The following is a 144,179-nucleotide window of genomic DNA, read 5'->3' on the forward strand; positions in this document are numbered from 1 at the left end:
TCCTTGAAGAATAAAGAAGTATTCAGAGAACAAAAAAGAGCTCTTGGACGTGAAAACATGATAGCAGAAATTAAAAAATACAACAGACAGATTGGAAAATTAAGTTGTGAAAACCTTTAAGAAATAGAACAAAGACAAAAATACAGAGAAGAGGAGAGAAAGATAAGAAAATAGGAGGATCATTCTAGGAGGTACAACACTGGAAGCCAATAATCTAGAATGAGAGATGAGAGAAACAGAGGGAAAAATAATCAATAAAACAATTCAAGAACATTTTCCTGGAGTGAAGGACATGAGTTTCCAGATAGAAAAGGCCACCTCAGTGCTAATAACAGTGGGTGAATAGGTATTTCATTACAAAATTTAAGAACACTGGAGGTAAGAGAAGATCCTAAAAACTTCCACATAAAGATAAGGAATCAGAATACCTACCGATTTTTCAAGGGCAACACTGGAAGCTAGAGACAATGGAAATGATTTCTAGTCCAAAATTCTCTATTGAGCCAAATGATTAAGTGAGAGTAGGATAAATACATTTTCAGATACACAAAATCTCATTAAATTTAATCTCTACATACCTTTCTCAGAAAATTACTGGTGGATATGTATGTACAACCAAAGTGATTGAGTAAATAAAGACAAATACATGAAATGCAGGAAACAGGAGATCCAGTGCAGAATTTGTTCACCAGACCTAGGATCTAGCTTGTTCAGATTGGAACAGGTTCGGAAATTTGTGTCTAAAGACACTGCAGGACTCTGTATCTATATGTATTTTTTCTCCTGGTGTGAACAGGTAGCCATGGTGAAAGCCAATGGAACCTCACTTTTATAAGATCCATAATAATTCTGGCATATGGGTGAGACTGAAAACTGACACATGAAAGAAGTACGTTTTTAATTTGAAGGGTCATACTAAAGACTGGTATCTCTCTTAATTATCTTTGCAAGATCCTTAGTTTAGGCTCTTTTGGTTGCTTAGGTATAGAGTAAAAGCAAATCTGCCTGAATAAGGGGAAAACATACACACAAACACACACCCACATATAAATGTATGTGTATGTATGTATATGTATACACATACTATATATGTGTGTATATATGTATACACACGTTAAACACACATGCACACTTACCTAGAGGCATAGTGTATCTATAGAAAGATGCATAAGAAGCTGGAGATCAGTGCTGCCTCTTCATGGCTAGGGAAAAGGAATGTGAGGAAGACCTTCATTTCACTATTTATCTCCTTATTCCTTTTGATGTTTTGGACAAAATGCAGGGTAAGAGAGACAGTAGACTGGGATTATTTGGTTGGTGATTGTCATGTTCTTGGAACGAGGAAATACGGGCTTGAATGAGAAAAAAGTGGGTGGATGCTAAAGCTGGAGGAATCTTTGCCTGGCCTGGTGATGACCAGATGTGGCAGGAGGGTGGGGGTGGGCAGTGGGCGCCAAAGGAAAGGTCAGAGGGCAGTGGTCAGAGATGACTCCTTGCTTCCTAGCCTGGGTTCACAAATGTGAGGACACTGAGTAGATGAAACTGGCTTCAGAATGGCAGAGGGAGGAGGGTGGATTGCAAAAGTATAATAAGGGGAAGGAGTTAAGAGTCGGCAACCGTAGCTCACGTTTTCTCTGACCAAAAACATTCATTGGTCATATCATGTGCCTTATCATCCACAGCTTCTGGACTTATGAGATGATGCAATGGCTTCTGGAAAACTCAGTGATGGGACTTCTGGAGGCACCACCTTGGAAGGCTGAGGTAGTGTAGTGTAAGATGGAGTGTAGGCACTCAACCTGTAACCAACCAAGATGCGGCCTCTTCCATGGCCAGAAAGCACAAGGCTGGGAAATAAAGAGGTGGAAGGGATGATGATTCACAAAATTTTCCCCAGCTCTGTCACTTACTAAGTTAATGACCTTGGGTAAATCACTTTGACTTCTCTGTGCCTATGTTTCCTCATCAGCAAAATGGGCATAATGGCCCAGTACCTTCATCACAGGGTTGTTGTAAGGATTAGATGGGATAGTGAGTGTAAAGGTTTATAAGAATGCCTGGTACAAAATAAACACCAGTAATATTAGCTAGTACTGTTTCACTTTTCACCTTTCTTGGGGTTCTTCCTCTCAGACTTGGAACACAAAAGGCCTAGAGAATTTAGTGTACAAAGAATGGATGTTTTCACCAGAGGACATGTTAGTGTTTTATTCAATCTTTATTTTTTAATTTATTCATTTTTTTAATTTAAATTTTATTTTTGGGCTGCATTGGGTCTTCATTGCTGCATGCAGGCTTTCTCTAGTAGCAGCGAGCAGGGGCTACTCTTTGTTGTGGTGCGCGGGCTTCTCATTGCGGTGGCTTCTCTTATTGCAGAGCACAGGCTTTAGGCACACGGGCTTCAGTAGTTGCAGCACGCGGGCCCTAGAGTCCATGGGCTTCAGTAGTTGCAGCACATGGGCTCAGTAGTTGTGGTGCACGGGCTCTAGGGCACGCGGGCTTCAGTAGTTGTGGTGCACAGGCTCAGTAGTTATGGCACGTGGGCTTAGTTGCTCCACAGCATGTGGGATCTTCCTGGACCAGGGATCAAACCCATGTCCCCTGCATTGGCAGGCGGATTCTTAACCACTGTGCCACCAGGGAAGTCCTTTTTAAACAAATAGTTTTGAAGTACTACCTTAGGTGCCTGGGATCCACTGGTGAAGAAATTAGACACATTCCTGCCCTCACAGAGCCTGGACAGTTTTCTTTTTTCTGTAATTTCCATAATTTCCATAATGACTCTTCTCACATGCCATGTATTTATTTATTTTTAATTGAGATATAGTTGACATATAACATTGTATTACTTTCAGGTGTACAACATAATGATTTGATATAGTGTATAGTATGAAATGATCACCACAATAAGTTAACATCCATCACTACACATAATTACGAATTTTTCTTCTTGTGATGAGAACTTTTAAGATGTACACTCTTAGCAACTTTCAAATATACAATTACATGCATTTATTTTATAATCAAAGTATTTTCAATGAATAAATTTTTATACTAAGCTTTTGTTTAACGTACATGCAAGCACACATTACATGGAATAAAACATTACAAACTGAAAAGCAAGAATCCCTTCCTTAACTTCAGATTTCCTAGTTATCCAGAGAAACAACATCCCTTACCTGACATATGTCTCAGTAACTAGATAAACATAGAATCATATGAGACACAGAGGAAAGGGAAGAGGAGAGGGTTTAGGGTGAGTCAGAGGCTTTTAGCTAGGTGACTGGAGAATGGGGCTACCTTAGAGCTGTTAAGAGGAAGGACATACATTAGGAGGATAGAGGGAGTAATATCAGACTATAAGTACTGTTAAAATAGAAGAAGAAAATTCAGACTTTTACATTATTTTAATAGAAATTTATTGAGAACTGCTCTGTATAAGAATAGATACACGTATATGTATAACTGAATCACTTTGCTATACACCTGACACTATCCCAACATTGTTAATCAACTATACTCCAATATAAAATAAAAAGTAAATTAAAAAACATGTTACAAAACAGCAAGATGCTTAGAGCCTAATGAAGGCAAGGGCAGGGCAGAGCACACAAATGGTACTATTACAAGTACCAGCATGGCTAGCATAGCCATCTATAACCCTTTAGGGTCCTTTATGTAGAATAAGAAGAACTGTTATTTCTGGGGCTTTCCCAAAGTTCTCTTTAGGTTTGGACTGAGGCTTCTCCATCCCTTAGTGATGCTGCCTTAGAGCCAGAGTCTCCTAACTCATTTCTACAGGGCTAATATATCCCTCTCTTGCGCCCAGGTTTCCTGTCATTGAGAATGACGCATAGACAGTCCTCAGACACAAGTTTGCTAGCCCTGCTCCGGGCCAACCATCACCTCCTTAGGACATCTGCAGGCTAAGTCAGCCTCTGGGCAATTTGTATTCTGGTCCTTTTAATTCTGCCCCAGCTCCTTCTCTCTCAGCCATTCATTGAAAGAGCCCTAAGCCTCCTTCCATTCACCCCATTATTAAGATGATAGCTCTCCCCCGCCAGCTCTGCTTCCAGCCAGATGAAACATCACAACAACCTGGCTATCATCAAAACCCCTCCCCAACCTCCAAGGAAACTGCAGTCGGCCTTAAGTCCATTTGGACAGACTGTCCATCTGTTGCTCTTCCTATGGCTTGTCGAAGGACTGGACAGACTGAACATTCATGTGTATTTCTGTTGGTCAAGATCTTTCATTTTCTTTCCTGTTTTGAGTATTGCGATCTCTCTCTCTTCGCTCTTGAACAGTTGCCCCAGGCCATCGTCTCAGTCATTTTCTCTGAGAAGAGCAGCAGGGTTTATGGTGCACAGCACTCTCCTGCTGTATCCAGCACTCTTTGCTAAGGCTCGGCAGTAGCTTCTTGGGCAGGTGGATCCTCCTCAACATTAGCAACAGCCCAGATGGTAATGGCTGCAGGACTGGTTCCTTCTCTGTCTCTAATTTCCCAGGTTTTGAGTTGGTCTGCTCATTGTTGTCAGCACACTGGGCCACCACTTTCCTTACCCTCACAGAGGGACAGGAACTCCTTAGCAGAGGGTGGACTTTTCTCAGTAATTACATTATTATAGTACATATTTCTTTATACTTCAAAATATTAATATTAACACTATAAGGCCATAAAATACATAACTCCCAGCCGGACTGAAAAGGTAGTTGTTCAGTCACAGGTATACAAGATGGAATGAGGCACTACCTGAGATTCAGAGTAGATAAAAGCCACAATTCCAGGAATTGGGAGTTTTACATAAAACACAATGTATAACATTAAGAAAAGAGACTGAATCTGAAACAGGAGGTGTTAGTCTTACACAGGATTCCTGAGCCAGGAACCAGTTAGGTGGGCTTGACCCACAAGTGTGCTCTGAAATGAAAAGAAACAGTTAAAATCTGCTCCTGGCATAGAGAGCAGAGCTGGCATTGTAGGGAGGCTATTTCACTTAGAGGGAATCGTGAAGCCCCCTCTATTATTAATAGTAATATTTTCTTGCCTTCTGGGAAGGCTTAGAGAGACAAGAAAAAGGTCAGTCAAAACTTGAAAAGAAAAGCATATAAAAACCGGATAGTCGTATGGCATTTACTCTTTAATTAAAAATGCGGAGCACTTTTGTCGCCTGAGGCTGTCTCTGAAATGTTAATATCACACTGGGCTTCATCAGATCTTTCAGGTTCTTGGAGTTCTACTCTGGAAAAACAGAGAAAAGAATTCAGTGAGATTTCACAGTAGAGCCACTTTCTCTTTCTAGATTTCAGTGATAGGGCAGAATATAAGGGGACATTGCAATAGCAATGAGGAGAAATAAACTACTGAAGAGAGGTGGAGATGTACTGTCCATACTTCCTAAATTACTATCTTTGATTTTTGTCTGGGCCTGCCCCTGCCCTATGCTGATTCTCTGCTGCCTTCCCTCCGCAGCTCTTCCGGACCACTTCTGAACTAAGTCTGACAGGGCAGGCAAGATCTCAGCACCTGGGCTCACCATCCTGGATTCCGAGACTCACAGCGACTGGTGTATCCAGATAAGTGCTAGGCACACTGGGAGCTGTGCACCCTGGGATCATGACTTGTGTCTCTGTGACCAGGTTTTTTTTTATTAATTAATTTATTTTTGGCTGCATTGGGTCTTCGTTGCTGCGTGCAGGCTTTCTCTAGTTGCGGTGTGCAGGGGCTACTCTTCGTTGAGATGCGTGGGCTTCTCATTGCGGTGGCTTCTCGTTGCACAGCGCAGGCTCTAGGCGTGCAGGTTTCAGTAGTTGTGGCACACGGGCTTAGTTGCTCTGCGGCATGTGGGATCTTCCCGGACCAGGGCTCAAACCCGTGTTCCCTGCATTGGCAGGCGGATTCTTAACCACTGCGCCACCAGGGAAGACCTGTGACCAGGTTTTTGACTTAGGGTTGCTTTGACCCCATGACTGTGTGACCAGAGCCTTGATATTCTTGAGAGTCCAGTTTCTCAGGGTGGGTGGAGGTACAGACAATCTGATTGCATCATGCTGTGAAAGGATGGATCACCAGGAATCTTTGTGTATTCCTTCGTGCATACATTCATTCTTTCAACAAATATTTATTTTTATAGCCAAGATATGGAAACAACCTGAGTGTTCACTGATGCATGAATGGATAAAGAAATTGTGATACACACACACATACACACACATACAGTAGACCATAAAAAAGAATGAAATCTTGCCATTTGTGACAACATGGATGGACCTCGAGGGTATTATGCTAAGTGAAATAAGTCAGACAGAGAAAGAAAAATACTATATTATTTCACTTATATGTGGAATCTAAAAATAAATGAATAATAATAACTTTAAAAAATCAGTTTATAGATACAGAGAACAGATTGATGGTTGCCAGAGGTGGGGGGGGGGGGTAAGCAGGTGGGAGAAATGGGTAAATTTTTTTTTAGTTTAAATAAATTGAATTTTTTAAAACAATCTGAAAACTTGAACTCTTAAAGAAAAAAAGCACCTCACCAAATTTTGCCTTCCACAGCCCTCGTATGTGAACAAAGGAAAATATAAAGAAAAGGGTATACACACTTCTCCCTATGCCATATTTAGGGTTACTTAAGTGCTGTTCTTATTTGAATTTGATTAGGTAAAGGATCTAGAAAGAAAGCCAAATAAATGAAAAATAAGTACAAATCAAACAAACAAATTATTGCTCAGCTGAAAGCAAACGTAAGAGAAACTAAAGCCCAGCATAATGTTTACTTTTCCACAAAACTCCTTTTCAACATGTTATATACTTATCAAACCATTAGAGTGTAAATTCTATAAGTGCTATCATCTTTCAACCAGTATTCACCATGAAAATTACAACTACTGAAAACTGTTAGTATTATTAAAAGGCTACTTTCTATAGATCCAAACATATCTGCTGCTGCAGTTTTACAGTTTAAAAAATTTATTGAGCACCTACTATATGCCAGGCACTGTGCTAGGTTCTGGCAGCACAATGATGAGCTTCGATGATATGTTCCCTGCCCTCTATAAAGTTTGATTTAGTTAAGTTTATAGAGTTTAATAATATAATTACACCAGTATATAAGTATAACCTGGTGTTATGAAGAAAAAACACAGAAATCCACATGATACTATAACAGGCTGACACAATCTAGTTTGGGAAGGGTTTTTAAGAAAGTGCAACTTGAGTCAGGATCTGAAGAATGAGGTGAAGAAGTGGCAAAGAACATTCCAAGCACAGGGCACAGCAGATGCAAAGACACTGAGGCTAGAGGGTACATATTATCACTCCTCACTTATTTATTTATTCATTCCACACATATAGGACACCCAGGCACTGTGCCAGGTACTGCAGTTACCATGTTGAATAAGATGCAGCCCATGCTCACCACATCAGACCCTTTTGGTATTAATTTTTTACTTGACCACAACTGAACTTGCCATGACCCTTGGGCATTGTGCATAGGGCACACTGCCATCCATTTATAGCTAGGGCATTTCCCTCCAAGTCCTAACTAGTCTCACTTTCCTTTTCCTCTCCATTAGTTCATGTATGCTGAGATCCCAGCATGCCTCAGACCAAGCCTAGTTAAATTATAGACTCTCTGGGGATTGTACCTCTTTCAACAATGTTGTAGGGTCAGGACTCACCTTTTCTCAGTCTGTTCACTCTCTGTCCCCTCCAGTTTGATGGTTTCTGAAAGAGACAAAAACAACTTCAGAAAATGTATTGCCCATAAATACTAAAAGAGGGAAAGTTTGAAGAGGCTCCTAAGTCCTAGGACTCAGAGAGAAATCATTGTTGCCATATATGTGGAATAGATGGTTCCTTGATGAAATTTCATGGGGACTGAGAAGGAGCTTCCTTCATCCAAAAAGTAAATGCCTTCTTTTGTTCATTGTACCTTAAGTTCTAATGTTGGGAATAGGTTTTACTTACAGCTCTATTCTTTACTAAACTAAAAATACTACTGGGAGGTATAATACATTTAGTTTTAGCAATCATTTAGTGATGGGGAAAAAAGTTTCCAATCCTTTTCTGAAAGTAAGGTTTAGAAGGAGGAGGAAAAGGAAATCTTGCAGATGTTGGTGACTAAATGGGTTAGCCAGCTGGCGCTACCAAATAATACACAAGGTTGCATGGAGAGGTTCAAGTGGGAAATTTCTAGTGGGCTAGACCTCCCAAAGCCTGAGTTCCTACTGGCATGGACTTACTACTGATGCAACTTTGGGTGAAAATTCCTCTATGCTGACTGTTATGACCGTGCTGTTGTCCCGCTCTGCGCCTTATAGCAGGGGTTGTTAACCCAGGGTCCATGGAGGAATTTAGGGACTGCAGCAATCCTTTCAACAACACCCCTGATGGTTTTGAACACTTCCTGTCTTTGGCAGTTCTCTTTGTGTGTGCATGTGTGTGTGTGTTTAAAAATAATCAGTTTTATTGAGGTAAAATACACAGTAAAATCCAATCATTTTCCATACAGATTTTGATGAGTTTAACAAATGTATGCAGTCATGTAACTACCACCACAACCAAGATATAGAACATTTATATAAGCCCAACGAGTTCCCTCCAGCCCCTTTTCAATCAATTCCTTCCCCCCACCCCATCCCCTGTAACCACGGATCTGCTTAATGCCACAGTAGTTTTGCTTTTTCTAGGATTTCATGTAATGTATAGTCTTTTCGTGCCTAGTGTCTTTCATGTAGCGCAATGCTTTTGAAATTCATTCATGTTGTTTCATGTTACCAGTAGTCCATTCCTTTCTATAGCTCAGCAGTATTTCACTGTATGTATATAGCACCATTTGTTTATCCATTCACCAACTGCAAAAATTCAGGATGCCAGATTTTCAGTATTATGAAGAAAGCTGCTATGGACATTTGTGTGTGTGTGTGTGTCTGTGAAGACATATGTCTTTATTTCTCATGGGTAAATATCAAGGATTGCTGAGTTGTATAGTAGAGCATAAGAATTTCAGTTGCTTCACATCCTCTCCAACATCTGATATTTATCAGTCCTTTTAATTTTAGCCATGTTAGTGGGTATGGGGTGGTATCTCATTATGGTTTGAATTTGTATTTCCCCAACGACTAATGGTGTTATGACTGTGTAACTGTGCTTATGGGCCATTTGTGTATATTTTTATGTGAACTATCTATTCAAGTCTTTTACTTTCTGCCTTTTGTTACATGGATTGTCTTCTCATTACTGAGTAGTATTATATAAGTATGTATTCTGGTTATAAGTCCTTTATTATATTTATATTTTGCAAGCATTTTGTCCCAGTCTGTGTCTTGACTTTTCATTTTCTTAAAGTCAAAGGGCAAACATTTTTAATTTTGATGAAGTTCAGTGTATCAATCTTATCTTTTTATAATACAGTTTATGCTTACCATGTCCTATCTGAGATTTGCCTAACCTAAGCTCACAAAACTTTTCTTCTATGTTTTCTTTCAAAAGTTTTTAATTTTAGCTCTTATTTTAGGTTTATGATCCACTTCAAGTTATTTTTTGGGGTGTCTAGGTTCATACTTTCCCATGTGGATATCTAACTGACCCAATACCATTTGTTGAAGACTATCCTTTCTGCATGGAATTAACTTGGCACTTTTGTCAAAATCAGTTGACAAAATCATATTTTTTGACTCTCCATTTTGTTCCATTGGTCGATATGTCTGTCCTTTCACCAGTGTCACACCTTGACTACTATAGCTATATAATAAATCTTGAAATTAGGTAGTATAAGTCCTCCATCTTTGTTGCCATGTTTCAGAATTGTTTTGGCAATTGTAGATCCTTTGCATTTCCACATAACTTTTAGAATAAACTTTTTAATGTCCACTAAGGAGCCTGCCAGGATTTTGATTGATAGTGCATTGAAACCAAAGATCAGTTTGGGAGAACTGGTATCTTAATAGCTAGTCTTCTAAACCATGGACACAGCATAACTCTCCATTTATTTAGGTCTACTTTAACTTCTGTCAGTAGTCATGTTTTTTAGTTTTCAGTATACATACAGGTCTTGCACTTGTTTTTAAAAATTAATTCCAAAGCCTTTAATATTACTTGATGCTACTGTAAATGGTATTAAAAAATTCAGTGTACAATTGTTTGTTGTTAGTATGTAGAGAAACAATAGATTTTGTGTATTGACCTTGTATCCTGATACTTTGCTACACTAAATCAGTTGTAATAGCTTTTAATGGATTCCTTAGGCTTTTCTACAAACATGATCATGTCATCTGCAAAATAAGGCAGTTTTACTTCTTTCTTTCCAATATGTATGCCTTTTATTTCTTTTTCTAGAGTTGTGGCACTGGCTAGGACCTCCAGTACAAGGTTGAATAGAAGCAGTGAGAGTGACATCCTTGCCTTATTCCTGATCTTAGGTGAAAGCAATCAGTCTTTTATCATTAACTATGATGCTAACTAAAGGATTTTAGTAGCTGTTCTTTGCCAAGTTGAAGAAGTTCTTTTGTATTCCTACTTTTATGAGCGTTTATCTTTCTTTTTAAAAATTATGAGTGGGTATTAATTTTGCCAAATGCTTTTTCTGTATCCATTGACACGTATTCTGTATCCACATGATTTCTCTTTTCAGTCTGTCAATAGGTGAGTTTTATTGCTTGGTATTTGGATGTTAAACTTACCTTATATTCCTGGAATAAACCCCACTTAATCATGATGTATAATACTTTTAATACATTGCTAGATTTCAGTTGCTAATTTTGTTGAGCATTTTGGCATCTATGTTCACAAGGGATATGTGTAGTTTTCTTTTCTTGTAATGTCTTTTTCTAGTTTTGGTATTAGGGCTCCCCCTGCCTTCAGAGCAGCCTAGAAACCAACTCCAGGCAGTAAGTTGTGGAAAATCATAGGGCTCACCTTATCTTTTCCCTTCTCTCAGGGACTATAGTTTTCTGTAGCCTGTTGTCCAATATCTGAAAACAGTTGTTGCATATATTTTGTCTGATTCTAGTTGTTTACGGCAGGAGGGCAATTCCTGTAGCAGTTAAGCCTTAATGGGAGGAAGGAAAAGTCTGTGTCTTCTATATAATTTTAAAAGAGCTTTAACTGTTAGAAAAGTCTCTTATTTCCTTCTACCTTCTTATAACCTTCATCGAGATACCCTTTAGAGCCTCAGTTAAGTAATCTTTGCACCCTATGGCAGTTTTTAGATATTTAAAGGCAGCACTTGTGTCCTCCCCAAGGCTTTTTTTTCCCCCCCTGGCTGAGCATTCTGAGTTATTTCAGATATTTCTTTCTTTTTTAAAATACATCTTTATTGGAGTAAAATCACTTTACAATGCTGTATTCGTTTCTGTTGTACAACAAAGTGAATCAGCCATATACATGTATATATATCCCCATATCGCCTCCCTCTTGAGCCTCCCGCCCACACTCCCTATCCCACCCCTCTTGGTCATTGTAAAGCACCGAGCTGATCTCCCTGTGCTATGCGGCTGCTTCCCACTAGCTATCTATTTTACATTTGGTAGTGTATATATGTCAATGCTACTCTCACTTCGCCCCAGCTTCCCCCACCCCACCTGCCATGTCCTCAAGTCCATTCTCTATGTCTGCGTCCATATTCCTGCCCTGCCACTAGGTTCATCAGTACCATTTCTTTTTAGATTCCATATATATGTGTTAGCATACGGTATTTGTTTTTCTCTTTCTGACTTACTTCACTCTGTATGACAGACTCGAGGTCCATCCACCTCATTACAAATAGCTCAATTTCGTTTCTTTTTATGGCTGAGTAATATTCCGTTGTATATTTGACTGATCTTCCAGATACTTTGTAAATCTAATTACATTCTATTTTTGTCAAAGTTCCTCTTAAAAATAATGGTGCTTATAGTGAATACAGTATTTCGGGATGGCTGTACACCAACACAAATAATATTATCCTTTCATACTCATGACAAAATCACCACTGTTTTTTTTTTTTAAAAAAGCTTCTTTTTTAAAATGAAAGCAGACAATAAAAAGACAGCTTCTAAACTTTTGGATTTGATTACAAATTTAGCATTTTGAAGAGTAGATACGATGGTATCACCTGGTTTCAGTTTTTCAGCCCTGTGAAACTTTCTGTTTAAATGGTGGTTAAAAATAATTTATTTTGGAAAAGGCATTTGCCCTTTAAGAAATCATTCCTGAAAGAGCTGAGACTCTTCCAAATTTGGAGGAGGGAGGCAAGTTGTAAAAATTGTAGGTTGCTAGGCACTATTACAATACAGATTTTAGTTAGACAAGAACCAAATGAGGAAGTAAAACTTCAGGAGGAGCTATTTTAGTCTTTCTCCCCAATGGGTAAGCTGAGAGGGTAACTTCTGATTGGGAAAAGACAGTAATTGAAGGTTACAATTTCTCATGCTTTAACTGCCCTATTTGACAAAACAAAAAAGGAGAAGAGAGATTAGAAACCAGCTAGAACAACCATGGCATTTCCCTTTTATTCATTTAACAGCCTAAACAGGGTAAATATGTACGGTTGAGGAATAGAAAAACTGTAACTACTGAACAATCACTGGAAAGGACTTTTGACACCAGGTTAGTTAGTTGGAGGGCTGTCTCCTCTGAGAAAAGGATTAATATTGGATTAAGAGGAAGCTGCACTGTTGGAAAAATTTCTACTCATCAGTAAGCTTGTGTCTCTGTGGATGGGTCATGACTGTTTCCATGTTTGTCTACTGGCAGAATTTAGTTCCTTGTGGACTGAGATCCCCATTTCCTTGCTGGCTTTCAGCTGGGGGCTATTTCCAGTTTCTAGAGGCCACCCACATTTCTTGGCTTACGGCCCCTTCCTCCATCTTCAAGGTCAGCAGTGGTGCGTTGAGCCTGTCTCAAGCTTTGGATCTCTCCTCCTTCCATTTCCTCTTTCTAATCCAGGTGGGAAAGATTCTGTGACTCATGTGATTAGATTGGGTCTACTTGGATAATCCAGGATAAACCCATCATTTTAAACTCAGTATTTAATCACGTATGAAAAGTCCTTTTTGCCATGTAGGATAACATGTTACAGATTCTGGGGTATATGAGGTGGATATCTTGTTGGTGGCATTATTCTGCCTATCGTACAGCCAATGCCAGGGGTATCCACAAACAAGTGCAGACATTGCTAAAGTTACAAAACCCAGTTTTACAAACATCTCATATCTACGTGGCATGGTTACTTGGTACATCTCCCTCCTCCAGTAATATCAAGGCTCTTCTCTTTGACCAAACTTACTGGCACATGTGACTATCTGACCAAACAACTTTTTTTTTTTTTTTTTGCGGTACGTGGGCCTCTCACTGTTGTGGCCTCTCCCGTGGCGGAGCACAGGCTCCGGAGGCGCAGGCTTAGCAGCCATGGCTCACGCAAGATCCCAGCCGCTCCGCAGCATGTGGGATCTTCCCGGACCGGGGCACGAACCCGTGTCCCCTGCATCGGCAGGTGGACTCTCAACCACTGCGCCACCAGGGAAGCCCCAGACCAAACAACTTTTATCTACCAATATTCTTTATCACATTCTTGAGGGGGTCGTATATGTACTATGCTCTCTTGTGGTCTTCTGCCTTTTAATACTCGTAGCTCAATTTGACCATCTCAAATGCAACAGACACCCTTACAACTCTCTCATGTGTACAGACACATCCTCTTTAACTCCCTTTATCTAGTCTCCTGAATTTTTCTGATTGCTTTTTTAGGGGAAGAAACATTTTACTTGGCTTTTCTCCATCCCTTTTCTTTGTTTCGTTTGTAAGCTAATCATTCCAATGCAAAACCAAATTTAGGAGACAGCTTATTTCCAAGCAGAAGGTTGCTTCTGCACATTTAGCTAATTCTAAATGGCAATGAGATTGACAGAAAGAGAAGTTCAAAACGCTCACTTTGAAAAGTCAAAGCCTGGACAAGCATGATATATCTGTACATCTGACCCTGCACTGTGAATTTTACACTTTTGTATCATAGAAATCTCTCGGTATACCCTGTACTTTGGCAGTTTGAACGGCTCTGCTATAACCTTTGTGTTAATGTATTGAAACTGGATTAGCACTCCTAAATTTCTTGTTTTTGGAATACAGCTGGATGAAATGAATGACTGCTAATGTCATCCGTCTATTTTCTAGATGGATCTTAAAATCAGTACCCTGAAATCTTAAGATGCTGACCAGAAGCCTTACTCATCTTGTGCTTTTTACCATAAGCGAGTAAGAAGGTTTTACCTTAATTATTAGCACCAACCAAACTTTTACTGGAGGCAGTTACTGAGATAAAGTCCAAGCTTATCTTACAACTTCATCCAAACCAGCCCAAACCACAAACAGGCATGGGATTCTTATAAAGTCAGGGACCACTTTGCCCCCCATTAAACACAGGGCATTTTTACAACAGAAGTCAGCAGGGAGGCAGCTCAATGCAGTGCTGTTTAAAATAGCAAAACTATGGGAACAACCCAACTGTCCCACAATATGGACTTGGTTAAATAAATCAAGGTGTATCCACATAACGGAGTATCTTGCAGCCATTTTAAATGATGCTGTAGGATAATACTTAGTGACACTGAAAATATTCTTCCAACATTTAGTATAAAAAAGTTAGAAAACAGTACCTGTTATATTATTCAAATTGTGAAAAACAGTCCTCATAATACTGTCCCACTTATGGAAAAATAACGGGTTAATACATAGAAAAATCTGGAAGTTATACACTAAAAAGTCAGCATAATCATTTTTTCTTACTAGTAGAACTGTAGGTGATTTTTATTTTCAGTATATTTGGTAATGGATATGTACTACTTGGTAATCCATATGAGTTAATATTATTTTTTAAAGTCAGTGGGGAATAGTTCATCTAACTTACTTCTCGGTAAACCGAGACTCTTAGAGATGAGAAGGCAAATCTTATCGTCACCTAATCCTCCCCTTCTCCCACCAAACATTCCTGCTTGAACATCATCAGGTCCATAATCGTGAACATTTAGAAGTGTTTTCACCATTTTACTTCATTGAATTCTCACAGTAACCTCATGAAATAAAGTAGGTAAGGCAAGGAATCATCAGCTTTGTTTGGAAACCAGAAGTACATTTGTAAACCTTAGGTTAGAAGTGTTGCCTTTCCTGGAAATCCAGGCAACCTTATCAGCTGCTGAGTCCATATGGGCTTGAAACCCTGAGGGAACCTTTTCCTCCAAACACCTGCTGACTTTTTGCCAGCCTGGGCTCAGCCAACGAGCTCCAGAAGGCAGCTGATTGGGAAGTTAGCTGCAAAGTGGCAATCTGCAGAGGACACGCACTGACTCACCACATTCTTTAGAGGGGCCAGCCTGCGGCTTCTTCCTTTTCTTTAGTGTTAGAAAGAACACCATCCCACACACAACGACCAATGTTACAAGTAGAGCTGCAATCCAGAGGATGTGGTCTGGGACAGGGGGGCTTGGCACAGGTGGCTTTGCATCTAAAAATGAACCCAAGTTTTCAATCAGCCAGGAAGGTTGATTATAAAAGCTTTATAATTGCTGCTCTTCTCTTTATTTGCATGCCAGAATCTCCTCAGGGCTCTCCTGCCAGAGCAGCCTGAAATCCACTTGATTTGGGCCATAGAAAATCCCAGTCTCAGGGCCTCGGCAGCTGACTGAGAACCAAGCCAGCGACTCTGACCAAGTGCCTGGACTGAGCTGCCTTGCCTTCCCTTCCCACAGACTGAGACGACAATGACTATGATCTAGAAGAGGGTCACCTTGGCCCTTGGTTCTGGAATCTGGGTAATGTACCTGTACTGAGGCTCTGAAGGTACAGTCATCTGGGCAGCATCCGGCTTCCTCAGCCCCCTATGTGGTCAGGCCCCAAGTTTTTTGGTTTTTTGTTTTGTTTTGTTTTGTTTTGTTTTTTGCGGTACAGGGGCCTCTCATTGTTGTGGCCTCTCCCTGTTGTGGCCTCTCCCGTTGCGGAGCACAGCCTCCGGACGCGCAGGCTCAGCGGCCATGGCTCACGGGCCCAGCCGCTCCGTGGCATGTGGGATCTTCCTGGACCGGGGCACGAACCCGTGTCCCCTGCATCGGCAGGCGGACTCTCAGCCACTGCGCCACCAGGGAAGCCCTGGGCCCCAAGTTTTGACGTTTCTCTTATAGTAATTCCTCCATCCACTATCATCTCTAAATCAGGCTCCAGACACCTGTCACCCGGACAAACATAGCAGCCTCTTTACAGGCACCCATCTCCAGCTTTGTTTGTTCTTTCCCCTGATGTCTGGGTGGACTTCCTCAAGCATGGCGTTCAGCCTCTCTCTCCTACTGGAAAACTTTTGATATGTCTTCATGCCCTGAGGATCAGGGTCAGAATCAGCTCCTGGGAAGTCAGGACTTACTTCCTTGCACAAGGACTCCTAAACTTACGGGAAGTTAAGAAACAGGCTTTGGGTGGAAAAATTAGGACTGAGTGGCCCATGTTATAGACATTTATGGGAAGAGGTCTGGTAGTTAATCTCAAATTACAGGAGAATAGGACCAGCTGACCTTCCATTAGCTTAGGGGCATTTTGTGGACCGATGCCCTGTTTCTGGGACCTTAAGAAAAGGAATTGTTGGTACTGCAGGCCACATTCAACACTTTTTGAGTCTATCCCAGTTTAATCTCACTTGAACCTGTTTGGCATCCCAGTGAAGGAGGGTAATACTTGTTAACATGGAGGCTGCTACCTTTTGATACCCCAAAAGATTCCTTGACACAGGGCCTAACCTATATCTTATCTAGCCCCATTTTCCTGAGGCAGCTAGAGCTGAAACATTTCTGAACATGGCGGCAGCTAGGAAGGTTTTGGCAGCGGCTGAGAAACGGCAGAAAGGTGAGCCACGGTGAGGCTCTAGTGGTGGCGAGGCTCTGCTCCTGTGGGAGTCATGGCAGAAAGCCCCAGGGTGTGTCATGTGTGGTGATGTTGGCAGTGCCAAGAAGGTGCTAAATTTCAGGACAGCATGGGAGAGGCTTCTATCAGGCCAAGAGAGGCTACAGTGGAAGCAACCAGGACAGACAGGGTGACCTCGCCAGCTACTGAACTGTCAAGAGTCAGAGGTGTCTGATCAGAAGGAAATCAGCACCTGCACAGGGGACTGGCCCACTGGTACAGCTAAGCTGACTGGTGGGGACTGGCCCCAGGGGCTGTCCGTAAGAATGCATCAAGAGGCCAAGTTATGTTTGAACAATGAAACACCAGGAGAGGGGAGGCATTAAAGCCAGAGGATGGAGCAAGGAGCTGGATGGATGCCTTAGGAGGGGGCAAACCAAGGGGCCAGAGTTGGAGGAGGGGCCAAGGCAAACAGAAGGCAGATGGGTGGGGGGAGGGGTCAGGATCAGAGCAAGCAGTGTTGAAGGCAGTGTGGGTACAGAGTGCCTTTATTGCAGGAGAGACTCTTGCAATTACTGCTCCTCAAAAGTGGGGTCTCAAGTATGGATGTATTCTAGGGCAAAGCCAGGAATTTAAAATGGCAGGCTCCTATTAGTGTACACGGCTTAGTTTCAACCCTTTCCCAGTGGGACTGGCCCCCATACTACACTGTCAACGTGCCACAAGCATTTCTGCTTCTGCATATTTCCTTGACACATGTGTGCTGATGGCCACCACTGCCTGTGCCCATGGCAGGTACTGCTAATAGATTGTGGCCCTCTCACCTCCCAAGCCTGAATGCTGTTTCAGAATTTTTCAGAAGCTACCACAAGTTTGAGTACCTGTCATCTCTTTATCACACTTATTAAGCCCAGTTATTTCTGTTATGGTAATATAAGGTCCCATGTCCTTTAGGAAGCCTTCACTGACCCTCAAGGAACTTGCCTATCTCTGAATGCTTATAAATCTTATTATCAGGCACTCTTGTTTTTAAATTTAGTTGTATATTTCCATGGGATATAATTTAGATTCTAATTCAGTCCTTTTACAATCCAATTTACCATGTGTGTCCATTGTGGAGTTCTGATTCTATTAGAAGGGCAGAGAGCGTGTCTTATACCTTTTGGTTTTCTCCCCTGAAACCAACAATGTTTAGAATGGTTTTGTACTCATAACAAGTGCTATATGTATATATGAATGTGTGCGTGTGTGTGTTTTAATGAGTGGAAGAATTTTAGCCTGGAGAAATCCTGGCATCTTCTAACCTAAGCTTCAGAATCTTCTATCTAAAGGTAGCCCAAAAGACTGGGCCAGTGTCAAGGCTAAGAACGTGCTTCCTCAAGAGCGGCATAGGTTCATAGCCTCTTGGACCTTGTAGCACTCAGATGAAACAAGAGCCCTCTGTCTGGGTCTTTCCTAACAGTATGAAAATGGCCCAGTTGGAGGTTTCCTGGCAAGCAGGGGACACTGGATGATCTGCCTTACCCATCTGTGTATAATACCTGATAAAAGAAACTGTCAGGCTTACCTATATTGCAAGGTGGTGAGAAAAGCAGTGTCTTCGTTGGCTCAAGTTGCAAGACACAGAAGATGCTCACATTTGTTTCAGGAGGGATGGAAAAAGACATGCTGATAGAAATGTTGTACAGTTCTGTGATATTATTTTGAGATTTCTTCATGACAGTGTCATACTCAGTAGTAGAATTCTTAGTTTTTACCAATATATACATCCTCTGAGGTTCTGGGTAACCTTGTGTAGATGAGCAGGTCAAATTTATGATGTTAGAATTTTCTGTTTGATTAGGAATTAGATTTATTTCTGGTTGACTGAAGTTAGCTGAATGCAGAATAGAGATACAAAAAAAAACAGAAATCAGTTTAAATTTAGATGTATCTAGAAGGGAACAACAAATAACTAGGTATCCTGGGAACTCACTGGGGGCACACCTGGCAGGCCTCAGGGTGTCTAAATTGTGGGCCTCAGCCCACGGTGAGAGCCACATAATGATCCCACATTTATTTTTCAGGAATGGAGTTGGGGCCACCATGCTTACTTCCCGCTGACCCCAATCAAGGATGTGCTCTCTGAGCAACAGGAGGGGCTCTCTGAGCAACAGGAGGGCTAGCTCCTTCTGCCAGCCAAATCCCTTGCTCTTCTTCTGTAGTCAGTAGGTACTGTGCAGGTTCTACATACTAATTTATAATTTAGTATATTGTTTCTAAAACTTCAGTGATTCGCATGATATTGTTACAAGTTTTGCTATATCCAACTACTCCTTAAGCGCTCTGCTTGTACGTGATGTGGCCGGTGGAAGGTAGATTGCCATGGTGTTACCTACTTTAAACCTCATTAACAATAATTAATCTGGACCTAGTAATCCCACACCTGGGTATCTACTCTAGAGAAATGAAAACTTACGTTTACACAAAAAATTTGTGCATGATTTTTTACAGCAAATCTATTCATAATAGCCCCAAACTGAAAACAACCCAATGTCTTTCCATGGGTTGAGTGGATAAACAAAATGCTACTTAGTAATAAGAAGGAACAGATTTTTGATACGTGCAACAACTTGGATTACTCTCAAAGTCATTACGTTAAATAAAAGAAGCTGGTCGTAAAAGGTTACATACTGTGTGACTTCATTTATGTGATATTCACACAAAGATAAGACCATAAGTTGCAAAACAGGGGTTATGGGTATAGAGAGGGTATGACTATAAGGGCATAGCATGGGGAAATTTTTTTAGGGTGCTGAAAATGATTTGTATCCTGTTTATATTGCTGGTTATATAAACCTATACATAAGTTCATATTAATAGAACTGTACGCCAAAATAAAAATAATTTTACTGTATTTTAATTTTAAAAAGTCTGTAGTGACATTTAGGTTTTTCAAGGCCTGGAAAAACAAGGGAGCTGTTTTGTCAGCTTTCGGGTTGTGTGCCTTGGGTTATTTCCCTCCTGTCTACTGGGCTTATGGTTGGGCCACAAACAAGTCATAAGCAACCTCCAGGAGGCCGAAGGGAAATCCCAAATCAGCCAGCTGTCACCCTTGGTAGGAGCTCCAGGCAAAGATTTAGTGGGTGAGAACTCTTGGACTAAAGGAGAAAATGAATGTAAAAGAGATTTGAGACCTATATGGTTCATATAAACTCAAGGGCCAAATCACCCATGGTTTTCACTTAGCCACATTACCTTGGTTTCCTTAGTTCTATCTGGTCCCCAAAGCAGATTCTTACAGATCATTCAGAAGTAAACTATAAAAAGTACGAAGGACTTTTAGTTCCCTCCTCCCAAGCCCCGCACTCCCTTCAAACGGGCTTCCCAGAATTGGCTGTCCTCTGCCTCTCTCGAGGCGGCCCTCTCCCCCACCTATTGCAGTCTCATCTGAGAAGTCCCCGGATCTGAACGCGCCATTGGCTACATACCCAGCACTGACAGGTCAGAGCTCATGTGGTAGGTGGGCATCAGTCCTTGGGGTCTTTTATGATGGATGAAACATTGATACGAGCCCTTGTCCTTGATCTGAACGTTGTGGAGTCGCAGTGTCCAACTGTCCTGGTCAAAGCTCGTGCGGCCTATATACTTGGGATGAACATTGTGAGGTTTCTCTTGGCCTCTGTACAGCTCATAGAGAACCAACTTATTCTGGTCCTGCCAAAATATCACCAGGTCATCCAGGCTTAGGTTTTGCGAGTTTGGAAAGTGGCATGGCAGGTCTCCAGTCTCATTGAAAAATGCCTGACTTTCCAAGGAAGCAGCACCTAAAAGAAGGAAAGGTGGACAGTGGGGAAAGAGGCACAAAAGGGAAGAAAGAAAGAAAGAAAAAAAAAAACCAGAGACTCCATTTCTCTTTATACAATACCCAGATGCTATCTTATCAGTAATGATCTTGAAGAAGTAGATATTAAACTCTGGAACTGTGCATACACATTGGCATGTGCAGAAAGGAAGGGGCTTTTGTCCTCACTCTACTGATAACTAACTGGGTGGCCTTGTGCAAACTGCAACGCCTATGAGGTTCAGTTTCCTTATCTGTTTAATGAAGGGGTTGACTAAATGTTCTAAGGTTCTTTCCAGTACTATGGTTCTGTGAATTTAAATCCGAGAACAGAGAAAATCAGCAAAGTTAGACAACTCATTCACCCATTGGTTACTTCCCTATAATCTGAATATTGATCCTCTTCACTCTAGCTGTTACAGGCTCCATTACTTCTTCACCATGACCAAAAGCTCCCTATCTCCCCTCCCTATCCCCTTATTCCTTGGCCTGCTGTGGTGAAAAGAGTTCCGATATCCCTCCTTTCATTATGCCTCGGTAGCTGGGGATCACGGTGACTAATATCTTTGAAATTCAAATAGTTCCCTTTATAGACTTTCCCTCATGACTGCTGCTCCCATGGCCAGCTCTCCCAAGGGTAAAAACAGTTTGGAAATGACACAAATGGTCAACCAAGGCCTCTATTCTGTGACCTCTCTAAGCTCTTTCGGAGATCAGAAAGAGAACTGGGCAGATTTGATGGTTGTTTTGGGATTGTGGTGGTCGAAGACCATTTAAGGTACATGAATGAAATGCTGGAAATGAATCATAAATGGGAAGGTGAGGATGTACTTTTGGAGTACTGGGGAATCCCCAGGTACCACAGACTTGCTCTGCCCAGGACGCATTGCTTTTGGAAATGTTTTCAACCCCTGGAGAATGTGCTGGGAGAGTTCAGAGAAATGCTTTCATCCCTGAGGGCATATTGGGGTTTGTGGAGGGATTTGGGTCTCCTCACTCCTTAAATGTGATTGCTTGTAGGGTTTCTGTAGGACCTATTCTGGATCACAGAATTACTTGAGACCCGGCCAAGAAATTAAGTAGTGGTGAGTGAGAAGTGCAGGGTTAGGGGAGAAATGCTGTTTCTTAGTTAATATGAAGTTAGACGCCACCTTGGGGAGGGAGTTAGGATGGGTTCTAAGTAAAGCTTCATCATTCCAGACTTCAGTAAAGGGATGTTGACATTAAGGAGGAAAGGAGAAGCAGGTTGGTGAGGGAGATGAGAGGAGTTATCTGAGGCGTTCTTTGAGGGGTGGCAGGAGAAATTAAATTGATCTGATCAATAGGGTTCTCTTCTAAGAGGGAGTAGAAGAGAAATAACAGTGACATGCACTTGGTGAAATTGAACTGTGTGCAGAGTGGCCCAGTGAGAACCATAATCAAGGGGGTGGGTGCCTGGGGTGGTCTTGAACTCTATGGGAAGGGACTCCAGGCATCAGTGAGAGTCAGCACAAGTTTGAATCACTGCCTATTGCATTACGCTCACTAGAAGCCTGTGAAGCTCTTGAAAGCAGAAAGTACAGTCTGTACAAAATGCATTCCCATATTGGAGGGAGGCGGGAAAATCTACCTGGGTACCTGGAACAGCGAAAGGGGGACCTAAAGAAGTCTTACTGTGTTCAGTAACTACTTATCAGGCACTCCTGGGGTGCTGCTACTCCTCTGCTAAACTCTGAATGATAATGTAAGTGTGTCACCTACTGTAAAAGCTTCTAGCAACTATCTCTGGGGAAACTCATGCTGGTTTTATGACTAACTTGCCATATGATATAGAGCAGATGGCCTAGTGGGGAAACCAAACACATAGTTGAAAATTCTGCCAGTTAACAGTCACCATTATGTTATTATTCAGCAGTGCCTCTGGCCTGGAAATGACTTTGCCTTTGGCTTCTTCTGTCTTCCTGACTTAGGGTTGCTTCTCTACAGAGCCTCACAGAGCCTCTTCTCCTGCCCACCCACTCTCTCCACTCACAGAGGGGTCCAAGACCCAGGCTCCCTCTCCCAAAGATTATATGGAATTTTTCTTCCACCCATGTAACTGCTCCCCTCTCACCTGCCAACCGAAAGTGTGGTCTGTGCTCTAAAGGCATCGGCATCCCCAAGGCGATGCAGAATCCCTGGCCCCACTCCAGACCTTCTGAGTCAGAATCTGCATTTTTAACAGATCTCCAGTTTGAGAAGCTGCAATAGAGTATTTCTATCTCTGCCTCCAGAGTGGAATAGAGAGATGACGGAACAAGAAAAATTTGTTTCCATCCATCCTTCCCCAAACCCTCTCTCTTCACCCTGGGGTGGAAATCACGCTGAAGTCCATTCTGAGTGGAACTGAAAGTATTTCACAACTTACTCCATAGTTCCTCGCCAACCACTGGCTTCCATGACATCACTTAGAGCTACGTATGCTAATTGCCTCTCTGATGATATGGGAAAACTTAGCTCAAAGTCCGTTTTTTCTAAGTGGCTTCAGGCCTCCCCTGTTATGACCCTAAACCTTAGGCCACCCAGCTACGGGACTTGCTGGGCTCCCCTGGAGGGTAAGCATTGAGATTCTCTCTCTTTCCTAGCACTTGAGTCATAGAAATGGTCTGGGTCTAGTTAAAACTGGTTGCTATGATGATGTTAGGAGCTAGGCACTCAAGAATCCATCTAGACACCTCCCTAATCAGCTGAAGACATTTCTTTCAAAGGATACTTGAGGACGTCATCAGCAAGAAACTGTTTGGCTGTCAGACAAAAACTACAGTCTTCTAACTTTGTGAGGTCTCTGACCCCACCTGGGACTTCAGTCTTCCCCAGCTACTACCCCGCATGCATGTCTTATGTATTCTAGGGTCATATCTGCCTCATATTACTATGCTTATCTGTACTCATGAATTTCCCTTCTTTTACTAAACTTCCTCCAGAGCTTTACTAGGCCCTATGGAAGCCTCATTCCATTGTAATAAACTCCTCTATGTCTTCAACCTCTTCATCAAATGTTTCCCCCAGGGTTGTGCTTTCATTGAAATCTGGCCCAACCCAAAGAACGTCGCATGCCTCCAGCCGCTGCTTGTTTTATCACACATCAGAGGGACCTTGAGCAGCACTCTTCCCCTTTTGAGGTGTTCTCCTCCCTCACTGCTGTTAGCTACTAATCATTTGTCACTACTTCCTTGCTCACTGAAGATTTTTGGCATTAGATGCAAGGTCTTTCTTTCCAATCAGTTATTCCTATCAAATTGGGTGACTTTGGCATGGATGAGTTTACCAACACCCTTGCCTCAAAGTTCTTTGATCTTTCCCACTTCAAAGATCTTCATCCACAGGCTATTTCAGCAGCCCCTTTCCCATGACATAATCTTAAACCTTATCACCAAGAACACCTCTGCCCCTAGAATCTTAAACCTCAATATACCAATCTCTGTCCACAAGATATTTTCCACCAAGATTTGCTCTTGATTCTACCTACATCTGTTCTTCAACTTTATTAAGACCTCAGCTCTGTCCAGTCTAGACCCTATAATGCAGTGCTTTCCAAAAGCACTCTCTTAATAGGTAGCTAGTATGACTGAGAAACTGAATTTCCATCTTATTTAATTTTAACTAATTTAAATTTAAATAGCCACATGTGGCTGGTGGCGGTCATATTGTTTGCACAGTGATAGAATATTTTTTCAATCATTCTCTTGCAAGCAACTTCAATAAACTTGCCCCTTTGTGCAGATTTCATCCCAAGAGCAATCTACTTTTGATCTGCATATCTGTTCCTTATGACTGAATGTTTGAGCACTCCTGGAGGAAATTATGCAGTTGATCAGGCTGGTGACATTACAAATTGGTAGTCTGTAGTTCCACTTAACTTGGCCTCTGAGCTGCTCGCCCTGCTCACCACCCTCTCCCTTCCTCACAGCACTTACTTCAGCAGTACCCTCTGCTACTGCTTTTAGTTTCTCTTTCTCCTATTTTTTTAAACATGTTTATTGGAGTATAATTGCTTTACAATGGTGTATTAGTTTCTGCTGTATAACAGAGTGAATCAGCTATACATATACATCCATCCCCATGTCTCTTCCCTCTTGCGTCTTCCTCCCATCCTCCCTATCCCACCCCTCTAGGTTGTCACAAAGCACAGAGCTGATCTCCCAGTTCTGAGCTGATCTCCCTGTTCTATGCTGATCTCCCTGTGCTATGTGGCTGCTTCCCACTAGCTATCTGTTTTACATTTGGTAGTGTATATATGTCCATGCCACTCTCTCACTTTGTCCCAGTTTACCCTTCCCCCTCCCCGTGTCCTCAAGTCCATTCTCTAGTAGGTCTGTGTCTTCATTCCCATCCTGCCCCTAGGTTCTTCATGACCTTTTTGTTTTGGATTGCATATATATGTGTTAGCATACGGTATTTGTGTTTCTCTTTCTGACTTACTTCACTCTGTATGACAGACTCTAGTCAACTCTCTGAAAGAGTAAGTGGAGATTGCTGCCTCCACCCCCAGCCTCTGTCCCCACCTCTGTGCTGAAACTTCCCTGGCAGATGTTGTCAGTGGCTTCCCCCCACTGCCAAACGCAGAACATTTTTCAGACCTCATCATCTCTGACCACGCTGTCGCATGCCACACTGTTGGCCATCTCTCCTTCTGAAACTCTATTCTTTCCCAACCTCTGACATCCTGGTCAGTTTTCTCTCATCACTCCTTAAATGGTGACTAGGGCAGGGATGGTTCTCCAGGAGTTTTCATGGCTGATATGGTATTTCTGTTAAGATTAGCTTTGCTTTGATCTCATGCTCACCATGGATCCCACTATAGATATAAATATAATGTGTATACAATTATGTATATTTATATATTATAGATATATAATGTGTATATTTTATAAAATATAGAACTATACTATATGTTATATGAAATACGATCTATTAAAATATATGGAGCATCATATAATGTAAAATGTAAAATGTAAAACACATCATTACATGCCAAAAAATTCAGCTCCTGTTAAGTGCAAGCCATCAGATTACACTACCCACTGCTCCCAGTATCCATCTCCTCCTAGGCACCTGGCTTCTCCATCACTTCCCTTGCCTAGGCAATTTCGGTCTCTTGCGCACAGTGCCTAGCCTCTCAGTTTCTTGTCCTCCTTTCCTCCAATATCTTGTCGCCCACTCTACCCCAGCCATTTCTTCCCTGGACCAGACCCCAGACCCTATTGTTACCACTGCACCCCATAAAAACTCTCAATATCAAGCATCTCACCTTGTGACCACCACCTCTTATCTTTTCATTTCATTCTTTCTTCTACCACCACTCCATCAATTCTCCCACCTCACTGGGATATATTATGAATTGGAATATTTCTCACTGTATCTGCAGATACTACCCTAGGCCAAGACTCCATTACCTCTTGATTAGATAGTTGCAATTGCCTCCTAACTGATCTCCCTACTTCCACCCTTGCCCACAAATCTAATTCCTTAAGCCCAATTGATCCTTTAAAATATGTCTCAGATGGTATAACCCTCCTGTTCGAAAGTCTCTGGTGACTTCCCACCACTCTGAAAATTATATCCAAATCCTTTCCCATCACACTGAGAACTATACCCCCAATCCTTCCCATGACCTACAAATTCTTATGTAATCTGGCCCCTGGTACCTTTCAGACCTCTTCCCTTCACTTACTCTGCCCCAGCCATACTGGCTTCCTTGCCATTCCTCCAAAATGCCAGGCACATTCTATCTCAAGACCTCCCCCCTTCACTCTTGTTGCACAGCCAAGAAGGCATTGCAGTCTCTGAAGGGAGTTGCAGTCAAGGACTCGGCCCCGTCACTGGCCAGTCACGCTCTTTCACATATTTATATTTGTAGCCCAGGCACTTTCGTTCCTCAGTTTCTTTATTGGGGCCTTGGGCAGAGGTCTTCTTCAGATGCTTCTGCTCAAGCTGCCTTATGGTAGGAGGGAAGGAGGACCTTGGAGACACTTTCCCCATGGAGAATTACTTTTCCCCAGCTGACTCAGTATTTCTACTCTTAGCCCTTTCCCCTCATCCTTCCCTTCCACCTCTCCCCAGTGTCCATAAAACTGCTGGAGCCTTTTGTCTGGGGCTCCCTCAACAGTGAGAAGAACCCCCGTGTCTGTGCTGATCCACCTGATCCTTGACTGGTGTGCTGCACAGAGGGAGAAAGAAATAAAAGTGTGGAAGAACAAGTTAAGAGTCAAGGGGAGTTAGTCTGAGAAGCTGTAGTATTTTCTAGAAGAAGAGAATGCGAGGAAAGGTAGAGAAACAATATTTAAAGAGATAAAGATTGTGACTATTCAAAATGGAAAAAGACGCAAGTCCTCAGATCAAAAGTGTGTTCTAAGTACCGAGTAAGATAAATGAGAATAAATCCACACCTAGATATGTTGTGGTGAAGCTGATAAACAAAAAGCATAAAATATTTTTTCAAATTTACAAAGAAGAAGAATTGAATCTTTTCATTCTTTAAAAAAATGAAGAAAGAATACCTATAAAACAATGACAGTTACAATGAAAGCTCCTTAGCAACCATAAACCAAAGAAGACAATGGGGCAATAACTTCTGAATGAGTAAAACACACACACATTCAAATAAAGCAAATTACAGCATTTCAACCCACTGGACTAATACAATTTCAAAAATTATAAAAATGAAAAGAATTTAGAAACATGAGAAAGTGTGTATGAAACAATATTGAATAGAACATATTCAGGGATTTGCCTATATATTGTGGTCACAACTATATATAACTAATTTTACTCTCTTGTCTGTTACACTGTAGTAAGGACCAGAGGAGTGATTTTTATGTATTTTTTTATTTTCTATATTTTTAAAGGTTTTTTTTTGATGTAGACCATTTTTAAAGTCTTTATTGAATTTGTTACAATATTGCTTTTGTTTTATATTTTCGTTTTTTTGGCTGTGAGGCATGTGGGATCTTAGCTCCCCGACCAGGGATCGAACCCACACCCCCTGCATTGGAAGGCAAAGTCCCAACCACTGGACCACCAGGGAAGTCCCAGAGGAGTGATTTTTAAGTAGTGGAGGGAGCTGACTACTTTTTAATGGAGACATCTATAGGGAGAATGAATGAAAGAAAGAGTGAAAATGAAACCAAGAATGGGTAAATACTCTTAGAGACTGTTGAAAGAGTTTTCATAATTTTGAGGTCCTGGAACTTGGCCCTGTGACTGGCAATGGCTATAAAGGAAGGGCTACAAGTGTTTTTGTTTCTGTAAATCTTAACAGTACCGAGGGGGCCAAAATCCCGAGTTGCATACTCTGGAAATGGTATTAAGATCTCTCACAGAGTAAAAACAAGCCACAGTCTCTCAAACTCTTGCTGCTTCCCAAAGTAGTCTGTTTGCCATTGGAGCCTCTCTGTTCCCTACAAATTTCACTCGTGCTCCCAATCAGCCCTCTACTTATCCTATTCAGTGACCATCTTCCACTAAATTAACTTGTCTGACAGCCCATTCTCTCTGGAACCTACTAAATACTAAAATGATCCACTACTTCGGAAGTAAGATACTCCCTACTGGGGAGCAAACATCTATTTCAAAGGCCTCTGAGACAGTACCTTAACATAAAGGGGTGACTCCAATAGGAGAACTACTAGGCTCCATGACAGTTCTTTGGGAATTTGGGAATTACGTCTGAACTATCTATCTATTCACCTCTGTGATTATAGTGACAACTATCAACAGCAACAGGAAGTGGGAGTCAAAGTAATCATATAAACATAATCCTCATGCAGCCACCCATGTAGGCACCTGCAGAAACCTGGGAGGAAAGAGTAGACCCTTACACAAGATACGAAATGAGGGTTTGAGCCAATTTTATGTAAATCTTAAAGTGAATGAAGACCCCCAACTATACTCCTGGTACATTAATTGAACCAGAGGTATTGTTCAAGAGAAATGAGAAGCCTTAGGACCCAGTAAACCCCCAGACAATAAGAGCAACCATAAAGAGTCAAACTAGGAAGAAACTTCCTCCTGATACGTGAGCTACTGATTTTCCAAACACCACTCTGACTCCAGCTTTAAGTGCTACTGGAGGTGCTGGGTAGCAGCCAACAGAGCTGGACAGTTAGAGGTGTCTTTGCAAGTGGCACTTCAACATTCCTTTGGCTTTATGAATACAAAGCACAAATTATAACCTAATTCTGCAAGGCCATGGCTGCCCTCTCGCCCTTTTAGGTTTTAAACTCTCGTCCAATTTTCGCCTCATGGGCCAGGGCAGCAACTATAATGTCTGATTTCCATGACTAGGGGAGGACACAAAACATATGGAGGAAAAAGGAGACACAGAATTATTTCACTGTCCTGTTTTATCTCTGCTGTCAAATGAATTATTCAGCCCTGCATTTTTGCCGTGGATTATCTGGGTCAATTGCATCTCCTTTCTCCCTTTGGATTCCTGCCTATGGGCAGGTCACTGCTTGCCAGCCCAGCAAGCAGAGATGTGCCCTGAGAAGAAAGATAAAATTCAAATAGATTCTTTTCCATTCTTTAAAAAAGAATGAAATCTGTTTTATTATTTTTAATCGTGTGTTAAGTATTGGCAATGTTATCTTCCAATCAGGTGTCACCATTTTCCTATCCCACTTAAAATTTCTACTGCCAAAAATATAACTACTATTCTCTCACCACCATAAAGCTTAAATGACTTCCGTTTGGGGGAGTTATTTTTAAAGTTTCAATATTGATAACTCTCTTTTTAGAATTTAGGAAGTATCCAGGTATCCAAGTATCTGGTACATTTTTCTTTCTTCTCTCCCAAGTCATAAAAGCTGGGCTGGTCACTGTATGAGAAGGGCCAGGGCCCGAGCTGTAGGGACAGCTAAGGTGTCAGCTGCTGGGAAGGTGGAGGATGGACCTGGTGGGGAACTTGTGAACTTGACTAAGGCACAAGCCACATTATCTATCAAAGTTGTTTGAGTCCCCAAGGGACAAATCCTAGTATTATGGAGAGTTCCCTAGCAAGAGTTAGGAGGAACAGCATAATGTCAAGGTGAAGTGAAGAGAGGCTGAATCTATACTGCTAGGTGTGAATCCAGGCTCTGCCACTTATTAGCAATGTTGTCTTAGGCAAATTACTGAACCTCTCTGGGCTTTAGTTTGCACAGCTGTAAAATGGGGAATCATATAACAAGACCTAAAGCAGAGAGTTATGGTGACGTTTGAGTTAATATTTATAAGATGCTTAGAACAGTACCTGGCACAAAGTAAGCACTACATCTCTGTATTTGTCAAATAAATAAGAAGTGGGATAGGAAGGGGTTCTTGCTGGATAATGTCCTGCAAAGCTTTGTTTTATCCCCTTTCTCTCTTGCTCTTGCTCACACATCACTTCTACCTCCCCAAGAGCTAGAGTAACAGGTCATATTGGTGCTGGGAGGTGGAAGCTGCTGTTATGACCTAAGTCAGTAAAGTGATCAGTTAGCCCATCTATAGATCAGGCAGCACGTGTATAGCACAGACCCAACAAGCTCCAAGGTGCTAAACAGAAAACACATCACAAAAGGCCTGTCCCAGCCAGCATCAATCTGAGGGAGCATCTCTTCCTTGTAGCCTGACTCCTTTTACCCACAGCAGGGACAAGGACAGTGGCCAAGGGCCTGGTGTGTGGCTATCAGAAGGAGGTAAGCTCGTGGCCGGGCCAGTTAGTCAGGGGCAGCCTGTGTGCCGTTGTAGCCAAACAGCAGGCTGGGCTCCCCCTCCACGTCTGCCCCACACCAGGACCAGATGCCTTCCCTCTCGGTGCTAAGGGTGGGGAAAACAAGCAGCAGGAAGGGGATGGGCCAGGAGAAACTAAAGGCACCCAGTCGCAGGATGGGCGGCAGGAACCTCGGCCAACCCCAGTTTACAGATGAAACTGAAACTCAAAGAGATCAGTAAACAGGGAAGGTCTGAGTTTTGTGAGGCCTGACACTGCTAAAATTTCTTTTGAGGGGGAAGAGCTCTTTCAGAAAAAGAATACAGAACACAAAACAAAATGCCCATGGCCACTACGGTGCCACTCAACATGGGGAGAATGTGATAGAAAAGTCGAAAAGTCGCAGTGGAAAGAGACAGTGGTCTTAACTTATTGTGGTTAAAATATCTTATTAATGAAAATTTTACTAAGGCTTAAGACACAGGACCGCACTGTTAGGGCTCCTCCTGGGGTCTCGGAGGGGCTTGGAAAGAGCTGTGCAAGTAGGAGCCCTGAAGCTTAGTCCCTTAGCTTGATGGTAAATCAGCTGATACAGTTAGCTGAGGCTCACTGAAGCAGGTGGTAGCAGAGCTGGGTTTCTTGATCCTCCCAGTAATCAGTGCCAACTATGATCTATGGGCACGGGCTGGTGGGGAGGGCAGTGGATTGGGGGGGAGAGGGAAGGTAGGGAACGAGAAAAACAATGATCGCTAGTGGAAGGAGACTTCTAGAAGCCTGTCAGCCATTTCCTAAAAGTGTGAGAATGCAGAAGTGGGGACAGAGGAGCAGAAGAGTTAAGCCTCAGGCGTGTCAGAGTAGGGACCCTCCCTCAGCTCCCTGGGCACCAATGGACAGGCCAGGCTACCCTCCTCTGTGCATCCAGGACCACGGGTGTGAGACGACAGAAGGTGTAGGGCTCCATCTCAGGCTGGGCCTGCCATCAGCTGAGATACTTGTTCTCGATTGTGATACTTCCTTCTTCTCCATGAAAGTCTTTTGCATGTGGTATTGTGAACGCTGAATAGAAAGTGAGTAAAACCCATCAAATCTCAAACCCCAGCTTGGAGGTCAGGTTCATCGGGAGAGAGTGGGAGGATTCTAGGACTTTATAAAGCCCCGAGGGTGCTTACCAGACAGCAGGAGGGCCATCACAACGAGAGTGTTTCTCAGTCCCATGGTGCTAAAGTTAAAAAAGAGAGATAAAACTTGATTAGAAAATGAAACCAAAAACCAAAATATAACAAGTGGAGTTTGAAATTCACTTAGGCCCATGGGTGTGGCAGAGATCAAACAGTGTGTACACCAAAGCCATTTTCTTTTCCTCCTAACCCCACAGACACGCTCTATTTCCCAGTCCCCCCCACCCCATGTTAGGTGGGCCATGTGACTGGTTTTTGGCCAATGGAATTGTGGGCAGAAGTGACAGGTGTTACTTCCAGATACAGCAGCACTAAAGCCTCTCTCTTACCTCCTTCCCCTGCCTTCTTGGATGCAGAGGCTCCAGAGGAGGAGTCCAAGGGCCTAGAAGATGGAAAGCCTCACTATGAAAGAAGCTGGTTTGCTGGACAAATTAATAAAACAGCTCTCAACACCCCACAGTGATCTATATTGGGCTGTGACATGAGCAAAATATAAAACGTTATTGTGTTCAGCTAATGAAATTTTGGGAGTTGTTTACTGCAGTAGCTAGCACTACTTATCTTGACCAATAAATGGGTATGGCGGGGCAAATAGAAAGTATTTATGTTCAGAAATCAATTTTTCTTTGGCTTCCCTGTGGTTTTCAAACTTTATTGTGCACAAAAATCATCTGGAGGGCATGTCAAAGCAGTTTCCTGGGCCTTGTCCACAGAGATTCTGATTTAGTAGATTGAGTGAAGCCCATGACTAACAACCTCACAGGTGATAGCGATGCTGCTGGTCTAAGGACCCCACTTGGAGAACCACTGCACTAGAGTGTTCACTTAATCTATATGATGGAGCCAAGGAAAATGACAGGCATTGCTCTATAAACTCCATCCTCTCTTTTTAACTCTCCTGCCCTCTGTCTTTCTTCATTCACCCACTTACCCCAACTTAGACCAAAAGGGCTGTAGAGTGGCTTACAGGGAAGCACAGAATAGGAAAGATGACCAACATTGCAAACAGGGGAAAAGCAAACCAAATGCAGGAATATAAAGTGGAGCCGAGTACAAGGCAAATGCCAAATGCTTACCATAGAACTCTGCCCACTTTGCATGGTGTGGGTCACAAGTTTGGCTTGTAGCTTTTTTAACAGCCAAAGAGAAAAGGTAAACCTAATTGGTGAATTAATTTACGGATCTGTCCATGAGATAAAAACACACCAATGCTCAGGGGAAAGTATGCAACTATTCCTGATGCAATAGCAGAAATTTCTTTCTTAGGGGTGATTTGTCTAGAAGCCATCCCTGATGACTTTGGGCTAGGCTAGACACCCTTCCTTTCTTTTCCCATAGCACCCAGCACACAGCTTTGGGCCAAAGGTGTCTGTTTCTTCCCTTCTGGGCTATAACCTTTCATTTTTAATTAAAAAAATTTTAGTAGATCATACCTGCACATGGTACTAAATTTAAAATGTAAAGGTGATCAATAGTGGGAAGCAACTCACTCCCAACCCTGCCCCCTAGCAGTCTGATTTTCCCCCATAGTAATAACTGGAGTGACCACTGATACCTGTTAGCAGTTTCTTGCCTCTACTTGAAGTTATTTTAGGCAAAACGAAATGAAAACTTATACCCATATTTTTTTTCATTTTATTATAAAACACAACTGTTAGCATACTATAATGCAGTTTTGCACACTAACCACTCCCCTGGAGATTGTTCTGTATCCGCATGTACTGAGTATCCGTATTCTAACAGTCGCATATTATTCTGGTGTATTTTATTGGATGGCAGTAATTTACTTTACCAGCCCCTATCAATAGACGTTTAGGTTTTTCCAATCTTCTGCTGCAATGAAAAACCTTGATCATATGCCAAATCACATATGTGAGAGTAAGCTGTCTTCCTATAAGCAGAATGCCTTGACCAAAAGGTCATTGCAATTTTACTCTTCACAGATACTGAAAAAATTGTTCTCCCCTAAAATTTTATGTTTATGCTCCCAGCAGCAAAACATGAGTGTGCTTAGTTTCACGTAGCTTTTGCCAACAAAAGCTAATTTGCGATCTTTATCAATAGGGAAGGTTAAAATGACATCTCAGTGTAATTTTTAAAAATTTTTTGTTGTCATGAAATACACATAAAATTTACCATCTTACTCATTTTTTGAGTGTGCAGTGGTATTAAACACATTCACATTATTGTGTAACTATCACCACCACCCATCTCCAGAACTTCTTTCATCTTGCCAAAATTAAACTCTGTACCCGTTAAGGACTAACTCCATACTCTCCCCCACCCCTTCGTCCCTGGCAACCACCATTCTACCTTCTGTCTCTATGAATCTGATTACCCTAGGGACCTCATGTAAGTAGAATCAGACAATATTTGTCTTTTTGTATCTGGCTTATTTCACTTAGCGTAATGTATTCAAGGTTCAACCATGTTGTAGCATATGTCAGAATTTCCTTCCTTTTTAAGGCTGAATAATATTCCATTGTATGTATATGCCACATTTTGTTTATCCATTCAACTGTTGATGGACATCTGAGCTGCTTCCTCCTTTTGGCTGTTGTGAATAATGCTATGATCATGGATGTGCGAATATCTCTTTGAGACCTTGCTTTCATTTCTTTCAGGTATATACTCGAAAGGGGAATTACTAGATCATATGGTAATTCTATTTTTAATTTTGGGGGAACTACCATATTGTTTCTCATAGTGGCTGCACCATTTTACACTCTCACTAACCATGTACGAGAGTTGCAATTCTCCACATCCTTGCCAACACTTGTTATTTTCTGTATTTTTTTCTTTAGTACCCATGCTAATGGGTGTGAGGTGGTTCTCACTGTAATTTTATTTTATTTATTTATTTTTTGCGGTACGCGGGCCTCTCACTGTTGTGGCCTCTCCCGTTGCGGAGCACAGGCTCTGGACGCGCAGGCTCAGGGGCCATGGCTCACGGGCCCAGCTGCTCCGCGGCATGTGGGATCTTCCCAGACCAGGGCACGAACCCGTGTCCCCTGCATTGGCAGGCGGACTCTCAACCACTGCGCCACCAGGAAAGCCCAATGAATCACGTTTAGTTCAAACAATTACATGAAATTGGTATGGCCCTGGGAAATCCTGGACAGATGGTCCGTGTAATTCGTGCAGTGGGGAGGAGCACTGGATATGAGAAGGAAGTCAACATCGTTTCTGACTTCTCTGTTTGGAAACTCTTTCTTCCCGAGGGAGAAGCTGCCTCTCCTTTATTTCCTCTCATTGATACTGGTGTTGTTCTCTCAAACTATGCAGAATAAGCCTACCACACTTCTATCTCAGCCCTTCATGGATTTGGGGGGTAGAGATCATCTTTGTTCTCAAAATCCTGGCCCAACAGTGACATTCCTAGTAAACTTCACTAACATTAATTTGGAGACTGCCCACCATCCTGGCCAACACTTTAGACACTTAGTTTATGAGGCCCTTTTAAAATATAGGGCTAAAACACTTGAGATTGACATGATTCTCTCTTATACAGTATAAATGCCCCATGTAAAAAATTTCTCTCACCTCTAGCCATGGAGTGTGCGTGAGGGTGGAGGCTTGACTTAGGAAGCCAGTTTTCTTCAATGTCATCGGCTCTGAGGAAGAGCAGAAATGTAACTGCTTCCTGTGCAATGAACTCTTAACCCCAACTATGAGTCACTGCTTTTTCCAGGGGGCCTGAGAAGTAGACACTCTAGGCTTTGGAGGGAGAGAGCAAAAAGGGGAATGGGAGAGGAAAGAACCTAAGAATTTACAGAGAGGATTCTCTGAGAGGAGATTTCTGTCAGCTATGAGCAGAGTAAAGTCTGTAGGTGTGTGAACTGGTCAGAAACCTAGAATGAGTAGCTTCCATTTAGCTGGAGGTTCACTTCAGAAACCAAAGAAAAGTACCCATCAGACACTACTTTCCCTTGCTTTACATACCTGGCCGTCATAGAATGTGAGTGAGAGTCAGCTGAATGACTAAGTATATTATTATGCCCCACAACAAGGTGAGATTATTTCTCCCCGTGTTACAGATGAAGAAATGGAGTTTCAGAGAGGTTAAAGAATGTTCCGAGTCACCTGGAGGTTGAGATTGAGATTGAGAGGTTGAGATCCAAGGTTGGGATTTAAACCTGCACAGCCTCCTTGCATTCTTTTTAATAAATTCTTTTGAGGTAACATTGGTTAATAACATTATATAAGGTTCATGTATACAACATTATATTTCCACTTCTGTATACACTACAGCTTGCTCACCACCAAAAATTTAGTCTCCATCCGTCACTCACTGTGTTCTTTTTAACACTGGTGTGGTTCCTTTAAAAGTTCCAGCTGGTTTCAGATGTGCTGTAGGACCCAGTGAAAGGATCCCAGTTCTACCCTCTCAGGACAACAGGAGAGCAGCACATCCCTGGGGCCAAGTGTGACGGTGGCTCCTGGAATCAGAGTGTGACACTCAGGGGGACGGGCTGGGCTGCGGGCAGGAGGGAGACATAAGTGTTCCTGTGTATCAGGAAAAGTTCTGTCCTGAGCTGCCATTCAGTCCACAAATATTGCTTGAGCACCCACTATGTGCCCAGCGGAGGATGCTCCTCTCCATTCCAGCCCTAGACAGGTAATCAGTTTCCTGGCCTGGGCTGACCTCCAGACACATGTTACTGTGTTTCAGCTAAGCTTCACCTAGAAGAGCTCGGGGAACTACAAGTATTGGGGCAGAAAAAGGAGAGGATTAAGAAGAGCTCTTTTTCATCTCAGGTCTGCAGGAGGATGTGGGATCTAGTTCAGGCCAAATGCAATATGCAGAGGTGTGGTGTAGTGGTGGCCAGCCATGGGGTGGGACAGGGGAGCACAGACATGATGACTCAGGAAGTGAGAGAAGGATTCCAAGGCAGAAGTTGGGGAGCACGAAAAAAGTTCCCTATTTCTCAACTTTTTCTAGACTATTAGTGGTGATCAGGGCACCAGGAAAAATGATGATAGGTTTGCTGGTGTCTAAGGAAGGTGTTCACTGAGACCGTCTCCTGCCAACATGTAGTGAATTTGCTCGGCGTCAGGCTTGTTCTAGAGGTTATGGGGGAGTGTAAAGATCTGCAGGCCTTGGTCCCTGACCCAGCATTAAAAAGAGAAACAGAATGTCCACAAATAGCTACCATTCAAGCTCCAGGCCAGTGTGGAAGGTGGACTCATTTATCTCCTCCTGGCACATACGAGAGTCCTTGCTCCGAGCGAAGTGGGAGACGCCACAACCTCCGTGGAGGGAGGACTAGATGGGCCTCAGCCCAGTGCTCAGGCCCTGGCCCTTTGCCTTCTGCCAGCTCAAACTGTGACTGGACAAGCCAGGTGTGCTGGATGGGCACAGCCAGCCAGGTGAGAAGAGAGTGAAGGCCAGGAGGAGGACAAGTTTGCCCGGGGCTTTGGCTGGCCTCGGGGTGACGTGCTGCATGAATCACTTCTCAGGGCACCAGAAGCTCTACCTTTAGAGCAGCTGTGATAACCTCTGAGGCCCTGGGAGGAATAGGGTAGGCTTATTTCCTTTTTTACGAAGTTTCTGAACTGCAAAATAAGAAGGTTGCTGGGACTTGACTATATCTGAATTTTAACTTCTGACAGGGTGTCTCATGATATGCTTGAGAGCAATGGAGAAATATGGGATATATACTCGCACAGTTACTTGGCTGAAAAGCTGTGCCCTAATGTCATTCATTCATTTAACAAATAGTTAGGAAGCCAGGCCTTGTGCTAGGTGCTGGGAATAGAATGATGAGCAAAACCAGAAAGGACTCCTCTTCATGTGGTTGCTTACAGTTTAGCAGAGGAGCAGGATAATGACCATACAAATAAATGTAAAATTACAATGATGACAAGTGCTACAGAAGAGAGGTTCATGGTACTCTGAGGGCCCATAATAGGAAGAATGTTGTGATAGATTAAAGATGGACACATAGTCTTTGCTAATCTCCTCTCTTGAGTCTGGGCTGGGCTTAGAGGCTTGTTTGACCAATAGAGTGCACTAGAAGGGATGTTTAGGATTTCTGAGGCTAGGTCAAAAGAAGCCTTGCAGCTTCTGTCTTTCTTGGAATACTCGTGTAAGATGTCCCACTACTGAGACCACCATGCTGGAGAGGCCATGTGTAGGTGTTTGGGTCAATAGACCCAGCTGAACCCAGCCTTCCAGCCATCTCTGCCAAGCCACCAGACATGTGAATAAAACCTTGAATCATCTAGATCAGAGGTCAGCAAACTGCAGCGTGAAGACCAAATCAGGCTATCACCTATTTTTACAAATAAAGTTTTGTTGGACTACAGCCGTACCCATTTATTTAATTATTATCTATGACCGCTTTTGTACTACAATGGTAGAAATGAGTAGCTGTGACACAGACCATATGGCCTGCAAAGCTGAAAATATTTTCTATCTGGCCTTTTATGGAAAAAAAAATACTGACCCTTGCTCTAGATCAGTACTGTCTAACAGAAATATAATGCAAGCCACATACGTAATTTGAAAATATCTAGTAGCCGCATTAAAAAATTCAAAAAGAAATAGATGAAATTAATTTTAATAATATATTTTGTTTAATCCAATATACCTAATATTATAATCTCAACATGTGATCAATATAAAAATTATTAATGGATTTTATTTTATTTTTTTTTGCGGTATGCGGGCCTCTCACTGTTGTGGTCTCTTCCGTTGCGGAGCACAGGCTCCGGACGCGCAGGCTCAGTGGCCATGGCTCACGGGCCTAGCCACTCTGCGGCATGTGGGATCTTTTCGACCCGGGGCACGAACCCATGTCCCTTGCATCAGCAGGCAGACTCTCAACCACTGCACCACCAGGGAAGCCCTATTAATGGATATTTTACATTCTTTTTTCTGTACTAAATCTTCAAAATCTTGTGGATATTTTATACCTACAACAAATCTTAATTAAGATGAGCTACCTTTCAAGTGGTCAGTAGGTACATGTGGCTAGTGGCTACTGAACTGGACAGTGTACTTCCAGACTAGCCCATTCATCAGTTTAATACCGCCAAGTGACCTCAATTGATGCCATGAGGACCAGAAAAATCACTCAGAAGCCTGCCCAAATTTCTGATTCCCACATTGTGAAAGAGTAAGATATTCATTGTTGTAAGCTGCTAAGTTTGGGAGCAGTTTGTGTTACATCAGTAGGTAAAGAGAACAGATTGTGATACATCAATAGGTAAAGAGAACAGATTGAATAGGTGCTAAGTAGGTGAAGGGTTGTGGGGGTGACTTGGAAGGATGCTAGGCAAAGGGAATAGCATGTGCAAAGGCACTGAGGGCACATGAAAGGAGGTCAATGTGGACAGAGCAGTGGAGGACAAGATTGGAGAGGTCGGCAAGGGTCAGACCATGCTCATTTTATGGGTCAGTTAAGAATTTTGGTCTTTATTCTGAGAGCAACATCAACAGCAGAGGAGTGACATAATCAGGTTTGCATTTTGAAGATGACTGGCTGCTGTGTAGCAAATGGATAGTAGGGAATCAGGGCAGAAGCCAGAAAACCAATCAGTTGGCTACTCTAGTTGTTGAAGTGAAAGAAGATGGCCTTTGGTTGTGGTGGCAAAAGTAGATAGAAGTTTATAGGTTCAAGCAGGATTATAGCCAGCAGGACATGATGATGGGTTAAATATGGGGAATGAGGACAAGGTATTGATTTATTCATTCACTCAACAACTGAGTGCCAGGAATCATTCTTGTTTAATAGACTGATACCATGGTGGGTGCTGTGGGGCTGTTTTTTCACTTTCACATATTTAGTAAAACTATGAATGAAAGCACAGAAATCATACTTCTGCTTTCAAATGTGCAGATGTGCATAAAAATGTGCACAAGAATGAGCCAGATAGCTGCTGGTCAGTTGGTAAGCTGAATTAATATTTATAAAGCCTGAAAAGAAAGTGGAATACTAGCATGCTGAATCTCAGGGTCCACATGAAGATCTGCACTTAAGTGAAGTAGTTAAGTAGACAATAGAGAAGTAGCTTATCCATAGTAAATGTAAAAATCATATAAGCGTTCGCATGGCAAGGCTAACCAAAAGTTAATTCACTCTTAGTGTAGAATGTGGTCACTGTGCTCTGTGCTAATCAGACCACATCACTTGTGGTTATACTTGAATGACAATGACAAATTAGAGTTTATCAAGGGATTCACCGGGGAATAGTGAAAGTATGTCAAATGAGGAACAGTTAAAAGGCCTGGGATTAATTAACTTAAAGAAGAGAAGCCTGTAAGTACCTGATGGCCCTCTGCAAATATTTAATGGCCCTCCCACAGGAAGACACATGCACTGTTGTTAAAGGGCCAGTAGTTCCAATAATTGGAAGTTACAGGGAGCCAGAGCTCAGCTTCAGATAATGAAGGACTTTGAATAGAGTGGTACAACCAAGGACTGGACTTTCTTGTGAGGTAATGAGCTCCTCATCACCAGACTTGCTCAAGTGGGGTAGTAATGCAGAGAGACATTTTAAGAGAGATGCTTGAATTGGGTGGGTGGTTGAACTTTATAACTTTGAAGTTTACCTTGAAGCTTCTCATTCCATTCCCAGGAGGGAGGAAAAATAAGGGAGAAAACCTGGACACACCACCTTTCCCTGCCCCCACCCAATTCCATTCCTCTTATTTTTAGCATAGTATATGGTAGGGTGCATTTAGAGGATCCCAGGGTCTGTGGAGGGTCTGCTGAGCTGACATGTGGTCTAAGGCTTCAGAAGAGATGGAGAACAGCAAGCACTCCTATAGTCCGGAAGGGTGGGGTGAAGATGGTGATAACTGACCTGGGACTTAAAAGTAGGTCAGATTTGGTCTCAGATCTGTCCTCTGGTGACAGGAACAGAGTAAGCTAGGGGTGTTAGTGCTTGCTGGAGAGAGTCAAGTTCTGTTAGAGCAGATGAGGCTTCTACCCAGCGCTCCACCTAAGCCCACTCATTCTGATATTCCCACTCCAGAGACTTGTCAGCCTAGGCCACTGCGTAACAGAATCTTTCTCAGAGAATTTCTGTCTTCCTTTCATGTTAGCAACTGTTGATTGTCCAGACCTCGATGTGGTGGCTATCTGCCTCTGTCCTTGAAAGCCTTTGCAAGCTTCCAACAATTCTTCCCAGGACAGCCCTTCAAACAGATTCCTGAAGAAGTACCATCCTAGGCATCCAGTTAATGTGTCTCAAAAAACTGCTGCCTCCTGATGAACCACTTTTAAATGTTTGATTGAGTTTAGCTGGATAAGTATTTTAGCCATATTCTTATTTATTTTATTTTATTTTATTTTTTGCGGTACGTGGGCCTCTCACTGTTGTGGCCTCTCCCGTTGCGGAGCACAGGCTCCGGATGCGCAGGCTCAGCGGCCATGGCTCACGGGCCCAGCCGCTCCGCGGCATGTGGGATCTTCCCGGACCGGGGCACAAACTCGTGTCCCCTGCGCAGGCAGGCGGACTCTCAACCACTGCACCACCAGGGAAGCCCTTTAGCCATATTCTTGAAGTGCATGCACATGTATAAGAACAGAGGCAGAACCCTGTGTTCAGTGTTTCCTACTAGTATAAAAGTCTTTGGCAACTTCCTAAGCCACAATCAAATATAGTAATGTTACGACACCTGGAAATAAGGGAAGTACCATGGTCTTTTCATAGGACAGTAAGAAAATCAGGCTGGACTGGAAGAGAGGTTGATGGTTGACTCTGGACAAATAATGGGAAATGAGTTTCTGTAAGCAGCGTAGGATAGCTTAACAAGGCCTAGAAAGTCAGATAAAGAGTTTATATTTGATTTGATAGAAAATTGGGAGTTTGGGATTAATAGTGTGGGAGCAAAAGAATTATGTAATGAAAATTTAAAGAAAATAGTCCTGTCAGTGGCCTGAGGAAGGAGGCGAGGGCTGATATCAGGGTGATCAAGAAAGCCAATGTTAAAGGCTTGTAGACCTTGAGATGAAGAGGCCGAACCAGCTTAGGGGCAGCAGGCATGACATGAAAGAAGATGGGCATTAGTGATGCCTTGATGAAAACGTGAACACTTCCTGGTGTCTGGTGGACATGGGAGGTGATTGGTACGGACACACGTCACCCATCCTGAGCTCTGCTTTCCTTGAGCTTCCCCACCAGCCACATCTCCTAGCTTAGGCTGGATCATATGTCTGACTTGGTTTCCAGTCTCTTCTTGGAGCAAATCCCTTTGGGCCCTCATTGGTGGAGAAGTTTCTTACCTAACACTGCCTTCCTTTCGTTAGCTGTCCTTTTGCTCACCCATTTGGGAGCACAGTGTTTCCACACAGATATGAGGGGAGCAGTATCAAAGATGCCTAGGTACAAAGAAGAAATGTCTAGGCAGATTCATAAGGAGCAGGGGGATGCTTTTCTTCACTCCCCAATATTGCAGGTAACTAAAGTCTTAAAATTGAGTCCATTCCCCTCACTTGCCCAGAAGAAGGAGCGTAACATGGCAATAGTAATTAGCTTTTCCAGTCTCCCAGCAGCAAGTTTGTGTATGAGACAGATGCCCAGTTTTCCTAGTCGCATCTAGAATCGAACCTTTCTGAGTCAAGAAGCACTGCTTTTTCAAATTATCAATGGTTTTGGAAACCACTTTTCCCCTTTTGCCAAAAAGTTCCTATGGGTAAGTATCATGCAAAGTTTTACAAGTTCCTCTCTCTGAGTCTGTAAACATCCAATTAGGGGCTCTGCCTGCCATGAATAAGACCCACAGAACTTACCAAAAGGCAGCCATGCCAATTCCGGCAACCTAAGGGAGCCCCTTCCTGTTCTCTCAGAACCAGAATCACGGTCAAAAAGAGAAAACCAAAGTTTCAAGGGCACAATCTTCTCCCCATTCCATGTACTAACCCAACCCTGGTACTTGGAATTCCCAAATTACTCATTCCTTGGGTAAAGGCATTTTTTGAAAGCCCCTGTTAAAATGCAAATGCTATCTGGAAAGGAGAAATGTCTTTTGTTTTTAGCTATTAAGAGTTAAGTTTGGGCTTCCCTGGTAGCGCAGTGGTTAAGAATCCACCTGCCAATGCAGGGGACACGGGTTCGAGCCCTGGTCCAGGAGGATCCCACATTCCGTGGAGCAACTAAGCCCGTGTGCCACAACTACTGAAGCCCGTGCTCCGCAACAAGAGAAGCCACCACAATGAGAAGCCCGCGCACCACAACGAAGAGTAGCCCCTGCTCCCTGCAACTAGAGAAAGCCTGCGTGTGGCAACGAAGACCCATTGTAGCCAAAAAATAAATTAATTAATTTAAAAAATAATAAAAGAGTTAAGCTCAAGTTAATTTATCTAAATAGGAAATGGAACTCGGAAAGAAATCATATTCACGAAAGGAGGGAGAACAGGGAATGGGACCTTTCCCATCTTGATGGAGAGACAGAAAGTGCTGGATACTTTTCTTCTTCTACATATATTCAAAATGGTTTCTCTCTCCCAAACCTCAGCCTAAGTGTACTCTGATGTGCAGCTCAGAAGGTCTCTATATCAGATTCGAGATGAGGATAAGTGTCTAATAAAGGGTTATATGCTCAGCCTAGGGCCCTATCCGTCCTTCCTGTCCATGAAAGGTGAAGTGTCCCCACTTGCTTGGACTCTGAATGACTCCAGGAAACTCCCCACCACCTCCTCGCTTGTTTAGACATGTTTGCTCTAGTTCTGTGTCTTCACAGCTTCAATCTCCTGGCCCAGAGACCCCTAAACTCAACTCCCACCTCTATCTGATTTTTTTTAAATAAATGTATTTATTTGTTTATTTTTGGCTGCTTTGGGTCTTCGTTGCTGTGCGCAGGCTTTCTCTAGTTGCAGAGAGCGGGGGCTACTCTTTGTTGCGGCGTGCGGGCCTCTCATTGCGGTGGCTTCTCTCGTTGTGGGGCACAGGCTCAGTAGTTGTGGCTCGCGGGGTCTAGAGCGCAGGCTCAGTAGTTGTGGCGCATGGGCTTAGTTGCTCCGCGGCATGTGGGATCTTCCCGGACCAGAGCTTGAACCCATGTTGGTGGATTCTCAGCCACTGCGCCACCAGGGAAGCCCATCTGATTTTTGAAGCATGGTATCTGAACCTTGATTCTTCTCCTAAGGAATCTAGCTTGGCTCACCCTTTCACCTTTCATGTTCTCTCCTCTCCCACCCTAGCCTCAATTTCATGAAACCCAGTCCTCACCTCCACCAGGAGGGGACATCTGTTATCTGGGGATATCAGAGGAGCCAAAATATCAAGCTCAAAGGCATAGTTATTGAACAGTGAGCACAGTCACAAAGAACCATTTCTTCTCTTCAAAGCACTGTTGCTATATGGTCATTTTTTAGTGTGACTATTTAATTAGCACTGTTTTCCCACTAGGTTAGAAGCTTCAGGAGGACAAGGACCATGTCTTTTATGCTCCCTGTTAGAAACCCGGTACCTAGGATGTAGGAAGCATTCAATAAATGTATTTAGAACACACAAATGAGCAGAGATTTGAAAAAGCTTCCATTATACACAGGATAGCTCATGTAAATAGAGTTAGTGGTATCTGTAGCAGCAAACAGAAGATATAATATAACACTGTGAACTTGTGCACATAATTAAATTGACTTATTTTAGTCTAGAGTCTAAGTCCCAAGATTGAGGTTGGGAGGAACAGGTCAACTCCTCAGTTATTACAATTTGAGAGGAGTGGGAAGTTCCCTTGGCCAAAAATTATTTTCACCTGTCTCTCCAGAGCCTTAAATAACTATTAGTGGAGGCACTATTTTAAGCCTATTTGCAAATGCAAATATGTTCATGGTATACAGAACATGATAAACCACTGCCTGGGCTCTCTTTTGACCTAGGACTATTTCTTTCCAAAGAAGCTATTGGTCTCTGGTGCCAGAAGGGGCCAATATTGGGATGGGGCACTTGGATGGGAGGAAGAAATGGGCAAAGGTTTCTGGAGAGGAGAAGGGAAAGGCCAAACAAGAAAGCAGAGGCCATTTCAGAGGGTGTAAGTTTTGTCCCCGTCCTCTGGACTTTCTACTAGCACAAGGGGCTCAGTCAGGGCTAGCATACTTGGACAGCTTCTCCTGGAGCAGAGCTACTTGTAGCCCCCAGCACTCCAAGGCCAAGAGCGACTGCCAGTGTTTGGTAACTGGTGCCCTCTATTTCCTGCCTGTCGCGTCTCTTAGCTCACCAAAGCAGACAAAGGGATCTGACTGGAAGAGACACGGTTCAATAATGTCCCACCTCCGACGTAGCTGGTCTGAGAATCAAGCCTAATGGTCAAAGGTTTTAAACACGTACCCCTCACCCCTTCTTACCCACTCCCTTGTTGGCTGTCAGCCCCACCTCTGAACATCTGCCCCAGATGCAGCTTGATCCCATACCATGCTCCCCCAGGCATACAAGCTTCATAAGAACATACCTGTCACAAATGCCCATCCACTGCAGCTCCCAGAGACCAGAGGCATAAGCCCAGTGGCATTCCCGAGGAACACAGAAGCAAGGTATTAAGAATAAACGAAGAGGAGCCTTTGTGAGCTCCCCATACCTCCCAACACTCCTAATAGAGAAAGAATGTCAGGGCTGAGGCTAGATCTCAAATGCAGAAAGGGGAACTGACCAGAGAGAAATAACACCACAGACAGTGACAGTGTTCTCGCTGGTTCCAGATAACTTCTGCTGACAGGTGGGCATTTCCACTGATGAGAATGACTACAGATGCACTCCTGAGAGCGAGTGACTGTAAAGCCCTGAGGAAACCCCCCAAAGACAGCCCCGCCACAAACATGGCAAAGACACCTTCCCTGACAGATTACAGAGGTCTACAGGTAAAGAGTCAGCTCAGTTCAGCAAATGTTTTACTGGGCAGCCATGTGCCAGATGCTCTGTCTGGCTCGGCCGGGTTGCAGGAGACAGTCCTCAACGAGAGAGAGCAGAGAGTCCCAGTGTTTCACCTGTCACCTTCCCCACAAAATCATTCATTGAGTTTCACTCCATGGATCCTGTGAGAACCCAATGAGCCTACACAGCCCCTATTTTCAGATTACCCTAATCTAATCCTCATTGTCGTAGCCTAGAATGTTTCTGTTACCTTGGTTTGCTATTCCTGGAAGCCGATGGTACTCTTGAGTCTGGGGAAAAGTCACAAGAAGAAGTATGAAAGTATGTGAATTCCAAGTGGATTTTTCCAAATCCAGTGCTTAGGCAGAAATAGGCCTCACATATATAATCCTGCCCCAAACGCATAGCTTCTTTTTCTGACCCGATCAGGCCCTACAATGCCCTCTGCTCAATTTTGGGGGCAATTATGTGCCTCTGAGTCTGCAGCTCAGGAGAGAGGCAGCCCCCCTCTGAGCATGCCTCCCCACCTCTTGGAGGCTAGCTGTGCCCTGCAAGGCTGGAGAAATTAAGAGTGACAGAGTGAAAACTGCTTGATGTTGTCTGAGTGGAGGAGGTCCACCCAAGCAAGGGCGTGTGGTGCAGGGGAAGTAGTGCAGGTTTGGAACTGGTGATCAGCCCAAGGGCAAAGCCTGGCTTGAGCCACTGGACCCTGGGCAAGTTATTGAACGCCTCCCAGTCTCAATCTTCTCATCTATGAATTGTGACTAGTAATAGCTTCCTTGCCGCGTTGTTGTGAAAAACAAATGAGGTCTTGCATGTAAAGCACCCGACACAGAGCATGCTCTGCACTGTTTAGTCTTCGTTACTACTTTCCTACCTTCTTTTCGGACTTTCCAATTCTCACTTTGACCTTTCCACAAAAATCTTCCTTCTATCACTGGAAAGGTGATGATCATTCTTTCCCACTACTTCCCCTCAGCCACTCTGTGTGCATACCTTGGAAACGTCATCCTTTACTCGAATAGGCCCCACCTGGGGTTTTCCTCTGGATTTTACAGTCATATAGTTTTTAATTTGAAAGGGTCCATTTGGTTTCCTTATTGTAACACATGAAATTACCCCACCTATCAGAGCACAGGGAACTAATTCACATTCAACTTACTCTTCAACTTTTCTTCTCTTCCTTGTACTCAGCCATCAAAATATAAGGTTGACTAAATTGGAAAGTCCTGCTATCAAAATATTTGGAATAGTATTTCCCAAACTTCAGTCATTCTAGGTACTCGTACCACTTCATACCCATGTAAAATCTGTACTATTCTTTGTACAATATTTTTTTCTTAACTTACTTTAAGTAAATTTATTTTAAAAGGGATCCTTATGTCAATACTAAAAATTTTAAAAAGCAGTATCATTTGCCATAAGTAAAGGATGAGTAAAAATAACACGCCACACTGGACTTTGGGATGACAGAGACCTGTGTTCAAACCCCAGCTCCAATAGTTAATAACTGTGTGCTCTTGGGGAAGTTACTTAACTTCTCTGAGCCTTAGTTTCCTCACAGAAGTAATACTAAGTATCTTATAAGCTTGTTGTGAGGGTCAAATAGGATGACATATATACATATATATACATGGTACCTAGCACAGATTCTGGCATGTAGTAGGCCCTTTTTTAAAAAAGGGTTTTGGTTTTTGTTTTCTTTTTTCCATATCCCTTCTTTCATACATTTATTTTAGTTCTTGCTTAGAGCAGCCTCCTCCAAAGCTGTAACATAGAAGTGCAGGGAGATGAGACAGGCAGCAGAAATAAAAGATGATACAGTGTCATGGAATTCTCCTACTCTATGACTTAATTTGAGTTGCAGGGTTGTTTAAGGGACCTCAGAAGTCATTCAGTCTCTCACTCAAGTAACGACCCCCCTCGATATCATCTCTGATAGATGGATGTCCAGTCTTTGCCTTTTCACTAATATTAGAAAACTCACTACCTGATAAGACAGTTATAAGACAAAGGTCTTTTTCAGAGAAAGACAAATACCATACCATATTGCTCATATGTGGAATCTAATTTTTAAAAACGATATAAATGAACTTATTTACAAAACAGAAACAGACTCACAGACAACAAAAACAAACTTATGGTTACCAAAGGGGAAACATGGGGGGGAGGAATAAATTGGGAACTTGGGATTAACATACACACACTACTATATATAAAATAGCTAACCAAGAAGGACCTAATGTGTAGCACAGGAAACTCTACTCAATATTCTGTAATAACCTATATGGGAAAAGAATCTGAAAAAGAATGGATATACGTATATGTATAACTGAATCGCTGTGCTGTACACCTGAAACTAACAAAACATTGTAAATCAACTATCCTCCAATAAAATTAATTTAAAAAAAGACAAAGGTCTTCTTTATAATAATCCCAAACCTCCCACTCCTTACTCCTCACCCCCATAAGTACCATCTAGTTGTCCTTGACATGTTTTCTAGAACTACCAGAATGTATGTATGTGTGTGTCTATATCTGTATCTATATCTATCTAGATATAAAATCCTCCAAATAGTCAAAAGCAGATATTACACATTTCCTTCATAGTCTCTTCTCTCAACTAAATATGGTCAGCATCCTCAACTGTCCCTCATGTGATTTGGTCTCTAGAACCCTAATCAACTTGGTGGCTCTCGTACTGGCATCCATCTCCCTGAGTTTGTCAACTGTCTCTTTGCTCACAGAATGAAAGGTGCAGTGACAAGATCACTTTTGTTAATGAGTCAGAGATCAAATTAGCCTGTAAATAGTTGCATTGGGAGGTTGGCTGACCATGATTTTTTTCACATGTCGAGTCAGATCACCACCCTCTGGCCCCATCTTGTTTGTGTATCAGTATTTGGGGCCAGCGTTCAGCCAATCGAAATTACTCTGAATCCCACATATGTCATCCATTGTAAATTAGCCATCCCTCCAAGCCTGTGCCATTCGAAAATCTGATAAGGAGGCCTTACCAAGGGTCATCAGGGCCAAGGACAGAGAGGGTTCAACAGTGATGACGGTCAACAGTTTCAAATGCTAAGAGGTCAAACAAAATGAAGATCAGTTCCTTGTGTTTAGTGAGGAGGAAGTTGCTGGTAACCTCAGAAACCTGCCTTCTGTGTGGGGCTGCTTCCTCCACTGCCTCACTCCCAGGTGCTGTAAGGTCTGAGGAGGCCAAGGCTACCAGGAAAGCAGCAGGAGGGGAGCGGCTTATAGATGGTGGCTGAGTGGAGGAAACAGATCCCTTCCCTATGTCCTTGCTCAGCTTTGCTCAAGAGATGTTCCTCTGGGACCACATCGTTAGGGTCCACTCTGGGAGGCAAAGCTAGAAACCTGTGGTATTTGGAAACAGCCAAACACTTAGCTGAATTTTCCAATTCCATTCGTATTTGTTGCTTTATATAAATGGCTTCCTGTGGCCAGTGGTCAAGAGGCACTCTAAAAGTATTCCAGGTGGTGGTTCTGATACTGGATAAAATAGTTTCCACAAATAATTGTAGAGAAATGATTTATTGAAATGTTAATTAGTGTTTGTCTTCTGAGCTTCCTTGACACAGAGATTTTTGCAGAGAAGAAAGCAGAAGAGATCTAAAGTCAAAGACACTTCTGGACTTTTGTGAAAGCCCCTGGAAAAGACAATACAGGTGCCCTAGAGGGTGAGACAACAGGGAGAGTGCCTTTGAGATGCAGAAGGGAGAGAGGGCAGAGGGGCATGGGGACCACGTGTAGAGGGAATCAAGCACCGCTCTCACTGCTCCCAAAGAGACAACAACCTCAGGGGCAGTGGCTCATGCCTAGAGAGCCAGCGCCCTTGGCTCAGGGGACCCAGCCTCAGTACGTGACCTCATTCCCCACCGTGGCGTGGGGCAAAGAGCTGCCAGACTTCACAGACCACTGTGGGCTAGAAAGTAAGGCTGCCAATGGCAACCAATACAGACTAGGACTTCCACCACTTCTTAGGCACCAGGCAAACTTCCTGAATTCTGACTGGGCCCCAAGAGGGGAAGGGCACCCCTGTATGATCAAGATGGAGTCTCCTGTCCGACTGGCAGAATGGGGGCTCAGAGTTGGGATTAAGAAATAGGAAAAGTGATCATCTCTTACACACTTGGATTCATGGACAGAAATGCATAGCCTACACATGGTATAATCCATGCAGGGGGCCCGGGATTGGACTGTAAACACAGTTTCTGAATTTTTCTTTATTTAGAAGTGATGCAGCCTAGGGCTGGGTCCTGTTCTTATTCCCAGCCTTGTCGCACAACCTCTAATCATGCAGGTTGGTCAGCCACCCCAGCATCTGACTCTACTTTTTTTTTTTTTTTTTTTGCGGTACGCGGGCCTCTCACTGTTGTGGCCTCTCCCGTTGTGGAGCACAGGCTCCGGACGCGCAGGCTCAGCGGCCATGGCCCACGGGCCCAGCCGCTCCGCGGCACGTGGGATCCCCCCGGACCGGGGCACGAGCCCGCGTCCCCTGCATCGGCAGGCGGACCCCCAACCACTGCGCCACCAGGGAAGCCCCTGACTCTACTTTTAATGAAACTCTGCTGGGTCCACAAACAGGATTCCCTGACACCACCTGAGAAAGAGCATAGAACATTTGCTATGACATTTGCCTTTTACTGCTGTTGTAAAATTGTATTTTTAGAACCTTCCTCCTTAAAGCATAAACACACTAACCACTAAGAGAATGAAAAGACAAGCCACAGACTGGGAGAAATATTTGTAAAACACAAATCTGATAAAGGACTGGTATCTAAAATGTACAAAGAACTCTTAAATCTCAAAGATAAGAAAACAAACAGCTCAATTTAAAAATGGCAAAAGATCCGATTATACAAAGTCACCAAAGATATACTGATGGCAAATAAAACATATGAAAAGATGCTCAGTTTCATATATCATTAGGGAATTGCTGATTAAAACAACAACGAGCTACTAACTACATAACTGTTAGAATGGTTACAATTCACAAAACTGACGGTACCAAGTGCTGATAAGAATGTGGGGCAAAAGGAACTCTCATTCATTGCTGGTAGGAATGCAAAATTATATAGGCGCTTTGGAACACAATCTGACAGTTTCTTATAAAACTTAACATAAGCCTACCATATGACCCCGCAGTCATGCTCCTAGGTATTTACCCAAATGAATTGAAAACTTATGTCCACACAAAAACCTACACATGAATATTTACAGCAGCTTTACTCATAATTGCCAAAACTAGAAGCAACTAAGATGCCCTTTAATAAGTGAATGGATAAACAAACTGTGATACGTCCACACAATGGGATATTATTCAGTGATTAAAAAATGAGCTATCAAGCCACAAAAAGACATGGCAGAACTTTATATGCATATTGCTTGATGAAAGATGCCAGTTTGAAAGGCATATATACCGTATGATTCCAACTAGATGACATCCTTAAAAAAGACATAAACCATGGAGACAGTAAGAAGATCAGTGGTTGCCGGGGTACTTGAGGAGGGATGAAGAGGTGGAGCACAGGGGATTTTTAGGGCAGGGAAACTACTCTGTATGGTACTGTAATGGTAGATACAGGTTATTATAAATTTGTCAAAAGCCATAGAACACAAAGAGGGAGACAAAGTATGGACTTTAGTTAATAATAATGTATCAATATTGGTTCATTAATTGTGACAAATATGCCACAGTAATGCAAGATGATAATACTAGGGGAAACTGTACAGCGTAGGGGGTATACGGGAATTCTCTGTATTATCTGCTTAATTTTTCTGTAAATCTAAAACTGTTTTAAAAATAAAATCTATTAATTAAACACACACATGCACACTCACCACATGCAATGATTCCTGGTAAAGCAACCAAGTGAACGATGTGACATTTTAGAGGGCTTCTAGACTAGTGGGTAAGAAATTAGCATGAATTTCACAGTCCAGAGGTTCACTTCTCCATGTTGCACATTTATCAGATGCCATGCATAAAATGTTGCAGGGAAAAATCTCCAGTTTTGTGGTTCTGCCCTCTATTTTGACATTTTCTGCATCTTTCTGGTGCAGAGCCATAGGTTTTTATGTCAATTACTTAGGTAAATTAAAGAAAAAGCCCCTGTTGTTTTCTAAGGGCCAGATCAATGTAAAAAAAAAAATAGCTTTCAGTTCCATGTTTCTGGAGGAACATTCTTAGAAATAAAATGTTTCTTTTTTCTTTGAGGAGGAGATACAATCTTGAACTACACTTAAAAAAGATTTTATATAGTTAAGCATCAGAGTCTTTTTCTCTGAGCCCAAATTCTGCAGCCTCAGTATTTATATCCTGCAAGTGGGTCGACAAGGTAGGAGAGACCCTCACCCTTACAACCTCTAGCACGGGCTCCCCTCCCGTCCTAGGCTGGCTTGTTTGGTCTCCCTAGCTGCCCCTCCTTCTATTCACTTTCTCATGATGCAAATTCACACCTATCATTCATGCATGCTAAGAAAGAGGCCATGTGTATTGTTTCTTAACTTGTATTTGATCAGCTTCTGAACACCGAAACTAGGACCCAGTGATACACTTTTGCCTAGATGTCCTCTAAGAAGTCGGAAAGGCAAGAGGCACCAACAGTTGTTTTGCAAGATGCTATCAAGTGAATACAAAACATTCTCTCAAAAATCACACGGTGGCTTAATATTCAGCAGCAAAGTACGTCTATTTGGATTGAAGATTACATTAGCATGTATTGAAAAGTAGGTTAAGGAAAAAAACTGTCGAAAGGGTAAGCGTCAGGGTACATGCATTTTAGAAAAAGAAGTACTGTTGTACTGGAGATGAGGGTGGCCTTTAGATGAGCTCTTACTTTAGTGGTCTGGGTGAGTGAGGAAAGGGAGGAAGATGGAGCTGGGGGCGACAACCCCAGCATGTGAGGAGCCAACAGGGCAGAATGGGGTGGGGGTGTGCTACGACACACCCAGAATCAGGAGTTTCTGAGAAGTGTGATATCTACAGTGTGGTGAATGGAGACACTTCCTTGTTTGTCCCCATGGAACAAGGCCCTTCACTGGGGGACAGGCCCTAGGGACCAGCGGGGAACTGGACCACAGGTCAGAAACAAGGTTGAGCCAGAGAAGAACAGCAGCTCAAGGGAACCAAGGAATTCACAACTCAGTGGACAGAGACCAGGATTATACCAGCAAGATCACAACTAGAGCATCCCTCCTGCCTTGCCTGCCTGCTGAGTGCACAAACACCTCCTGGAAGGGCTGGGCAGAGCACCAAGGCTGGTGCCAGAGCATGTATGGGAACTGGTAGTAACTATAGACTCTAGTGACGTCCAAATGCATACATTTTATGCTTCACCTGTGTTCCCACTGACCTTTGTATCTCAGTTAACATTTCCCATTTTTCAATAATTCTTAAAAATCCACAGATGTAATTGCACCATTTGGAATTTCTACTTTTTAATTTGCCTTCATTCACCAACAAATGCTTAACCAGCCTTGATTAAGTACAGGCCCTGAGCTGGTCCTGGGATCCAAGGTGAACAAAAGCAGAGGGTCCCTGTCCTCCCAGATCCTGCAGGTGAGTGCAGGAGACCTACGCGATCTAATAATGTCAAGGTACTTGTCACCAACTGATTTTCAACATAAACAACTTCAGTTACATATGATGTCCTAATGATCAAATACCATCTTAAAAGCATGAGGCAGATTCTAACTAGATCATGCAGGCCACAGTTAAGAAAAATTTCCCCAGGCCCTCCATCTCAAGGATAGGCTCTCTGAGAGATATTTCATATTTTAAATGGTCACAGTGTCTGCATGACCATTAGTCATGGGTGGAACAATCGAGAGAGCTCACTTGAGGGAGGCGTAGACTCAGTGATCCTTAACTAATTTAATAATTCTGTGCTCTAGCTATTCAGTAAGGTTTACAATACAATTTTACAATCCCAGGACTTTCTCTGATAGTTTACTCAAAAGATAGTTTACTCGAAAGATAGTTAACAGGTAACATAACCACATAAAATCTTTCCAAGAGGAAGGAAATATATACAGTGGCAAGTTTAAAAATTGATACAATAAATTGCCAACATTGGTGATGGAACTTTTCACAATCTAACAGTGAATATCTGATTCCAAACTTACATCCTTTCAATCTTTAGCATTACCTGGGAACATTAAACCTCAGTTCAGAAGATTGTGATCTCTGAATTTAAAGAGGCCCCTTGCTTAAGAGTATGCACTTACGCATTCTGAGAAACTGTCATTTCTTTCACAAAGCGTTTGACATTTGCCATTTCCTTTATAACCTCGGTTAGAAGAAATAAAATGAGGTAATATTCTAAATGTAAAAGATGCTAGAAGAGTTAAGTCCATGTATTTTTTGCTGTGTGTGCAGAGGAGGGAATACAATACATAACAAAACTAACACATTTTAACAAATGGCAGTATATTTCAAATTTAGGGAAGCACAAAGACCTGAGAAAGCACCTTTTTATGCAAAATATTTATATAGGAGTATAAATAAAATGTGCACTACAAAGTAAAATAAAATAGACTGGGGCATACAGGACACAACTAATATGACTAAGCTTGTTTAAAAAAAAAAAAAAAAAACCACTGGATTTTTTAAAGCTTCCATTTCACAGCAGGGTTGAGGGAGGGGGTACTTCATACCCAAAGGCTCACTTCCCTGTGTCATCTTTGTAACCAAAAGCAATGCACATAAGACTTCTGTGAACCCTTAAAATATGTATTTGTCAACTTGAATTTGCAATTTTTAAAGTTGGTGGTGCAGAACCATAGAAGTGTAATTTTTGCAGTTCCCTTCACACACCTTTATCTGGAAAATTCTAAAGGTCCACCACCCGCAGAGGTGTTGCTATATGAAAGAAATTTTCCAGTAAAACAAGATGTTGCTCTTCCTACTCTGCAGCAATGTCAGTAAAGCTTCTTTTGAAAAGTGCCTTAAATAGATTTCCACATATCTGGTTTAAGACTGAAAACAATTTCAAATAAGCCTTGCGCTGGTTAGCTACAGCTTTAAGGTGAGGAGTTGGAATTTTTAAGAAGGACAGCATTTGTAAACCAGTTCCATCTTTGTGCTTCATGGATTGAAGACAGAATATTGTATCTGTCATCACACTTGAGTTGCATTTTCACTATGCACGGCCTATTTGCATACAAACAAAAGAGATTATTTTTAAAAGAGGTTTTCTGTGTTTTTGTTTTGGTCCTTTGGGATGACTGTGGTAAGAAGGGACCAAGCCATTTTCACACCTTGGATTTCACACGTGTTTAAGTGACCCCCTCACTTCCTCTTCCTCCCCACCCACTTCCAATGTCAATGGCGGTCAATGTTAGGATCTTTGTCACCATTTGTCCGGACTATTGCGGCAGCCTCCACGCTGGTTCCCTCTCACTATCCTTTACCCTACCATTATCTTTCATCAAAAACAATCTGATTATGAAACTTCCTTGCTTTAAAGACTTACTCCCTGTTCCTCATAGGCAGAAGTCACACTTACTTAGCAAGACACATGAGGCCCTTGACAGCCTGAATCCAAGTTTTCTCTTCTGCTTTTATCAGTCAACTCATATAACTTACCCTCGAGTCACACTTGAACTGTTCACTATTCCCTGACCCTCTCAAATCCTTTCAAGGCTTTTTTGCCTTCTTTGCCTTTGCACAGACTGTTCCTTCTGTCTGGAATGCCTTTCCTGCCTTCTCTGTCGGCAAAATGCTCCCCTTCCTTTAAGATCCAGATCATTCCACAGTTCACAGCTGAAACCTTTTTTTTGGCCATCCTCCCCTCCTCTTTTCACAATATCTATACCTTCCTTGCTCCCAAATCACATTACTTATTCTTCCATTATAGCTATTTCCTCATTGTGCTACAATCTCACTGCTCACATGGCTCTCCTGTCCCGAGTTCCACAAGGGCAAGGGACATGTTTCATTCCCCTTTGCGTTCCTGGTGCTTAGCAAAGGAACAGGTCCAGTAAATGTTATTAAAGTTAATATCTGTTAGCTGATTGCTTATAAGCTAGGTGCTCTGCTAAGTACTTTAAATCTATTACTTCATTTAATCTGCACAAAAAACATACAAAGTTTTACAAGTGCGGGAACTAAGTTGCAGAGAAGTTAGGCCACTTGCTCAGGGACACACAGCTGGCAACCTCAAGGTTTTAGTGGTATATAGAATTGAATCTGTTTAATTTCTAACTGATAATACTATGTGACTATCATTAGAATGTCAGGCATCAGCGTACTTTTTTGGTGTGGTTTGGCACTTTTTTGAGTATATGTCTCTACTCTGCCCCTTACTAATTTTGTGATGTTGAGTAACTTACTAAACCTCTCTAAACCTCAATTTCCTCATTTTTTTTCAATGGGGAAAATAATACCAAGCTCACACGGTCATCGTAAGGATCCAGGGACAACACCTATGTAAGTTCCTAGCCCTGTCCCTGCTCATCACAGCCATCACTGTTCCTTCCTTCTTGGAGCCACGCATTTCATATTCCTCCATTAGTTCACTTAATCCTTACCCTCTGAAAAACTGAAACTATTCAACCTTCTAACAGATGAAGAAACTGAGGCTTAGAGAATTAAGTAACCTGCCCAAAGTTCCTTTAAGCAGATGTTTTTCCTAAGGCCCCCCAGAACTGAATAAGCCCCTGATATCAATAACTAAGTAGTGTTTAAAGGGATCATGCTGCCTGTATGTGTGAAAATTCAGCTGGAGGCATTAAAGAGCCTGGGTTTGAGCCTGTTTTCCTTTTTTTAACTTTTATTTTCTGGCAACCATGAACACTTAACCAGCCAGGGAATTCTCTTGGAAATAAAGTCTTGGGTGAGCCACTGAATGGGCACATTAACTTTTCTACTCCCTACTGTCTAAATTCTCCATGTTCCTTGAATTTCCACCTTCTCCACTGAGCTCTCAATCAAGTTCTCCCCTCGCTCCCAATCCACTTCCTTCCAACCCCCCGGGGGAAGATCATGGGAACACTCCCAACTCAGTCAGAAGAGAAGAAGATAAGTGGCCTCTGCCTTAGGATCTGGTTTCCATAGGGAAGTGTCTTGCTGGGTCCACACTTTCAACCCCCTTAGCTTCTGTCTCCCAGCTCTCACCTGTCTTGTTCCATCACTCACTTCTGTTATCTGAGGGTCTCAAAGGTGTTCTATGTTTGCCACTTCTGACTTAGAGTCTGTACCCTGCTGCTAGATGACTTTTTACCTTGATTTCATCCTCCTTAGCAGAGCAATGAAATCCCTATTTCTAAAACCCACCAATCTAGAGGTAATCACTATGACTATTTTGACGTATTTGCTTGCTATCTTGTTTCTCTGCATTATTTTCTTTATAATTCCATAGTCTTATGTTTTTTTCTGTCATCAAGAAGTCATCATCAACTTCACTTTTAGTTTACTTAACCATTCACCTACTATGAAAAATTTAGGTTGATTCTTATTTTTCATTATAGTAAATAATGGTGTAATAAACATTTTTGTGCACAAATCTGTTAACATCCCTGACTGTCTAATTATATAGATCCCTAAAGGTGAAATTATTAGAACAAGATAAATAAGTGTATTTTTATGATAAAGAAAAATGATAGTTTATGTATCTTCTAGAATTAGAAGTATAAATTTGAATATGTTACCCATGATGACTAATGAGCAAAAACGTCTTTATAAATTAAAAGCAGATAAACAGAACTAAAATATTTGAGGTCCAAAAGGCTACAAAGGGGGTTTCAAGGACAACTTCATGAAGACACTCACTTGATTACCAATCACAGGACAGGGTTTCATTTTAATGTTTTTGGCATCCTACCTCATATAAATATATTTTAGGTGGCTTTTTTGTTTGGCTTTCACCTTATTCACTTGCATTGAGCCTGGCCTTCTCTTATCTATAATTAGGAGGTCTATTATAGCAACTTTTGAGTTACAGGTAAAAATCCATTTGCTAGAACTGAGTCAGAAAAGGCAGAGCCAAAGAAATTTAAGACTTCATTTAAAAGATAGGAAATAATAGATTTTAAAGAAAAGAATGTGAAGCCTAAAATATTTCATTTTCACAAGACTCTACATCCATTATAAATTCTTATAACCCTCATAGCATTGGTGAGTACCAGTAGCCTCATTTTACAGATGAAAGCACTGAAGTTCAGGGAGCTGGATAGCTTCCCCAAGGTGACATCACTAATAAGTACAAAATTACTTATTAACTACTTATTATTTGACACCAGCCCGACGGACTCAAAATGCTGGCACTTATCTAAGACACAATACTACCTACAGACAAACAGAAAACAGACACCTTTGTGCTCCTGGGGAACCCCACACACTTCACTCATAAAAATATCACCACATTTGATATATTTACCACTAAGCTGAGCTCTTTCAGGACAGAAATCATATTTGCTCGTCTTTGGTATATTTCAAATGTGTGGCATAGTGCCTGGAACAAAGGTGCTGAATGAACTGAAAAAATTACTTAGAACATAGAGAAATAGGCAGTGGCCAAGTGTGCTTGTATCTGAATTTTTAAGTCTCTTGATACAGCGTCTTAAATTGCTTTCCAGAAAAGTTATAGCCATTCACAATCCCACAATCAGTAGTATATGAAAGAACCATTCTTCCTGTATACTCTGAGCATTAATACCCCCATCCCCTAATGAAATATAAATTATTAATTTGATAAATGAATATATCTCATTGGTGTTTACACTGGCATTTCCTTAATACTTAGTGAAGATGAAAATTTTGTCTTTTAAAATTACATTTTAAACTGTTTATTTTGAAATAATTAAAGATTCAAAGGAAGCTGAAAAAATGTGTACAGGGAGGCCCTATGTACCCTTCAACCAATTTCCCCCAATGGTAATGTCTTGTATAACACTAGTACAATGTCAAAATCAGGAAACTGACATTGGTTTAATCCACAGAGTTTATTCAGATTTCACCAGTTTTATGTTTTATGTGCACTCCTCTGTGTGTGTGTGTGTGTAGTTCTATGCAGTTTTATCACACGTGTAGATTCATGTAACAACTGCCATTATCAGGATACAGAACTGTTCCACCACCACAAGGCTCCCTGGTGCTATCCCTTTGTAGCCACACATACCTCTTCCTTTCCCCACCACCCCTAACTATGGCAACCACCAACTTGTTCTCATCTCCGTGATTTTGTTGTCTTAAGAATGTCATATAAATGGAATCACACAGTAGCATTTTGGGATTGGCATTTTCACTTAGCCCTGGAGATTCATTCAAGTTTCTGTGTGTACCAGTAGTTCTTTCCTTTTATTGCTGAGTAGTATTTCATGGTATATGTGTAGCACAGTTTGTTTAATCATTCACCCAAGGAAGGACATTTTTCCCCTTAGTTTTCGACCATTAAGAATAAAGCTGGTATGAGTATTCATGTACTGTTTTTTGTGTGAACATAGGTTTTCATTTCTCTGGGATAAATGCCCAAGAATGCAATTGCTGGGTTATATGGTAAATGTATGTTTAGTTTTGTAAGAAACTGCCGAACGCTTTTCCAGAGTGGCTGCACCATTTTACAGTCCTAGCAGCCACGTATGAGTGATCCAGTTTCTCTGCAACCTGCCAGCATTTGGTGTTACCATTATTTTTTACTTTAGCCATTCTGATAAGTGTACGATAATAGCTCACTATGGTTTTAACTTTCATTCCCATAATGGATAATGATGTCGAACATCTTTTCATGTGCTTACTTATCATCTGTATATCCTCTTTGGGGAAATGTTTTTATGTCTTTTGCCCATTTTGTAACTGGATTATTTGTTTAACTGTTTAATCTGATAAGTGAAAACACCTCATTGGTGTTTCTTCAATGTCTACTGAAAATGAACATTTTTTTGTTATTTGTATATTTTTAAATCACTTAATTATTAACGGCATTGGATTGCTTTTGTCACTTCATAATTGTTGTTTTCCATTCCCAATTAGATTATAAAAATTGTATGTCTGCTTTTTCTTCTGTATCCTCCATACTGCCTTAAAACTATCAGGTTCTTGATAAAGATTTATTGTTTACTCGGTTGAAAATAGTTGTAAGATGGAGGTGATGATCTAGGTTTATCTTTTGGGTACTTATTTATTTCAGGTTTTACCCCATGGTTATTTCCTGGCTGCTATTGACTAATTCATTTATTTTGCTAAATGTTCATTTAAAAAATTTTTATTAGATCTTTTAGTAGAGTCAAACCTGATTAATTTGATCCCCAATAATATAGAAGTGTGACATTTGCATTGCTTGGCCAATAATATCCTGAGGCTACAGAAGGCAAATTTTAAACTCACTTTGACTTCCAAGCTTTCTAAGACAATGCTTTAATACTTCCCTATTCCAATTCTACTATGTTTTTTCCTGCTTATTGACCTAAGTTATAATAATCCCCCAAATTCCACTCAGGCTTGTTTTTTCCTTTACATCATTAGGTTCACCACAGTCTTACAACATCCCCCTTACAACATCAGATTCATCATAGGGTTCATCTCTGAGAAGCTTTGAAAAACACATTTCTTATGGCTTAACAAAAGAGAATGGAATCTATGTCAGTACCACAAATCCAACATGTGAAATGACAGCTGCAGAAAGTAGAGGAGACTCCAGGTCTGGCCGATTGACTCTAGGGTGTCTCCGTGTGGCTCTTTATGGACAGCAGAAGTGAGTTTGGTTCAGTGAAGAGGTCCCCTTTCATCACCTAATGTTTTGTGGGAGTGATCTATCTGCTGTCTCTGTTCTCAGCTCTCTAAGATCTACCCCCTCTACTCAGCTGGGCGTGTGCTCCACAAAGGTCACCACGGACCTCTGGACTGACATTTCAGTCATTTTCCTACTTCACCTTTCTGCAGAATTTGACACCGTGACTACCCTCTACTTTTTGAAATATTTTTCTCCTTTTAGCTTAGGTGACCTAATCCTTTATTGGTTCCTCACCAACCTCTCTGAGATATTTATTCACAGTTTCTTTCTCTGGCTATTTGCACCCTCACCAAAGGATTATGTACACCCACCAAGTGTATTAGTTTGTTAGGGCTGTGATAACAAAGTACCACAAACTTTGTGGTTGAAACAACCCTCCTTCTGAGGGTTTTAAGGGAAGGATCTCTTCTAGGCCTCTCTTCTTGGCTTGTAGATGGCCATCTTTTCCAAGTCTCTTCACATGGTCTTCCCTCTATGCATGATTCTGTGTCCAAATTTCCTCTTACTTTTAAGCATATCAGTCATCTTGGATTAGGGCCCATCCTAATGACTTCATTTTAGCTTGATTATCTCCGTAAAGACCCTATCTCTAAATATAGTCACATCCTGAGATACCATTAAGAAGAATGGTATTTTCATATACTACTGATTGTGGGATTGTGAATGGCTATAACCTTTCTGGAAAGCAATTTAAGACTCTGTACCAACAGTCTTAAAACATATAAATTTTGAGGGGACACAACCAACCCTTAACCCTTAGTCCCTAGAGTCACTTTTTCTGTATCTCATGTGCTCAGTGTAGAAATTTGGTAAATATGCTTTGTCTTTCCATGAACATGTCCTCCTCTTTTTTTAAACTGAAGTACAGTTGATTTATAATATTATGTTAGTTTCAGGTGTACAGCTGTCCTTCTCTTTCTTGCATCTCTCCCCTCCCCTGGTTCCTATGACATCACTTTTCTCCTGCTCTGTTCCCATTCTCTCTAGTCCCTCCTTGGTGTCTACTATGGACTCTTTATCCTCATCTACCTCCTTAAATGTCAAAATTTTCCAGCTTCCATCCTTGGCTTCTTCTCAATTCACCATCCCCTCTCCCTAGTGATCTCACCCACAACGAGAATTTCAACTATCACCTATACTTGTGCTGAAGCCTCTTAATGTTTTCTGCAGCCCATACCTCTTTTTTGAGCTTCACACCTGTATATCCACTTGTCTACTTGGACATCACCATCTAGCTGCTCCAAGAGATCTCAAATTCAGCATGTTAAAAAATGAATTCAACTTCTGTCCTCTTTCCCCTAGCCCAAACCCAATCCACTTGCTATATCCTCCATTTTGTGAGGATGCCACTGTACACTTAAATCTCTCCTTCCAAGCTCCATATCTGTCAAAAACCAAATCCTATCAATTCTGGTATGTAAATATCTCCTAAATGCATCCTCTCCTCTCTCACCCTACCATAACTGCCCTGGTTCTATGTCCTTAACGCCTCTCCTTGAATTAGTTTCCTATAGTCCTATTAGCCTAATAGTTTCCTAAATGAGTTCCTTGTTAACTCAGTTCTGCACTCTGCTGCCCGAGGCATTTTTAAAGCAAATTTTATCGTATTTTTGCTTGTTTATGGTTCTTCAAATGTAGGCTGTGACTTTAGGATAATCACAATGGATGCCTGGGCTTGGGGCAGGGGGGAGAGAGTGTCCTTGTTCTAACCCCTCCCAGTGTCCACCTCATCCTCTATGAGTACTACTTGCCAGGCATCTTCTCACAGCTATACCTGCAATTCCCCCATGCACCCCATTTGTCTACTTAATTACCCAGACCTTGGGTGTTTAAATTATGTTGACTTCCCATGAAGCCCACAGCTGGTGGTCTAAAAACCCTCAGGAGGGTCTCTGAGCCATCTTTTCTCTCCTGTACTAGTTCTCTGCTCCTGGCTTCATCCTTGCATCTAACTTGGCTCTTGGCTTCCCTACCCTCATCCTCCTTTCCAGCATTTAGCTTCCCACTGTGATCAGACTCATTTCCTGGAAGTGGCTGGTCTTGTCCTTGGGCTCTGCCTGTTTCACTGTCAGCTCCCCTGGGAGCCCAGCCTAGGGTTGTCCTGAAAGGCTCAGAGGGGATTGAACACTTCTGCTGGGAAAAAACTTTCCTGATTCTAATCCTAGCATTGACATCAAGTAGCTGTATCATCTTGGACAAATGACCTCCCTTCTATTTCTTAATCCTAACAGTAATAGTAATAAACAACAACAATAATAATAATCACTGAGTACTTATCGAGGCAAGGTTCTAAGTACCTTACATGGATTATCTCATTAAAATCTCACAATTATCACAATTATCCCAATTATACAGTAAAACACTAAGGATTTCAATTGTTAAGCAATTTGTCCAAGGTCACACAGCTAGAAAGTGAAAGAATCCGGGACAGAAACACTAGCACTTTGGTTCCTAACTGTGGCCACTTAACCCCTGCACTGTTCTTCCTTTCACCGTGCAGCTCACTCCAGAGCCATGAGATCCATTTGTAAAATAAGGAAATGAGCACTCTGGTCTCTTCCACATAGAATATTCTATGAAAATAGGCTTATCAGGATCTAGTGATTTATGGGTAGAGTGAGTATATTTTGAGAAGGAGTTAAGAGACAAAAAAGTTAAACATAAAGGGCCAAAGCCCTAACAGTGGAACTCCACAAATTATGAGTGATCACATACCACTAGGTAGCTGACTGCTTTTCTGAGAGAAGCCAGCTATTGGTTACTTTTTCTTAAATATCTAGTTTTATTTTTCTGCCTGCAGATGTGATCCAAGTTCAAAAGCACAAAGTAGAAAATAAAAATCATCTGTATTTCTAACATTGTATGTATAGAGGTATCATGTATAAAAGTAGTAGCAGTGTACATTCTGTTTTTTGTCTTATACAAAATACATTAAGAATTGTTCTACAATAGAGTTTTTAATGATTGCATGGTATTTCATCATGGATGTTCCATAATTAACCAACTACTTATGTTTAGATATTTAAGTTGTTTCTAAGATTTTCCCTATGAGAAACAATGGCAAGAAAAATATGCTTGCACCCTTACAATAAATTCCTAAAAGTTGAACTACTTGGTTAAAAGGCGTATACATTTTGCTTTTGGTATGTATCACTAGATTATTGTCTAGAAAGATTATATTATCATCAACAGGTAATAAGGATATAAATGTTCCTCCCTCCTTAGAAACACATAGGATTCTTGCTTGCTTGCTTTTCAAACAAAATATTTGCCAAGTTGATAAAAGAAAAATGACATTTCACTTTTAATTTGCATTTCTTTTATTTCAGATAAGACTAAATAGTATTGGCCATTTATATTTTAAAATTTCCTGTTCATGGTCAATTTTCAGGCACTGTGAAACAAAGAGAATCTTAACAAGAACAGTATAGACAGTGGCCTGTGGTTCTATAGACATCTGCAGGCAGTGTTAGCATAAGGTACCACTTCTGTGGTTCCACAAAATTATATATTCTGAAATTGCTCACTTCATACGTGGGTAACATTTCAAAATTTCACTGGAGGGAAAAGGAGTCTTTACTTGGAAATTAAATTCTAATCTTCTGAAATAAAAGCAGCAAAGCTGTCTACCAAACCAGTAAGCACTGGATAGACGAGGGTTACGTAGATTTTCAAAGAACAATAAGAAATAACCAGTGACCCCAGCTGCCACCATCCAAGAGAAGGGTGGATGTGACTTCTTCCAGTAAGTCACTGCCATGGGGGCCTGCCGGGACATGGAGAAACCTTGTGGTGCAGGACAAAGTGGAAAGAAACATTTTTACTCCTTATGACCAGCGTGACCTTGAGTTAATTATTTAGCTGCTTTAAGCCACAGTTATCTCATCCATAAAACACAATGATGATATCATCTGCCTGAGAGTCACTGTGAAGATTAAAATTCAGTGAAATCACACTAGTAAACTACACAGCATATCATGCATATTCAATACCTTGTAGCTAACTGAATTACTCTACCTCCTTCTGCTACCTCACCCTGCTCAGAATCTCCCGTGGCCTCTTTGTGACTCATGATCTGGGTTCTGCATTTGCTTTTTACACCTCTTATTCCTCTTCCTTTTCCTCAGCCTCTCTCCTTCTACTTTCTCTATCTCATTCCCCACCCCCAGGCCAAACTGACCTTGGTGTCCATTGAATTTACTCCCTGTCATTTGTTATACTTGTACAGACATTTTAAAATTTCCTGATTCTTGAAATCAGTAACTGTAACATTTAAATATCTGAAAAAAATTTTCAAAAATCAAAATTAAATCACTTAAAAAACCCCCAACAACCAATAAACATTTTGACATTTCCATAATTCTCATCTTTAATTAGTAGTCAAATATCTTCGGTAGACATTTTTTAAAAGCTCTCCTGCCTTGGAGGTATGGGATCATCTTAGAGTGATGGAGCAAGAAGGTGCGAATGGCTTCAAGACTCTAGCTAATCTTCCATAGCATAGATTGCTCTTTCTCCCAGATATTCCTGCTGCATAAATACATCCTTAATACATAATTAGCATTCTTGGGCAGGAAGGACAGAAAACAGTACCATCCTCGATCTCAGCCTGACACTGAGGTCACTTAACTCATAACTGCCTTTCAAGAATAAGAATGATCACTCACCATCCGAGACCCATCTTCACTGGTTTCTGCTGTTGGGGTAACTGTCTGGGCATGACCTCGTTTGTTGTCTGTCTGTCTGTGCTAGTTGGCAGTGGGAGGAGGAGCAACCCCTCCTACACCCCTGAAAGCTTTCCTCCTCAATGACTGTATACTTTGTAACTTTCTTTATTAAAGGCTGTTCCTCTTTTTTTCTACAGATTTTGCCAACACTTGTGGAAGAAATTTAACCCTTTTCTTGCATTTGAATTTGTTGACCTAGGTCTAAATATATTTAAAAAATAATAATTCAGTGGCTTGAGTTCCAGACATGGCATTAAGATGAAGCTGACTAAAAATCCCCCCTCTTGAAACTCCCTCAAAAAGCCTAGAAAATAAGATAATAAAAAGAGAAAAAAAGAAACCCACAACACTCTGCATCTGTAAGATAGAATAAAAGAATGTTCTGTAGATTTTGGTAAGACAATAAAAAGTGTGATTTATTATGAATGTGTATTGGAAGTGGGTAGCCTCCCCCTGTGATTTCCACCACCAGGATGACGGAGGATTTCACTGAACTTCAAGGGCAAGGGAGTGACCTCCTATGAGAGCTGCACAACCAAGGAGGTCAAACAAAAACTACCACTTTTATTATGTCATTTCTACTATAGCCAAAAGTTAGATTGGTCAAAGAGAGGATTCCTGAAATAGAGACCTGAAAAAAAAAAGCAGAACCCTAAAATTAAAAGATGTACTTGAGAGAGAAACATAAAATTCATCAAGTGGAATCTATTACCAGAAGAAAAGAAATTTCCACGTATGAACTAAAAAAGGCACAATTAAGGAACTCGAAGATTTCAGATGGTCAAAAAAATGTTTTTAAGAAAATGGATTTTCATCCAGAGAAATCATTATGAGCACTTTAAATTCCAAAGACAAAGAAAACTAAAAAAAAGAGAAAAAAAATTAAAGTAGGATGACTGCAGAGAAAGTTAAACCAGCTTGGCATCTTAATCAACCCTAAATGTCAGAAAACTACAGAACAATATCCATAGTGTTTTGAGGTAGCATTCTCTGCCCAGATAAGATGCCAGTTAAGTGTGAAGTCAGTAGAAATATATTACCAAGCAGACAAAAACAACAACAACAAAAATACCACCACTAAGATAACCTTCCAAAATAAATTACTTAAATATGTGTGTTCCCAAATAATTAGAAATGAATTAAAATTGAAAGCCTAAGAATGGAAAAGCTATGATTAAAGAAAGAAATAAAACTTTGGTAAGCTTAAAAGCCAGTAAAATATACAGAGATAACACTAAAAAAAATTGTTGTAAATTAGTTTAGAAGATCAGAATGTTAAGAAAAATTATTAGAAATAGATTACCTATATTATTTTTAATGAAGTTTGAAAATAACAGGTGATAGGATTCTGGGAAGATGGCAGAGCAAGAAGCACCAGGAATCTCTCTAACTGCCTAGACAATTGCACTGGCAGAATCTGTCTGATGTAACTATTTTGGAACTCTGTAGTCTATTGAAGGCTTTCAATTTCCAAGGGAAGGCTTGGACTGTAAATTGTGGTTAATTTCAATCAATTTCAGCTCGTGGCACAGGGGAGCAGCTACGCATCTGCCACTCCCAGTTCCACTGCAGGCAATTGTGTACAAGTTCCTGGAGCATCTTGCACACAGCTTGCATGTATCAAGGTGGGCAAAACAAGACCCTGTACTCCAAATATCTGGGATATATGTCCTGATCCCTGATTGCTGCTTCAGGTACAGAAGTGCAGGCAAAGAGATGAGAAGCCGTTTTTGTTGCACCTCCCCAGCCGCCAGCTGAAGTGACTTACAGTGGATTGAAAGGACTGGTGCCCTTCCTCTTCCTTCCTTTTTCTCTTTTTCCACTCTTTGGAGCCAGACATTAAAGACTAGGAAATTCAAAAGCAACTGCATATATGGGGAAAATTAGAAAGTGGGAAAGACAAAGACTCAACAAAGACCTGAAAGGACCTTAAGTTTATACCTCAGTGTGATCCTTGGCACAGAGACAGCCTACAACGATTTAAAAAAACAAAAAGAATAACAAAAAGCAAACAGTGGGAAAGGTGGCTAATCTGATGTCCAGAGTTACCACAGTAGATTCAAATGTCCAGCTTTCAACAAAAAAATCATATCACAATGTATATAAAGGAAAATATAAACTTCCTCTTAGAATTTTCCATTAAAAGGAAAAAATAAATCAACAGAAACTGATCTTGATAAAGACTTGATGGCACATCTACTTTAAAACAACTATCTTAAAGATGCTCAAAGAACTAGAGGAAGATGTGGAGAAAGTCAATGAAATGATGTATGAACAATATGGAAGTATCAATAAAAGAGATAGGAAACCTGAAAAGAAACCAAAAAAATTGTAGAGCTAAAAAGTACAATAACTGAAATTTTAAAATTCACTGGAAGGAGTCAAAGGAAAATTTCAGTAGGCAGAAGGAAGAATCAGTGAACGTGAAGATAAGACAAAAGAAATTGTCAAGACTGAGAAACAGGAAAAAAGATGAAGAAAAATTATCAGAGCCTAAGGTACCCATGGGACACCATGAAATCAATCAACATATTCATTGTGAGAGTCCCAGAAGGAGAAAAGAAGGAGAAAGGGGCAGAACACTTCACAAATTTGATGAAAGACATGAATATAAACATCCAGGCAGCTCAACAAACTGCAAGTAAGACGAACTCAAAGAGACCTACGCTGAGACATATTATGATGAAGTTTCTGGAAAGCTAAATACAAAGAATCTTCAGAGCATTGGTTGAGAAGGACTTGTAATATACAAGGGATTCTCAATAAGATTAGCACCACATTTCTTATCAGAAACTTTGGAGGCCATGGGCCAATATATTCTAAGTACTAAAAAAAAAAAAAAAAGAAAAACCTGTCAATCAACAACCCTATATATGGAAAACCTGTCCTTCAAATGTAAGGGAGAAATTAAGTCATTCCCAGGTAAACAGAAGCTGAGAGAGTTGTTTACTACTAGATTTCCTCTGCAAGAAATGCAGAGAAAGTCCTGTAGGGTGAAATGAAAGCAAACTAGAGAGTAACTCAAAGTTGTATGAAGAAATAAAGATCTCAGTAAAGGTTAATACACTGGCAATTCTAAAAGCGAGTATTATTGTAACTTTGATTTGTAACTCTACATTTTGTTTTCTACATAATTTAAGAGATTAATGCATTTAAAAGACTTATTAGTTTATGTTTTGGAGCACACAATGAATAAAGATGTAATTTTGTAATATCAGCAACTGAAAGAGGTGGTGACAGAGTTGTAAAGGAGCAGAGTTTTTGTTTATTATTAAAGTTAAGCAAGTATAATTCAGATTAGAATGCTACAGCTTTAGTATGTTTAATTGTAATCTCCATGGTAACCACAAAGAAAATAGATATAGAATATGTGTAAAAGAATATAAGAAAGAAATTTAAACATTTCACTGCAAAAAATTCAACTAAACACAAAGGAAGATGATAATGTAGGAAAAGAGGGACAAAAAAGTCTATAAGGAAGGTAGAAAACAAATGGCAAAATGACAAAAGTAAGTCTCTCCTTTTCAGGAAGTATTGATAGTTGGAGACTTCATTAGACCACTCTCCATAATGGATAGAACAACCAAATAGAAGATAAGTAAGGAAACAGAGGACACAGTAGACTGACTAGATCCAACAGACATACATAGAACACTTTACCCAACAACAACAGCATACATCTTCTCAAGTACACTTAAGATATTTTCCAGGGTAGACTATATGTTAGGCCTCAAATTAACTTTCAATAGATTTTAAAGATGTCATGCAAAATATCTTCTCAGACCACAATGGGATGAAGTTAGAAATCAATAACAGAACCCAAACTGGAAAATTCACAAATTTGTGGAAATTAAACAACATATTTTTAAGCAACTGCAGGATCAAAGGGGAAATCACAAGGGATATTAGAAAATACTTAGAGATGAATGAAAACAAAAACAAAACACGAAAACTTATGGGACACAGTGAAAACTAGGACTAAGATTGATATTTATAGCTATAAACACTGATGTCAAAAAACAAGGATCTTTGTTGTAAAGCGGAGACTAACACACCATTGTAAAGCAATTATACCCCAATAAAGATGTTAAAAAAAAAAACAAAAAAAAAACAAGGATCTCAAATCAACAATGTAGTGAACTAGAAACTTTACATCTTAAGAAACTAGAAAAAGAACAAACTAATCCCAAAAATAGCAGAAGGAAGGAAATAATAAAGAATACAACAGAAATAAATGAAATAGAAAAAAATAGAGAAATCAATAAAATCAAATTTGGTACTTTTTAAAAGATCAAAAAAATTGAGAAACCTTCAGCTAGGTGGATTAAGAAAAAAGACTAAAATTACTAAAATCGGTAGTGACCAATGGGTCAAAGAAGAAATAAAACAAAGGAGTCAAAAAGAAACTTTGAACAGACAAAAATGAAAACACAAATTACCAAAACTTATGGTATGAAGCAAATGCATTTCTAAGAGGGAAGTTTATAACAATAAATGTCTAAGTTAAGAAAGAAAAGAAGTTCTTTTCTAACTAGGTCTTTTAAGAATTTATCAGTAAATTTTAAAATTGTGCTATTTTTATCATCTATTTTACTTTTACTCATGTTTTAAACACACTCCATTGTCATTTTTTGCTTTATATGATCAGTTATTTTTTAGCACATTTAATTCTAAGAAAAAAAGATTTTATTTTCTTTCATGTATTCCATTTTGTTTATTCTATTATTTCATTAAATTTTTTGTATATACAGCCATCCCTCATTTTATTGTGCTTTGGTTTATTACACTTTGCAGATACTGCATATTTTATAAAATGAAGGTTTGCAGCAATCCAGACTTGTCAGATAATGGTTAGCATTTTTCAGCAATAAAGCATTTTTAAATTAAGGTATGTTCATTGTTTTTTTAAATATAATGCTATTGCACACTTAATAGACTACAATATAGTGGAAGCATAACTTTTATATGCACTGGGAAACCAGAAAATTTGTGTGACTCACTTTGTTAAGGTGGTTTGGAAACAAACCAGTTGTATCTCTGAGGTATGCCTGTTAATTTCTGACCAATACATATTCCTTCACCTAAAGGTTTTTCTGTTTGCTTGTTTTCTGCTTTTTGTGTTTTTTTACATTTCTTGGGGAGTATGCATACTGGCAATGAATTTTATCAACATTTATCTGAAAAAGTATTTCTCCATCATTTCTGAAGAATATTTTTGCTGAGCAAAGAATTGGAGTTGACAGGGGTTTTTTTACTTTCAGCACTTTAAATATGTCACTCCATTGTCTTCTTACTTGCATGGTTTCTTCCTACTTGCAGGGGGAGAAAAAGAATTACAGTCTGCTGTAATTCTTATCCTTGTTCTTCTGCAGGTACTTTTTTTTTTTTTTTTCCTATTTTTAAGATTTTCTCTTTGCTTTTGGTTTTCAGCACTTTGAATATTGGTGTGGACTGAATTGTGTCCCCCCCTCAAATTTATATGTTGAAGTCCTAACCCCAATTACCATGGATGTGACTGTATTTGAAGATATGGTCTTTAAGGGGGTGATTAAGTTTAAAATGGCTATTAAGATGGTTCCTAATCCAATCTGACTGATATCCTTATAAGAAGGGAAAGTTTGGACCCAAAAAGAGACACCATGGATGATAGTCATGGACAAAGGGATGACCACGTGAAGAGACAGAAAGAGGATGGCCATCTGCAAGCCACAAGGAGATGCCTCAGAGGAAATCAGTCCTGCCATAACTTGATCTTGAACTTGCACACTTCAGAACTGTGAGAAATAAATTTCTGTTGCTTAAGTCAACCAGTCTGTGGCATTTTGTTAGGGTAGTCTAGCAAATACAAATATTAGTGGGTTTTGGTTTTTTGTGTGTTTTTTTTGTTTTTTGGTTTGGTTTGATTTTGATATTTATCCTTCATGGTGTTCTCTGAGCTTCTTAGGTCTGTGGTTTGAGGTATGGCATTAATTTTAGAAAAATTTTGGCCATTATTTCTCCAGATATTTGTTCTGTCTCATATTCTTTTTCTTTAGTCCTCTGGGATTCCAATTACATGTATATTATACCATTTGGTATTTTCCTTCAGCTCTTGGTTGCTCTGTTCTGTTTTTTATTCCCCCATCCTATTTTTCGTCTTATCCGTTTATATAATTTTTATTGACCTACTTTCAAGTTCCATGATTCTTTCTTTTGCTATGTGGTCTGTTGATGGGCCTGTTTAAGGCATTTTTCTTCTCTGTTACTGCATTTTTAAATTGATTCTTTCTTATAGTTTACATTTCTCTGCTAAAATTATCTTCAAAATACCTTTTCCATTAGATCCTTTAACATATTAATTATAATTACTTTAAATCTCCTATAAGATAGTGCCAACATCTGTATCATATTTGTGTTTGGTTCTGATGATTGCTTTGTCTCTTCAGATTTTTATTTTTCTTGCCTTTTTGTATGCCTCTGCTATACAGATTTGTATGTTGAGGCCCTAACATCCAATGTGATAGTATTTGGAGATGAAGTCTTTGGGAGGTGATTAGATGTGGGACCCTCCTGATGGGATTAGTGCCCATATACAAAGAGACACCAGAGAGCTTGCATGCTCACTCTCTTTCTCTCTCTTACCATACGAGGACACAGAGAGAAGGCAGCCATCTGAAAGTCAGGAAGAGAGCTCTCACTGGTACCAAACCAAACTTGGGTCTGCTCGCCCAATGCACAGCAAAGCCAGTCCATTGACACTGGGTTGTGGTGCAGGAAAGTATAGCATTTATTGTAGGGTGCCAAACAAGGAGAATAGGCAGCTCATGTTTAGAATACCTGAACTCTCCAATGACTTTCAGGGAAGGGTTTTTAAACACAGTGTGAGAGAGGGTGTGCACAATCTATGCACAGTTTTTTGGTTGGTTGATGATGAGGTAATAGAGTGGTGTTTCGGGGATCTCGATCATCAACATTCTGGTTCCAAACAGTCTGGGGTTTACTTGCTGGTGGTCCCCATGCAGTTAACTTTTTTCCACCTGGTGGGGTTTTTAGTATCTGCAAAACAACTTAAGGATGTGGCTCAGGATGTTATCTACAGCTCTTGAGGAGGAACTAAAGACTTGACTTTCTTGACTTTGTTTTATGGCTAAACTATTATTATTTTGTTTTGCTTGATTGTGTTTCTTTGTTTTTTCACCTTTTTCACTTCTCTGATTAAATTTGCTCTTTGGAACTCAGGGAAGGCCTAGGAAGCTAAAGCAATTTTATGAAGAAGAGATGGGGAACACAGGGGTGGAGCATGTCCCTGGGAAGGGTCCTGCTTGTTTTCATCATCAGAGTCCAACCATGCTGGCACCCTGATCTTGGACTTCCAACCTCCAGAACTGTGAGAGATAAATTTCTGCTTAAGCCACCCAGTCTATGGAATTTTGTTATGACAGCTTGAGTCAAGTAAGACAGCCTCATAAATTTTTGTTCAAAATCATATGTGTTATATAAAATAATAGATGCTGAGGTAAATATGTTTTGTGCTTAGAGATAAACATGCCTTCCTTCTGCTAGGTCCTTAGCAATGTGGGGATTTGTGTTAAGTTTGTCTGGAGTTGAGTTGGGTTTGAAGTTTGTTGTTGGTATGGTTAACCTCAGTGTACCATAGGCTTCAAATTTCTCTAATGATAACTTGTGTGGGCTATTTACTAGGATTTTTCTCCAGATGTCTGCTCTACACCTGGCTTCATCTCTTTCTGCTTTGAGTCTTCCCTTTGAACTGCTCCCCAGAAAGAATCTGTCTTTTGCAGCTCTCCTAGCTGTATTCCATTCTTATCTTACTTGATGCTTATCAGAGTGGTTATGGAGGAGGGGCATGGGGAAGGCAGAGTTCTCTGATTTTCTAATTGTTTCAGTTTTAGTCAGACATTGTGAACCTGCTTCCTGTGGGCCTTCACTAAATGTTCCTGTCCCTCCTCCAAATCAAGCGCTGGGCTAGAACCTATTCCTGACTTTTTCCCAGGGATGAACATGGCTTTCCTGCTTTTGTCCCCCAGTGGCAATGGGCTTCTACAAGTGCCCTAAGGATATAGTTTTTGTTTTCATTATCCCTGCAGATTAAGCCTTTTGTTCCATAAAGGAGACAGGATAGATGGGTTTGGGCAGAGTTTCTGCAGCAGTTTCTAATCTCATCTACCCATCCCTGTGAAGAAAATTTCCTCAGGATTTTCTCCAGTTTTCCTTGTGAGCTCCTGATGATGTTCTCACAGAAAAACGATGCAAGCCAGGGGCTTCACTGTATCACACTAACCTACACTCAGTCTTTACAATTAATTGTTACAATTTTCCAGCTGATTCTTGTTACTGACATGTGGCATCTGGAGGCATCTGCCCCAGGTAATCAAATGCTCGCATCCTGTTTTTCCGTATAGGAGCTTGTCTCTCCCTAAATTTTGGGTTATATTTTTGCCCTGTCATAGAAATTCTTTTAAGAGTTCTTCATTGGTTTGCAGTTTGTCCAGCATTTTCTCGTTGTTAGGGTGGGAACAACTGTCCTTATAGCTTTCTACATCTTCTGGGGTGAAACTAGAATTAACCTCTATAATTATTCATGTACAATTTCTGGGGCTCAACAAAAATGACCAGACGCACAAGTCTGCTGAATACAAGGTTAGTATACAAAATCAACTTAGTGTCTATATACCAACTGCAAATAATAGAAAATAAAATTTTTTTAAGGATACAATTTGCCATCAAACAATATCAATAGAAATAAACCTCATGAAGATGTGTGGCATTTCTATCAAAAAAAAAAACCCCTTAAAATTTATTAAGAGAAATTGAAAAATATAAAAATAGATAGAGATATTGGAGGGCTCAAAATATAAAAATGTTAACTCCCCCAAATTGACCTACTGATGTAAGGCAATCCCAATTAAGATCCTAGCAGATTTTTCTGGAAATTATCACACTGATTCCAAAATGTGTGTGTCAATGCAAAGAGCTAAGAATAGTCAAGTCAGTCTTAAGGAAAAAATGAGGTAGAAGGACTTGCTCTAGCTGATATCAGGACTTGTTATAAAGCTCTAATTAAAAGAGTGTGGTATAGATACAAAGGTAGGCAAATAAATAGACCAATGGAAGAGAATAGAGAATCCAGAATCAGAGAGACACATGTATCAACACTTGGCTTTTGGAAGAGCTAACACTGCTGAGCAGTGGATAAAGAAATTAATTTTCAATAACTGGGCTTGGTCAATTGGATCCATATGAGAAAAAGAAACTTAACCCACCCTGTACTTCACAACTTAATTCTATGTGGGTTATAGCCCTAAATGTAAAAACCAAAATATAATCCTTCTAGGAGACAATAGAGGAGAATATCTTCATTACCCTAGGGAAGGCAAGTATTTCTTAAATAAAATACTAAAATATTAAGGACATTAAAGGAAAATATTTTAAAATTTATAAATAATAAATTATTAAATAAATAAAAAATGTTTGTTCATTAAACAATATCATTAAGAGAGCAAGAAAGCAAGTCCTACAAATTAGGAGAAGATATTTTTAACCACGGAAAGGACCATATCCAAGACACATAAGAAACTCCTAAAAATCAAGAAATTAATAGAAAAATAAGCAAAAGATTCCACCAAAGCCAAAAATAAGATATCCAAAAGTCCAAAAGGCCAATAAACATATGAAAGTTTACTAGTCATCTAATCAACTTCATTAGTCATCAGGGAAATGCAAATTAAACCACAATGCAATACCATTACACACCTACCCATAGAGCTATACACGAAAAGACTGTCAGTTCCAAGTATTGCCAAGGATGTGGAACAATTAAAACTTTCATACACTGGTGGTGTGTGGGCAAATTTGGAAAAAATCTTTGGCATTTTCTACTAAGGTTGAACATAAGCTTCCTCTGCTCGTAATCTATTGCTGCATAATAGAAATATTGTTTCAGTGACTTAAAATAATAAATATATTTTCTCTTACTCTTTCTGTGGGTCAGGTATTTGAAAGTAGTTTAGCTGTAGGGTTTTTGGCTCAGGGTCTCTCACGAGTTTAGTCAAGATGTCAGTTCTTTGGAAGACTTCACTACAGCTAGACAATTTCCTTCCAGGATAGCTCACTCACATGGCCACTGGAAGGAGGCCTTACTTCCTCAGTGTGTGGGCCTCTCCATAGGACTAGCTAAGTATCCTCATAATATTGCGACTGCTTTTCCCCCAGAGGAGACAAGGAAAAAACTGTAATGTCTTTTATGACCTAGTCTCGGAGGTAACACGGTATCACTTCTGTTATTTTATTCATTAGAAGTGAGTCACTAAGTCCGGCCTACACTTGAGGGTCATGGATTTAGGCTCCCCCTTTCGGAGACAGGAAGGTCAAAGACTTTATGGACGTATATTAAAATCACCACACATACCCTATGACCAAATAATTTGACCCTGAATTATAGAAGCAAAAAAGGGTGGGTGTATGGCCCCCCAAACATTTACAAGTATGTTTATAGCATCATTATTCATAATAGCCAAATTGTAGAAACAAATCAAATGTCTATCAACAATAGAATGCATAAATAAATTGTGGTATATTCTAACAATGGGAAGCTATTCAGAGATGAAAATTAGTAAACTACAGATTCATAAACTACAGGTACATGTGAAACCATAGATGAATCTCACTAATTCTTTTGCTCACTAATATTGAGCAGAAGAGACAAACTTCAAAAACTGTGCTACATTATTTCCTTTATATAAATGTTAAAAGAAGCAAAACCAATCTACAATGTAAGAAATCAAGATGGTGGTTACCTTTGAAGAGGAGAAAGGAGGGAATGACTTCGAGGGGTAATGAGGCGGAGCTTCTGAAATGCTGTTAACTGTTCTGTAACTTGCCCAGAGTGGTGGTTGCAAAGGTGTGTTTACAGTGTGATGGTTCAATGAGCCATACACCTCTTATTTGTGCAGATTTCAGCATTGTTTTATACTTCAAATTAGGAAAATTTTAAAAAGATACCAAGGAAAGAAAAGAATACTCTTCAGGCAAAGACAGAACAGGTTTTTGTGCTGAATTTGGCTTTCAACTAGCCAGTTTATAATACCTGCTCTAGACCAGGGTTGGTAAATGTGATCTTCAGCAGGCCTCAAAGCATATGGGTTACAGTAGCCTTTGGTGGTAGCATAAATCTATTCCTATAGAATTTGGAATTGTTGAATGTTGGTTCTGGAAAAGACCTTCTGGATCATTTGATCCAGTCATTTTTCAAACCAGCCTTTCTGGCAGAGGCAACCCCTTAGATATTCCACAGAACAGTTTCTCAGAACAGTTTAAAAACCACTGATCTAGTTTAACTCCCTTGTGCTACAAATAAACAGGCTTAGAGAGTGTGTGTTACTACTGTGTTATAACTGTTCAGAGTTATACAGCTATTACTTGGTGGTAATGACCTGAGATTCACTGCCATCTGAAGGTACCATATTGTGCTGCCCTGATGGAGAAGCCAAAAGGGAAAATTACACATCTCAGGATCATAGTCTTTGGAGTAGAAACTCTCCTATTGTGTCACTCAAGGTGGTGGCAAAGCAAAGTTACTAAAGAGAAGCTGACGTAGGAGATGTGTTGGAAAGCGTTTCATTTAGGGACTGCGCTAGGGAATACCCTGTTTGGTAACAAATATGTGGGGCATTCTTTTATCCAGCTCACCCTTCAACTAGCTTCTCAACTCTGCCTGCACATTAGAACCACCTGGGAACTTTAAAAAAAAATACTCCTTCCTGGGCCTCCCCATAGACTAATTGAACCAGATTCTCTGAAGTGGGCTGGAAAGAACTGGATATTCTGACCCTCATTGAGCTTTACCAAGATGTGCATGGAATGAGCTCATCATCTTAGAGGAGCTCTGAGTCTGGATAGCAAACTGGGCCTTGACACAAGAGGAAGAAACACTAGAGAGGAAAAAAAAATCCCTCTGGTGGTAGCAAAACTCCAGGCTTTCTGCCTTTGTTGCTATGACCTGAGGACATGGACCTCTTCTCTATGGCTCCAGCCTCAGGAATGCAGCCCCATCCCCCCAGCCCCCCCCCCCCCCCCCACAACCCCAGTTCATCTCTGGTTTCTCTCATAATAAAATATTGAGAGAACCAGATTCTTAGGCCTTTCAATGACAAGTGCGATTAAAGTACATGGGTCTCATGCTTTGGCAGAACATGGGGTCTACCCCTTTGCTCAGAATGGGCAGAACCCAACAGGACCCTTCTCTCAGGGAGGTCACCCTTAGAGATGCGTTGGTTCTGTATTCCTCTGTCCAGCTAAGGGACCCTAACATCTTCCTAATCTGGGTTCTTCTCACCTTTGAACTGTAGAATGCCAGAGCTGGGAGGGACCAAGGAGGTTATCTCATGCAGTTTCCCATTTGATAGATAAAAACATCTAGGCCCAAAGTGACTTACATAAAGTCACACTGAATGCCAGTGGAAATGTCATGACACAAACACACTTGGTCTGATTCTACACCCAGTGCTCACTCTCTTTTTTTGTCTTGAAAGTATTTTTTAAATACCTAAAATACCAAAGATACAGAAAAGCACACAAAATAATATAATCTCACACTTATACTACCTAAATTTAACTGATTTTACCTTTTTAACATATTTGTTTCAAATATTAAAAAGAAAATAAAATGTTACAGATTCAGCTACAGTCCCTTCCAACCCATTTCTCTCCTCCCCCTCTCTCAGGAGTAACAACACTCTAATGTTGGTGAATCCCATTCCGCTGAATGTTTTTATACTTTGTTCTACATATATATGAATCTTCTGTAACACTACATGATATTGTTTTGTGCCTTAACATTTGACAAAACAGTATCTTGCAACTTCTTTATTCATATAACATTATATTTGTAATGTTCATCCATGGTATAGATCTAGTTAATTCATTTTAACAGTGGCATATTATCTCATTCCATTGATAAGCCCTATCTTATTATTTCCCTCCAGTAGAAAGTTGTTTCCAAGTTTCGCACAAATTGCTTTGCAGTGAACACCCATGCACATGTATCTGTGTTCACAAGAGTTGAGAGTTTCTATAGAGTGGAGACCTAGAGGGGAAATCACAAGATCCTAGGATATGTTCACCTTCAACTTTATGAGGCTTTGTAAAATTGTTCTTCAAAGTAGTTGAACCAATTTACACTTCTCACATCTTTACTAATGCTTAGTTGGCTCAGACTTTTACATTTTAACCAATTTGTCAAATGTGAAGCAGCATTTGTTGTTTTAAATTTCCAGTTTTTGATTACTAGTCAAGTTGAGCATCTTTTAATGTTTAATACTGAATCAGATTTCCTCTAATGTGAATTGCCTGTTCATCTCCCTTACCATTGGATTGTGTCCTGCTTACTTTTTAGGAGTTTTTTAATATTTGTTGGTTACAATCTTTTTGCCTTTTAAATGCACAGCAAATATATTTTTCCAGTTTGTGGTTTGTTTGTTCACTTTGTATATGTTGTCTTTTGTTTATAGAACTTTTAAATTTAATATAGTCTTATGTATCAGTCTTCCTTAATGAATTATTCTTTTTGTTTTCTGTTTAAGAATTCAGTCTTTTCTACAAGGTCATATGGGTATTCTATATTTTCTTATAAAAAATTGAAATTCTTGCCTTTAATATGTAGATTTTAATCAGTTTGGAATTTTGTATGTGGTATAAAGAAAAGATACACCTTATCTTTTAATACAACAGACACTAATTGTCCCAGCATCACTTACTTAATAGTTTATAGTTGTCCCATTGCATTGTAATGCCATCTCTGTTATATATCAAGTTCCCATTATTATGGGTGCCTATTTCCAGAATCTCTTTTACGTTCCACTTGTCTGTCTATCTATATGCCAGTGCCACATTGTTTTAATTACTCTAGCTTTATCATTTGAAGAGGCAAATTCCCTCTTCCTCCTAATTTTTCGTCAAAATTATTTAGCTACTTATCACCGTATAATTTCCTTTTAATCTTAGAAATGGCTTGTGAAGTTTTACAGAGATTTTTTTCAGAATTTTGTTAGAAATATATAGAATTTGATTAATTGGGGAAATATTATCATCCTTAGTGATATTGAGTGTTCTTATCTATGAGCATGGTACATCTTTGTATTTATTTAAATCTTTAAAAAATGTCTTCAGTACCTTTTTTCAATTTTCTTCATAAAGCTGTTCCACGTATATTTTTAGACTTATTCCTAGTTACTTTATAGATTTATTGCTATTGCAAATGTATATTTTAAATTCATTTCTTCTAAATGGATATTGTTGGTATATACAAACACCAGTGACATTAGTATATTGACCTTGTTTCCAGCAACCTTTCTTGTTAGTCCTTATATATAATTTATAGATTCTCTTCAATGTTTTGTGTAGATAATCATAATGTAACATCTTTATTCTTCATTTTCAGACTTTTTATTTTCTTATTATACTAGTTATAATATCCTGTAAAATGTTGACTAGGAATGGTAATAATAAACATATTTGTTCTCAAACTCCTTTTACTAGATTCTACCACCTTCTGCTTTTAGCCCTACTCCAAGATAAATTGTCTTGTTATATCCCACTAATCCAGAAGGTTTCTCAGTCCCTACTAACCCAGACCTCCCTATATAGTTGTGCAGCTCCTACTAACCTAATGTAACCAGATTGCACTTAATAAAGATGTCCAACCCTCCATAGGATTTTCATTTGAATGGTCCACTATTCTCTCAGGTGCAATGTGTTTGAAGTGATTCAAAACCTTTCTATATATCTATTTTCTTTAAAGGCATCACCATCCACCCAGGCTCAATAGTCAGAAACTTATATTCTTCTCTCAATTCCCACATCTAATTTATCACCAATCTTGTCAATTCTATATTCGAAATATCTGCCCAAGTATTCTCTCCTCTCCATTCCCAACACCAACGACTGGCTTAAGCCCTCAGTATCTCCCACCTTGACTATAGTATCAGTTTCCTAACTGGTCTCCCTGCCTTTCATCTCCGTTCTCACCTACCATTCTTCTTACTGCTACCAAGTTTATTTTTCTAAAATGCAAGTCTGATCATGCCTCGCCCAGCTTAAAACCCTTCACTGGCTTCCCAGTGTCTATTATATGAAGTCTTAGTAATCCAGCTGGTCATGCGAGGCCCTTTATTTACCCTGGCTAGCTCTCTAACATACTTTCCTACCACTCCCCACCTTGCTCTATAGTCTAGCCGAACTCAACTGCTTATAATTCAGCTATGCCATTTCCTGGTTCCATGATTCTTCACATACTGGTCTCTCTGCTTGGATTACTCTGGCAAAATCTTATTTGTTTTCAAACCCAGATCACATGTCACTTCCTCCAGAAACTATGGATTAACAGCTCAACAAATATTTATTGAGCACTACCTATATGCCAGGTACTATGCTATATGCCAGGCATACAAAGATGACTAAGACATACTCCAAATGGTGCAGCATCAGTTGGTGACTTTCTTTTCTTGCCCTCCTTTACCTTTAACTGCCTGAAGCATAATTTTTATTTACATGTTCTTTTGTTTTCTCCATTCTTGATAAATACACATATAGATATAGAAATATCACAGTATTCTCAAATACAGATGCATATGCACATATAGACTCAGTATTCAGAACATTCATGGATACAGTTTCAACTAGGAAGTGCAATTATAAAGGGTGAGATCATAAGCTCAGTACTTTGTGGTCAGAGCCTGGACCAGTCGACTCATAGAAGCACAGCATAACGAGAGTAGTAATTAAGGGTGTGTGCTCTGAAGACAGGTTGCTTGAGTTTGCATCTCAGCTCTATTACTTACAAACTGGGTGGCCCTGGGTAAATAACTGAATCTTAGTGCCTCAAGTTCATCAGCTATAAAATGGGGTCAGTGTTAGTCCTTGCCTCATAGTGTTGTTGAAAGAATTATTGAAGTTAAAACAAAAAGTGCTTAGAATAGTGCCTAGCACAATGTAAGTGTTTAATAATAGTAGCTATTATTATTTTACAGATGAGGACACTTTTGTCTCAATCAGTATCAGCAGGTCAAATGATTTTTACTTCTATATCTAGCAATGAAAAAACTATTTGTTCTGAGCCAAATGTATAATCTTATCTAATCTTTGTTGAATGAATGGTACATACTGGCAAAATGACTGGCCCAGGAGAGCTCATGACAGTGGAATGGAGTTTTTCTTTGTCTGGAGCTAAATGGCATATGTGGAAAGAAACTGCATTAGCACACGCTGATAGAGTCAACTATACACATTGAGACGTAACTAGGTGAGAGTGCATGGTGGTATAATAACTAAGAGCACAAGATCTGGAATCAGATTGCCTCACTTAGACTCATAACTCCACCACTTACTAGCTTTGTCACCTTGGGCAAGTTACTTCTTTGTATTTCAGCTTCCATTCCGTAAAATGGGATTGATAGTAAGTTCCTATTTCATACAGTTATTGTGGGAATTTACTGAGATAATGCATGTAAAGCACGTAGAACATTACTTGGTACATAATATGTAATAAATGGTGAAGAAAAAAAGATGCACATAGTAGACAGAGGACCATATAAAGTTAACCTAAGTGTTCACTACAAGAGAAGAAATGGAGGTAGATGTTCAGTTGAATGAGTGATTCTCAAGAGAAAATAAGGGAATCTTCTAATTCTACTACACTTGGAATAACCTTTGTTAAAGTCATTATTTTGTTGTTGTTGTTCCTATGTAAGTCTCAATGTATTCCCGCAGTTATGTTTGGGGTAGACCACCAGGCTTTCCCAGAATATGTTCCATGGGACATCTGCCCTAAGATATGTATGAGAAAAAAGGGTTTTGTGGTTGAACAATGCTGCATGACATATTCTCTTGGAAATTCAAATGTATATTAGCACCCTAAGGGGTTGATAGGTCCTGGAAAAATGATTCATTTAGTTTAACCCAGCATTTCTTGAATATATTTGATCAAAGAGCCCTTTTTCCATATACTATTTATTAACATTCCATGGAACTACTGTTCCATGAAATGAACATGGAGAAATGCTGACTTCAGTGAATAGCAAAATGACCTTAATACCAAAGCAAGGGCTAAGGGAGGTATAGGTGTGGGAAGGAGAGGGCTCATACTTTTTTAGACTGGATTGAAAATTTCCCTAGAACAATTCTCAAAGCCAGGAATCACACAAATCCCTCAGGGTCACAAACTCTCAAACACATACAAGGTTCCTGGGAGCACATGCAGGATCCCTGGAAGGCGCTGGGGGAGCACCCCTCACTCACATTGTATCCTGCTGCTCCTGCTGTGCTGGGATCCCACTGTGGAAGATCCAAAGGCTCCTAAACACACTGTGCCATCTGCCTTTGGCCATGCATTTCCTGATTCTACTTCCTACTTTTTAGAAGAGAAGAGGCTACAAGAAAACTATTTAAAGTGGAGAGGCCCTATAGGGGAACCAGAGGCCAGACACAGGAGTGGAGGGGGGAGGAGGGGATTTGGAGAGAAGAGACTGGGTTGAAACCTCCAGTCAGATTCAGGACAAGGATGCTCCTCTGGGTGGAGGCGAGATGAGGGACTCCAGTAGTGCCAAGCGAAGAGGAGCCTTCCTGGCAGAGCAAAACAGGAGATACACTTATGAGAAGTAATACTGACTTGTAAGGTCGGTGAGCAGAATAGGAGCTCCCTGAGGGCAGAAACCATGTTCAATGCATTTTTATAACTATTTTCTTCAGGAAAAAGATGGTGGCTAGGAGGAGGGGGGAATTGTGTTTGTTACAGAACGGGGAGCACAGTGAGAAATCCCTGATAAAGGAGAGGTGTATAAGGTGGCTTGCTGTCTATTTATATTGGCCAGTGTTCATGTCACTTTCCAAATTAATGTCATTGGTTGGCTGGTTCCTGAAGGCAAGTGTGCCTTCCTCCTCTGATTTGCTTTACCCCTTACTTCCTACCAAGGAAGAAGGAGAGACTGGGAATACATCCTAGGTGGCCTGGTGCAAAAAGACCTAGAATCTTTCATCTTGGGCGGCTGAGGTCTGTGAGGGGCTGCTGAGCTGCATGCAGGATGGCAAATAATAAGGCCTAAACCAATATTAACGATGCCTAACTATGGATGGTGGGAGCACGGTTTTTTCTTACTTTCATTAATTTATATTTTTTCTAACTTTTCTATAATGAGCACCCTTTTCTTTTATAACTTGGAAAATTAGGTCTATTTCTCTAGTTCACACCCCACCATCTTTATTTATAGAAAACCTGAACAATCATTACACATAAACTTCCTATTAGTGTGTTTTTAGTGGGGAAAAAAAATGTTTTCCAAGCACGTGTGTGTGAATGGAAACATACGGCAGGAAATATTCCCTAGAAAGTTATATCCACATAATTCTACGAAGAGTGAGGGAGAAATTTGCTAGGGGTAAGATTTCCCAAGAACTTCTGGGGAAAATGGTAACAGGCTCTTATAGGTGGGAGGCGAGAGTGGCACGAGATGGTGTTTCGGTGAGGAGAATCACCTGGCAGCCTGCCTGGGCGGGGCGGTGGCAGGCAGGAAAGGTGGCCGCGGGCCAGGGCCGGGGCGGAGCAGGAAACGGCGGCGCGCGGAGCGGGAGGCGGAGCCGCGGGGAGCTCCCAGGTGGACAGGAGCCGGGCGGTACCTGCCCGCGGAGCCGGACCGGTCCTCCCGCCGCGCCGCACGCAGTGAGCGGAAAGCGGGGGGATTCCTAGGAGAGGTGGTGCGCCCTGAACCGGCCGCTGATGAAGACAGACACAGTGTCCCTGGAGCCCCTGAGCTGAAAGGGAACGGAGAGGGCCGGAATGAGCCCCGAGCTGCCCGCACCTTGGCTGCTGCTCTTCACCTGGCTCCCAGCAGGTGAGCCGTGGGAAAATGGGTCCCACCAGGGGCCCAAGGGGAGAGGAAGCCATTGTTGCCTGGCCTTGCAGAGCTGGCCACAGGCAGGACAGCGGAGGCCCGGGCCGCGCTCAGGTGGCTCTTGGCACGGGCGCCAGGAGTTGCGGGGACTGAATCGAGTTTCTGTCTGTGGGAACCTGTTGTTTTCTTCTTTTATTAGCCTAGGCCCTTCCGAAACAGGTGCAACTAAGGAAGAAGCCAGGAGCCTCTGGGCTTCTCCTCCAGCTCTTTAGGCACTCCTTGGTCTCTAAAGCCAAATTGATAGAGGCGGAAACACCACTCTTACAATTCCTAATTGTAATTCCTAATTCCCACTTCTGACCCTGGGCACCCCATCCTCAGAATTAGGACTCTGTAGCCAGCAGTCATCTAGGTCAAAAGAATAATAAAAGAAGCCTTACAGACAAAAATCCCATTAGGGTATAAAGCCCAATCCTTAAATCACCAGCATGATGTTTTAAAAGCTGTTCTATTTTTACAAAGAATATTGAACGCTCAACATTTTTCAAACACAATGATTATAACCAAAGGGTATATTCTTTTTTTTTTGAATTTTATTTTTATACAGCAGGTTCTTATTAGTTATCTATTTTATACATATTGGTGTATATATGTCAATCCCAATCTCCCAATTCATCCCTTTTTCCCCCTTTGGTGTCCATACGTTTGTTCTCTACATCTGTGTCTTTATTTCTGCCTTGCAAACCGGTTCATCTATACCATTTTTCTAGATTCTACATATACGTGTTAATGCATGATATTTGTTTTTCTCTTTCTGACTTACTTCACTCTGTATGACAGTCTCTAGGTCCATCCACGTCTCTACAAATGACCCAATTTCATTCCTTTTTATGCTGAGTAATATTCTATTGTATATATGTACCACATCTTCTTTATACATTCGTCTGTTGATGGGCATTTAGGTTGCTTCCATGACCTGGCTACTGTAAATAGTGCTGCAATGAACATTGGGGTGCATGTGTCTTTCTGAATTACCATTTTCTCTGTGTATATGCCCAGCAGTGGGATTGCTGTGTCATATGGTAATTTTATTTTTAGTTTTTTAAGGAACCTCCATACTGTTCTCCGTAGTGGCTGTATCAATTTATATTCCTACCAACAGTGCAAGAGGGTTCCCTTTTCTCCACACCCCCTCCATCATTTGTTCTTTGTAGATTTTCTGATGATGCCCATTCTAACCGGTGTGAGGTGATACCTCATTGTAGTTTTGGTTTGCATTTCTCTAATAATTAGTGATGTTGAGCAGCTTTTCTTGGCCAGCTGTATGTCTTCTTTGGAGAAATGTCTATTTAGGTCTTCTGCACTTTTTTGGATTGGTTGTTTGTTATTCTAATATTGAGCTGCATGAACTGTTTATATATTTTAGAGATTAATCCTTTGTCCTTTGATTCGTTTGCAAATATTTTCTCCCACTCTGAGGGTTGTCTTTTCATCTTGTTTATAGTTTCCTTTGCTGTGCAAAAGCTTTTAAGTTTCATTAGGTCCCATGTGTTTATTTTTGTTTTTATTTACATTACCCTAGGAGGTGGGTCAAAAAAGATCTTGCTGTGATTTATGTCAAAAAGTGTTCTGCCTATGTTTTCCTCTAAGAGCTCTATAGTGTCTGGTCTTACATTTAGGTCTTTAATCCATTTTGAGTTTATTTTTGTGTATGGTATTAGGGAGTGTTCTAATTTCATTCTTTTACATGTAGCTGTCCAGTTTTCCCAGCACTACTTATTGAAGAGACTGTCTTTTCTCCATTGTATATCCTTGCCTCCTTTGTCATAGATTAGTTGACCATAGGTGTGTGGGTTTATCTCTGAGCTTTCTATCCTGTTCCATTGATCTATATTTCTGTTTTTGTGCCAGTATCATATTGTCTTGATTACTATAGCTTTGTAGTATAGTCTGAAGTCAGAGAGTCTGATTCCTCCAGCTCCATTTTTTTCCCTGAAGACTGCTTTGGCAGTGTCTCCATACAAATTTTAAGACTTTTTGTTCCAGTTCTGTAAAAACTGCCACTGGTAATTTGATAGGGATTGCATTGAATCTGTAGATTGCTTTGGGCAGTATAGTCATTTTCACAATATTGATTCTTCCAATCCAAGAACATGGTATATCTCTCCTTCTGTTTGTGTCATCTTTGATTTCTTTCATCAGTGTCTTATAGTTTTCTGAGTACAGGTCTGTTACCTCCTTAGGTAGGTTTATTCCTAGGTATTTTATTCTTTTTGTTGCAATGGTGAATGGGATTGTCTCCTTAATTTCTCTTTCTGATCTTTCATGGTTAGTGTATAGAAATGCAAGAGATTTCTGTGCATTAATTTTGTATCCTGCAACTTTACCAAATTCATTGATTAGCTCTAGTAGTTTTCTGGTGGCTAAAGGGTATATTCTTAAAGTAAGCAAATTGCTAAATGGACAGACTTCAGAAAGTGGAGCTCCAGGTGTTCATGAACCAACCATGCAGTGTGAGTAGCCAGGATACTGAGGTGGTCAAATAATACAGACTGCTGTATTTGCCTGGCATTCGTTAAATGGAAGCCTACCTGCGTGACACATTTTAGAAGCAAAGAATGCTGAACACGGAAAGATCCTAAGTCCAGGAAGAAATACAGTTTACATTGTGACATATACACACATATATGAGATTTATAAAATAGGAACAAAAGGTATACACACACACACACAAAACCAGTTACTATGTTGGATAAAAGAATAACAAATTAACATTAAATATTACTTTAATAACATTTAAATTCATAGAACGTAATCCCCAAATTAACAGTATTAAATAGAAAAATCCAGTAAGTTGATTTTCTCAAGACCCACTGCAAACCGAGGTATGAACTTTGGAAAACCCTGCATTAGAACATATTCATTTTGGTCTGTCACCTTGTTCTCTTCTGTTTCTAAAGAAAAGTCAACCCAGCTCTCTGATTAGCATCCAAGTTTCTGCAGTTGCGAAGTGTGGGTCAGGAAAGAGATTATGTCAGATGTGGGTACTGGCTAGTTGGTGTGGCTTGGGGCCTCGATGAAGCCTCTGAGGTCAGGAAGTCCTGTGAAGTTCCCAGAGTCTTTATGTTTGGAGCTGTGGAGAGATGGATTGTCAGAGGGTTTTGTGTGTGTGTAATTCTCCAAACTGTTTTTCCTTAAAAAGAAAGAAGTTTTTTTTATCACACAAGTGATATTTTCTGCTTAAAACAGAGCCTTAAGATAAGGCTAAAGTAAGTTCCTATAGCTCTTTGCATTATTGGCTAATAGCTCTGGTTACCTTCATCCAATCTCAAAGTTTATTCCTGGAATGAAAAGTTTAGATTCCACCCCCGCCCCCCCCCCCCCACTGCCAAATTCTAAATGGTTGTGTGTTGTTTGTGCTTTTGTGAATATTTAAAAAGATCTTAGAGGGGTGTTAGCTTATAGATCCACGTAGCTATCAACTTATATTATTCTTTAGGAAATCAGACAGCTGACTTCTAAGGGACAAGATTCTTAGCATCTAGACCAGGAGCTTCCCCTTGGTGGTCGGGGTGAAGGTTGGGATCATACTGAAAACCTAATGACATCTTGGTCCCTGATACAGTAGATAGTAAAAAGTAGAGCTTCTCAGGTGTTGGATAGGGGACTGTCCACTCGACTCCTCCCTTGCCCCCCACCCCCCTGCTGTGAGGCTCCCTGAAGTACCTCCCAGAACCCCAGTGCTCTGCGAACACAAGTAGAAATCACTCCCAGTCCTTGTCTTCTCCTCCCAGCCAGTTTTACAGATAAGGAAATCTGTGTCCAGGGAAGTCAGGCATCTCAAGTTGACACAGTGGAGTTGGTTTGAGAGCTGGGACGACGGGAACCCTGGCGTCCTCACTCTTAGTCCATTGCTCTTTCACCTATTTCATACCATGGAGCAGGTTTGTTTTGCCTAATTGAATCCTGGTAGAAATAGAAATTGACTACCTCCTGGAGGTATAACCAGATGTTAATTATTAAACCTCTTGCCTCAACAACAGTATAGTGGGATGAGATGCTGGGTAATTACTGTACTGTCTGCCTAAGTTTCTTTCAGCCTAATACTTTATTTCATTATTTGAAGTCCTTAGGGGAGAAATAAGATTGTGTGTTTTAAGAATTAGGAAGACTCTGATCATGTCTTGTCTTTCTCCAGTCCTCGTTTCTGGATCTTCCAATCTACAAATCTTAGGGTAAGGTGGGGTCAGAGGAAAGCATTCTACACTTTCTTCATTTCCCAAACCCAGTTAATCACCATGTGCTATTGCTTAATCCCAGCATCTTAACCATCTCCTTGCCTCTAGGCCTGCTACCTCTCTGCCTAGTTTCAACCATCCTCTACCCAGATGATAGGTTAGCCTACCTGGATTAATCTTTCCCACCTTCACTTGAGTCCTCCAAGAACATCTACTAGATCCCCATAGTTTATATGAGTGGATTAAAGCTCTTTGGAATTCAAGCCTCACTCATTATGGCCTCACTAACATGGGCAGCCTTGTCTCCACTACTGTGAGCGTGCTCTTGCACCCCCTCTCCCCCCAACATACACCGTTCTTCCTTGCTTTTTGTCTGGCCATATTACAAATGGTTGACTTTAACCATTTGTTTTCTGTACTTTCAGAGCACTTAAACTTTGTTCCAAGCAGCTTAGCCTGTCTTGTATGAATTTATTTGTTTATTCAGCAAAGGTTTAATGCACACCATGTGCCAGACGTACTCTCAAACAAAAGCAGACACGGCTTTGGTCCCCATGGTGCTTATGGTCTAAAGGAAATACAAGCAAATGTAGAAATACAACTATGATAGGGACTATGAAAAAGAGATACAAGGTACCACAAGAGCATATAATAGATGGATTTTGCTCATTCAGGAGGCCCTCCCTGGAGAAATGATGCTCACATTGAGAGCTGAGGGGTGATCATCCCAAACAAATGAATAGCATGTGCAAGGCTGCTGGATAGGAGCTCAGTGAGAATGAGAGGTGGCAAGAATATCAGTGTGACTGAAAGGAGGAAGCCACTGGACGTGTGGTGGAAAGGAGGCCGGGGATGGGTAGGACCAGATATGCATGGCCTCATGGGTCATGGTGGAAGGCTTTGTATTTATCATAAGAACAATGGACAGCTTTTGGAGATATTTAAGGAGAAAGAGTTGGGAGACGGGTGTGAAATCCACGTGGAGGAAAACCAGAGTATGTGCAGGTACCAGTTAAGCTGAAGCAGTATCCAGGCTGGAAGTGATGGTAGCTTGTGCTAGGGTGACGGTGATGATGGAGAGACAGAGATTCCAGAAATACTTAGGAGACAAATAAACCCAATTTGATAATAGACTTTATATGGAGTGAGGAAGAAAGAGATGTCAAGGACGATTTCTAGTTTTCAGTCTTGTCCACTCACTGAGATGGGAAATAGGGAAGAAGCCCAAGTTTGTACAGAAGGAATAGGATTTAGATTTGGGGTCTGATTTAGATTCTGAAACAACCAAGAAGAGCTATGAGGAGGATTTGGACCCGTGTGTCTTCTTGGCTCTTATTGTACAGTAGTAGGATTTGTTATTCAAAACTCTACCAGTTTCTAAGCCATCCTATAAAGCTTAGCCATGACCAGAGGTACCTTGCTTATCCGTTTACTTATGTATTGTTGACTTTCCCCAAGAGTATAAGTTCCAAGAGTACAGGGACCTTGTCTCTCTCATTAGCTACTTTACCCCCATCGTCTGGAACAGCTTCTGGCTCATAGTAGGTATTCAATAAATGAGTGAATGAGTGACCCGAAGGCCCAGGGCACACAGAAATTTGTCATTGTGGTGAGACTTAAATTTGCATGTGCTCTGAGATTAGCATGTGGGGACACAGATGAGTCACTGAGTCACAGACACTGAGCGTCTGGCTTTGGGAAACCCCAAGCATCTGCCTCTCAACCAGGTCTTGTTTTCCTCTACCGCTAATAACCAAAGGATATCAAATTCAAACCACCTGAGGGGCTATTTTTTTCACCTAGTAGTTTATCAAGAAATTTTTAAAGATTGATATTTCCCCTGTTGGAAAGATTGTGGTGAAACATGGGAGTGTCACACCCTGTTGATGGGAATATAAATTTCTTTCCTGAATTATCTATTAAAATATAAAAGTCTTATCCCCTTTGACCCAGCACTCTCTCTTTGAGAAATACATCCTACTAGAATAAAAGCATGCATGTGAAGAGATACTTTATATAATATAAAGGTATTCATTTCGACAAATTATTTCAGCATTGTTTGTAATAGTGAAATATTAGAAACAACCTAAATGCCCATCATTAGAAAAATGGGTAAATTATGGTTCATCCATGTAGCAAATTTTCATGCAGCCACTAAAATTTAGATCAATATATACTGAGATAGAATATAATGATATCTCATTAGTTTGAAGAAAAAACAACGTTGCAGGTCAATGTACATAATATTAATTTTAATAAAAAAAAAACGTGTAGGAAAAGATGTGGAGGGTAGACACCAAATTATGGTGCCTCTGGAGAGTAGAGTTCATAGTGAGCAAGGATGAACATTTTACTTTATACCCTTCTCTATTGTTTGAAGTTTCTTATTATTTATCTTATAAATAAAAAAGGAAGAAAGGGGTTTCTCTACAAAATGGTTAAAATAAATTTGTGAATGTCTCTTAAAGGGTTAAACCTCCACCATTAGGAAACTTATCCAGAAGGCAGGTGGTACAATGGAAACTGTAGGATTTGGGATTTTAGAGGTATACGCTTATATCTAGTTTCGCTATTTACTAGCTGTGTGGCTTCAAACCGGTTACTTAATCTCCCTGAGGATTTTCCTCATCTATGAAATTGAGATAAAAATAAGGCTGATCTCATGGGGGTTTGCCAAGGTTAAACTACGTACTGCATAATGAAGCCCCCAATACCATGCTGACCAACACTGAAGTGCTCAGTAGTTACCAGTTTCCTCCCGAGGGTAGTCATAGGCTTCTGCCACCCCAAGCCTAACAACTGTCGAGAAGCACCCCCAGACCTTTGTTAAACGTGCAATACGTAGACATAATTCCTCCCCCGCCCCAACCTGCTTCTTTCTCCCCTTTTCTCCTCTCCTTGCTCTCTCCGTCCCTTACTTCTTGTCCATGCATTGCCAGGCCCTCTTCCCCTTGATTCCTCTTCTGTTTGCACTGTTATCTGAGGAAATGTAACAAATACTGATGGTAAATATACTTGGGGAGATAGCTTGCCCTGACATAAACTCTGATAGGATTAAACCTGTGTACTTTTTGTTAACCTGATTAGTGGAGCAGAGGTGACTGGGTGCCTGAAAAACAGGAATCAAGACCTTCCATTGGAGGCACCATTAGGCCACTACCCCTTGCTGGGAAAGACCTTGCTCTCCTCCCTGCCTGCCACTCCCTTCCAAGCAAGACCTTTCACGTGGAAATGAGGGGAAATGCCATCCAGTCCCCTGAAAAGGATTCTTAGTTTAAAAGGAAAAAAAACTTTTGTATCTGTATCCCTGTACTGTATGGATAATATGTTCTAGAAACTATAAAACATCTTGCCCACTCTGATACTACACAGCGAAGACAGGCTGAATAAATAAATGTGCAAAGATCTGCATCTATTTGGGAACACATGGCATTTAGTTGTAAAGATACTCTTTTTTTTTAATTGGTATATTTACCTTCCACTTCAACGCGGGATGGTAGTCCCCACTCTGCTTAGCAGCGTAGTCTTGGAAAGTACCTCATGGTGGGAAACAGAGAATCCCCTTCTCCTTCCCTCCTTCCCATGAGCTCTGCTATCTCATCTGAAGTTACCTTTCCACCCTTACAGATCTCCCTTCCTCTTTCACAGAGACAAACTGTGAATGGGTTTGCCAGGTAAGACGCAGCTTTAAAAGCTTTTAATGCACTAACTCATTTTGCAAAGAGAAGGCAGTAATGATAGCTTACATTTGTATCATTTTAATTCATTCAAAATGTTTTTGCATGCTGTTCTCAATTGCTCTCAACCTCTTGAAGTGGGCAAGATAAGAACAAATGATACAAGTAATAGCTACTGTTTACTGAGTGTCTATTATGTGCCAGGCTCTTTGCTAAATGCTGGACATATTTATCTCATTTAACCCTCACTATTACCCTATCAGGCACGGATTATCATCATCCCAATTTTGCATATATAGAAACAACTGTAGTTTGGAAATAACTTGTCAGGTCTTTTAGCGAGCAGGGGAGTGGAGGCAGAATTTGAACTCAGAAAATCAGTCTCCAGAATTCATGTTTTCAGGAGAAAATTATAGACACAACTAGGCAATTAGATGGTGATGAACTGGGGAGAAGGAGATGCCACAGGATGAAGGGAATTTAAGAACAGAAAGAAAAATTAAGAATTTGAAAGCCCGTAGTACCAGGTTTAAAAGAGCAAGGATGCAACCAGGACACATATAAACAGGACACTTATCTTTTTGAATCTCTTCATATTTTCAGCCCAGATTCTGCTGCCCTTAGTCTCTTCTTGAAAACTTTACCTGCTTAGTAGTGTGCGTGTCCAGTGTGGTTAGTTTTACAGAGAAATTAGAGGCTAAAGGAAAAGATAGGAGGTTTCTGCCTTTGAAATGGTCTGTCTTGCTACTTCTTCTCTCTTCCTCCCAATCTGGAAATTCCTCCTGCTTTTTGAGAGTCCAGTGCCTGACTTCTACTTGGAAAGTCAGGCTTGCCTTCTTGGGAAAGATTGGATTTGGTGTGAGCAAGACCCGAGTTCAAATCCCGAGGCTGAGAGGGCTTGGTTTATTACAGTCTCTGAACTTTTGCCCACAGATATGAGCAGGGCTGACCCCACCCTAGGGAATTTTGTGAGGATTAGAGACGATGTATGTACATCACCTGGTACACAGTAGATGCTGAAACCCAGAGCAACAGCTGAGAAGAAGGGAGAAGGGTTTGCTGGTTGCTCGGTACCGTTTGGCCTGAGACTCTCCCCCACTCTCCATGTGAGGGTGGGCGAGGGGTGAAGGTCTGGGAGCTGTACAGGATGCTGTAGGGCCAACAGACCGCTGGAGGGAGTGTGAATGAGTTCAATATTGTCAGATATGTGGGAACCTGGCGTATTTCAAGGCTTGAAGTTCACGTAAGGCATGAAATTAAAGAGAGGATAAAAGAGAAATACCAGGCCACAAAGCCAGTGCTGACGTTGGTAAAGGTGAGTCAAGTCACCCCACGTGTGCTTTGTCCATAACAAGAGCATTCATGGAAAAGAAGCTGAGTGCACATTTGGTAATGAAGGTGATCACCCTTGTCCCCATTCTTCTGCCTCAGGGTGTCAGATTCAGCCATCTTCAAAGCAACCCCAGAGCAACTTCTGGCTCCAACCAAATACCCTCTCTGACTCCCAGCAAACCTGCACTACCCCCCTGCAGATATTCCACCTCTATACAAATAATGTTGACTGGAGTCCTTTGAATAAACTGTCATTTGTATTGAATTACCATTCAGCAAAATAAAGAACATGTAGTTTATTAGTCACGGTATTAGAGTAACTGCTGCCCGTTGTTTATTAATTATTGCTCATGTAGCCTGGCCCCATGCTCTGATTATTTGCAAGCTATTGAATACCAAACATCTTCCTTTATTTAAAGAATAGCCAGGTAGAGTGGCAAGAGACTGCTCAGGGGCAGAATCTTGGCTCCAACCCCCTTAGAAAATGAATGACCACAGTCAAGCCACTTGCCTTATCCAATCCTAGATTTGCTGTGTATGCACCGGCACAACTTGTTTCCTCCCAGGGCTCATATTTAGGGAGTAAATGAAAATATTTGAAAGTGCTTTGTGAACCTAAGATTTTGTTTACACCACAATTCAATGTTTTTCTCTCTATTCCAATCCATGTGTGTTACTGAACAAAATAAGCTAGTGTTTCTGTAGTGAATAGTGCCATCCTATTCATTGTCAAATCTTACCTGTAGCTGCTTCTGGTATGCAGTTAAAGCTGTGTTGGGTAAAAGCTCCAAGGCCTACTTCAGGTCAGTTCTGGAAAAAACCAAAGAGGTGGTGAAGGTGGAGAAGCAAAAATAAAAAATCAGATTATGAAATAATCCTTGTTAGGCTTGAGATACTAGTCATTAGCTCTTCCATTCTGATTGGACTGATTTCCAGGAACACTACAGCTAGTAGAGACAGCAGCTATTTCCCCCAAACTCCTCAAGGCTTATTTTCAAAGTGATGTTCTTTTTCCATTCACAACTAAATAAGGAAGTTATCCATCTTCCTAAAAACATCACTTTCACCTTATTACTCTTCTTCAGGAAAGCCTTCAGTGATTATCCATTAACTGGAAATAGACTCTGGAGTGCAATTTACACTCCACCCCACCTCCCCACTTCCTACTCCCCACAACCAGCTCGCCTTATTTATCCTCTGTCTATAAAGCCAGAGGCACCAGCTGGGTTGGTTCCCTCCAGGTTCTCCAAGGAACTGCCCCTTCCTGATAAGGGCCTTTGCTCACTCCTTTCTTCCATTCTGACACAATGAGTCTCTCTGCCCTTTCCCTATTTTTCACATATCATGTTTTTTTTTTTTTTTTTTTTTTTTTTTTTTTTTGCGGTACGCAGGCCTCTCACTGTTGTGGCCTCTCCCGTTGCGGAACCCAGGCTCCGGATGCGCAGGCTCAGCGGCCATGGCTCACGGGCCCAGCCACTCCGCGGCATGTGAGATCTTCCCGGACCGGAGCACGAACCCGTGTCCCCTGCTTCGGCAGGCGGGCTCTCAACCACTGCGCCACCAGGGAAGCCCTCACGTATCATCTTAATCCTACTTGGGTTTTAGGGTCTAGCTTAAATCTCTTCCTTCTATGATGCTTCCCACCCACAGGTCTCCCCCACACTGCTGCAGACCCTCTCTCTAGCATGGCTGTCACTGGCACATCCTCATTACAGCCCAGCCCTGGAGATGGCTCAGGTCATTTCTGGGGACCAGAGCCTGTCCCAAGCAACATTCTGCTACCTCTCTGTGGACATGAGAAAAGTGGCTGCTGGTGGCCATCACAAACCATGGTGGCTGTCTTATGAGGGTTGTGTCCAGAAGGCGAGGCAGGACCCAGAACCATGTGGCTCTGGCCGTTGAGCCAGGCTCACCCAGCTGCTCTATAACAGGGGTGACTGTATTTATTTTGTTTATGGGAGTTAGTCAAAATGAAGGTAGCTCTACCTGAGAACTCTATTGGAGGGACTCCCAGCTTGAACCCCTTTCTCCTTGGCCCTCATAATTAGGGAAAAAAGGAAAAAAGACTCATACAGTGTCACTAACATGGCAGCATATATGCCAGCACCTTGCCAGGTACCATGCCAAGTGCCAGGAGTGGGTTATCTCATTGCATTCTTTCAAGGACCTGATTAGGTTAGTACTATTATAATCTCCATTCATAGCTGAGGAAACACAAGCTCAGAGAGAGTAAATAACTTGTCCAATGTCCAAGTGAGTAGTACAGTTTGATTTGAACCCAGTCGTATCTGAGTCCAAAGCCTGGGTTTACTTTAGCTAGTCTACACCAGTGGTTCTCAAAGTATGGTACCCATCAAAGTAGTATCAGCAACTCCTGGAAATTTGTTAGAAATATAAGTTCTTGGGTCCCACCCAAGTCCTACTGAATTAGAAACTCCTGCTGACAGTGATCTGGGCTGTCACGAGTCCTCCCAGTGGTGCATGCTCAAGTTTGAATACTACTGCTCTACACTAAACCTCCTATGAGAAGGCCGCTATAACTTGGCCTAGAGTCCATATTGACATAGGAACATTTGAAGATGCTGGTTATGTGTGGACTTCTGACCATGTCAGAGTCCCACCTGACATTTCTGTGCCACCTGGTTCCTCATCAACACACACTTGGAGCTTTCAGTATATCTGTAGATTTGGAGGGTAAGGGGAGAAAGTTTTTAAAAAGTAAAAAGAAAAATTGTTAGTTCCTTCAAGTCTTTCGTGATAAAATTTGTCACAGTCTGATCATTTTTTTATTTTCTTTATGCTTATGTCGACCAGTTGAACTGCCAAGTTTCACTGGTCATTCATTCTATCATTTATTCAACAAACATTTGTTGGGTGCCAAGGAGGTGACAGGCACAGTATGAGGCTCTTGTGTTTGAACAGTGAGTCAGAGGCAAACCCAGTTGGCCTTCTCAGAGCCTACAGTAGAAGGCCATCCCCAGAAGTGTGAAATGCTCTGCCTGTGGGTAGGATGAGGCACTTTGGGAAAACAGAGGAAAGCCCCTCTCCCAGACTTGTAGTCAGAGGAGGCTTCTTGAGGAGGTAAGGGTGCAGCTGAAGACCTAAGAAAGAAGTAGTACTTAGCCTGGTGAAGGGAGTGGAGTGGCAGCTGGTGATGTGGAAGAGTGCTCCAGCCAAGAGATGTGCATGTGGGAGCACCTGGGGAAGACAGCAGTCCTAGCACGGGAAAGACTGAGGCAAGTCCAGAGTGGCTGAAGCCCCAAGTTGGGGTGGGCATGAAGGGAGATGAGGCCACAGAGAAAGGCTGAAGGCAGACGTGACTGGCCTCCTAGGCCAGGGTACAGAGGTTGAACTTTATCCTTAGGGAAATGGGAAAACATTTTAAGAAGAGAAGTGACATGAAAAATTATATATATTAGCAAAGTCACTCCAGTACATACATGACCTTCTTTTTTTTTTTTTTTTTAAAGAAGATGTTGGGGGTAGGAGTTTATTAATTAATTAATTTATTTTTGCTGTGTTGGGTCTTCATTTCTGTGCGAGGGCTTTCTCTAGTTGTGGCAAGCGGGGGCCACTCTTCATCGCAGTGCGCGGGCCTCTCACTGTCACGGCTTCTCTTGTTGCAGAGCACAGGCTCCAGACGCGCAGGCTCAGTAGTTGTGGCTCACGGGCCCAGTTGCTCCGCGGCATGTGGGATCCTCCCAGACCAGGGCTCGAACCCGTGTCCCCTGCATCGGCAGGCAGACTCTCAACCACTGCGCCATCAGGGAAGCCCCATGGCCTTCTTTTAATATCGTTTCTTTATCATTGTTGGATGTGTTATCACTCCCTATGGACTGGGAGCACCTTGGGAGTCATGGTTTTTGCTCTTTTTCTCCTCCATCTCCTCCAGGGTGTCTGTGCAGTTTCTGTCCCAACCCTGCCCAGGCTAAGTAAGAACACAGACAGCTTGTGAGCTGCTCCCAACCAGTCAGGCGGTGTGTTTGCTTGTGTGCAATGCTTTTATTGCCCCATGAATAGAAGTAGGTCACCCCTTAGAGACCTACCTAAGGTCTGCCTTCAGCATTGTCTCCTGCTCTTGGCTGCAGGGTGTGTGTCCTTGCTGGTGACAGTCCAGCACACGGAGCGCTATGTCACCCTGTTTGCCTCCGTCGTTCTCAAATGTGACTACACCACCTCTGCCCAGCTCCAGGATGTGGTGGTGACGTGGCGCTTCAAGTCCTTCTGCAAGGACCCCATCTTTGATTACTACTCTGCATGTGAGTGCCCTCATCCCTCCCCCCTGCTCTCCCGGAGTCCTTCTGTGAAGTACCGCCATTAGGGTGTAGGAATTATTTAGGATCACAAATCCTTATAGTGAGAAGAAGCCAGAAAGATCACTTAATACTGTCCCCTCGTTTTATAGATAAACAAACGGAGGCCAGGTAGATGAAATAACTTATTCAGGGTCACATAATATTTATTTATTTTAAAATTTATGTCTCACCTTGTTCTAAAATAAATGAAGGCAGCTTAGACTTTAAATAAAAGGCAGAGCAAGTTGTGACTCCTAGTTCATTCCTGGTTGCCCACCCATGCGCTAAGATGAGGATGTAGGTCTGCCTCTCATCACCCCCACCTCCTCCGAACGCAGACAAGAAGACTCCTACCCGCCCCCCAATGACGCATGAGGAGTGGTCCCTTGTGAGCCTCCCGCCCACTGCCACACTCCCTTCTAGAGCCAGGCTTCCTGGTGGACAGTCAGTCCTCTGTGGACTAAACACTCTCAGTGCTGGAGAGCTCCCTGGCCACAGGCAGCCTGTTCATTGTTGGACATCCCTGAGTGCTGTGCAGCTCTCCCCATGCTTAGCCAAGTCCTGCCTCTCAGTAACAGCTGCCCTACTCACGTCAGTCCTGCTGTCTGGAACCAAAGCTCTTCCCTAGCTGCCCACCTCTGCCTCTCTCAAGAAACAAAGGAACCCTGATCCCCACCACCAGCCTGGGACAGTTAACCGTTAGAAATTCGGAGAATAGAAGTAGATACCCTGTTCACAGGAAGGAACTGAGCTTCCTGAGATGAGGAAAAGCAAGGGGAGACATCAGCTTTACCTTTTTTAGCCCTAATATCTTACAATATGAACTCCAAAACCTAACTGTCTGAGCCACCCACAGAGCCTGACATTGTCCCCAAAACACCCCTCTCTAAATTGAGGCATTGTTTCCTGGGGGTTACTCTTAAAATGCCTGCATTAAGTGGGAAGGTAGGAGGGACCGGCTAGTAGGCATTTATCATCAGCAGATTTAACAGCTCTCAAAACTTTTATTGTGAGGGCAGGTGGATGAACCATATGGGAGCAGATTCTGGAGTGACTTTGAAAATGAGGCAAGGGAAACTGGGGGGGGGGAGATGGGGATGCAGTCAGGATTTGGAAATGATGGCCTATTAGAGGGGTCTGGAGTCTTGCTGCTCAAAGTGTGGGTCATTGGTGTCACCTGGGAACTCATTAGAAATGCAGAATCTCAGATTCCCCACTCCAGAATCTTCGTGGGGATGCATAGGCTCGGGAAAAATTGAGAACATTCATTGCTCCAGAAACCACTAAGGGCACCTTTCTTCATGGGAATTCCCCACTGCTGTGTGACGTAGGTGTGTACTCTTTCCCCAGCATACCAGGCGGCTTTATCCCTGGGCCAGGACCCATCCAATGACTGCAATGACAGCCAGCGGGAGGTGCGCATCGTGGCCCAGAGGCGGGGGCAGAACGAGCCCGTGCTGGGGGTGGATTACCGGCAGCGCAAGATCACCATCCAGAACCGTGAGTGTGGAGGCAGCAGGGAACTGGGGGTGGAGAGGTGTGTAGACCAGGCCCAGAGGTCTGAGTCATTGTGGGGATTTCCCCTTTTTTTCTGCTGCCTGATGGTCTACTTGGTCACTTTCATTTTTTGAGGAAAGTGCCAAATACACAGAATGTGCTATATACCATCTGAAGTCATTACCCTGGAAGCTGGTCTCAGGCAAGAAGACATCCTACAGCTTTGGCTAAAGGTCAGGGAGTGGGTGATTTCCTTTGCTTTCCAAGATGCAGGTCTAACGTGTGGCTCAGGCTCCCTTGATTCCTTCCACAGATTGTTCTCAGGGCCTGCTCGAACCCCAGGCCCCTGAGTTCCCCTCTGGCTACTTCTGTTGCCCAAATCTAAGGAAATAGGGGTTTCCAAGTAGATGGCCACCTTAGACCCTCGCCCTCCATTGGTAGAGGAAAGAGCATTGTACTTAGAATCAAAAGACAGGGTGGGTGCCCCCATGCTTCCACTCCCTTGCTTAGTGACCAGCAGCAGATCCATTCTTTTCTCTGGCCTCTGTTGCCACATCTGAAAGATGGGCATAATGGCCTCTGTCTCCCCACACCAAAGTGAGTATCAAATGTGATACCTGAGAGCTATGTCTAAAGCATATGCATTCTTTGTGGGAGTACAGAGAGTAGTGGTCAGCCCCGGCTATGGAGTCAGACTCAGGTGTTGGTCCCCGTTCTGCACTTACAGGGTGTGTGAACTTGGGCAAGTCCCTTCCATTTTTTTTAGCCTCAATTTCTGTAAGATGGGACTTGCCGTAGTACGTATCTCATAGAGAGTTGTCAAGATTAAGTGAGATAATACGTATAAAGCACTTAGCAAACATTAAGTGTGCAGTAAACTTCAATTATGATCACTCAACACTTTTGAATGGATGGGTCAGTGCCCCACATTCCTGTCTTATAATCCAGGACTGCTGCAATGGATTATTGGCACAGAATTCAGAGCGTATTTCAATGAGCTTTATGTGCAGTGTTACATAAATATTGGCTGGTTGAAAGTGAAAAAAAAAAAAAAAGTGGGAGAATACACCTAGAAGGCCACTCAGGGTACTCTTAGCAACAATGTGAGGAAATCAGTGAATATTCTATGACTGTTGAGGTAGATCAAGCCAGTTTAAAAATTGCTTCCACCTTTGTGTATAATACTTTGGCTATAATACATAAGTCTGATCCATTTACATTCAACCTCAGACCTTCCCAAGTCAACCCTTGAATGCTTAGCCTTAGGGAACATCTATCCTTTTCCAGTTTCTAGGTGCATCCTCAGAGGTTCAGGGTGACTCTGCTTTCTCCAGAGCCCACAGAATTAGCTCCAATCTGACCTCAAAGTTTAAAGTCTCCTTTACAGTTTTTGAAGGATGAAAGTGCCCATAGGGGATAGTCCCTGATTTGCCGTCTTTTTTTCTAATTTTGCGCAGCACTGTCTACTACTTCCCCTCCCAACCACGTTTGGGTCAAACTCTGCCTCCTTCTTACTCCCATGGGAAAACGGTATTTCCCCTTGGTCTTAATTTTTAACCTCAGGCTTGTTGTGACTTCTTGGAGCCCTTGTTTTCTGATACTTTTATGCCTGTGTTTGCATCATTTGAGAAGACCCTGTCAAATCAGTTCTTGGATAATTTAAAATATTAACATATCTGAATGTCCTCATTACTCTGACATCCCTGAAATAATCCTTATGCCTCTAATAAAATTGGGGCAGATTTATAACACACATTAACCTTGGAGGGGGAATTTCTTCCTAAGCACTTTCACCATTCTTCCAAGTCTGGGGCAAGCTTGTTTCTGGGAAAGGCAGTGGGTTTGGAAAATCATGGGGTAGGAAAAAACTGTAGGGATTGACGTAGAAAGAGAAGGAAACAGAAGTCGAAGTTAGCTCCAATGGTGCGTGACCTTGCATGTTTGTTTCATTTCCTCAGTAAATATTTCTTGACAAAGAGATAATAAAGAATTGCAGCTACGACTGCCAGCTGAGCAGGAGCAAGTCTTTAACTGAGGTCTTTAAGAATTTGAAGGTGTCCTCTGGTACTTACTGTGGCTGAAGTAACAGGGACGTGGGAGCTGCCCTGATGCCTTTGACTGGACTTTAAGCGCTTTGAGGACAGAGATAGGTCTTGTTTGACCTTCCATAGAGTCTGATATAGTGCTGGACCCACAAAAGGTCTTTAGTGAACATTTGTGACATTTACTAAATGTGAACATAACATTCACCTATCTTAATGGGGTAGATGCTTGGTGCTCATGAAAACTGAAATTCTTTTCTTGAGTAAGCTTTACTCTTAAAATATTGGCATTTCATCCTTACTTATTATTCAAGTTCATCTCACCTATCCTTTCAAGATTCAGAAGTATGTGTTTCCAGCTTGTGAGGAATCCAGGCTGTGGAGTTTTCCACCCAGTTAGGAGAGGACGGTAGAGCTTGGTGGTTAAGGGAACCAGCTTTGGGGCAGAGACATGAGTTTGAACCTACCTCTGTTACCTCTCTCTGTTCTAGCTTCCTCTAGTCCTAGTTTCCTCATCTGAAATGCAGCTAATAATCCTACCCACTGTATCAGGATTAAGTTTGATTGCAAGTAAGCAAAAGCCCCAAATATTAGTGACTTAAACAATAAAGAAGTTTATTTCCGCTCATGTATAAATTTGGAGGTAGACAGACAAGAACTAGTGTGGTGGGTCTGTTCCATTATGTCCTCAGGTACCCAAGTTCCTTCCAGCTCACCAAGAATGTCATCTCCTTCCTCATGGTCCAAGATGGCAGCCATCACATTTGCTTTCCAGATAACAGAGTTGAAGAAGAAAGGGGCAAAGAAGTTCCTAAACTGTTTTTAAAAAAGTTCCTGGGAGCCATCATGTGACACTTCTGCTTATATTGTGTCCACCAGAACTGAGTCACATGTCCATCTGTAGATGAGGATGGGAAATAGTGATTTTATTCTGGATGGCCATGTACATGACCAAAACTTCTATGATCATGAGAGAAGGGGAGAACAGACATTGGGAGATAGCCGGTAATCTCTACCTCACCCACTTAGAGTTGTTTTGGGAAGTAAATGAGGTGATGTATCCCCAATCCTTTCAAGGTACCTAGTAGGGCTCAATGAATGGTAAGTTCTGCCACCTTTATATTGTTTGGAGAAAGAAGAGAGTCTCAAACGAAGGAATTGAGGCCTTTCTCTGAACTATGAGAGGCCCTCTTGGGATGTGGAAGTACAATGCTGGGGACTTGAAGTGACCATAGATCAGATCCCTCTCCTTTAACCACTGGCACCTTCCCCTCCCCTGTTGCAGGAGCAGATCTTGTGATTAATGAAGTGATGTGGTGGGACCATGGAGTGTATTATTGCACCATTGAGGCTCCAGGGGACACGTCAGGAGACCCAGATAAGGAAGTGAAGCTCATTGTCCTGCGTAAGTGCTCCTGGAGCTTTCTATTCGGCCACCCCACTGTGACACTTTTACATACAGGAAAAAAAAGAAAAACAGAAACACGCAAGCCTAGGTTATTGTTGTCGGTAGCCAGCCTCTGAAGTTCCCTTACCAAAGATAAACTTTTTTTTTTTTTTTTTTTTGCCTGTATGTTGCTCACCCTTAACCTATAGTTCAAGAGCTGTGTTGATCAGACCTCTACAATGTTACAACCTGAAGCATGCACCTGCATGTTTAGTTCAATCCCTGCTCGGCTTCTCTCTTGCAGACTGGCTCACAGTGATCTTGATCATCCTGGGGGCCCTCCTTCTGCTCCTGCTGATTGGAGTGTGCTGGTGCCAGTGCTGTCCTCAGTACTGCTGCTGCTACGTCCGCTGCCCCTGCTGTCCCGACCGCTGCTGCTGCCCTGAGGAAGGTGAGAGGGGACGGACAAGCAGTGCGGTGGTGTGGTGCAGGAGCCTTGTGCCCCAGACAGATCCATTTCATATGCCCAGGTCAAAACCTTGGGTTCTTCCAGGTTCTCCTCCATGCCCTTCTCCCGTCAGAGGCTCAGAGGTCTTTGGCCTCAGCCCAGGAAATTATGCTCAGGGAAGCTATGGAGCAAAGTGGGAGGACTTCTGCCTGTTCACCTCCTAGCCTGCCTAAGGCTTCGTTCAGGTGTCTCTGCCTACATATCAGTGGCCCTGATGTGCCTGTGCTCCAGCATTTGCTCCCAGCACTGACCTTGCTTGGACACGAGGTGGCTGGAGGGAGTGATTTGCATAGAGCTGTGAGAGAGAAGGCCACTTCTCAAAGATGACTTGAAAAGAACAGATGAGAAGAGAGAGGTGTTGGAGCAGGGATTCTCAAACTTAAGAATCTCCTGGAGGCCTCCATCTGCAGAGTTTCTGATTTAATCGGTCTTAGGTGGCTCTGAGAATTTATATTTCTCAAAAGTTCACAGGTGATGCAATTCTGCCAGTCTGGGTGCCACACTTCGAGAGCCTCATTTTTAGACAAAGGAAAGAGGGGGCAGAAGAAGATCTTGCTCTAATGTGATCTTTCTTTGGGCTCAAGTTTGACCTTTTAAAACAGAATTGTGACATGCCATAAAAAATTTGGTGAAGGCAAAAGAAAAAGAATTATTCTACAAAGATCTTTCCTTACTAAAGAGATGGAATCAACAGCTTTAAATGGAAGGAGGTTTTTTTGTTTTTAAAGTAACATTTCCTTTTCCTGATGATATAAGTGAAGTATTACATTGTCGAAAATTTGAAATGTAGGAAAATGAAAAGACTAATCTAAGCACCCAGATATAACCACTCTTATCATTTTGGTCCATTTGAAAAGAAAACTTTTAAAAGAAAAAAAAAAGAAATTGGTTGTTAAGACAGAAACAAAACCTAATCTACAAGGTCAAGAAGGTCAGTGGTCTGAGTCTAGTTTCAGGCCTATGTTCTGAGGTTGCTGTCTTACAGGAAAAGAGAACTAACTTTTATTGGATGTCTGGTGTGTGTGGGCCCTTTGCATATATTTCCCTTTTGAATCCTCACAACCCTAGAAGGCAGGTATCATCATTATTTAACCATGAGGAGACTGAAGGTCAGAGGAGTCACACAGCTGGTAAGTAGCAGAAGTAGTGCAGCGTCGTATTCATGATTATCTGACTTATGAGCGCCTGAATTTCCCACGAGAGAGGCTGCCACGACCTATCTGTGTAGATCACTATGGGATTGGCTGAGATACCAATGAACTCCTTCAAGAGAGGAAAAATAGCAGAGAACTCAATATTGGGCCACGGAGCTCCCTACCGTTCAGAGGCCTCTGGGAGAGATGCCACGTAGAAGTCACTGCCACTGGAGCAGAAACAGGCAGACTGAGATGGGAGAAACTCTCCCAAGATACTTTCTTGGAATCCCTAGGTCTGTGGGGTACTCAAAACAGTCAGAGCTAGGGACTCAGTCAGCACAAGCGATAAATGTATCCACTGTCAGTAAGCTGATAAACAGGTTCTGGGAGAAAGTGGTTTCTCCTAAGTGGTTAGAGGTCATTTAGAAGAACTGGTAAAATAAAGAAATGTGGGCCACAAATAAAAGATCCCTGAACTTGAGCAGATGAGATCACTTTCAAAGTGAGTCACTTGGGGAGTCTGTCCTGAGAAATTTGGTGATAAGAGGAGATTACATAGAGGGGGCAGGAGTTGTCAAGGAAAGCTCTTGGGTGGGGAAGAGGGTGTATGTGATCGTTGATTTTTTTTTAGAATAAGGTAACCCTAAGCATATGTGTAGGCAGAGAACCAAGGCCAATAGAAAGAGAGTGAAGGGAAGCATTGTGAAGTGAGGCGATGACTCAGAAGGGATGGAGCCAGTGGGAGAGACATCAGGCTTACAGTGAAAGGATTACCTTTAGACAGAAAAGGAAAAGGAAGCCTGCCCTCTGAAGAGAGAGAGGAAGTTGTTAACACCTGGAAGATGATTAAAGTGTCAGGGAAGGAGCTGAGGGAGCGAGCTCACACCAGCCTGTCTCGATTTCAGCACATCAAAATTCTAGATGCAAAAGGCAGCTTCGAGAACGATGCCAGTGATTCTTGAGCTTCCGAGACCACAGCCCACCTCCCCAACCTGCTCCTACTTTCCAGTGAGAGTTAACAGAGGACCAGAGAGGAGAAAAATGAAAATGACACCAAAGTTTAGTCATCCTTGGTAATTCACTTAGTACTAGTAAACAACCTACAGTAGAACTTAAAGAAGAAAAGTTATTGACACTGAATCTTATTTTTTTTCCGTGGGAACTGGAGCGACAACTTCCATCCCTAGATTGGTTGTTGACCCTCCTCCCCACAGAACCCCTAGGCGCACCCTGCAGTGGGCTATAGGCCACATGGAGAATCTCTGATCTATGCCACCCACCTCCCCATCCCCTCAGCTGAGGGAAGTGAGGCCTAGAGAGACTTTTCCACAGTTACACACAGCTTGTTAGTGATGAGCCCTGGACTAGACCTAGGTCTCTTGATTCCATGTCCAGGGCTGGTTCCTCTTCCTCAGCAAAGACATGTCATTAGCTGAAAGTTCATAGGGAGGGGAAGACATGAGAAGTTTAAACTGCTGCTCTGGAGGAGGGAAGCAGGGTTGCTAGATCAGTCAAGGAGATCTACGCACATTGCGAGAAGGGCTATATGAGGTCAGTTGCCTGACTGTGCAGCCAGTGTGGGCCCAGGAAGCATTGACTGGTGGTTTCCTAAAGCTGAAATGGCAAAAATTCAAGGGGCATGAGATTCTAGGATGCTCCTGAGGATGTCAGTGGAAGGACTGCCAGTCAATTTGGTATACTGTGTATACTGCCAGTATATGTATAAAAAAAAGGAATGTGTGACCAGGGGTCAGAGAGGGCGAAGAACACACTGTAAGGGCAGGGAGGGGGTGGTAAGGAATAGTAAGAAGTTGGAGGTCCTCAGGGGCACCATGGGTGATGCACACAGAGGATGCTGGCTGCAGGTCTCTGCAGGAGGGGAGGTGTTGAGTGTTATTTCTGCCACAAAAGGGTCTTCTTAAAGAACATGCCCTGGGTTTTCCTCAGAAATGAGGATGAATATGCTTTTGGTGGTCTAGTCTCCAAATGTGTACTTTTTGAGATCTAAGGTGAAAGATGAGATCTTTCTATGAGATATCTTCTATGAGATCTAAGGTGAAAGAAGCGACTTATTTTAACAGTAACAGTGAGAGCCATGAGCTATTAGGCATTTCATGTGCATTACCTCATTTAACTTCAACAACTTTGTGAAGTAGGTATTATTATCCCCAGCTCAGATATGAGGAGATTGGGCTCAGACACTCTGGAAACTCACTCAAACTTACACAGCTAATACATGCTGGGATTCAAGTTGAAGTCCACGTGACCCTCAAAGCCTGTGTTTAACCTATCCCTGAGGACCATAATTCTCAGAATGTTGTTGAGAATCCACAATAGTCAACTCCAGTTCGACTCCCTGCATTAAAATCAGAGAGCTTGTTGAAAACATGGATTTTCTTACCTTGTATTAGACTGAAGGTCAGTCTGCGAGCAGGGTCCAGGAGTCTGTATATATAACTAGCGCGTTAAAGGTGACCAAGGCAGACTTTACACCACTGAGGTTCAGAGATAACTTATTAGGAGTCTTGAAGCTTTGTTCGTTTCTCCATGTTTCTTATTTTATTACCTGATTCCCCATTAGGTGAGCAATAGAAACACCTGATAGCCTAGACTTCCCCATGGAGCTGTTTCCAGGGAGAGGAGGGCAAGGGAGAAGCTCAGAGGCTGTATTTTTCCACTCCCATCTCATCAGTTCCAGTGCATCAGGGAAGGGAGGGACCCTGGGAAAAAGTTTGTGGCAGCTAAGAAGGGAGCAGGTGTGTTAATCTTGGGAATATGTAAAAATCTGACAGGAAAGCGCGTGGAGGATCTGGAAGGGTCTCTAGGGAGTCATCTCTGCAGGGGGTCCCATTAATTAAAAAGTCATTTGGGGAGCAAGGAGTTAAGCCCAACTCTCCTTTTCCCTCCTATTGAATTGGAGGAGTTGAAGAAGGAAGTGGCCCAAAGGGGGAATGGTATCATCTGGAGGAAACCAAGATTCAGTCAGAGGGGCAGGGGGTGGGTAGGGTTGTTCCCAATGGAATCAGATGTCCCCAGGCCTTGGAAGCAGAGGTTAGTCTGAAGTGGGTTTTGAATGGTGTGGTGCTGAGTGGAGAGAAATAAAGTGAGGCACTACCACTAGAGAAGGGTTTTTTTTTGTTTTTAGGTTTGTTTTTTTTTTTTTTTGCTTTATCACATAAATAAAGGAGTCTGGGGACTCTGTGGTTTGGCAGAAAGAGTACAGGCTTGAGTGGCAGACAGACACCGGGTCACATGCTGCCTCTGCCAGTCACCAGCTGTGGGACATTGGGCTGGGAAGATAACCTCTGTAAGCCTAACTTCCTCATCTGATTCTCATATTAAGAGATTCCTCTGAGGATTAGTTAGCTCATGTAAAGTGACTGGCGCATATTAAGGAGGGCATTGTGTGTGCTGAAGATATCGTGTATAGGGAGCTGGGGGAGGCACCTATTAGCAAGAGGGAGAGGAAAGTGCTGACAAGTGAACCTATCTTTAGAGGGTCTGGAGTGCTGTCCTTTGGCATGAAGATGTGGCAGCTGGGTGAGCTGCTCTAAGTTTGCATCTGACTTCCTCCATGCTGGGCTGTGACTCACCATCAGGGCTGGGGCTCCAAACATTTTGGGGGGCTTGGCCGAAACCACTTCCTATTGTGCTGGAAGTTGGTTTCATACTAGAGCCATTGGGTAGCCTTCCTGATGGCCCTTTAGCTGCTGGCCTCAGCAAATCTCCCAACCTATGCAGCTGGGTCCAGAATGTCTGTCTTCTACCTCTTCCTACTGTGGTAAGAGGAAGCCTCTGGCAGAGCCCTGCTGCTTTAGGGGTGGCCACTGGGCTTGGGAAACCCAGGAGGAGGTGAGAGTGCTAGGCTGGCAGGCACTTCCTGCACTTAAGCACACAAGTACATTTCCTACATGCATGGATAGACAGGGAGCTTGGGAGACATGTCCACTTGGTCACAATTACCTCAAAATAGAAATTCATGAACAAAAACAACTAGATGTGTTTGTTTTTAATTTGTACTTGCTGTGGGCTGTGTGCTTCAGACCAGCTGCACCTAAGGGACTGGAGAAACATTTCTATGGATCCCTTGTGCTGCTTTTTTCTATTATTTTCTTTGCCCTGAAAGGAAATGGTATTTCCCTTCTCCCTTCTCTGCCTCTACCCCACCCATTAGAGATTCCCCCTACTTAGGGAAAACCCCAATACTTAATAAAGTGAGGAGAAGAGTAGAAAGGATCCACTTCAACTTTTTTGCATTCTCTGCCTTCTTCCCCCTGGTTTTCTCCCACCCAGGGCTGGCATTACCAGCTAGAAACATTCTTCAGTCCCTCTCCCTTTACCAGTAATTCTGCCCATTGACCTCAGCACCTGCGTCCTCTTTTTCCACTCTGAGCAGGCAGTCCTCCCAAGCAGCCCCTGACTAACAGCCTCCTCTGAGCCCTTTGCATCTGTACCTTCTATATTTGGCCTATGGCCTGAAATTTCATTGCCTGCTAATACCTATGCATCTACCTATACATTTTAGGTGACCTTGGAAATGGGCAGAACAATGAAATGTTTTCAAGACTAGGAAGTCAGGTTTTAAGATTATATTTCCTAGTGTGCAGGAGTTGCAGTGTTGGCTAGGGAATTTATTCCCAGCTCCTTGCCAAAGGAATAGTTGATTCACTACTTCCCTTACACCCATGCGAGAGAGGTCACAATAAACTTCGAAGAGAGAAAGTGGCCTCTTGGCAAGGCTGCTAGGTGGAGAGAAGTGAAGTGGGAGGTGTGGGCCTTGCCCTGGCTGAGGGTCTGCATTTCTCCTTTTCCCCCTGCAGCCATGGCCCACCAACGCAACATGAAGCAGGCTCAGGCCCTAGGCCCTCAGATGATCGAAAAACCCCTGTACTGGGGGGCGGACAGGAGCTCCCAGTTTTCATCTTATCCAATGAATCCACTGCTGCAGCGAGGTAAACCTTGCCAGAGATTTGGGGTGGGAGAGGGTAAAGGGCAAGGGTAGGAGCATGGGCTGCATTGGGGCCTTCATGACCAATATGGTGGACATCTTTACGACTGAGGATGGGAGGGGGTAGATGCATGCTAATAAGGTGGCACTTCGGTGCCCTGATTCTGAGGAGTGTGTTTTGGATCAGCAGTTCTGCATGTTCTTTTCCTTATTTTCAATCAGATTTGTCCCTGCGATCCAGCCTCCCAGAGATGACCACCGCTCACCCTCCCATCACCAACGGTGTCCTAGAGTATTTGGAGAAAGAGCTGCGGAACCTCAACCCAGCCCAGCCTCTGCCGGCTGACCTCCAAGGCAGATCTGGCCATCCCCGCAGCATGCTGTCCTCCCTGGGCTCTGAGGTCGTGGAACGCAGAATCATCCACCTGCCCCCGCTGGTCAGAGACCTGCCGTCTCTGCGGAGGACCAGCAACTCCTCCCACCAGCAGTGGCTCCCCCCGCCTCCCCCCGGACCCTGGGATCTGAGGGAGGGGAGAAGGCAGCACCGCTACTCTGATTTCCAGCAGGAGCACCGGGACCGGGAGCCTCAGCGCTGGGCGCTGGAGCAAAGGGAGCTGGGCCGACTGCGGAGCGGAAGGCACCGCAGCTCCAGGCAGCGCGGGTCACCCATGCCCTGGTCAGACAGGGACAGCCTCAGCGACGGCCCCTCGTCCAGCGAGGCCCGCTGGCCGCCCAACCGCCCCCGTCTCCGGAGCCGCTTCCCAGAGAGAGCCCGCGGGCCCAGCCCCCGGGGCAGCGCTCAGGGACACCAGAGGCGCCGGCACCGCAGCTACTCCCCTCCCCTGCCCTCCGGCCTCAGTTCCTGGAGCTCCGAGGAGGAGGAGGAGGAGAAGGAGAGGCAGCCCCGGAATTGGGGGCCCCGCCGCCGCCGCCGCCGCCGCCGCTCGCGCTCCCCAAACTGGCCTGAGGAGAAGCCACCCAGTTACCGCTCGCTGGATGTCACCCCAGGCAAGGATGGCAGGAAAAAAGGGAGTGTGGAGAGGCGCTCGGTGAGCCTGGGGCTTCCTGCTGAGGGTCGGGCGCGGGCAGAAGGGACCCTTCAGCCAGGCTGACACGGGCCACCTCACCTGCCGCCGCGGAGGGTCCCTCATCTCTGTTTTGCCCCGCTGGCCCTCTGGGCGTGGTGAGACCCCTCTTGCAGAGCTGGACGGGACCAGTGAGTGCCAAGAGCAGGGGAGGGACTCTGGGCGTGATGCTTAAGAGGGCCTTCTCACTCTCAGTCTGGCTCCAGCCCTCATCACAGTCCCGTGAGGCCAGTCGGGCCGGGTCCCCCCATTTCACGGGTGAGGAAACGAAGCTCAAAATAATTAAGCGCTTTGTGAGTAGTGGAGCTAGAACTCCAGCACAGGCTTCCACCAGCCAAGGCTTTACTTCCTGTCATAGCTGCCTTGCTTTACTTAGCAACAATTTCCATACCCCAAATTAGAACCGTGGGCCTGACAGGACGTTTGTGCCACTTCTGGGTGCTGCAAGTCAGTGTGCAAGGGCCTGAGACCCACCCCCAACCCCTCCGGAAAGTATCGTTAAAGTGATTTAGGGAAACAAAAACAAAACAAAACAAAACCCCCCAAAACCCTGATATCCCAAATATGGGTCGAAACTTTAGGACTCTGTGAACAGGCAAGGTGCCAATGGAAAGGGGCACAAAGGGGGATGCAGGCTCTTTAAGCCTCTGAATATAGACCTTTTTTCTCCTTTAAGATGCGACTTTAAAATATCATCTTATAATTAATATACCCCTATGATAGTATTCCTTCTGTGTTGTCACTTTGCAAAGTTATGCTGGCTGTTGCTCAGAAATATTCATGAACTGCCTCAGAACCAACCTACAGGCTAGCCACAAAAATCTATTTCTCTATTCGACTAAAATCCTTTTTCCGTTTTGCTTCTGTTGAGATAAAGGGATACGTAGTCAGTTGTGAGGGAAGTTCCCAGAGTAGAGGGATATTAGAGGAACAAGAATTTTAATCTCTCATGCACTTTGAAGGATACAACTCTCGTTTGGAAATGCAAATTCTGCTGTGACTTGTTTTAAAACCAATCATCTGCATAGTGTGTACAAAGAAACAGGCACCTTATGAGAGCCCCAGTGCTGGCCTTTCTAGGGAAGAACCTTGGCGAAAGAGTGATTTGTGAGGAAGGTAGCAAAAGCCCACAGGCATTTCTGAAATAATCAATGGCAATTATATTCTCACAGATGTCCCACGGGAGAGGCAAAGACCAGTAATAATGAAACTTAGTAGTATCCTTACTAAGTGGTACTGAGCTATGGACATTTATGCAACATCTCATTTAATCCTTTCAACACCCTGTGAGGTTTGTACTATTATGTTCATTTTACGGTGGATACAACTCTTTCTTCCATGTTACCAGTAAGGAAATTACACCCTGAAAGAAAACACAGAATCAATCAGAGCCAGGACAACCACTGTTACTTTGGTCATACGATTACTAGACAGTCTCTTATCTTCATTTTAACAGAAAAATGTAATTTAAAAGTCAGCTTTTGGCTTCAAATCCAAACCCTATTTTTTTTTTAAGTTAAACTTTTTCTTTATTTTCTTCTAAATTATATGGTTTCTTTTAAGTGAGAGAATGGTGAAAGGAGCACCAGTTATGTTTTGGATAACAGAATAAGCCCTTTCCAAGCCTTATTTCATTTAATCCTTGCGATAGCCCTGTGAGGCTCAGTGAGGTTAAGTAACATGCTCAAGGTCACACAGCCAATAGGGAGTGAAGCCAGAATTTGAACAAAGCCCTCTGACTCAAGACTATGCCCTTTTCAATAACTCATGCTGCCTAATTAGAAGAGAATTGTGTGGGGCAATGATGTTTTCTTGTGACTTTATTTCTTATCATCAAGATGTACACACAAATAATTCTATCACAAGCAAACCAAATTTTCGATTGTAAAGTTGCTTGTGAGAGGCAAAGTCGCTCAAGATAATTGTAAAGGCCTTCATTGTTTTGGATTTCTCTGAGCTTATCTCCAAAATAGTTATCACTTTACTTTATCACATTCAACTATCCACTCAAACTCTGAGTGACCAGAGGCCCAAGACCAAAGCTTGATTTGGAAGGTTGATTCGTTTGAAGGGCACCGTGTTTTGTTTATTTTGTTTGTAACTTGAAATTTGAATGCTTTTAGTGGGCCCCAAATCTCTCTTCGCTCCTCTCCTTGGCAGGGCCGGATGCTTTCCACACACCTTCTAGCCTCTGAAGTCTTTGGAGCTTGCAGCTAACTTTAGAAGTTATGGTACAATTGGGCCACTAGATGGTGATCTTTGATTATATATAACTTGAGTTTCTTAAATTGAGCTGATAAGATGTATGACTATTTTCTTAAATCAAGCTTTCAACAGTTACAGCTTTACCATAACTTTTTACAAAATACTTATTAAAAATACTTTATTAAATATTCAGAGTAATATGAATTAATCAAAAAATCTTTTGGCTCAAATGGAGTGTCTCTCTAGAGTAATGTTTAACAAGTAGATACCAACAGGCAAGGCCTTGCATGTAAATGATCTCATGGGAACTGAACTAGGTAAGGAGTATTGTCTGCACAGTGCCCATGAGAAAAGGGAAGTTATGTTGAGGTATCTTCCATTTGACTCCAGAACCAGGACTCCAGCCAAGATCTCATTGCGTGTCTGGTGGTCTTTTCACTCCACCAAAAGTCAACAGTCTCAGAAATATAAGAAGCAGTAATATCAAGCTTTAAACTCCAGGGGTTTCAGACTGAGTGGCCCCTCTGTTTCTGGTATCCTTCAAATCGATCATCTTTCTTTCCAGTCTTGCTCTGTCAGGAAGGGCTTCCCAAGGCATTGCTGATTTGTTCCAATCTTGGCCTGTACACACCTGTTCTAATGCAAGAGAAAGTTACTGCATTCTTTCCTCTCCAAGCTAAACTCAAACTTGCTGTAGAGAATCCAAGATTTTTTTCTTTTTTCTTGACTCTTTGATTTAATTAAAAACATTTTAGATTATGGTACTTTCTTCTACTTTCAGTAAAATGTCTATTCTTTGATAATGTCTTTTCTTTAGAAAACCCTGTACAACTTCCTTTGGCTCCATTTTGTTGCTTTCCTTTGTCAGAGAGCATTCATCCCACAGCATTTTTGTTCCAAGAAAAATTTTTTTTATTGAAGTATAGTTGGTCTACAATGTTTCAGGTGTACAGCAAAGTGATTCAGTTTTATATATATATTATTTTTCAGACTCTTTTCTGTTATAGATTATTACAAGATATTGAATATAGTTCCCTGTGCTATACAGGAGGTCCTTGTTGTTTATCTACTTATATATAGTAGTGTGTATGTGTTAATCCCAAGTTCCTACTTTATCCCCCGCCCCTTTCCCTTTGATAACCATAAGTTTGTTTTCTATGACTGTGAGTCTATTTCTGTTTTGTAAATAAGCCCATTTGTATCATTTTTTAATCCTACATATAAGTGATATTATATGATATCTGTGTTTCTGTGTCTGACTTACTTCACTTTACTTCACTTTGTATGATAATCTCTAGGTCCATCCATTTGTTGCTACAAATGACATAATTTCATTCTTTTTTATGGCTGAGTAATAGTCCTTTGTATATATATACCACATCTTTTTAAAAAAAAATTTATTGGACTTCCCTGATGGTCCAGTGGTTAAGACTTCATGCTTCCACTGCAGGGGGCATGGGTTTGATCCCTGGTTGGGGAACTAAGATCCCACATGCTGCGTGATGTGGCCAAAAAAAAGAAAAAAATTATTGAAATATAGTTGATTTACAATGTGTATTAGTTTCAGCAAAGTGATTCAGTTTTATATATATTATTTGTGTATATATGTGTGTATATATATATTTGTATATATATTCTTTTTTAGATTCTTTTCCATTATAGGTTATTACAAGATATTGAGTATAGTTAGTTCCCTGCGCTATATAGTAGGTCCTTGTTGGTTATCTGTTTTATAAATATATAGTAGCATATTTTAATCCCAAACTCCTAACTTATTCCTCTCCCACCTTTTCCCCTTTAGTAGCCATAAAGTTTGTTTTCTATGTCTATGCATATATACCACATCTTCTTTATCCATTCATCTGTCGCTGGACATTTAGGTTGCTTCCAAGTCTTGGCTATTGTAAATAGTGCCACTATGAACATTGGGGTGCATGTTTCTTTTCAAATTAGAGTTTGCTTCTTTTCCAGATATATGCCCAGGAGTGGGATTGCTGGATTATATGGTAACTCTATTTTTAGTTTCTTAAGGAACTTCGTACTGTTTCCATAGTGACTGTACCAATTTACATTCCCACCAACAGTGTAGGAGGGTTCTTTTTTCTCCACACCCTCTCTAGTATTTATCATTTGTAGACCTTTTGATGATGGCCATTCTGACTGATGTGAGATGATACCTCATTGTAGTTTTGATTTGCATTTCTCTAATAATTAGTGATGTTGAGCATCCTTTCATGTGCCTGTTGGCCATCTGTGTGTCATCTTTGGAGAAATGTCTAATTAGGTCTTCTGTCAATTTTTTGATTGGGTTATTGGGTTTTTTTTTTTTATTGAGATGTATAAGCTGTTTGTATATTTTGGAAATTAATCCCTTGTTGGTCCCATCGCCTGCAAATATTTCTCTCCCATTCTGTAGGTTGTCTTTTCATTTGATTTATGGTTTCCTTTGCTGTGCAAAAGCTTTTAAGTTATTTAGGTCCCATTTGTTTATTTTTGCTTTTGTTTCCATTACTCTAGGAGGCAGATCCAAAAAAAAAATTGCTGCAATTTATGTCAAAGAGTGTTCCACTTATGTTTTCCTCTAGGAGTTTTATAGTATCCAGTCTTATATTTAGTTTGCTTTTGTATATGGTGTTAGAGAATTTTCTAATTTCATTCTTTTACAGGTAGCTGTCCAGTTTTCCTATCACCACTTGTTGAAGAGACTTTCTGTTCTCCACTGTATATTCTTGCCTCCTTTGTTGTAGATTAATTGACCATAAGTGCATGGGTTTATTTCTGGGCTTTCAGTCCTGTTCCATGGAAGTATGTGTCTGATTTTGTGCCAGTACCATATTGTTTTGATTAGTGTAGCTTTATAGTATAGTCTGAAGTCAGGGAGTGTGATTGCTCCAGCTCCGTTCTTCTTTCTCAAGATTTGTTTAGCTATTCAAGGTCTTTTGTGTTTCCATACAGATTAAAAATCTTTTGTTCTAGTTCTGTGAAAAATGTCATTGGTAATTTGATAGGGGTTGCATTGAATCTGTAGATTGCCTTGGGTAGTATGGTCATTTTAACAATACTGATTCTTCCAATCCAGGAATATGGTATATCTTTCCATCTGTTTGTGTCATCCTCAATTTCTTTCATCAGCGCCTTATAGTTTTCAGAGTACAGGTCTTTTGCCCCCTTAAGGTAGGTTTATTCCTAGGTATTTTTTTTAATGGTATTGTTTCCTTAATTTCTCTTCTGATATTTTGTTGTTAGTGTATAGAAATGCAACAGATTTCTATACGTTAATTTTGTATCCTGCAACTTTACCGAATTCATTGATGAGCTCTAGTAGTTTTCTGATAGTGTCTTTAGAATTTTCTATGTATAGTATCATGTCATCTGCAAACAGTGACAGTTTTACTACTTCCTTTCCCATCTGGATTCCTTTTATTTCTTTTTCTTCTCTGATTGCAGTGGCTGTGACTGCCACAACTATGTTGAATAAAAGTGGCAAGAGTGGGCATCCTTGTCTTGTACCTGATCTTAGAGGGAATGCTTTCAGCTTTTCACCATTGAGTATGATGTTAGCTGTGGGTTTGTCATAAATGGCCTTAATTATGTTGAGATATGTTCCCTTTATGCCCACTTTCTGGAGAGGTTTTATCATAAATGGATGTTGAATTGTATCAAAAGCCTTTTCTGCTTCAATTGAGATGATTGTATCATATGGTTTTTATTCTTCAATTTGTTAATGTGATGTATCACACTGATTGATTTGCAGATATTGAAAAATCTTTGCATACCTGGGATAAATCCCACTTGATCATGGTAAATTACCCTTTTAATGTATTGTTGGATTTGATTTGCTAGTATTTTAATTTATTTATTTATTTTTGGCTGCGTTGGGTCTTTGTTACTGTGCATGGGCTTTCTCTAGTTGTGGTGAGTGGGGGCTACTCTTCGTTGTGGTGTGTGGGCTTCTCATTGCAGTGGCTTCTCTTGTTGCAGAGCACAGGCTCTAGGCACATGGGCTTCAGTAGTTGTGGTTCACAGGCTCTAGAGCACAGGCTCAGTAGTAGTGACACATGGGCTTAGTTGCTCCACAGCGTGTGGATCTTCCCAGACCAGGGCTTGAACCCGTGTCTCCTGCATTGGCAGGTGGATTCTTAACCAGTGTGCCACCAGGGAAGCCCTATTTGCTAGTATTTTGTTGAGGATTTTTTCATCTGTGTTCATCAGTGATATTGGTCTATAATTGTCTTTTTTGTGTGATATCTTTGTCTGGTTTTGGTATCAGGGTGATGGTGGCCTCAGAGAATGGGTTCAGAAGTGTTTCTTCCTCTGCAGTTTTTTAGAATAGTTTCAGAAGGATAGGTGTTAACACTTCTCTAAATGTTTGGTAGCATTCATCTGTGAAGCTATCTTGTCCTGGACTTTTGTTTTGGGGGAGGTTTTAAATTACCGATTCAGTTTCCTTACTGGTAATTTCTTCGTATTTTCTGTTTCTTCCTGGTTCAGTCTAGGGAGATTGTACTTCCTAAGAATTTGTCCATTTCTCCTAGGCTGTCCATTTCATTGGCATAGAGTTGCTTGTAGCATTCTCTTATGATCCTGGATAAGTCTGAGTAAAGGCTTATCAATTTTGTTTATCTTTTCCAAGAAAAAGCTTTTAGCTTCATTGGTCTTTTCTATTGTTTTTGTGGGTTTTTTTGGTCTCTATTTCATTTATTTTTGCTCTGAACCTTGTGATTTCTTTCCTTCTACTAACTTTGGGTTTTGTGTGTTCTTCTTTCTCTAGTTGCTTTAAGTATAAGGTTAGGTTGTTTATTTGAGATTTTTCTTGTTTCTGAGGTAAGCCTGTATTGCTATAAACATCCCTCTTAGAACTGCTTTTGCTGAGTCCCATAGGTTTTGGATCATTGTGCTTTCATTTTCATTTGTCTCTAGGTATTTTTAAAATTTCCTCTTTGATTTCTTCAGTGATCCATTAGTAGCATATTGTTTAGCCTCCACGTGTTTTTGTTTTTTTGCAGTGTTTTTTCTTGTAGTTGATTTCTAGTCTCATAGGGTTGTGGTCAGAAAAGATGCTTGATAAGATTTCAATTTTCTTAAATTTACCAAGGCTTGTTTTGTGGCCTAGCATGTGATCTATCCTGGAGAATGTTCCATGTGCACTTGAATGTGTAACCTGCTGCTTTTGGATGGAATGCTCTATAAATATCAGTTGAGTCCATTTGGTCTAATGTGTTATTTAAGACCTGTGTTTCCTTACTAATTTCTGTCTGGATTATCTGTCCATTGATGTAAGTGGGGTGTTAAAGTCCCCCACTATTATTATGTTACTGTCAGTTTCTCCTTTTATGTCTGTTAACATTTGCCTTATATATTGAAGTGATCCTATGTTGGGTGCATATATATTTACAATTTCTTTATCTTCTTCTTGGATTGATCCTTTGATCATTATGTAGTGTCCTTGTCTCTTATAAGGACAAGGACACTTGTCAGTGTCTTTATATATATATATATATATATATATATATATTTAACATCTTTATTGGAGTATAATTGCTTTACAATGGTGTGTTACTTTCTGCTTTATATCAAAGTGAATCAGTTATACATATACATATGTCCCCATATCTCTTCCCTCTTGCATCTCCCTCCCTCCCACCCTCCCTATCCCACCCCTTTAGGTGGTCACAAAGCACCGAGCTGATCTCCCTGTGCTATGTGGCTGCTTCCCACTAGCTATCTATTTTACGTTTGGTAGTGTCTATATGTCCATGCCACTCTCTCACTTCATCCCAGCTTACCCTTCCCCCTCCCCATATCCTCAAGTCCATTCTCTAGTAGGTCTGCATCTTTATTCCCGTCTTGCCCCTAGGTTCTTCATGACCATTTAATTTTTTTTTTAGATTCCATATTTATGTGTTAGCATACGGTATTTATTTTTCTCTTTCTGACTTACTTCACTCTGAATGACAGTCTCTAGGACCATCCACCTCACTACAAATAACTCAGTTTTGTTCCTTTTTATGGCTGAGTAATATTCCATTGTACATATGTGCCACATCTTCTTTATCCATTCGTCTGCTGATGGACACTTAGGTTGCTTCCATGTCCTGGCTATTGTAAATAGAGCTGCAATGAACATTTTAGTACATGACTCTCTTTGAATTATGGTTTTCTCAGGGTATATGCCCAGTAGTGGGATTGCTGGGTCATATGGTAGTTCTATTTTTAGTTTTTTAAGGACCCTCCATACTGTTCTCCATAGTGGCTGTATCAGTTTACATTCCCACCAACAGTGCAAGAGGGCTCCCTTTTCTCCACACCCTTTCCAGCATTTATTGTTTGTAGATTTTTTCATGATGGCCATTCTGACTGGTGTGAGGTGATACCTCATTGTAGTTTTGATTTGCATTTTTCTGATGATTAATGATGTTGAGCATTCTTTCATGTGTTTGTTGGCAATCTGTATATCTTCTTTGGAGAAATGTCTAGGTCTTCTGCCCATTTTTGGACTGGGTTGTTTGTTTTTTTGACATTGAGCTACATGAGCTGCTTGTAAATTTTGGAGATTAATCCTCTGTCAGTTGCTTCATTTGCAAATATTTTCTCCCATTCTGAGGGTTGTCTTTTCATTGTTTATGGTTTCCTTTGCTGTGCAAAAGCTTTTAAGTTTCATTAGGTCCCATTTTTTAATTTTCGTTTTTATTTCCATTTCTCTAGGAGGTGGGTCAAAAAGGATCTTGCTGTGATTTATGTCATAGAGTGTTCTATGTTTTCCTCTAAGAGTTTGATGGTGTCTGGCCTTACATTTAGGTCTTTAATCCATTTTGAGTTTATTTTTGTGTATGGTGTTAGGGAGTGTTCTAATTTCATTCTTTTACATGTAGCTGTCCAGTTTTCCCAGCACCACTTATTGAAGAGGCTGTCTTTTCTCCACTGTATATTCTTGCCTCCTTTATCAAAGATAAGGTGACCATATGTGTGTGGGTTTATCTCTGGGCTTTCTATCCTGTTCCATTGATCTATATTTCTGTTTCTGTGCCAGTGTCTTTATATTTTAAACTCTATTTTGTCTGATATAAGTATTGCTACTCTAGGTTTCTTTTGACTTCCATTTGCATGGAATACATTTTTCCATCCCCTCGCTTTCAGTCTGTAGATCTGAACCGAATCTCCTGTAGGCAGCATATATATGGGTCTTGTTTTTGTATTCATTCAGCCAGTCTATGTGTTTTGGTTGGAGCATTTAGTACATTTACATTTAAGGTAATTACTGATATGTGTTCTTATTGACATTTTGTTAATTGGTTTGGATTTGTTTTTCTGGGTCTTTTTCCTTTTCTTCTTTTGTTCTCTTCTCTTGTGATTTGATGACTACCTTTAGTGTTATGTTTGGACTTCTTTCTCTTTTTTGTGCGTATATCTATTATAGATTTTTGGTTTGTGGTTATCATGAGGTTTTTATACAGCAATCTATAAATAAATATTTTTATTTCAGTTATTGTATTCTTCAATTCTGTTTGGTTGTTCTTTATATTTTCTAATTCTTTGTTAAAAATCTCTAACTTCTCACTCTGTGCATCCATTTTCTTCTTGAGTTCCTTGATAATCATCATGAGTATTACTCTAAACTCTTTCTCAGATAGATTGCCTGTCTCCACTTCACTTAGTTCATCTTCTGGGGTTTTATCTTGTTCCTTTGTCTGGAACATATTCCTCTGCCACCTTATTTTGTCCAAGTTGCTATTTGTATTTTTGTGTATATGGTATATGTTATGTTTCTAACCTTGGAGCAGTGGCCCTCTGTAGGAGGCGTCCTATGGGTCCCAGCAGTGCATTCCCCTCTTGTTACCCAAGCTGTATTCTCTAGGTGTTCCCCCTAAGAGGGCTGCTTGGGTCCTTCTGTTGAGGCAGGCTATGTGGGCAGTCTGGTAGGCTTGGTTGGCCCCTAGTTTGGTTGGTGTCAGCCCCTGTCTTGTACAGATGCTGCTGGCTGCTGTTTAGTGTGGTCTGGTCATGAGGTGCCTGGTTTTGGGATCCAAGTGGGCTCCCCAGGGCTAGTGCTGGCTCCCTGGTGGGCAAAGTCAGGATCCTGAAGACTCGGGCTGTTGCCCACCCACTAGCAGGTGAAGCCAGATCCTGGGGTTAGTGCCAGACTACTGGCAGGCAGAGCTAGTTCCCAGGTCTTGCTGCAGGGTCCAGGGATCTCAGAGCTTGTTTCAGACCATTGGTGGAAGGGGGGCAGTTCCTGACACAATTGGGTATGGGGTCTGGGGTGTCCTGAAGTTTGCATTCACATGATAGTGGGCAGGGTCAGGGTCCAGGTGGTCCCAGGGTAGGATCTGGCCTGCATTGCAGGATTGTGGATTTCTTGCTTCTGGTGTCTGCCCCCGGTGGGTGAGGCTGATCTAGAGGCTTGTGCAGGCTTCCTGGTGGGAGGGGCTGGTACCTGCCCACTGGTGTGTGTAGCTGGGTCTTGGCCCTTTGGTGGGCTGGGCTGTGTCTAGAGGCTTTTGTGGGCTCTGTAGTCTTTAGGCAGCCTGTCTGTGGATGGGTGGGGCTGTGTCCCCGCCAAGTTAGTTGTTTGGCCTGAGATGTCCCAGCACTAGTGCACCTACAGGCTATTGGGTGGCCCAGGTCTTGACTCTAATGAGCCAATATGGCAGCTGCCAGGAGTGTTCATGTGGCTGAATGTTTAATATGTCTGCAACTAGTGTCTGTTTCCCCAGGGTGAGCTGTAGCCACCCCTACCTCTCCAGGAGACTCTCCAAGACCAGCAGGTAGGTCTGGCCCAGGCTCCTATCAAAGTATTGCTTTTGCCTTGCGTCCTGGTGAATGGGAGCTTTTGTGTACTCCCTTTAAGAGTGAAGTCTCTATTTCCCCCAGTCCTATGGGGCTCCTGCAATTAAGCCCAGCTGGCCTTCAAAGCCAAATGCTCTGGGGGCTCATCTTCCTGGTGCTGGATCCCCAGGTTGGGGAGCCTGATGTGGGGCTCAGAACTCTCACTCCTGTGGGAGAACCTCTGCAATATAATTATTCTCCAGTTTGTGGTTCACCCACCCAGGGGGTATGGGAATTGATTATATTGCAAGTCTGCCCCTCCTACCTGTCTCATTTTGGTTCTTTCTATATATCTTTAGTTGTAGGAGATCTTTTCCTGTAGGTTTCAGTTTTTTGTTTTGTTTTGTTTTTTATTGATGGTGGTTCTGAAGATAGTTGTGATTTTGGTGTGCTCATGAGAGGAGGTGAGCTCAGGGCCTTTCTACTCTGCCATCTTGGCTACAGTCTCCCATCCCACAGCATTTTGATTAGAAACCATGCTCTCAAAACTCACTTTCTTGATAAAATGGAAACACACAATTTTTATAGCAACATGAATATAGTACATACATATACATTTTGAACAGTATGTTTTGAGGCAGATACCTTATCTTGCCATTTCAAACAAGAAAGGTTACATTCATAGATGACGTTGTAGATATTCAAAACTGAAATAAAAATAATCTCCTCCAATACAAAGTTAGAGAAATACGAGAAATTAAAACCATAGTTCTTGAAGCCCTCATAGCGCAAGATGAGAAAGCCAAAAGATCAAGTGGAATAACTTCTGAAGAAAAGCCACCGCGTTTGGTCAGGAAAAGATAATTAGTGATCTGAACAAATAACATCAGAGAAATACCAAGGTGTGAAGCTTAACTTTTTAGATAAGGGCTGAGAACAAATCGTTCAGGAGAATATAAATGGGAAAAGGAAAACTGGGCCATATCTTCATGAATAAATGATAGAGAGAGGGACTGATGAATTGAACAGGGTACCTTGTTTTTCGATCTAAGAGAGACTTAAAGATGTTAAAAACCAGCAAAAAGCAGAGTGAATGAGACTCTAAGAAATTTTCAGAAATTAAAGGTGTTTGAGGGAGGCTCCAGCGAGGTAGAAAGATGAGAAACATAAGCCAAGGGGAGAAACTGGCTTCATGACAAGTCAAGAAATAATTTTTAGATTCAGAGCTGCTGTCCCAGCAGCCACCACTCACTGAGGATTTGCACCAGAATCAAGCCTACTCGTGTATTGTATACATAGACAATAGAGCCCAGCTGACTGGATTTTTGTATATTCTTCTATTCCCCAGGAGAGAGAGAGCTCCCATAGTGGAAGGAGTGTGGTCATTTAGTCACCAGGCACAACACTGCTTCTGTGGCTACTTCTCAGCTCCTGCATGTCATCAGCATCACCTAGATTTCCAGCTGACTTGGGAGGGGCCATTCCAGCTGACTTGAGATGGACACCGCAAGTTTGTATCTAACAGTTTTGGCTTAGATTCTGAGAATCAAATAGAAGAATTTTATAAACAAAGTTTGAGGAATTAATGACTGTAGTTTTAGCCTTGGTACACACTCTGCATATTTAGATAGTCAGACTTGTAATGAATTCTAACTGGGATGTGATCCCTCAGGAACTTAGTAGCCTGAGTCTTCAACTAGGTTACACTGCTCAGAACTGTGGCCATTCTCAAAGTGAGAACTCAGGAATCTTTAAGAGGAAATCAAACATTTCCTGCTCCTCTTAGGAGTAGAAAATCTATGGAGTACTATAGGGAAATTTTCATGGAAACTTGTCTCCCCCTATAGCATATCTAGAGGATCCCTCCATGTTACGAGTCCACTTTACTGCCCCCAAGCCTGGTCCTGAATGCCTTTGAGGGTTCACTCAGAGATGGCACAGGAAATACTCCAGCAATGTGCCCTCTCACAGGCTATTTATTGCATGTGTAGAAAGTCACAGAGAAGCACTTTTGCACCAGTCTTATTCCTGTCATTTGTTTTCTTCTTTTTTTTTTTTTGCCTATATCTAATTTATATTTTCCTATATAACATGCATCCATTGAAACCACTTTAAATGCTTCTTGGGAACAACAAAGTACATAAGTAAAGAAGAAGTAAGTGAAAGCTACTGGCCTGAGGATTCTGCCCCAAATATCTATTTTGATGCACTTGATGAAGTTAAGCCTTCTTCCCGACTAAAGCTCAGAGAAGAGCCAGGCCAACCTGATAATTTTGGAGCGACCTTTCTCCTGGCACTACTCAGCCTTGCAGAGTTATTCCCCAAGCAAAGGCATCCAGGCAGGTTTTACTACTCAGTGCCCCAGGAGGAAGGGTCTGTGCCTCTCTGTAATAGGCCCTACCTCTCTCTCTCATTTTCCTCAGCCCCTTCTGGTGGCTTCATCAATCCATTTGTGCTTCATGTAGAGACTCTCCTTAAGCAGACTGTAAGTAGATGGCCTGAAAGGAAGCGCGTGCATGTGTATGTGTGTGTGTGTGTGTGTGTGTGTGTGCGCGCGCGCGCGCGCGCGTGCGCGTTCCTCAACAGTATCTTTATGTGTATGGCCTTAAGCTCATTTTAGATCCTTTTGTATTAACATCCGTTGTTTCTCCCAGTCTCATTAATTACATGTTAGAGAATATTGGTTAAATACCTGCACTGTGCAAAGGTGTCTTTGGGATTTTTACTATCCATAATGTAACTGCGTCTAAATTGGTAAAACAGAAAAAATAAAACTTTAATGGATAATTCAGTAGCTGAGGGACTTCTGGTCTGGACAAGATGGTATAGACCTCTTTTTCCCTGCTCCTCCTCCCTAAGCACAACTTTATATATCCTAGAAATGACACAAGAGACGAGCAAAAGATGACTCTGAAGGGTGCTAAGAAGAAGATGATCTGGTTTGGGAACCTAAGACCAGATGCCAACACAGAGGCAGGGCATCTTGTGTCCCCCAACCAACAGAAGGCAGCCACCCAGACCTGATGTTTTTCTGGCTTCCCACTTGGCAACAGAAAGTAGTCCAGTAGCTTGTTCTTCCCCCTAGATGTAGTGGGAGTCCCTCTGACAACTTCAGGCAAGGGGGAACAACCGGGAGTCCTGCCAAAAATAAGTGACCAGGGGAAGCATTCTCCTACCCTGCTGGGCCAGAGACTCCTCTCTTCTATGGAGAGATACTGATGTGGATGGGAGCAACCAGTAAGAGACACCCAGGTAAAGCAGGTGGCCCACCTGGGGAAGCCTCTTTGTCCCCAACTCCTCCTCTGCCCAGAGACATTAGGGCTGACTGGTGGAATCATGAAAAAGAACCTGTCACAGCTAGCAGCCCTGTAGCTAGCAGCCTGGTCCCAGAAATCACTTTATCTCTCCTCCCTGCCCAGAGAAACCTGGGTAGCTGGGGGTGGTGGTGGTTACTAATAGAAGGATTTCCTCACCTGCCTCCCTCAGGCAGTCACAAAGTCTCTGAAAATTAAACTGTTGGAATCACAGCCCACAAAAGTAGGCTAAGACTCATGTGTTAAACCTAAATAGAGTAAATTCCTGTAAAATAAAATATTTAAATAGGTCCCAGATTGTCCTAACACAATAGACAAAATGTCCAGGATATAAATCAAGAACCTAGAAAATCACAACTTGAATGAAAAGTGAAATCAACTGATGCCAACACTGAGATGAATCAGATGTTGGAGTTATCTGATAAGAATTTTAAGGCAGACATTATAAAGATGCTACAACAATTACAAATTGTCTTAAATAAAAATGTAGAAAATCCCAGAAAAGAAATAGAAGTTATGAAAAAAAACAAGTGGAAATTATAGAACTGAAAAATACAATAGAAATTAAAAACTTGCTGGATGGGCTCAACAGAAGACTGGAGATGATGAAGAATAGAATCAGTGAATATGAGGACAGAACAGTAGAATTCACCCAATATGAATAATGGAAAAGAGGTTGGGAAAAAAATGACCAGAGCCTCAGGGACCTGTGGAACAATAACAAAATATCCAACATTCATTTCATTGGAGTCCCAGAAAGTAAAGGAGAAAGAGTGGGGAAATGAATAAACATTCAAAGAAACAATGACTGAAAACTTCCCAAATTTGATGAATGACATCAACATAGAGATCCAAGAAGCTGAATGAACTCTAAGAAGGATAAACCCAAAGAATCCATGCAATACACATCATAATTAAACTTTTGAAAACTAAAGACAAAGAAAAAAATCCTGAAAGCAGCCAGAGAGAAACAATGCATTCCCTATAGGGAAACACCAATTTGAATGTATTTCTCATGTGAAATCATGAAAAAGGAAATGGCCAAATATCTTTTTAAGCACTGAAAGAAAATAACTGTTGACACATAATTTTATATCTGGCAAAACTAGTTTTCAGAAATAAAGGGAAAATAAAAACATTCACAGATGAATGAAAACTAAAAGATTTTGTGACTAGCAGATACACCCTGGAAAGACTGGACAAAGGAAGTTCTTCAAACGGCAAGAAAATGATAAAAGGAAACTTAAGCATCAGAACACAAGAAGAAACAATAGAAAGATCGGAAATATGAGTCCATACAATAGACATTTTTTGAGTATTAGATGGTATTATAATTTGTTTCAATAAAATATGATTTATAAAACCCAAAAGGAAAAAATCTCACAAAAGAAATAGAAGTTATGCAATGTGTTAACAATGATATGTAAAGGTGGGAAAAGTAAAGAGACCTAATTGGAAGTGAGGTTTCTATATTTCATTTTAAATGGTAAACACTGTGATACCAAGTACAGAGTTATAAGTAGCACCCAGAGCAACCACTATGAAAACTGCAGAGATGAACTCAAAAGTGCTATAAATTAAGATGGACTCCTAAAACATGTTCAAATAACCTGCAGAAAGGCAAGAAAAAGAATAAAGAGCAACAACAACCAAAGGAAACAAGTAGAAAATAAATAATAAAATAGCATCGTAAAGTGCTAACATATCAATAATTACCTTAATTGTAAATGGTCTAAACATACCAATCAAAAGACAGAGATTAGCAGAGTAGATTGAAAAATTAAAAAACCAAATCCAACTATATGCTGCATATAAGAAACTCACTTCATATTCAACCACAGGTAGGTTGAAAGTAAAAGGATGGGAAAAGATATACTATGTACACATTAATAATAGAGAAATAAAAAGCAGTGACAATATTAATATCTTATAAGGTAGCCTTCAAAGCAAAGAAAATTATCAGAGAAAAAAAGGGATATTATATAATGATGAAAGGCTCAATCTGCCAGGAAGACACGATATACTAATGTGTATAAACCACAGAGTCTCAAATACATGAAGCAAAAACTGTTAATGCTGAAATGAGAAAGAGAAGAATGTATGATTATAGCTGGGAACGTAAACACTGCTCACATTCAGCAACCAATAGAACTGTTAGGCAAAAAATCACAAGGACATAGAAGATCTAAACAACACTATCATCAGGATCTAATTAACACATATAAAACAGACCATCCAACAACAGTAGACTACATTTTTCTCAATGTCCTGTGAAACACTGACCAAGTAGGAAAAAAAAAAAAACACCTAAAACAAATCTTGACGAATATAAAAGAATTGAACTCATAAAGTATGTGTGCTCTGACTATGGTGGAATCAAACTGGAAATCTGTAAGAAAGACAACAGGAAACTCTCAAAACACTTGGAAGCTAAGCAACACACTTCTAAATAATTATGGGTCAAATAATAAGTCTCAAGGGAAATTAAAAAGTATGTAGAACTAAATAAAAAATTAAAACACAACTTAAAGTATGTAGGATGCAACTAAAGCAGTATTGAGATGGAAATTTATAGGTCTAAATGCTTACATTTAAAATGAGGAAAGGTGTCATATCAATAACTTCTTTCCTCCAGAAACTAGAAAAAGGAGCAAAATAAACCCAAAGCAAGCAGCAGGAATGAGATAATACAGAAAATAAAATTGGAAATAGGAAAAAATTACTGAAAACAAAACCCCAAGGAAACAAAAAGTTCATTCTTCAAAAAAATAATGAATTTGGCAAACCTCTAGCAAGACTGACAAAAATAGAACACAAAACACCAATATTAGGAATGAAATCAGATATATCATTCCACATAGTGCAGCCATTAAAAAAAATAAGGGAGTACTACATACAACTGTATGCTCATAAATATGACAACTTAGAAAAAAAATGGAACAATTCCTTAAGAACCACAAACTGCTAAAATTCAAGTAAGATGAAATAGACAATTTGAATAGCCCTATAACCATGAAGGAAATTGAAATTTTAATTAAAAACTCTCCAAAATGAAATCTCAAGGCCCAGATAGTCTCACTGGATAATTGTATCAAACCTTTAAAGGGTAGTTAAAACTAACTTTATACAATCTCTTCCAGAAAATGGAAGAGGAAACATTTCCCAACTCATTCAGGAAGACAGTACAGAGCCAGACAAAGATATGACCAAAAAACAAGGAAAACTACAAACATTCCTCATGAACTTGGATGCAAAAATCCTTAACAGAATATTACCAAATATTTTAATACACAAAAATAATTATACACCACGAACAAGTGGGATTTATTCTAGGTATGCAAGACTGATTACCAGAATAGTCAAAACAATCTTGAAATATACAATTGGAGGACTTATACCTTCCCATTTTAAAATGTACTATAAAGCTACCATAATTGAGACAGTGTGGTACTGACATAAGGATAGACATATTGATCAATGGAAGAGAATTGAGAGTCCAGAAATCTTATATTTATGGTAAATTGATTTTTGGCAAAGCTAGTTAGGCAGTTCAATGGGGAAAAGATAGTCTTTTCTACAAATGCTGCTGGGTCATTTGCCAATGGCCACATGCCAAAAAGTGGATTTAGACCCTTAATTCATAGCACACAAAAGCAGTTAACTCAAAATGGACAGTGGACCTAAGTGTAAGAGCTAAAACTGTAAAACATTTAGAGGAAAAGGTAGTAGAAAGCCTTTGTGTCCTTGGATTACTTAAAGAGTTCTTAGCTATGACACCAATAGCATAATCCTTAAAAGAAAAATTTATAAATTGGACTTCATCAAAATTTAAAACTTTTTCACTTCAAAAGACACCATTAAGGAAATGGAAATACAAGCCACAAACTTAGAGACTATAGTGACAAATCATGTTTCTAATAAAATACTTCTAACCAGAATATATAAAGAAATCTCATAACTCAATAAGACAAAGAACCCAATTTTTAAAAATAGATAAGATTTGAATAGTGATTACACCAAAGAAGACAAAGATGGCTAATAAGCACATGTAAAGATGCTCTTTATCGTATCATGAGTCATGAGGAAAATACAAATTAAAACCACACACCCACTAGAATGATGATAATAAAAGAGACAGACAATAATAAGTGGAGGCCTAGACATGGAGAAATGGGAGTCCTCATAATTGCTGATAGAAATGTAAAATGATGTAGCCACTTTGAAATGCCTTTTGTCAATTAAAGAAAAACCACATTCTAAAAAAAAAAAAAAGTTCTGAAAAACCTAGGGGCAGGACAGAAATAAAGATGCAGATGTAGAGAATGGATCTGAGGACATGGGGAGGGGGAAGGGTAAGCTGGGATGAAGTGAGAGAGTGGCATGGACATATATACACTACCAAATGTAAAATAGCTAGTGGGAAGCAGCCACATAGCACAGGGAGATCAGCTCAGTGCTTTGTGACCACCTAGGAGGGTGGGATAGGGAGGGTGGGAGGGAGAGGCAAGAGGCAGGAGATATGGGGATATATGTATATGTATAGCTGATTCATTTTGTTATAAAGCAGAAATTAACACACCATTGTAAAGCAATTATACTCCAATAAAGATGTTTAAAAAAAAAAAACACACGTTAAACATAAATTTACCATATGACCCAGCAATTTCACTCCCTGGCATCTACCCAAGAGGAATAATATATTCATGTAAAGACTTGTACATGAATGTTCATAAGAGCCTTATTTTTACTAACTAAAAATGTAGAAAAAAATCCAAATTTCCATCAACTGGTGAATGGATGAACAAAATATGGTATATCCATACAGTAGAATTCTATTCAGTAGTAAAAAAAGAACAAATAAGTGATACATGCTACAACATGGATGAACTTCAAAAACAATATGTTCAGTGAAGGAACCCAGATGCATAAGACCACATATCATATGATCCAGAAAAGACAACTCTGTAGAGACAGAAAGTAGATTAGGGGTTGCCTGAGATTGGTCTGAACAGGAATTGACTGCAAGTGGACAAGAGGTTCCTTTCTGAGGTGATGGAAGTGTTCTAAAATTGGATTATGGTGATGGTTGCGCAACTTTATACGTTTACTAAAAATCATTCAATTGTATACTTATAAGGAGTGAATTCTATGATACATCTACTATGCCTCAATAAAAATCTTAAGTATAGTACATGAATATCATTTCAAAATGTTTTCTCTGCATATATAGAGTGATAAAAATCCTTTTAAAATGTCTAATTTTAATTAAATATTTTAATTAAAAATTAAATTCTAATTTTAATTAAAAGTTTTTCCTACTTTAACAGAAGGAAATTGAAGTGAAACTAGAGGATTTGTTAAACTTCAAATCGTTCGAGTTTTTTTTTTTTTTTTTAAAGAGCCCTTCCAGATTATGAAAAAAGACAAAGAAAAATGCTGATTTCAAATGGACTACCTGGTATAAACATGAGAATGCTAGCAACTCTCATATTTCCTCTAATCTCTCCACTCCTCACCTCCCAACTTAATCTTACGGTAAAAGTAAACAAAGTTCCCAGTTACATTTATTTTAGAAAACCTGCAAAAGACACAGTTTTTGTTCAAGATATTTTCTAACTTCTGCAGAAGGATGGCCATCTTAAAAATCAAAAGCTGTTCTGGTCTTTTACAACTCTGTAGAGTAAAACGCTGCACTTTTCTTGGGGTAGTGTCATGGACACAAAGTCCTTAGAGTTCATTTTAAGATCCCATACATCAAGACAGGAACTAGCCAGGCATTCGGACTTCTTTTCATTATCTCAAACATATTTCACAATTCTTGAGAAACAAAGATTTACATTTCAGTTGAGTCATTAGACAGTTTGACAGCACAAGAGTCTTAATTTCTTACACTGAATAGCAGGTAAATACCACAGAGAAATTGTAGGCAAGATAGAGCATAGTCAGGTTTTGTATTCCTGAAGACCTCATCTGAACCTGAATTAGTTAGTAAATTCAACCTTTCTTTAGACACTCAGGTCATAAATATCCTGTACCCTCTAGATTCCATTTTCAGAAAAGTGATTTACAAGATAGTGTCTGAATAAAAAAAAAAAGTACTTTTAGGACCTGTTATTGATCTTGTTTAGTCTCCTTTTAAGTTAAAGGTGATGCCTGTCTTAAAGAGAGGCTCAAATTTTGGTTTACATATTTCATCCTTATAGATGAGATATTTTGTCTCCATATACATAAGTATTATTTTATCAAAGTTTATATTTATAATCTGCTTTACAATCATCATTCTCACAATTAGTCAGTGTTGGTTTTATATTTAACACAACTTCTCCATTCCCGAGTTCTTTATTTTTATTCATCTTATCTGGATTTCATCATCACACAGCTTGTGCAAGAGGTTCTCTCTCATACAGGCAATCTTCCTTAAGTTTATGAAAGCTATCAGTGGCCCTAAAAATTCAACCATATTTTGGTATAATTTTTTCTTTAGAATATTGTAACAACTGCTCCATTATCTTTTGGTATTGAATGTTGCTGTGGAAAAACATGAGGACAGTCTGTGGGGATTTTTTTTTTCTCTTCTCAGTAGATCAGTGGTTCTTAAAGTATGGTCCCTGGATCAGCAGCATTAACATCACCTGGGAATTTGTTAAAATGCAAATTTTCAGTCCCCATTTTATAGCTACTGAATTAGGAATATGGGGTATAGAATCCAGTAATCTGTTTTAATAAACCATCCAGGCGCTTCTAGTGCATGCTAAAGTTCAAGAACTGATTAAATATTTCCTTTTTCTGCCTGAATACTTGAAGATTTCTTACCTTGAAATCCAATAGCCTAATCCAAAATATCTTAGAATTGAGAGCTCTCTATCAAAATTTCCTGGATTCATCTTGCAATGTGTACTCTGGCTGGTCATGAATACCTAGTAAACAAATTAATCACTTGGCTTTTATGACTGGATGGCCATGTATGTCAGGATAGTTTTAATTTATGCCTGTTGTCCCAGCATATTTATTACTAGTGTCCCCTTTACTCTCAAGACATTCCTAGTTTGAATGATAGATGATTATTTATGACCAGTGAGTCCAATGGTTTGCAAAATACCTATGACTGATCAAGATGCTGTATGGCCTCTGTGAAAGCCCTGATAGGAGATTCAGAGTAGAGGCCCATAGGGTTTTTGAGTAAAATCACACCTATTTCGAAATGTTCTTATCCTTATTTTGAGAGAGAACTCTTGGCTTCCTATTGGGCTATGGTAGAGACTGAACACTCACTTGACTGTAAAACAACAGCTGCCCCACATGAACTGGGTGTCCGATCTACCAAGCCACAGAGTCAGGCATGACCAGTAACACTCCTGCATCACGTGGTATATTTGGGACTGGGCTTGAGCAAGTGTAAATTGGATGAGCATGTAGTTCTCACTCCTGGTGTGCTACTCCCATTGCATTGCCATCCTGCCCTCATACTATGCTTAAGCCGCATGAAATGCTCTCCATGGCCAGTTGACTGAAAAGAAAAAAATCTGAGTCTAGTTCATAGATGGTTTTGCATGACAGCTGGAGATGACTTCTGCAATGCAGCAGCCCCACCAAGGAGTGGCCCTTCAGCAAAATAAAATGGAAATTCCATCCAATGGGCATAATTTTAAACAGGACATCTCATTGCCCATTTTGCCCACAGGAAAGCAGGCCTGTGGAGCAGCTCTATAGTAATGCATGGACAGGGGCTAATGATTTGGCAGGATAGTCGGGGACATGAAAGGAATAAGATAATGAGGATTGGTAACAAGTTGGTCTGGAAAAAGAGGTATGTGACGGGATCTCTAAGAATGAACTCAGAGTGTGGGAATATCTGTGTCCTATGTAAATGCTCACCAAAGGGCCTTTACTTCAGAGAAATTTTTCTTTACCCAGGTAAGCATGATGACCCTCCTAATTTCAGCGCTAGTGACCCTATGATCAGTTATTCAATGCCAAATGTTCCTGTGAGTCAAACCAAATTGATTACCCACACCAGCTCTTCTGCCTACTAAAATAACCAGCTCCAAGTTGTTTCTGACAATTTGGTGCCACTTATTATCTCTTCCATCCCAAGCTGCCATCATCCTTATTGAAATCACAGAATCTATTTCAATATCAGTATTTTCCACCTTCATCTCTGACCTACAGAAGGTAGCCACTGTGGTGCTTTTCAAATACGTTGGCACTACCTTCATTAATGCATTTCTCAATGTTCTTACGACAGCTGTGTCCTCAGGGTTGGGATGGTTTAGAGGGTAGTACATAAATCCACACTGGCATTCTCATCTCCCTAGATCTTTCTATTCCTTCCTCTATAAGGGATTTCTGGCATCTCAACTCAGCCTAGGTGAGAAGTGGATCCAATTTTCAGTCTACAAAAAGATAAAATAATTAGAACTCTACCAACTGCATGTGATAGCACATTGAATGCAGACTCTCTGATAAGTGCACCTATATAATCATTTTTAGCCTAACTGAAAGTCTTTTCCTCCATTTCTAGTGTGGTACCCTCATAATTCAGTTCCATGTTTATTCCTCTGGGGTTTTGCTGATAAACATTAGTGCAGTTTTGCAACTCTTTTACCATGCAGGCCTCTTGCTCCCAAATTTGACTGTGTAGTTGGCCCACATGCATTTTAGGATCTGCCTCTAGCTGTAGATGTGGAAGCAGTGAAGGAGAGCTGGGGAGTGTGTGAGGAAAGCTGGCACTCACTTGACTGGTAATCACCTCAAGTAGGGTCATTACAGGGTCTTCAGGCAAGGCTGGCACCATCAATCAGGTGTAAAGCGGCTGCTTCTGGCAACAGAGGCTCAGTGGTGTTTGTAGCTAACAGATTCCTAGTCATCTGAATTCTTCTAGGTTGAGCATTCCAATTCCCTGTGTTCCTGATATCCTGTCCCCTTTTCTTTCTCACTTTTCCCTGGATGTCTGTCCTCTTGTCTCTTTTTGTTTTCCTTCCAAGCTGTGTGTCTTCATACTTAAGCTTTTCTCTTTTTGCTCATCTGTCCTCTCAGCTAACCACATTCTTTTACAGGATTCTAATCTCACCCCTGTGTAACTTCTGCTTACACAAAAGTTGCCATGCTGCCACCACCCCTGACCCCCCAAAACCCACACACCCTTCAGTTTGAGTGTCCTATTCCATTTGACTCTCTGAACCTTTGTCTCAATTCTAAATTCTTGAGAGACTCTGATGAGCCCTACTTGGGCCAATGTTCCACCTTGGTCCAATCTCCAAGGATGGCAGAGTTGCTTAATACCTAGGGCTTCCCCTCTTCTGGGTGTGGCTGGTGAGGTTCTCTAAGAGAGAGGTTTGGGCAGGGAGGATCCTGTGGAGAATGTAAAAGAAATATAAGATATGATCCTTGTCTTTAGGGAATTGAATATCATGGACGCAGAACCTGCTGTGCTTCATGAGTAGAATTCTGGCTCCTTTTTGAATTTCTATAATTGGATATTGCAGAGAATATAGATGAAGTTAGCCCAAGGCAGGTTTATACCACTAAGTTCTAACTTACTGAAGATCTGAACTTTCTTTCCTAAAGATTAAAACTTAATGTAGTAGACTATAGTATTTATGGAGTACCTACTGTATCCCCAATGCTTTGCACATATTTTATTTTATTCTCTGAGAAACTCTATGGACAGTTATTATCACCCTTTACCCAAGTCTCAGAGATATTAAGAAACTTTGCAAAAGGACCCACAGTAGTAAATAAGAGATTCAAACTAGAGTTTGCTAGTTCAGAGTCCATGTTTCTTCTGGTAATAATACAAAGCTGTCTCTCTAACCAGAGCAATAAGAAACTTACCTTTAGTTAGAACTAAATCCACCTCTTCTAGAGGTCCTAGTGTCTCAGAAGGCACCAGAGCAATGCAGAAACCAGACATGTTAAAAGTGAATTGTGCTGGCTTTGTTTGTTATGGCATAGCCTAGGAAGGAGGCCACATGCCACTGCTCAAGCTACACGTTGCAACATGGTCTACGTCCCACCATACAGGACTCATAATTTCTCAGGGACCACACAAGACCTTACAGACCTTCCCTAGATGCCATACCAAGCATTAATCTCACCCTTACAAAGGCCTCCACTATAGTCTGTGGAAGAAAGGAAAGGACAACAAAACAAAAAAAACATTATGTTTGGGTTTTTAGAAAGTAAACTCACAGGAATTCCTAGGTTTCCTTTTGTTTCCTATGTATCTCAGGCAGGGTGCTGGAGAAGCCTACAAACTGCAACCACTAACAGATGCAGCCAAAAGAGTCCTCCATAACGACTGTTCACCCAGCCAAGGAACCAGAAAAAGAGCAGGTTAGCAGAACAGAAAACACTGTTTGCAATACCAATACTACTCCATCCAAACACCAATGGAAAACTGTCTCCTCCACTGTAATGTCTGTGGGACTGAGCAGGGAGTTGAATTTTCATCCCTCAACCATTGCTACCATTCTGCTTCTCCCATCAGGGTGGTGTATGCAAGGTCAGTGATAGCAGGCAGTACTCCAGTTCCACCACTGGGGTAGTGTCAGCATGACTAAGCAAGGAGCTGAGCTTCCAACCCTTCCCAACCCTTGAAGGTGGTGCTAGTCAGCACTCTTCTTCCTTCCTGCCCTTGTGTCAGCAGGGCCCAGGGGGTTGCTGAACTTCTTCCTCTACCAGGCAGCAACGAGATGGAATGAACTGGGACATATTGGTGGTCCACGTTCTCCACTCTCACCATTTTTCCATCCCTAGTTTAAGTGGAGCTCAGCAGAGAACTGAACTCACACACCCACCCACTATCAATGAGATGGAAGGGGAAGCATGAGGTGGAGCTATGTGGCACTCTAAGCTCCCCCATGCTGTCAGTGGGGCCCAGCAGGGAGCTCAACTTTAAACCCAGCAGCAATGAGGTAGTGCCAGTTGGTATCATAGGACCCAGGGTTGTCACAGGACCCAGTGGGGAACTGAATATCCACCTCCACCTGACCTGAGCACTACTCTTAAACAGGGTGACTTCTGCCAGAAAAGAAAAAGATTGCATGTAGAATCTAACAACATAATAACCAAAATGTATGAGATACAACTGAAAATAATTCACCGTTCTAAGCACCAGGACAATCACAACTTCAATGAGAAAAGGCAATTAGCAGATGCCAACAATGAGATGATTCAGATGTTGGAATTATCTGGCAAGCACTTTAAAACAGCAATCATAAAAATATTTAAACTACCAATTACAAACAGTCTTGAAACAAATGAAAAAATAGAGTCTCAGCAAAGAAATAAAGCTATAAAAAAGAATAAAAAAATTATAAAACTGAAAATTACAATAAATGAAATAAAACTCACTAGATGTGCTCAACAGTACACTACAGATGACAGAGTAAAGAATCAGTAAACTCAAAAACAGATTAATAGAAGCTATCCAGTCAACAACAGTAAATGAACAGAGCCTCAGCGGCATGTGGGACAATAACAAAAGATCTAATGTTTATGTCATGAGAGCCCCAGAAGCAGAGGACAAGAGTAGGGCTGAAAAAATATGCAAAGAAAGAGTCAAAGGCTGAAAAAATTTCAAATTTGATGAAAGATGTTAACTTACAGATTCAAGAAGATTAGAGAGAGAGACCTTCAAGACGGCAGAGTAGTAAGATGTGGAGATCATCTTCCTCTCCACAAATACATCAGAAATACATCTACATGTGGAACAACTCCTACAGAACACCTACTGAATGCTAGCAGAATACCTCAGACTTTCCAAAAGGCAAGAAACTCCCCACGTACCTGGCTGTGTGGCTGACAGGGTCTTGGTGCTCCAGTGGGGTGTCAGGCCTGTGCCTTTGAGGTGGGAGAGCCGAGTTAAGGACACTGGTCCACCAGAGACTTCCTGGCTCCGTGTAATATCAAACAGCGAAAGCTCTCCCAGAGATCTGCATCTCAATGATAAGACCCAGCTCCACTCAACAACCAGCAAGCTACAGTGCTGGACACCCTATGCCAAACAATTAGCAAGAAAGGAACACAACCCCACCCATTAGCAGAGAGGCTGCCTAAAATCATAATAAGGTCACAGACACCCCACAACACACCACCGGATGCAGTCCTGCCCACAACAAAGACAAGATCCAGCCTCATCCACCAGAACACAGGCACTAGTCCCCTCCACCAGGAATCCTACACGACACACTGAACCAACCCTACCCACTGGGGTCAGACACCAAAAACGGCGGGAACTACGAACCTGCAGCCTGCAAAAAGGAAACCCCAAACACAGTATGTTAAGCAAAATGAGAAGACAGAAAAACACACAGCAGATGAAGGAGCAAGGTAAAAACCCACCAGACCAAATAAATTAAGAGGAAATAGGCAGTCTACCTGAAAAATAATTCAGAGTAATGATAGTAAAGATGATCCAAAATCTTGGAAATAGAATGGAGAAAATACAAGAAACATTTAACAAGGACCTAGAAGAACTAAAGAGCAAACAAACAAACAATGATGAACAACACAATAAATGAAAAATAAAATAAAAATTCTCTAGAAGGAATCAATAGCAAAATAACTGTGGCAGAAGAACGGGTAAGTAACTTGCAGGATAAAATAGTGGAAATAACTACTGCAGAGCAGAATAAAGAAAAAAGAATTGAGGACAGTCTCAGAGACCTCTGGGACAACATTAAACACACCAACATTCAAATTATAGGGGTCCCAGAAGAAGAAGAGAAAAAGAAAGAGACTGAGAAAATATCTGAAGAGATTATAGTTGAAAAATTCCCTAATATGGGAAAGGAAATAGTTAAGCAAGTCCAGGAAGCAGAGTCCCATACAGGATAAATCAAAGGAGAAACACGCCAAGACACACATTAATCAAGCTATCAAAAATTAAAGACAAAGAAAAAATGTTAAAAGCAGCAAGGGAAAAACAACAAATAACATACAAGGGAATCCCTATAAGGTTAACAGCTGATCTTTCAGCAGAAACTCTGCAAGCCAGAGGGAGTGGCAAGACATATTTAAAGTGATGAAAGGGAAAAACCTACAACCAAGATTACTCTACCCAGCAAGAATCTCATTCAGATTCGATGGAGAAATTAAAACCTTTACAGAGAGCAAAAGCTAAGAAAATTCAGCACCACCAAACTAGCTTTACAACAAATGCTAAGGAACTTCTCTAGGCAAGAAACACAAGAGAAGGAAAAGACCTACAATAACAAACCCAAAACAATTAAGAAAATGGTAACAGGAACATACATATCCATAATTACCTTAAATGTAAATGGATTAAATGTTCCCACCAAAAGACACAGACTGGCTGAATGTATACAAAAACAAGACCTGTATATATGCTGTCTATGAGAGACCCACTTTAGACCTAGGGACACATGAAGACTGAAAGTGAGGGGATGGAAAAAGATATTCTATGCAAATGGAAATCAAAAGAAAGCTGGAATAGCAATTCTCATATCAGACAAAATAGACTTTAAAATAAAGACTGTTATAAGAGACAAAGAAGGAACTTCATAATGATCAAGGGATCAATCCAAGAAGAAGATATAACAATTGTAAATATTTATGCATGCAACACAGGAGCACCTCAATACATAAGGCAAATGTTAACAGCCATAAAAGAGGAAATCGACAGTAACACAATCATAGTAGGGGACTTTAACACCCCACTTTCACCAATGGACAGATCATCCAAAATGAAATAAATAAGGAAACAAAAGCTTTAAATGATACATTAAACAAGATGGACTTAATTGATATTTATAGGACATTCCATCCCAAAAAAACAGAATACACATTTTTCTCAAGTGCTCATGGAACATTCTCCAGGATAGATCCTGTCTTGGGTCACAAATCAAATCTTGGTAAATTTAAGAAAATTGAAATCGTATCAAGTATCTTTTCTGACCACAATGCCGTGAGACTAGATATCAATTACAGGAAAAAATTTGTAAAAACTATAAACACATGGAGGCTAAATAATACACTACTTAATAACCAAGAGATCACTGAAAAAATCAAAAAGGGAATCAAAACATACCTAGAAACAAATGACAATGAAAACACAACAACCCAAAACCTGTGGGATGCAGCAAAAGCAGTTCTAAGAGGGAAGTTTATAGCAATACAATCCTACTTCAAGAAACAAGAAACATCTCAAATAAACAACCTAACCTTACACCTAAAGCAATTAGAGAAAGAAGAACAAAAAATCCCCATAGTTAGCAGAAGGAAAAAAATCATAAAGATCAGATCAGAAATAAATGAAAAAGAAATGAAGGAAACAATAGCAAAGATCAATAAAACTAAAATCTGGTTCTTTGAGAAGATAAACAATATTGACCAAAGAGTAGCCAGACTCATCAAGAAAAAAAGGAAGAAGACTCAAATCAACAGAATTAGAAATGAAAACGGAGTAGTAACAACTGACACTGCAGAAATACAAAGGATCATGAGAGATTACTACAAGCAACTATATGCCAATAAAATGGACAACCTGGAAGAAATGGACAAATTCTTAGAAAAGCACAACCGACTGAGACTGAACCAGAAAGACATAGAAAATATAAACAGACCAATCACAAGCACTGAAATTGAGACTGTGATTAAAATCTTCCAACAAACAAAAGCCCAGGACCAGATGGCTTCAGAAGTGAATTCTATCAAACATTTAGAGAAGAGCTAACACCTATCCTTCTCAAACTCTTCCAAAATAGAGCAGAGGGAGGAACACTCCCAAACTCCTTCTACGAGGCCACCATCACCCTGATACCAAAACCAGACAAAGAAAGAAAGCTACAGGCCAATATCACTGATGAACATAGATGCAAAAATCCTCAACAAAATACTAGCAAACAGAATCCAACAGCACATTAAAAGGATCGTACACCATGATCAAGTGGGGTTGATCCCAGGAATGCAAGGATTCTTCAATATACTCAAATCAATCAATGTGATAAACCATAATAACAAATTGAAGGAGAAAAACCATATGATCATCTCAATAGATGCAGAAAAAGCTTTTGACAAAATTCAACACCCATTTATGATAAAAACCCTCCAGAAAGTAGGCATAGAGGAAACTTACCTCAACATAATAAAGGCCATATATGACAAACCCATAGCCAACATCGTTCTCAATAGTGAAAAACTGAAACCATTTCCTCTAAGATCAGGAACAAGACAAGGATGTCCACTCTCACCACTATTATTCAACATAGTTTTGGAAGTTTTAGCCACAGCAATCAGAGAAGAAAAAAAAATAAAAGGAATCCAAATTGGAAAAGAAGTAAAACTGTCACTGTTTGCAGATGACATGAGACTGTACATAGAGAAGCCTAAAAATGCTATCAGAAAACTACTAGAGCTAATCAATGAATTTAGTAAAGTAGCAGGATACAAAATTAATGCGTAGAATGCTCTTGCATTCCTATACCCTAACGATGAAAATTCTGAAAGAGAAAATAAGGAAACACTCACATTTACCATTACAACAAAAAGAATAAAATACCTAGGAATAAACCTACCTAAGGAGACAAAAGTCCTGTATGTAGAAAACTATAAGACACTGATGAAAGAAATTAAAGATACAAACAGATGGAGAGATATACCATATTCTTGGATTGGAAGAATCAACATTGTGAAAATGACGCTACTACCCAAAGCTATCTACAGATTCAATGCAATCCCTATCAAACTACCAATGGCATTTTTCACAGAACTAGAACAAAAAATTTCAGAATTTGTATGGAAACACAAAAGACCCCGAATAGCAAAAGCAATCTTGAGAAAGAAAAACGGAGCTAGAGGAATCAGGCTCCCTGACTTCAGACTATAGTACAAAGCTACAGTAATCAAGACAATATGGCACTGGCACATAAACAGAAATATAGATCAATGGAACAGGATAGAAAGCCCAGAGGTAAACCCACACACATATGGTCACCTTATTTTTGATAAAGGAGGCAAGAATATACAATGGAGAAAGACAGTCTCTTCAGTAAGTGGTGCTGGGAAAACTGGAAAGCTACATGTAAAAGAATGAAATCAGAACACTCCTTAACTCCATAAACAAAAATAAACTCAAAATGGATTAAAGACCTAAATGTAAGGCCAGACACTATAAAACTCTTAGAGGAAAACATAGGCAGAACATTCTGTGACATAAATCACAGCAAGATCCTTTTGGACCCAGCTCCTAGAAAAATGGAAGTAAAAAGAAAAATAGGGCTTCCCTGGTGGTGCAGTGGTTGAGAGTCCGCCTGCCGATGCAGGGGACATGGGTTTGTGCCCCAGTCCGGGAAGATCCCACATGCCACGGAGCAGCTGGGCCCGTAAGCCATGGCCACTGTGCGTCCGGAGCCTGTGCTCCACAACGGGAGAGGCCACAACAGTGAGAGGCCTGTGTACTGCAAAACAAACAAACAAATGGGAGTGATGAAACAAATGAAACTTAAAAGCTTTTGCACAGCAAAGGAAACCATAAACAAGACGAAAAGACAACCCTCAGAATGGGAGAAAATATTTGCAAATGAAGCAACTGACAAAGGATTAATCTCTAAAATTTACAAGCAGCTCATGCAGCTCAATATCAAAAAAGCAAACAACCCAATCCAAAAATGGGCAGAAGACCTAAATAGACATTTCTCCAAAGAAGACATGCAGATGGCCAAGAGGCACATGAAAGGATGCTCAACATCACTAATCATTAGAGAAATGCAAATCAAAACTACAATGAGGTATCACCTCACACCAGTCAGAATGGCCATCATTTAAAAATCTACAAACAATAAATGCTGGAGAGCGTGTGGAGAGAAGGGAACCCTCCTGCACTGTTTTGGGAATGTAAATTGACACAGCCACTATGGAGAACAGTATGGAGGTTCCTTAAAAAACTAAAAATAGAACTACCATATGACCCAGCAATCCCATTACTGGGTATATACCCTGAGAATACCATAATTCAAAAAAAGAGTCATGTACCACAATGTTCGTTGCAGCTCTATTTACAATAGCCAGGACATGGAAGCAAACTAAGTGTCCATAGACAGATGAATGGATTAAGAAGATGTGGCACATATATACAATGGAATGTTACTCAGCCATAAAAAGAAATGAAATTGAGTTATTTGTAGTGAGGTAGGTGGACCTAGAGACTTTGAAATAAGTCAGAAAGAGAAAAATAAATATGATATGTTAACACATATATATGGAATCTAAAAAAAAAAGTTTCTGAAGAACCCAGTGGCAGGACAGGAATAAAGATGCAGACATAGAGAATGGACTTGAGGACACGGGGAGGGGGAAGGGTAAGCTGGGATGAAGTGAGAGAGTGGCATGGACTTACATATACTAACAAATGTAAAATAGATAGCTAGTGGGAAGCAACCACATAGCACAGGGAGATCAGCTCCGTGCTTTGTGCCCTCGTAGAGGGGTGGGATAGTGAGGATGGGAGGGAGATGCAAGAGGGAGGAGATATGGGGATATATGTATATGTATAGCTGATCCATTTTGTTATAAAACAGAAACTAACACACCATTGTAATGCAATTATACTCCAATAAAGATGTTAAAAGAAAAAAAAAGAAAAAATGTGTTGAATGGATAAAGCAATGAATAAATGAACAGATGCAAATAAAGACCAGCTCAATGTGGGAAAAGATTTAAAAAAAAAGAGTAGCACCTGCTCGCCTCAACTAGAGAAAGCCCATGCGCAGCAACAAGACCCAACACACCCAAAAATAAATAAATAAAATAAACTTATTAAAAAAAACTATTAAAAAAACCCTACTATTATCCTAAATGTGTATATTATAAAAAAGAAAAATAAATGATCCAAGTATCTATACACTATTATCCTAAATGTGTATATTATTAAAAAAAAATAATAAATGACCCAAGTATCTATATCAAGAAGTTAGAAAGAGCAAAGCAAATTAAACCCAAAGAAAGTAAAAGGAATGACATTTAAAAAAGAAAGATTCAAGGTTGGGAAGGCTCAGTACAGTAAAGATGCCAACTCTCCCCAGACTGACCTATAGATGTGATAAAATCCCAATTAGGATCTCATCAGATCTCTGTGTGTGTGTGTGGGGGGGGGGGGTGCAACTTGACAAGGGCCAGTGGCAGGATGAGACTAGTTAGGTAGGTAGGGACAAGGTCAGATGGCCTTGTTGAGGAGTTAGAAGTTAAGACTGAATAGGGAGCAATGAAGTGCTTTTAAGCAATAAAGCAATATGAATTACATTGTAAGAAAGATCATATTGCTAGTAATGTAGGAAAAATTGGAGGCCGAAAAGTAAACTTAAAAGGCTGTTGTAGGGCTTCCCTGGTGGCGCAGTGGTTGAGAGTCTGCCTGCCGATGCAGGGGACACGGGTTCGTGCCCCGGTCCGGGAAGATCCCACATGCCCCGGAGCGGCTGGGCCCGTGAGCCATGGCCGCTGAGCCTGCGTGTCCGGAGCCTGTGCTCCGCAACGGGAGAGGCCACAACTGTTGAGAGGCCCGCGTACAGTAAAAAAAAAAAAAAAAAAAAAAGTCTGTTGTAATAATCTACAGATATGATGGTGGCTTTAACTGGTAGAGCAGCAGTGGGAAAGGAGAGAAGTGGACAGATTCGAAGCCTACTAAGTAAGTAGAATCTCCAAGACTTGTTGATCAACTGAGTATGTGTGAAGTGGCAGAGGGAGGAATCATGGAAAATGCCTAAGTTCCTAATTTGGAAAATGGGTAAATGATGTTGAACTTGGAACTACATAATCAGTCTTGTGACTTTTTCCTCCACTCCCAGGCAATCCAAAAATAGGAATAGAAATAATGGATATATGTGCCTAGTGGTAGAAGAGATTGGCAAAGACGTTGGAAGGTGAAGAAGGCCAAAAATTCTGAGGTGGTAGCAAATGCATAATTAAAATGTGGAGCTATAATAATTGACCATAAGGTCCAAGCTAGTTTCATGGCCAGACTAGCACGCAGTATGAGAAAACTGAGATGTGTCAATTGGAGGTTAAAATGAAGATGAACAATGAGTTCAATAGAGAGGGGGAGGAAAAGTTGTAGAAGGATAGAAGATCTCAAAATTGGAGATTTTGGAGGTAGAGTCTTTCAAGGTATGTTTAAGTTTAAGATATAGTTGAGTTTGAGAATGACTGAGTTACCCTAGATAAAGTAAAATGGAGATCACTGGCATTAAAAAGGAGACAAAGAATTGGTGTTAATGTTTATGTCTATGGATGTGGAAGACTCCAACATATTGTTATATACTTCTCCAGCCTTATCTCCCACTACTACTCTGCACACACTCTACTCCACACAAATCAGACTACTCATCATTTTCCCAGTGTTTTGTATTCCTGCCTCTTCACCTTTGCTTGTGAGGGACTCTCTACCTGCAATGCTGTCTTGTCCCTTGCTTCCATGTCCAAATTCTAGTCACCTTCAAGGTCAAGCCTAATACACTATCTACTCCATGAATCCTTCCCTAATTCCCATGGCCAGAAGTAATCTCTCCTTCTTATGAATTTTTGTAACATTTTGTAATTTCCTTGGTATAGGTGACATTCTGTCTTCAGTAAACAGGATTGAAATAATGCATGTGAAAAGTAAAATGCTAAACAAATGAAAATTATTACACTAATTTTTATTTACATGATAGTTATTTAGGTACATGCCTTATCTTCCTACTGCAAACTCCTTAAGAGTAGGGACTCTATTTATTCCACTTTATTTCTCCCATAGCTTCTGACATAATGTCTCTCAGGTTAAAAAAAAAAAGTTCCATTAAATTGAATTAAACCATGGAGGCAAAAGAATTCAGGTAAACTTACATAGAAATTACCAGAACCCAGGTTTCCTAAGAGGAACATGTGCTTCCTTTAGGTCAAAGATTTTTTTTTCATTTTAGTTTCATCTAATTGTAATAAACAATGTATAATTAAATCACATTCTCCTGGTTTTCCTCTTACTTCATAAATCACTCATTCTCATCACCTGTTCTGG

General features: G+C 41.1%; 2 protein-coding genes across 9 annotated transcripts; one reads left to right on the forward strand and one right to left on the reverse strand.

Annotated features, from left to right (window-relative positions):
• Positions 1-2,690: 2,690 nt before the first annotated feature.
• Positions 2,691-65,046, reverse strand: CD86 (CD86 molecule; the record flags this gene model as incomplete). 5 transcript variants are annotated; one of them, XM_079922019.1, is made up of 8 exons in its annotated part: positions 2,691-5,242; positions 7,684-7,729; positions 15,330-15,482; positions 18,432-18,740; positions 20,335-20,670; positions 31,548-31,597; positions 31,886-31,938; positions 64,801-64,820. In XM_079922019.1, the coding sequence occupies 8 exons, from the start codon at positions 64,801-64,803 to the stop codon at positions 5,146-5,148; spliced, it is 1,047 nt and encodes a 348-aa protein (XP_079778145.1). In that variant the 3' UTR covers positions 2,691-5,145. The 5 variants fall into 5 exon arrangements, with proteins under 5 accessions (XP_079778145.1, XP_079778146.1, XP_079778148.1 ...); XM_079922020.1 differs by lacking the exon at positions 31,886-31,938 and having other exon boundaries at positions 64,801-65,046; XM_079922022.1 differs by lacking the exon at positions 15,330-15,482.
• Positions 65,047-83,683: 18,637 nt separating this feature from the next.
• ILDR1 (immunoglobulin like domain containing receptor 1) lies at positions 83,684-122,244 on the forward strand (the record flags this gene model as incomplete). 4 transcript variants are annotated; one of them, XM_079923104.1, is made up of 8 exons in its annotated part: positions 83,684-83,738; positions 97,074-97,244; positions 98,631-98,780; positions 102,105-102,224; positions 102,511-102,657; positions 108,671-108,802; positions 109,021-109,847; positions 122,203-122,244. In XM_079923104.1, the coding sequence occupies 8 exons, from the start codon at positions 83,684-83,686 to the stop codon at positions 122,242-122,244; spliced, it is 1,644 nt and encodes a 547-aa protein (XP_079779230.1). The 4 variants fall into 4 exon arrangements, with proteins under 4 accessions (XP_079779230.1, XP_079779231.1, XP_079779229.1 ...); XM_079923105.1 differs by lacking the exon at positions 108,671-108,802; XM_079923103.1 differs by lacking the exon at positions 122,203-122,244 and having other exon boundaries at positions 109,021-110,988.
• Between the last annotated feature and the right edge of the window lie 21,935 nt (positions 122,245-144,179).

Source organism: Stenella coeruleoalba (assembly GCF_951394435.1).
Source record: "Stenella coeruleoalba genome assembly, chromosome: 5".
NCBI lineage: Eukaryota > Metazoa > Chordata > Mammalia > Artiodactyla > Delphinidae > Stenella > Stenella coeruleoalba.